Source organism: Hirundo rustica, chromosome 2 (assembly GCF_015227805.2).
Source record: "Hirundo rustica isolate bHirRus1 chromosome 2, bHirRus1.pri.v3, whole genome shotgun sequence".
NCBI classification, from domain to species: Eukaryota; Metazoa; Chordata; class Aves; order Passeriformes; family Hirundinidae; genus Hirundo; species Hirundo rustica.
The window spans coordinates 113,792,190-113,934,827 of NC_053451.1; the positions used below are offsets into that span (position 1 = coordinate 113,792,190).

The 142,638-nt window shown below is 45.9% G+C and overlaps 3 protein-coding genes across 6 annotated transcripts in view; 2 read left to right on the top strand and 1 right to left on the bottom strand.

Annotated features, from left to right (window-relative positions):
• Positions 1-874: 874 nt before the first annotated feature.
• RRP1B (ribosomal RNA processing 1B) lies at positions 875-23,549 on the bottom strand. Its single transcript, XM_040056268.2, has 16 exons — positions 23,396-23,549; positions 19,244-19,326; positions 18,282-18,339; positions 17,553-17,638; positions 16,206-16,267; positions 14,683-14,812; positions 13,237-13,301; positions 12,570-12,733; positions 12,262-12,353; positions 11,315-11,412; positions 10,870-10,889; positions 10,322-10,447; positions 8,901-9,637; positions 6,083-6,229; positions 5,273-5,339; positions 875-4,208 (listed from the first exon to the last, which is right to left on the bottom strand). Exons 1-16 carry the CDS (start codon positions 23,526-23,528, stop codon positions 4,018-4,020), a joined length of 2,259 nt encoding a protein of 752 aa, XP_039912202.1. The 5' UTR covers positions 23,529-23,549; the 3' UTR covers positions 875-4,017.
• Positions 23,550-24,511: 962 nt separating this feature from the next.
• HSF2BP (heat shock transcription factor 2 binding protein) lies at positions 24,512-91,039 on the top strand. 4 transcript variants are annotated; one of them, XR_009207553.1, is made up of 9 exons: positions 24,512-24,588; positions 26,703-26,853; positions 31,269-31,372; positions 35,160-35,309; positions 39,243-39,381; positions 40,737-40,854; positions 45,282-45,385; positions 88,195-88,369; positions 90,323-91,039. XR_009207553.1 is itself a non-coding variant. In XM_058419356.1 (8 exons), the coding sequence occupies exons 1-8, from the start codon at positions 24,553-24,555 to the stop codon at positions 88,311-88,313; spliced, it is 921 nt and encodes a 306-aa protein (XP_058275339.1). In that variant the 5' UTR covers positions 24,512-24,552; the 3' UTR covers positions 88,314-88,501. The 4 variants fall into 4 exon arrangements, 3 of the variants coding, with proteins under 3 accessions (XP_058275339.1, XP_039911867.1, XP_039911869.1); XM_058419356.1 differs by lacking the exon at positions 90,323-91,039 and having other exon boundaries at positions 88,195-88,501; XM_040055933.1 differs by lacking the exons at positions 88,195-88,369; positions 90,323-91,039 and adding an exon at positions 54,548-55,315.
• Positions 91,040-141,517: 50,478 nt separating this feature from the next.
• Positions 141,518-142,638, top strand: part of SIK1 (salt inducible kinase 1) — a 13,175-nt gene continuing 12,054 nt past the window's right edge. Inside the window, exons 1-2 of the mRNA XM_040055169.2 lie at positions 141,518-141,723; positions 142,549-142,638. The exon at positions 142,549-142,638 is cut by the window's right edge and continues 27 nt beyond it. Of these exons, the coding sequence (XP_039911103.1) occupies positions 141,571-141,723; positions 142,549-142,638 (243 nt within the window). The 5' untranslated portion in view covers positions 141,518-141,570. The remainder of the gene's footprint in view (positions 141,724-142,548) is intronic.

Here is a 142,638-nt window from a genome sequence, read left to right on the forward strand (position 1 = left end):
TTCCCCAGTGACACAGACTTGGCCAGACTGCAGCTGTTTCAGAATTTCTGATCTCTGCTGCTTTCCCTGGCCCCGTCTGGCTCCCACGATGGACCAGGCACAGGTGAGCACAGTTGGAAAAGCAGCATCTTCTAATAATGTGTCCCTACTGAAGCCACCCTCTTTGCTCTCTCGGGATGCTGCAGACTCTGGGCCAGCCTCTTTTCCACAACTTTTCTCTGAATGAACTCTGTTACTGTTTTAGCTGAGGATTCATGGCTTAACTTTACTAGTGACGCTGGTAGGGATAGATCAGTTTTGTCTGAATAATTACTTTTGCATTCCTGAAAATTATGTGTCTGTCAAAACACTGTGATTAATTTTAATTGATCCTGAGCAGGTGCAGAGCCTGCCACTAGCCGAGGTGGGGTCAGAAACCTTGTGCAGGGTTTCTTTGTACACCAATTCTTTCGGATGTGCTGCTGGTAACAAGCAGGCCAACAGCTTTCTAAGTGTTCATCTCTATCCTGGCACTCTGCAGTGCACATCCTGCCACATGATCACTCCAGCTATCAATTTTCATCACCAAGCAGTGACCCTGAGCAATCTTTAAGGTGCTTCTATCTCTGACATAGTTCCAAAGATAAGAAGTTCAAGGTGTATGAACAGCTATGTGATGTCCCAAACCTACTCCAAAGGTGTCTGAGTCTTCATCACTTCATCAGTTTGGGCTCTTTATATGATCAAATAAAAGACAGATAGCAGGTGCACACCAGCAAGATCAACTTCCTTTGTGCTTTCAAGTGGCCCCCAAGATGTTACCCTCTCCAAACCTCCCAAATTCACAGATTTACCCAAAGTACAATGTCCACAAAAAATATGGTTTATTGGACTAGATTAAATGATGTAAGGCTTAGACATTGTTGTTTGTATTAACAATGCTCTTGCAGAGGAACATAAAATGATTTCCTGCCTCTAATGAAATCTCAGTGCAGGTAATTCATGACAAAGGGCACTGGATACTTTCCAAGTCACACAGTTTTGACAGACTAGAAGAGATATTTCATATCCAATAATTGAAACAGAATTTCAACTTTTTGCCTTGCTGAATTAATTCTGTGCTTTTGAGTTCTCTTGAAGCTATGAAGAATTATAAACTACTAGAGCTTGACAAAAGTGATCAGATTTGTAACAAAAACACAGAGACAATCATTAGAAAACACTGTACTTTACAAGTTAGGCCACATTATTTTTGACTCAGAGCATGGCTGGCAGCTAGGGAGCTGGAATAACACTGAAAAAAACCCATGAAGTGACATCAAACAGGTCAGATGAATTCTCCTTTCTCTTTTCTTACAATACATAGAAATATATTGTATCTCTCCTCAGAGTACTGTTGTGTCTGTGCAGTGGATATTGTGAGTTACATTTTTTTTCTTCTTTTTCATTGTCTTTAATGTTTATTTGCATTGTCACTATCTAAATAATTTGGGTAATGTATTCAAATGTAACAATGCTGAATAAACTGCACTGACGGTGGTGGTCGGGTTTTGTTTGTAAAGTTGTCCTGAATGAAATTCCAGACACCACTGAAGACAACACCCACCTCACAGGTATATTTACAAAACACTGCACCAGTTTCATGGCACAGATGGATTACGGATGCATTGCAACAAGCAATCACATCACTAAAATTTTAGATAAAAACCTGACTGCCATTTCTGCCCTCTCCTTTAACACTGTGGGCAGCAAAACAGTTGGACAAGCAACAAGTTTCAGTGGAACTACAATCAACAGAAAAAGACCCAGACAACCAATACATTTCCATAATAAGTTACATGTACTAAAACCAAACCCCAGCGTGTCTGGATCCTGGATTTTTCTGTGCACACCAGATCCACCAAGTGATTTTTTTGCATCTCTGTCCTTGGAGGAATGTGACATCTCCAACCTGAGGCATTCACAACCGTGCACATACAAATGGTTTTATGCATATTCCACAGGAGACTTTTCACCCACAGGACAAAGTAACAGTACAACATACTGAACAGGCTGTTGTATCCTACTGACCATCATCTTGTCAACGAAATCCATTATGCTAATATACAATGAGCTTTTTAAAACTTAAAGGAACAATACTTGCATAAACGAGTATCATTAATTTATCAATGCATACTCCAGAGTTCTTTATTGATCACGGAAAGAGATTACAGCCTAAACCAATACCAAAACCAAATGAAATTCACTCCTTCAGTTTAAATGAGAAAGGACAAGAACAAAATTAATTTCTGGCAGTGCCACAAACCATGGACTGTCACACACTTAGTGAGAGAACTGGGACGGATTAGAATTAAGCAGCTGAGACCATCTGGAAGTACCCCCAGTATTCTGAAGCAATTGTAGATGAACTACAAAAAAACAGTTTCTTATCAGAAAAATACAGTTGTTTATGAGGAGTAATCTGGCAGAGGACAGACAATGTCAAGGACTGATAAAAAACAGCACCGAAGTATGCAAATACATCACAAAATGTAATTCTTCCGGCTAAAGTAGCTAAATAAACATTTATCAGTTTATTTAACTGATAATCCAGTTATCCTAAGACAAGGTAATGAAGCAGGTTCACAGTCTCTTGTAAGGATCACAGGAATAGCTGGTGTGAAGCTTCATGAACAGCTTTGCTCTGGCACCAGGCTGTGCTCCCATGCTGAGCTCTAATGTAGAGATCGGCTGCAAGGCCTTTGCCTCATTCACATAAGGAAAATTTCCAAAGAAAGATGTCAAATCTTCCAATTGTATCAAAAAGGGGTTTATTTTAATTTACTCCTCCCCTCCTCACCGTTCCCATTCAGATTACATAAACGATCGCTAGCAGAAATGCACCTCAATCCTTATTTGCTAAAGCAGCAAATTAAAAACAAAACACACGGAGTAGTAATTAAATAGCCAAATAAAAACAGAACTCCGAGAAATGCCAAGTGCACATCTGATTCTACATCAAAACCAAAACCAAGCTGCATGGGGTGTAAAGTTTCACCCTGTACTTAGAGGCACCAAAGCTTTCAGAGAGATGTGTCCTACCCAAAGATGCACGACACCCATCTAGCTCACTTCAGTGCAGGCAGAGGTTCATGCACTGAATGAGGGCTGAGTTCTGGCACAAGGTGGTGGCACCAGCTGCTAAAGCAGAAAACCAGGAGTCTTGTCAGACCTTCAGGAAAGGCAGCAGAGGGGGCTGGGGAAAGACCTGGAAATATCAAAGATTTCTCCTGCAAAAGAGCATGAATTTCAGTTCAGTGAAGAGAAGGAGCCAGCTCATAGTGTGACAGGCTCAAGCCAGCTTTGGCACTTGTGCTACCGAAAATAATGTGGTGACTTGTCCCCAACTCAGCAGGCAACCAGGTGTGAAGGTTTATTTGCACCAGTGACCACTTAAGCAACAGCTAAGAGTTTCTTATCCCAGGGAAAGCTCACTTGCTAGCTGCAAAGCTACCCAAGTCCAGCTGATATTAAACAGAGACACGAGGTAATTATTATTTCCAGAAGAATTAACAGGCTGCCAGGGGTGACACATGAAACATGACTGAGTAGAATTTTAAAATACATAATCAAGGCTTAAAATTTGCATTGCCTTTTTCCAATTTAAACTCTGTCTAATCAAAGACAGTTTAAAAGCATGAAATGAGTAGTTTAATACTGGCTCAAAAAAAAAAAAAAAAAAATCACTGCAACAATCAAACCCTGAACATTCCATAATTAAATGGACAAGTCTCTTGGGCATGACATGGGCAGAGACCATGCTTTTTCTAGATCAAACCTGAGCAGAGATTGGAATTTGTTACTTTTCTGTAAAAAGACAAAACACGTATTTCAAGGTAGAGCTGAAGTGGTTTCAAAATAGCAATGACCCGGGTCATAATCAGAATTTTGTATATACAATTTGTATTAACTTAAAAAAATAAAGAAGTTCAAAATACCTCCAGAGAACATTTTAGGTTAGCAAAATGTCCTGTACAAAAGTAGGCCACATTTATTGGTTTAAAAGAAGTCCACAGCAGTTGGTCTCTTCTTAGCCGACAGAGTAAATGGTCTCTTCATTTGGGACTCTTTTGCTGGGGTCACTGTGGGTGACTTCAGCACCCCATGACGAGGCTTCTGTTCAGGATTGAAAGCCACACGGGTGGGCCCTTCGGGGCTCACTAATATGCTTTTGTCATTCTTTTTAAATTCTGTAGAAAAACAAGCCAACGAGTTAAAAACTGGAGTAACTGGGCCTGTCAATCAGCTGTAGAATTTCCCAGCCCCAGAAGCCTGAGTCAGACCCTCAAGCCCAGCAAGGATCAGAAGCCTAAGACTTGGCAGAGAAAAGAGGTGGTGGTGAAGCACATCTCTCAGCAGAGCCCCTTGGGGAACAGGATCTGCTGCAATCCACTGTGAGCCCTCCCCGTGGTTCCACAGACCACCAGAGACTCTGGGCCTTTTCCTCAGACACAAATGTTCCAGCTATCCTGAAAAACACCACACTGGACCTTAAAGGATGACAATGGGTAAGCAGGGTCTCTACTCTGCTGAACAGCTCTAGAGACTCTTGGCCATCCCTTCAGCCAGCAGGGAGGCATTTATTTTCATTTGGTTCAGCTGTGTTATATTAACATGGAGACATTTACCTAAATACACTGCTCTCAATTTGAACTTGACCTAATGCACACCTCAGAGAGTTAAAAAGTAGCTAAATGAATACATGGAATGTAATTCTGTGCTATGGAGCAAGACATTTATTTAACAGGGAAAACATTGCCTGGTTACAGAAGGGAAGAGACCTTTATCTATTCGTGACCATTAATAAACCACAAGCAGCCAAGATAAAAAGCAAACTTTGCTATTACAAAGCCTGATTTTATCAGCATGTCAGCACTTTTGCCCTGGGAAACAGAAGTGAGCAATGAAGACTGAAGTGCACGTGTTTCCAGAGGAGCCCTGCAAACAGGCAGCTCAGGAAGGTAAGTTCATCACCCTGCTGCAGTTTTCCATCCATGAGGCTCCTCCTGCAGGTCACTAATGCAGCACCCTGGAATTGCTCAAGTCTAGCTGCAGGGCTGAACATCCTAAACCTTACCATCTCCTCTGGAAAGGAACTTGAGGAGGGTTTGTAAACTAAATGCAAATATCGAGACAAAAAAGGAACAGAACCATCCTGTTTTAGAGGTGTTCCAGAGGTATGTGAGTGTGTTCAGCTTCCCCATTCCTCAGCCACCAGAGGGACTGTGGACACACAAACACGTATCAGACTCACCTGCAGTCATGTTTTTATTCAAGCCAAATGTGACTTTTTTGGAGCTGGGTGTCTGCAGTTTGTTCAGCTGTAAAGCAAAATAAAGACATGAAATAAAAGAATATTTCTGAGGGATTGCTTTGAGTCCTTTCACCTGCACCCCACTGATGTAAAGCAGCCTACTTCTTCCTCCATTTGCTTTAGAACTGCCCCAATCCTCTGGCACTGACTGCTGCTAAGAGGCAGAGTTTTCCTAGCCAAAAGCAAACATTCCATTTGTGCAGAAATCACATACTCTCCTTAATGTCATTACATAATTCAACAACAAACAAGAAGATATTCGTGTGTTAAACAGATTGGCCCCACTGCACTCAGGCCTCAAACTGCTAAGAGAACTTGAAAAGCTTTAAATGGTAAAAAGGTGTAGAGAAGAGGGCAGACTTTTAAAGCCCTGCACTGTTGCCACTCCACAAATGAGAAGAAATGGAGGCTCAAAGTCCCTTTGAAAAACTGAAATTAGTTTAAGCTTTTGCTTTCTTGAGAAATGAGTAGATTCAGAATGGTGCAAGTTCAACAATAAGGCTGAAAGCAGAGGGGAAGGAAGAAGAGATTTCAGAGACATCTACAGCTCATTTTCTGAAACTCTGGAACCACGTGTGACTCTGTATACAACAGGGAAACGCATCAGCACTCCCAGTCCTATCTGCTCACGTTAGGGGACCAACAGGGGGTGGAGGAGACAGCACGAGCGAGGTCACACCCTTTGCTGGGGAGCCTGCTTGGGAAGACAGCTGTCCCTAGACTCAGCTGCCCTTTGGGAGATCACCTCACCTGCATGGATGTCCTGGTGGAAGAGATGGCGCTTCTGGCTTTCCTGAAGAACACCGCCTTCGGTACGGTTGACTTTTCAAACTTGACAAAATCGCTTCCTGGTTTTGCTTTCTTTTTCTTTAATGGTGACAGAGCAGCAGTGCCTTCCTGTGAAGGAGGGAAAAGGGAAAAACGCTTCAGTACAAAGTACTGTAGTTAACTAAAAGCTGGTGCTGTGACCAGTGCTGACCACACACTCGCATCAGTCCATCATCACGTTTGGCTCCCAGCAGGTAATTTTGCAATTGGCACGACTGAAAGCAGAAGTTTAAGGCAAGCTCGGTGCAGAAATAGGAAAGTCATTGCAAAGCACAAAAGGAAGAATTTGTAAAAGATTTGCCAAGCCCGGCAGAGGGCAAACAAACACGTTTTCTCCATGTGCACGAGGATACTTTGCAACTGATCCAGCTCTCCTGCACACAAGTGATCATTTTTTTTTTTTCCTTCACCGTAAGCAAAAACTATTCTGTGGTACCTCTGGATGAATAAGATAAATAACTAATGAACAAACACAGCTTGGAGCTAAGATGGAGACATTGAAGAAAAAAATGAAGGATGAAATCTGACTATACTTTCAGAAATTCAGCTATTGTGTAGTGTACTGGTTAGCTGCCTAAAATTCATACTTTTATGGCATTTAAAGCAATTCTTGTCTCCAGTGCAAGGCAGTTCTTCGGGCTTGCACTAGCAGAGCTTTCTACCCTGCTGTCTGTGGACTGTGGTGAGGGAAAGTTCAGTTATGCTTCTCATCAACCTACAGATACGGAATTCCAAAGGCATTTACTGACAAACTGGAAAATGTACAGCAGATATGGCCTCTTTTGATTTGAAAATCACTTCTGCTTCAAATAAAAGGAAAAACCACAAGACTTTTTAGTTTTCTGAATTGTGGAGACAACTCTGAAATAATGCTGATTTTGTCTGGTTTTTTCCCTTCTCCTCCTCCTCTTTCCTCTGACTATTTGAAGCTAATTCTCTGGAGGTGTGTGTTGTCCTTGAAATCAAGAATCAAAACATGCCCCTCATTTCTGGGCATGAGGCCAGGATTGCATAACTAAAATCAGGAAATAAAACATGTTACTTCTCAAGCAAAAAACTAGCAAACAAAACTAGCAAAGCTTAATTTCCTCCTCATTTGTGCATTTTAGCTTTTCCCTGCCCTCTTCTTTCTTCCATTAGTATTCTCCCATCTCCTGATACAATTTTCAAGTATCTTTCCTTGTGTCCTCTCCTCTTCCTTTTAACACACACAACTATGTGGACTGAGCAAGAAAAAGCAAATCATATTTGCTTAGAAATTAAACTTTTGTAGACAAAGACAAACCAGATGTGAAACATGGAATATTGAGGCAACAGGAGACAAAGCCAATGGTCCCTACTTTGGAAGACTCAAAGTGAGAGAAATGCAGTTTAAATAGTGGGGAGAGAGAAACCATTTGGCTCTTCCTTCTCAGCACTTCATCATCAAAAAAATAAAAAATGTCAGTTATTTTATTACTATTTAGATAATAAATATGTAAATATTTATTACTTAAATAGTAAGAAATTTAAGTAATAAATAAATAGTAATAAATTTAAGTAATAAAAATAAATATGATTTTTTTTCTCCTGTGAAGGACTGAGTAGTTATATCTCCATATACAAGGCTGCACTACTGAAGTTGAAAACTGTAGGATTAGTTAAGTCAAACAAAAGTGAGCTCATAGGCTCATAACATGCAGTTTAAACTCTTTTTTGTACTCATAATCTCATCTGTGCTTTATGATTTTTTCCCCACCAAAGCGAGACTGTCAGCAAGACTTCCAAATATGTAACTAAATGCCTGAATGTGTTAGGGTGAATATGCACATGGGAAATGAGCAGTTAAAAAGAATTTCAGTAGCAGGAGAGGGAAGAACACCTGCACTCCCTGCACCCTCTTTCTTAGCCACACTATCAAAACTATAGAGTGCAAAATGCTTTTTGACTCTCAAACCACTGAGGAAAAAAATCAACCCTATTCTACCTATTACAAAGGAGAAAATGAGGGTGCAAGGTAGAGAGGTAAAAACAAAAGGTTGTTTCCAAACTGCAAGGCGAACATTTTTGAAGAAGGCATCAGACCTTCCTAGTGAACAAACACAGTATTGTCTTTATAAAAAACGGGACCATTCATAAATGTGACCACACAGCCACCGATGAGATTAAAGGTCACAGTGTCATATTCTCTACTCCAGTGCTCCAATGTCTATTCTCTTTCCCCAAATACTTCCCCCAGAGAGTTTTTTGGTTTTTTTTAAGATGGAGCAGTGAGTGAGCAAAAGAAGCCACTCCTGGAATTGCTGTGGGCAGTTTCACAAGGAGCTGATCCTATTCTTTCATGCTGCTGCAGAAGGGATGTTCCATCTTCCCATTTCTCGCTGTTTCGCCAAAATATGAAGCCTTTTGTGAGCACGCTGTAAAGCTCAGAGACCCAATGCAAAAGAATAATTAACCCAGCGACCAAAGAAAAAAAAACAGACAGAAAAAGACAGCCCCATTTTGCCCCTAACACCCCATTTTTCAGCTGGATGGGCTCTTCCAGCTGAGTGGCTGGCACAGGATTTAGTGTCACTGTACAGGAGGGTGTGGCAATGTAGCAGTGTGTGGATTTCTGGGCAATCAAGTTCTTTTATGGTGGCAATGCATGACGACATCAGCAAGCAGCCATGCAGGCCCATGCTCAGAAAGCTAAAGCCTTATTTGAAAATGAGCCTGGCAGTTCCTGAAGCAGGCAGAGAAAAGAATGAGATGTACATACCACCTTCCTGCTTTTCTTGCATACGGTCTCCAGAACCCCGTTGCCTTCCACAGACATTAGCACCTCTTTGGCTTTTCTCTTCTTTTTCAGAGTTGCTGCATTCTGACTGGAGACTTTCATCCCTTCCAAACCAACTAACTTTGTCTCTGTCTTTAGCGTGACCTCTCTGGAGGGGGCAGATTCAGCCCCTGCCTTTCTTGGCAGGGTCCCCAGCAAGCCTTCCTTGCTGGGTTTCAGGTCAGTTTGCTGCACAGGGGGATCCCCATTCACCAGGACAGCTCCTGCTTTCTGCTTCTTTTTCACAGCCTTAGGAGGTAATGGTGAGACAGATGGGCTGACATCCTCTGCTGCACTGGCTGGTCCATTCTGACACGCTGGTTTTGCAGGAACATTCTGCACTTTTGGCTTCATTTTCTTCAGCTGGCTCTTTTTACTCTGTTCTGCGTCAGTCAGACTGTTCTGCACACAGATACTGTGATTTTCTCTGGTGTCAGTTGCTACATTTGTGGTCTCCCTGGCCTCATTTACTAGCAATTTCTTTCTCTTCCTCTCCGTGTTATTTTCTGGCACCTTTTCCTGGCTAGAAGTATTGGATCCAGATGTTTCAGCTTTTCCCTCTTCACAGTTTCCATCAGCTTTTCCAGAATCAGCACTTGGGCTGTCCCTCTTCTTCCTTTTTTTCCGCTTCCTCAGGGGAACTGATGGCACCTTCACACTTGACAGCTCTTCTTTATCCTCTAAATCCATCCCAAAAAGAATGCGTAACACACATGTGAAACACAAAGGTACCTACAACAACTGAATTCTATTCTATTTTTGTTTTTTTCTTATAAAATTGGTGCACCAATTTCCCGTTATCAGCCTGCACAACAGTTTCACTGTTACAGCTGCTCAGGACACTGCAGTCTGATGATGTCTGGCCTAATTAATACTTTGCTAATTTTGCCTTGTCACAGGTAAGATCTAAACCATTCCCTGTGGTATCCCTATTTTGCATAGCAACATCCCTAAAAAGAGTTATTACCCACTTGTTAAACCCATCAGAAGGGCAGCTCAGGGGTTCAGTATTCCAACATCCCCAAATTCTTATATTCTAGCACTTATCCTGTTTTAAGACTGACATGTTTCTGCTTTCCTACAGCAAATGCACCTGCTCAAAAGAGCAAAGCAAACAGCTGCTTCCAGTTCTATTTTTGACTGAAATTTTTGAGGTGATGCTTGCCTCAGAATTGGGAAGAGAACTCCCCTCACTTTCAAACAGAACTTAATTTCACATTTAACCTTCCTCACAACAGGATAAAAATCAGCACATCCTGAACAATAGTGCTGCCTTCCTCAGAACAGCTTCTATCTGACACCTTGCCAAACTGCACAAGTCACTGCAGATTGTCTCTCTCTCCCAAATATTGATCTTGCCTTACCTTTTACTTTTTCCAGCTCGCTTTGCTGCCAAGGCTTGACAGCTTTTTTCTTTCTCTTTCGCCTACCGGATTCGTCGTCATCTTCATCTGTAGAAACATCTTCAGGAATATCCTGGGGGAAGATTCCTGTTGAGGAAGGATACGGTATCAGAAAACTGAGAGTCCTACTTCTATGAACAGTTATGCTGTTCATATACAGCACAACTCCTACAGAAAGAAAAAAAACAACTTCTTTTTTCCCACCCAACCTTAAAGAAAATCATACGACTGGTTCCTATTTGTTTAAGCAAGAATAATCATCTTTCATTTAAGGACTAAGTACTGGGTTGCTCAAATTGTGAGGGGAATTTGGCCATGTCACAAAAAATGTGTAATGTGTCTTAATGAGATTTTAAAAACCCACAAAACCCCCAATACAAGATTCTTGAAATACACATTAAAAAGAGGAAAAAAAAGAATTCCAGTACACATTGTAAAGGAACATTATATATCATTTAATGGAAAATAACTACTGTCTCTGTTTGCTGAGAACAGAATTCAGTCCTTACCTTCTGCTAAGTCCTGGAACCTGTAGGTGAGAGGAAGGGAGAAAAGAAAACCCAAAACATTATTATTTATTCAGTACCAGTAATAACACTAGCAGAACAGCATCACTGTACTTCTTATGGTTTTGTCAAAATAGAAACAACGTATTTTTGCATAGGAAGTTACAAACACCAGAAGAGTGTGCCTCAGAAATCCCCAAAGTCAAATCAAATCACTGAAAGTATTGAGAAAACAGCCATTTTACACTTTTCCTGCATCTGTTCCTTGCATCACACCCAACCTGATGCCACATCCTGCACACTGGGCAGGTAAGCCCCAGCTGGCTGCAGTTGTCTGGTACCAGTGAGGAACAGCATGACAATGTCAATTTGTCAATGAAAATGAGAGGTTGGCAGAAAGAAAAAAATCAAAGTAGCGTAGGACAAGGTGTATTTCAGCAGAACTCACTTTTTGACCAGCTTGTACAGCCGCTTTCTGTTCAGGGAAGGTATATTTTTCTTGCTTGCAAATTCAAAGATTTTGTCAGCAACAGCCTTGTAATCAAACTGTTGGAGGAAAGTACAACACAGCTGTCCTTAGTTTATCCACGCAAGACAACCCAGGGCAACTAGTGTCACAAATATATCAAGTATTAAGTTCAATAGGTAAACTGTAAAGATACACATCTTGAAACAGACACTTCCTTTAAACCCCAAATGTTTTCCTCCGTTGAAATTTACGCCCCCTTCACACACGGACTTGTACAGATGGCTGCTTCATTAACAGAACAGCTGAACTCGGTATCACTTCCTCAAATGTTCCTAACCTTAATTCTTACTCATGAGAGAAGCCAACCCACTTCAAAACTCCCATAAATATTTAGCTGAGTATCAGATTTAAAGTGTGCCATGACCTAATTCTTGCTTAGAAGCCACAGATGCATGAAGTGTATCCACCTGCATGTTTGATGGGAGGATCTGTCAGAATCACTACACTGCACTGGCCCTGGGTCTAGAAAACCCAAATTGTAACATATTACTCTCCTATGTATCCCATCATCAACATTCAATGAAAATTAGGCTGGTTGCTTCCCCACCCTCACTGACTTGGCTTTTAGCACACACATTTTTTAACTCTTGAAACAGGAAGGGGGGAGCAGAAGACAGAAGGCATGGGAGAGAGGAAAGAGGAATTTAGATATGGATTTATTTTACCACCAGAATGCACATTACATTTTACTACATATTTTACTACTCCCAGAATATACATTACATAAATACTACCTTACAATAAATCAGAAGATTTAAATTTTGTAACATGTTTATCCATTAACACCCTTTACTTCTGTACCTCTTGAAAGAGATGGGGAAAAAAGAGAGCAGAAATATCAGTAGCAGAGCAAAAGAGCCACAAACCTGAAGAACAGTCCCAATCCCATCATCAGCGTTTTCATTGACATCCTCTGTTTTTTCAGAGTTCTGTGCTGATTTTCTTGACAGACATCTGTCTGATATTATAGAAAAAAGACTGAATATCAATGCTTTGTCTGAGATAGTGACTCCAAAAGAACAAGCTTTATTAAGCACATCTGAAGGGAAAACACAATTATCTTTACAACACCCTCGACATGTGTCTGATTGGTTCAGAGCAGAAATGTATTTTCAGGAAACAGGATATTCCATCCTAGCAACTCTTACCTGGGCAATTTAGAGTTCCTCCTTACCTTTGGTTTTAAGCATCTCTTCATTTTCCTGTTTGCCTTCCTCAGAAGCATTCTCCTCATCACTGTTGGTACCCAGCTCTTTCATCAGGTCCTCGATGGCGAAGGGGGACTGATCCACGATCATCTCAAAGACACCGGTGGCCACAGCGTGGAGCACACGCCGACTGTGCCACAGGAGAGCAGGGTGAGCCCAAGGCAGACCATAAACACCCTCCCCTCTCATGGTAAAAATGTGGCAATTTCAGGGAAAACGGATGAGAAAGAAAGTGGAAGAACACCGAGCTCTTCAGATGATGAAAGTGAACCTGTTACTCCCTAAACAGAAGTCCTTTAATCCAAGCAGTGCCCTGCTAATGTGCCCCTCTTAAATTTCACTCTTTATATGCTGACCTATATTACACTGCAAAGAAGCAGCTCAGCTGCTCTATGCATTAAAAAATTGAAATAACTGGCCAAATTACCCAACAAAGGTTGATAGAGTTCTTATAAATCCATGGAGACTATCTGTAACTTTGATAAGCACAAGTTATCTTCAAATGACTGTTCACATTGCTGGTAAAATACCCTTCTTTCTCTACATTCTGAAATTATGATTATTTCATCCATTTATTACCACATTCAGAATTTCCTAATTTTTAAAAAATATTTATTCTTTCATTAAACTTACTCCTTTGATTTGGCAGCAATTTTGCAGAAAGGTTCGATGAACTTGAGATTCTGGTCTGCTGTGAGCTGATTGATTAGAAAAAAAAAAGTGAGAACAGAAAATGCTGTTATGTGTACACTGAAATTCCTTGAATATTGGTGTTTGTACAGGAGTTGGTGTTGGGGGATGTTCTTTAACAGCCTTTCAGCATATTATCTAATTCCAAGTGGCAGAGTTATCCAGGGCCTTTTTGTTACCACTGCTACCACTAACATCCAGATATTCCCTGGAAGTATTATCAAAACACTGACTGCCTTGCAGAGTTTATTCTGCTGAGTAGAGAAATACAACAAAGCTCCTTACTTTAGATAAGGAATGACAAGGCAGAGAAAGCTTAAATAATTTTGTGTACTTTCCCAAAGGTGTGTAGCAGAAAAGAGTAAGATTTGGGTTTCTCTTAACTGGGCTGCTTGCACCAAAACCCTCTCAGCTACAGTAGAGCTAAGACTCTTCTCTTCAAAATCCAATTTATGAGCATCATCTGTGATTTCAAATAGTCTGGGGGACTTGCTCCCCTCTCCAGGTTTCCAGTGAGTGCCTTAGCTACAGCTGCAGAAATTATCTGGGCTCCAAGTGCCCACACTTCTCTGGTGCAGACTTCTTCTCTCTTGATCCACAATCCAGAACCTCAAAACCTGCAGGCAGGATTGGTTTGAATACTGACTGCAAGGAATAGGAATGGAAAACTGCTGACAGTTCTCCATTGCAAGGAGAAGTATCAGAGGCCAGAGACAGGGGGAAATAACTGAGGAGAAGCTTGTGATGAATGTGGGCAGCAGGAAGGGTGGAGGACAGCAGAGATGCTCCTTGGCTTTGCTGCTGCAAAACCCTGCACCACTGGAACAGCAGCCAAAATTAAGGGCCAAAAATTAACTGTCACAGCAACACACAGCAGGGCAAGACAGATGTTACCAGCAAAACAAACATCTGGATGTGGAGGGTAAACTGCACAATGCACAGACAACAATAAGCAAATTTTAGACAACTGTGAAAGCTCAGTTTCCTCCTCTATTTAGGTGTTACACAACGGGCCAAGAGGAGGCTTTATGTCAGCCTTTGCAAAAGTAAACACTGGAAAACATGTTCACACAAGGGAAATTACAGGGAGTCCCCTCTGAAACAAACAAATGAGAATAGTCTAACTTTTCTATCACTACTTTTCCAACCTCAATTTGGAGCAGCATAGCAGTGCTCAGGAACTTGAGACAAGCTACCATATTCCCATTGTCAAAGGCATGAATAAAAGTAAAAGCACAACTTGTACTAAGTCACTTTCTTCATGCTTACTCAGTGATGTTATATTTAAAATCATTAAAAATTACATAATCTAAAAATTACGTTTCTTCTAAGATGCTTCATGCCACAGTTAATATCAATCAGGAATAAAATGACAAAGTGTTTTCCAACCTCCTTTGCACCAACTTTAGCCAACTCATCCAGAAAGATATCAATGAAATGGAACTTTATCCCAGTGGGAGAATTGCTGTCTGGGTCCATAATTTCTTTCATTAACAGCTGCAGCAATGGTTCAACTAGACTGGAAAAAAAAAATAAATAGGAAAAAAAAGAACAAGATATTCAGATTCAATTGCTCATGTCTTATATGCTTTGAAAACAAACTCTTGTCTTGAAAACAAACTCCACTTATTTACATTTATGGACAGCTATCCAATTTGACTTTTTTTTCCTTCTTTTTTTACTCTGAGGCCTATCATTGCTATCCTTCAGGAAAGTGAAGTTTTCTATATTCCAAACTTTCTTCCTTGGCATTCTTTGGGACTACTGCAATTTTGCCCAGAACAAGCACTTTTCAGTCCCAAAGAGAATTCAGAACATTGAAAACCTATAAACATTCTTTCAGTTTTACTTTAATACACCTTTCTTCAAAAGCATTTTAAAAGACAAGAGGGAAGAAAGTCATGCTAGGCAGCTTCTCAGCTCCACTCAGGAGGGAAAGGCAGTTCTTGAACTCCCTCACTCTGCAAAGAAAGGAATCATGATCCTCTCTTCCCACACTGCCTCCTTCCAGTGAAAGGTGGAGGCCAAAGCCATAAGAAACCTTGTCAGGGATTGGTTTGGGTGACCATGTGTGTGGGAAGAAGAACTTCAGCTTTAACAAACCTCCTCCCACACTGTCTGCTCCTGTCAAAGAACATTTTCCTCTCTTCATCCTGAGGCCAGTTACCCAGTGCAAAATTAAGGTGGAAGAGGAAGGATGGGGTGTTCTTTAACTCTGCGGTCCTTTCTGTTTCCACAAAAACATGCCTGCGTGCATCCCACATTTCAGAGCGTGACAGAGAGAGAAAGGATTACCTTAACACTGGGTTATCAAGCACTTTCAATTCAAAGATTAAATCTCTTCATCAGTTTAAAGACAACAAGCTTAGAAGTGGCACAAAGGCCCTAGACAGAGCAAATGACTGCAATTGTTTGCCTTTTAATAGAATATGGAAGAAATACAACCAAAACCACTGATGTTTACAAGAAATAGGAGGCTAGCTTACAATTAAGGAGTTCTGTCTTAACAGAAGTCACCATGGTTAACAGCAGTAAAATAAACACTTAATAAAAAACCTCAGAGCCAATCAGAAAACCATAAACAAACAAAAATATTCCTTTTCCGTGTTTTCTGGGATGCAGGTTCCCTGTCTAGTCTCCCTGTAAATGATATTTCATTGATATTTCATCTCTTCTGGCTACAACAGAAAATTAAATACATTAAACTGTATTTCATTTAATGACGTGTAACACCTTACTGTGCTATTAAACAAAGTTATATGAAGAACAAATAAGCCTTAATGTTAAGACTTCATGACAGTGGGGTCTATGGAAAAAAAAAAAAAAAAGAATCTATTAAATGAAAACGTATTTGAATATAGGTATATTGGGTGACTTGTTTATGATGCAACAACATTCAGAAATCTGCTTACCCCTCATCCCATCCACTTCTTTTCAGCACTTCAAAGGATTGCCTCAAAATCAGACGCATCAGCTGCAAAGCACAAAATCTGTTAAACATGCTGTTTATGAAAACAGGTAAAGGAGTCACTGTGACTGTAATATGAACAGATTTCTTGGTTAACCTTTATAGCACAAAGTGGAAGCTGCCCCACATGAATGTTTTGACAGATTGTCTGTCACGTAACGCAACAGAAGGGCGCTGCGAAGCAAAAAAGACAACAAACTATTTTCATATGTTAAGCACAAAAAGAATCCATGATCATTTCTACTATACAGCTTTCTCTTGATTCACAGCCCTGATTTCTTCATTAAGTGCTGCCTTAATCTAGGAAAAGACACAGCTTAAACTGGACACAATATGAGACAGATGGTGGCAATAATAATTTAATCTACTTTAAAATTGCACTGAGACAGTCACATGTAAAACAGCCACATTCAACTGGCTCAAAACACTTCACTTACTGAAATAACTTGTATCTGCTAATACTGGGAAAGAAAAACCACCAGTGAGTGTGCCTGCAATTAACTTCTTTCAAAGAAGAAGATAATGGGATTTTGTTCTTTACAAAGGTATGCTTTCTAAGATTTTCTTCCTGTTTTAATATTCTGCTTCCTACAGAAAGAATTCTGACTACTGAATGTAGTACAGTGGATACTTTACTGGGGGAAAGTTGGGGTTCTAGTGCAGAGTCATAAAAGAGTCTTGAAAGAGTCTGATCTAAACAACTCACCAGGCAGCAACTGACAGAAGGAGAGGACACAGGCTCAAGCTGTGCCAAGGGAAACATAGGTTGGATATTAGGAAAAAGTTTTTCACTGAAAAAATAATAAAGTACTGGAATGATCTGCCCATGGAGGTGGTAGAGTCACCATTCCTAGATGTGTTTAAAGAAAGCCTGGATGTGGCACTCAGTGCCATGGTTTAGTTGAGGTGTTAGGGCTGGGTTGGACTCAATGATCGTGGAGGTCTCTTCCAAACCAGTGATTCTGTGTGAAATCTGTGTTCTGTGTGAACTGATGTTGATACTGATGTGTTCTTTGAGACAATATTTATATTCCAGTATAGAAATCAACGAGAAAAATCACTGTGTTAGAAGGGAGAGCCCTTGAGCATGATATAAAATGTACTGGCTTTTAGATTCATACAATGGTGAGTGAAAGCCTTTAAAACAAACATCTCTTGCAATGTGTCAAGAAGATGACACATTGTCTTCTCTTACAATACACACCAATGCATGTGCAGACAGAGCTGCCTTCCAGCACACCAGCACCACGCATTTTCCAGGAGAAAACACCACCCAGAGAGGGATAATTACCATGTAGTACTTGTCCAGACGCAGATTGTCAATCCCGTTCCATTCCCGGTTCATCGTCTGCCAAAATGTCTGGATGAACAGGTGCCCTGCAAGGGAGCAAGGAAAAACACCTGCACGTCTGGCACAGTGCTAATTTAGATTCTGCTAATCTGAAAGAATCTCAAGAGAGGGATGCAGCTCCCTAGGACCCTCCTAGTGACAGGGACAGAGCTGTGGGAAGACAGGCTTGACACTGGTATGAGAATCAATTAAACTTGAGAACAATACAAGAAAAGGCACACAGCTACTTTTAAAAACAAGTTTAATTACAGGGACAGATTTGTATCTATTTTGTGCTATATACACACAAGTTTGAGCGAAATATTCCATTTCATAAGCATTTTGAATACCACGGGCTTAACAGCTCATGAGACAAGGTTGGTTTTGAGCAGGAATTACACAGAACAGTCTATGCAGAATGGAAAAGTAAAGGGACAAGTTTGTTTTGCTACCTGTCCTGAAAAACCTCATCTGTATCACACTGAAGATGCAACTCTCCTCCTGCACTAACCAGAAAAAACCTGCAGCTTATGCCTCCCTTAATGCAATCACACAGACCAGATGAACAGAAAGGAAAGAAAAAAACACCAAAACCACCCTGTCTGTCTGTCTTTATTCTGGCACTGTGACAGTGGAATCACCAAAGAGGGAAGTACCCTACAAACCATCAGGTAATTAAACAGTACTCACGAGCCTCTGTGTTCTGAAACACGTGGACAAGCTGTGAGATATTGGCTGCAAGTTCCTCCTAGAAGTAAATAAATATAATTAGCGTAGCATGTTTTAGAGTTTGGTCTTCTCACTAAACACATGACCAGCAAACAGCAAGAAGTATGAATTTCATGAAACATCTCTCAAAATAAAAAAATATTCTCTCAACAGCTGCTTGAGTATTGCAGTTATCCTTGCACTGGGACTAGGTCAGCTGGAAGAGAAGTTTCAAGGGTATCAAAACCTGTTCATTTTACCAGATCTCTGCACTAATCATCTTTTTGACAGTGGACAAAATTAAATTAGGAGAAGAACCCCATGTATTTGAATTATTAAATGATGAGAAACCTACAGGACACTGCTCTCATATAGGTTTCTGCAGAGGGGTGTGAGCTGTGTGTGAGATAAACCCTGTTCATGCAGAGAAGTGATCTGAAAATTGAGGTCACTGAGAGCTGGTACTCCAAAACCAGTATCTCTGGAAACTGAGGAGACAAACTAGAAGTCAACGAAAATATGCAGTAGGGACAAAGTTGGTAGTAGAGGAAGTGCTACTGAACTACCAGAGGAAAAGGAAGTGTGGAACTCTCACACTGAAATCTGCACAAATGTTGTAGCTGGAGTTAAGGGCAATCTACTCTTACTGCTTTAGGTACACAAAATCAGCATTTCATGAGGCATCTGTTTTAGCTCTCCTTCTGAAAGGCAAACAGCTACACCTGCCCCTCAGAAGGAGACTCCAAAGGTGATCTGTTCATGTACAGATCACCGAGTTACAGCCACCTCTTCTCCTGCATGTGCCACAGAAAGGCTGCAGGGGAAGGGAAAGAAAAGAAAAAAAAAAGAAAAAAAAAGATCATTTTCCCCGTTCTAAATTAGTATGTCCCTAGAGTGTATTTTGGAGGGGCTTCCTCAAGCAAATACAAACCCAGTTGCAATACCTGAAGCAGAGGTTTATCCTGCATCCACATACAATAGAAAAGGCCCTTCCATATTTTCAGCAGTTCTTCTTGACTGAAGCCACCTACGGTACAGAATAAGTCTGAATGAAAGGGAAAAAACACACACTTCCACCAAAACATTTTAATGTAGTTCCCTCTGTTCCCTGTTTTCTGTTTTGTTTTTGTTATTTTCTCTCGCTCCTATTGTAAGCACATTTAGTGGAAGGCAATTTGGCACAGAACAGTGATTCAGTGACTGTAAGCTTGTACCTTGTACTGAAACAACAAAGATTTCAAAGCAATCACAGGTAAAATGAATGCCAGGATAATTCTGATAAATGTCTCTGGCATATTTATAACACCAAGTCCGAAAGAAATTTTTAATGAGAGTATCAGAAATAGTTTTACAAAAGACTTTTTTGTTTGTTTGTTTTGTTGTTTTTAACGAAAGTCTCACTTTACCAACAATTTTACTCCTTACTAGGGGTTTGTTTTGATAGAATAAACTTCTAGCAATTAACACATTTATCTCTACATTAAACTTTATAGTCAAAGAGCTTGAGCAACTATAACAAAAGTATTTCTGATATAGTTAATCTTGGGATGTAGTAACACCTGAATTTTAACAGCAAAAAATATTTTCACATTCCAGAAGTGAAGTACTACATGTAAAGTCACTAACACCTGCTCAAGAATGGGATTTTTCATTACATGAGCCAAATTTCTGTGAGGTAAAATTGTAACAGTACATTGTTACAAGGCAGCTACAATGACCTGCTACAGCTATTTTCAAACTATGGCCTATTAAATACTCCCAAGCAATCTCATGAAACATCACTTTGAAAAGGTTAGCATCTTCAGTAAGCTCAAATTTTCTCCAAAAAGATCACAGTCTCAGGGGTCTGCCAGTCAAAAAGCCTGAGACCCAGTGCATGATCTAAATTGGGCACCTTCTCCTTGGACCAAATAATTTGAAAGCAATTATCACTCAGACAAAAACACCTGCAAACATGTTAGTCCTGCTTGCTTAAAAAGAAAAGAAGTGAGGAAATATGCAAAACGATATGTAGGAAGCAATGTGTCCAGTAATATTAGGCATTAATTACAAATTTAACTTAGATTTGACAGTACTGTTACAGTAAAATATGAAACAATTTGATTCACTGATTTAATATTAATTGAAATATTAAAATTCATAACATTTCTTAAGGGAATTATATGTGATATACTAACTGGTAAGAAGCAGTTTTAACCTCACAGGCAGCATTAACCCTACAGAGGCATCACCTATAAATGTGGCTCAGGAGCTCACAATTGAAACAGAATTATTCAGGTTGGAAAAGACCTCTCAGATAATCACTGCCAAGGCCACCACTAAACCATGTCCCCAGGTGCCACATCTACACATCTTTTAAATGCCTGCAGGGACACTGACTCCACCACTGCCCTGGACAGCCTGTTCCTGTGCTCTGAGGGAAGAAAACACAGACTTTCACAGGGTTGCTTTTCATACACATAGGGCTTTTTAAAGTGTCCATTTGACATAAGACTCTGACCAAAAATTAGAGCAATTTTCTTATCCTAGTGGCTCAAGAGAGTAGTTTTAAGATTGTTTTCTGTTTTTCAACTTTATGTGCTGTCCCCAGCCACAGCTGGCAAACAATAACCATTAAAGCAAGGTTATTTTAAAACCTGAATGCATTGGATTAGCAACTACAGTGCCCAGAACGGAAGGCTTTCTAAACCTTAAACCCATCCCGAGTGTGAGTTTGGCTTTAGGGCTTGAATTGTAACTGTCCCTATGCACAGTAACTCTGTTCTACGGATTGTGGGAGCTGGGATTAACACTTTACAACCACTCACAGATACTTTAATGCAAGCCTTGTCAGCATTTCTGTTTGGGAGTTAGGCTGCTTTGACACTGCTATCATTGAATTTGTTACAATTTTTCCTATTCTAGATAATTGCAAAAGACCAGGACCACACAGGCACGTTTCAGTGGAAATTACATTAATGCTTTACAGATCCAGGCCCAAGTAAGGGCAGCTCTGTCAGACAGAAAACCCTCCAGCAATCTTCCCTCTTTTACTAGAAGATATTTCTGTTTACTATTCTTTCATCGATTCATTTGGTAGTTCAATGCCTTCCACAGAGTTTAACTTCTTGCTGAAAATTAAAAGCTCTGGCTCTCTGAAGAAGCTCAGCCCTAGCACAGACCACACAGAGCAGTCCTGTCTACCTTTATAAAACACGTGAGAGCCCTGAACATCAGGTGAACCCCAGCACTTCTTCCCAAAGCCAGCACATTCTCAACTCCTCAGGTTAGGGCATCTTACCTGGGTTGCCTGATGTGTGAGCCTCATCCCCCTCAGAACCCTGGCTGGGTATAAGGCTGCTAATTAATAAAAAACTTAAAGAAACCTCCTCTCTCCTGAACATGCTTTTTCTCCAAGCCCAAAGAAGTTAATCTTTGTTTCAATGCTACCAGTTTGGATAGTACCTAACAGCAAGTAAATCTAAGAGCTCTGGAAATTAGTCACCCTTGTTTCCTACTCATTTGCATTCCACGGTGTGCTGATTTTAACATGCAAAATGTTCCCAGTCCAACTGAGCAATTTCCCTGTGATGGTTTCATGATGTCTTAAAGCAGTGCCTGAACCTGCAGCCTTTTCCCTCAGTTATGGGCACTCCTGGCCTGCTTGTGGCTGCTTCCACAAACCTCAAGGAATCTGCACTTTGCAGTGAGATGCACAGAGCACTACTGAACACAGAGTCACCCTTAGAAAGTCTTCAGAGCTAAAAAAAAAAAAAATAGAAAGTACTTGGGAGGTACATGATATACACCATCCTAGTCCCCAGGCAATGCCAAGATCTATGTTAACTGTCAGGAATGGGATAATGACTGTTTGGTTCCCTGCTCTGAGCCTGTAAGGCTGTTCTAGGTGTCCTTCCCTCTGTCAGACGTGGCGAATGGGTCAAATACTTCTTGGAAAGGTGAGAAACAATATTCATTCTACAGTCTTAACAAGGACTTCACTGAGGTCCAACCAGCACTTCAGCTGCAGTTTAGCTCTTGGGGTCAGCTCTAGGCTGGTTCCCCAAAGCCATATATATAATATACACTAATATATAAAATATAAATGCAATATGCAATATATAATTTATATATATGGGAATAGCATATAAAACAGTTTATAAAATGTATGTTTTATATAAATGAAACATAAAATACAGATTATAATATATATAATTTAAGGTATAGGAGTAACACACATCCATGTGGAAATTGTGCACATGAGGCACTTTCAGGTGCAGGAAGCTTCAGACTGGCCTTGCCAGCTTCAAACTGATTCCAGGGACACCACTGAGCTCCTAGTTCTAAGGTGCTGATATAAAACCCCAAGTAGAATTTTTGGAAAAAAACATAGAAAAAAAGTTTTTGATAACACGAAGTGGAGGTAACAGGTAACCCCAATGGGTTACACAGAATCAGCTGCAATTACACAAGTGCTGAAACATAACTTAGCTTTCCTCAATTCCCTCCGAATATCAGTCATGGAAACAGATGTCACCTCACAGAAACAACAGAAGATAAAACTTTATGCTGCATATAAAGAGATGTTTCCAGCCTGAATCAGTTCAGTGCATTTATGCCCTGTTCTTTGGGAACACGAGCCATCCTGCTCCCATCCCGGATTTATTAATGCTGCCAGCAAGACCCTCCCTGGATGCAAGCTGATCCTTCCCGAGCCCCTCCAGTGCCCGGAGCTACTTCCCGAGCGAGGATCCTCAGGTGCTGGGGCTGCGCCTGCGGCAGCACCGGGGCGACACGTGCGTATATACAAGGAAATATATTAATCACAGTAAGAAAAAAAAAAAAAAAGGCAAAAAGCAAAGTAAAAGAAAAAAAAAAAAAAAAAGGAAGAAAAAATAATTAAAAAAAAAAAAAAAAAGCCCGAGAAGAACCCCCGAGGAGGCGTGCCGGGCTGAGGGCGCACACGTGGTGCTTCCTTCCCTTCCCATGCCGTCCGTCCGCCGGGGCCGCCGCTCCCCACGCCACGGCGCCGGGACCTGTTCCTGTTCCCATCCCCATCCCCGTCCCTACCCCGGTCCCGGTCCACTCCCCGGCCCCCGGGCCGCCCCGGTCCGTACCGGCGGGGCGCTGGGTCCGCACGCCGATGTAGCCCCGCAGCTTTTTGAGGGCGCGGTCTCGGATGCGCTTCTCGTTGGCGGCCAAGCGCTGCGCGAACTGCACCTCGGGCGGCTGCACGGCCGCGGGAGCCATGGCCCGACCCGGCCCCGGCCCCGGTCCGCTCCTGCCCCGCTCCCGGCCCGTCCTGCCCACGCCGGGCTCCGCCTGATGCCGTCACGGACGCCGGGCTCTGCCGTCACCGCGGGGAAGGCGGGGCGGCCGCAGGGATGGCTGCGGGAGCATCGCGGGGCCCGGGGCCCAGCGGCACCGGCCGGGGTCCCCCGGGGACCTCCACCGGCTCGGGCACCCCGCAGATCACAGAGTCATTGAGGATGGAAAAGCAGCTCTGAGATCATCGGGTCTGTGAGCTTTGAGTGCCACGTCCTTCCTGAATCGAGGGGCCGAGAACTGGACACAGCACCTGAGGTGTGGCCTCACCTGAGCCCAGTACAGAGGCATAATCACTGTCCTGGCCCTGCTGGCCACGCTATTGCTGACACAAGTCAGGTGCCATTGGCATTCTTGCACACCTGGCTCGTGTTCGGCCTCTGTTGATCTCCACCACAGGTCCTTTTCCTCCGGGCAGCTTTCCAGACGCTCTCCCCAGCCTGGAGCTGCAGGGATTGTTGTGACCCAAGTGCACGACCCAGCCCTTGGCCTTACTGAACCTCACACCACTGGCCTCGGTCCTTCCATCCAGCCTGTCCAGACCCCCTTCCAGAGCCTCCCTGCTCAGCAGGTCAATACTGCCTCCGAACCTGGTGTCCCAGCTGGAGCCTCCAGCCCCAGCAGCACCACAGCATGACCGGGCTGCAGCTCCCCACAACCCTGCCTTGCTCTGGCCGTCCCTAGCAGCCCGATATTGTCCCGGCATTGTCACGGTGCTATCCCGGCGTTATCCCAGTTTTATCCCAGTGTTATCGCAGCGTTGTCCCGGGGCCGCTCCGGGCGGGGCGGGGGCGGGGCCTCATCGCCCAGACCACGCCCAGACCCCGCCCCGAGCGCGTCCGCCCAATGGGGGTGGGCGTGGCGCAGCAGGGGCGTGGTCACAGCGGGCTCTTTCCCGCCCTCACGCCCTTGCCCGGTCCCGCACGACGCCGCTGTCGCCGCTGTCGCGATGTGGCGCAGCGCCGGCCCCGCTGGCGACGCGCAGGTATCGCGAGCGGCTCGGGGCCGGCTCTGAGGTCGGGCCCGGCCCGCGGGTCCATGCGGGTTTGGGTGCCCCGAGGAGCAGAAGGAGCGGGGTCCCTGTGGTGGTCCTGGGCCTGAGGGGGCCCTCAGGGGGCGATGGCGGGGCCGCAGGGAGAGGGGAGCGTGGTGGGGGCTGTAGAGCGGTGCCAGAGGCACTCAGGGCTGGTGGGGAGTGAGTGGGGAAAGGGCTGGCAGTGATTCCCTGCTGAGGGTCCGTCGGCAGCTGGGAGCTCTGCCCTGTTCGGCCCCCTCGAGTGGCAGGGAAGGAGGATTCCCTTCTCTGGGCTCACGCCAGGCAGGACATGAGCTCAGGTGCATAACTGGGGGACTTGACCCCTGTGAAAGAACTCGGTGAAGTCAAATTTCCTACTTCCTGTAGCACCTGCTGTTACTGTAAGGACTGGACAGAGCACTCCTGTTCCCCCCTGTCTGTATTTGCCTTTAATATACTCTTGTAGGGCAGAGAGATGTGGAGAAGCTGCTTAAACAGAGAAAATAAAACTTGTCTACTGTACTGCAGCACTGCAAAGACCTGTGCTTACAGTGGGGACTATAAATGAGAATTTTCTCCATAGTGCATGTTTCATATCTCATCGCCAGTGATTCACAATGTGTTTTATTTGAATTCAGCTTCTGCTAGTGAACAGAGCTATTTTTATGAACCAAATTCTGCTCCATAACTCTAAGCAATACTGAATTCTCTCTGTGATTCATGGTTGCTGACACGCAGATGGCATGCCTCTACAGACTCCTCTTCCCATGTGCTTATTCCATGCTTTCCTGAGAACTAGATGAGTGGAATTTTTCTAGGGTCAGGTTGTGTGGTGCTACTTGGCCTTATGAACCTTGCCATAAGCACTTCCTAGGTGTAACTTAGACCTTACAGTTCAAGTTGAAGCAGAATCTTTCCTCCATACCTTCATTAGAGCACTGAACCTGCAGAGCTGGGACTGACCTGTCCCAAAACTCTCTGGATTTGAAAGACAGCTGGGAAGGAAATAGAGAAGGAAGCAAAACTGAAAGGAAATGTTCAATCTGAGGAAGTAGGGAAGCAGAAAGAATTGTAGGGAATGCTTAGAGTGGATGGCTTCCATTTGTCTTGTGTGTCTGCTCTTGAGAGTCTATGGGGATGGCACATTTTAAACCTGTAGGAGAAGAGATTTTATTAGCCTCTTCCCTCTGGAATAAGATGTGATACATAAAAAAATCTCATTTTGTCAGCACTGTTCTCACTGCAGTGCAAAGCAGTACTAAGATAGAATTTTGCTTTCTGAAAGCGAATTAAGTGATTGATGTTTTTGTCAAAACATGTTGAAACTTTCTTTTTGTTGGTGTGTATGTATCAGCCTTTTTAACATCCAGCAGAGTGCACATCAGAAATTGGACTTTATGGGTTTTTTTTGTACAGAAATTGCTCTGTAGTTTTAAAATTAACACACATTCTGCTGGAATATTGCATGAAAATTGTTCTATACCTATAGTTTGGTAGGAGAGGAAGCTAGCAAACATTTCTCTCTTACTCCAGGATTAAATTATTTATATGAGATTAGGTTGCAGATGGCTGCAAATTATTTTTGCTCTTCCCAAAAGATAAATTGGTTTGGGAACTGTGCAGTTTCCTCCAAAGGAGTTGTTGTAATTTAGGACCGAGGATCTTGCAAATGTTTGAGTTAATTAAAAAGCTGAATAATCGTATCCTTTACGACAGTCATGAAACAACAGCTTGGTGTATGCCGCTCTCATTTTAAAATGTGAGTGTTAATTTTTGCAGTGTTTTCAGATGTGTTGCACACATTTTAGGTGAAGAAACACATGCAGAGAGGTGATACTATTTACTTTGAGCCAGAGTGGCAAAAATTAAGATTACAGTCAAAAGGTCAACCACAAACCAACCTTTTGGGTTTGTTTGCTGGATAGTTCTCTTAAAAAAGTTACAAAATTCTGAAAGTATGTCATAGAAAGAAATATTTTTATCCAGGAAAAGAAGTTGAGGCAGAAAAGCACTACAGGACTGTAACAGTGTCTTTGGTTGGTTGTTGGTTTGTTTGTTTGTTCTGCTTTGCTGTTTTATTTCAGAAGGCTGAGACCAAAGAGGAATTCGTAAAAGTTAGAAGGAGGGATTTGGAAAGGCTGACAACTGAAGTTATGCAACTGCGGGATTTCTTACCCAAAATAGTAAATGGAGATATCCTGGGGACATTCCAGAAGCTGGATGCTATTGAATCAAGTGAGTAGCACTATCTTACAAGCTCTTGCAGTTTCTGCCAGAGCTGCTTAGAACAAACTGTTGTGCCCCAAAAATAGTTGTAGAGTTTGTGGAGTTATTCCAGATTCAACTGTGTTGTTCAGTGACTGCTTCAATAAATTAATGTGTTTGTAGTGAAGAAAATTACAGGCTGCCTTAGGAATAATCAGACATGTCAAATTCATCTTTAAAAAATATTTTACTGTGGATAAAAACATACATAGTTCAGGTAGTAAGGGAAGCTGTATGAGGGAAAAAATGTATTTTCCTTTTGAGAAAAGGCAAAAGCATTGTGTTTTTCAGAAGGTCACTTTGCACAGAAGAAAAAAACCGCAACAAAATAATGGTAAATAGCAGTGGGCAAAAATTTGAAGGAAGAGTGAGTTAATCTTGTATCTGGCCTGTCTTGTTTCTTAGCTTGTATGCTTTACTAATTTACTGATTAAAAAAAAAGATACTGTAATAAAAGTCTTTTTACTGTTGTCCTCAAAGTCCACTTTTTCAATGTTGGGTTTCTCTGTGCATTATTTTTTTTCAAAAATTACCCCACTCCCAATGTGCCCTCAGGGCCAGCTAGGAGTCAGCTCCATCCCTAGCCTGTAGCTTCCCTGCAGCCGTACAATTTACCTGGATTTGGGTTTGCCTGAAAAGACATGCAACAAGCACTGAGACAGGTTCCAGAGAGTGTGTCTATTCTAAGATATCAAGTGATAAATGGGGAATTAATTTGCAACAGCCAGCTGAGGAAGAGCAAGACAGGGCCTCAAGGCCTGTGTGTGACAATGTAATCTATTGGGGCAGAGCTTCCAGCTGCCTCAGTGATCCAGTCCTTGGGAAGATTCTTCCGTGTCACAAGCAGTGGATAGGATCTGGAAGTGTTCTCTTTGTGCTCTTGCAAGGCATCAGGGACTGTTTCCAGTTGCATTAAGTGTTCAAGTTCCTTAATTAGTTTTTACCTACTTGTCTTGAGATTCCTTTCACTGGTCCTTCTTATATTCCTTATGCCAGGCATTGAGGAGATACTGTCGGGGCCATCCCGAGCAGGCTCATGGCATCAACCTGGGGATTTTAAGACTCCTTGAAATATTCTGCTGGCTTCCCAGCATTCTCTGGGTCCTCCAGGGCATGACCTGAAGCTGAGCCAGCCTTTGAATTCTCTTGAGTGTTTCTCCACTGTGGAGATTTCTCTTGCAGGTGATGAAGTCATTTGAATATTTATTCAGGCTCTGGCCATGTGTGCCCCTACAGCTGGACAAGTGGAGATTTTTGCTGCTGCACTCTTCTCCTACTTCTGCAGCATGAAATAAGGTAGACAGAAAGGAGGCTTTGGAGCGTACAAATCACTGAAGGTTGGGCATCACAGGGACACAAGCAGCCCTCACTCTCAGAATGGTGCTGTTTGCTACATTGGTGTTGCATGTGAAGCTCACAGGAGTCCTGGCAGCTCCTAGAGATGGTTTTTCATGTCGTTCTTACGGAAGCCTAATGTGTGATTTGTTCATCTCCACATTTCCATCAGCTGTTGCAGTTTTCTGGGTGCTGTTGAAGTGTGCTTGAGCAGCAGAGTCTCCTGCTCCTCAAGAAGTGCAGATTACAGTCAGAGACTTCCAACACCCCTGGCCCATTCAGCTGTGAGACTGATGGAGTCTTGAACAGCTTTGAGAAACCTTGAGATCTCTGTACATTTCACTGGTGTGTGTGGGTCAGTAGAACACCCATTTCCTGTGGCTTTCCTGGGGTGATGTCTGAGATCAGAGCTGGCAATGCTCAGTGCAGCTAACATCTACTTTTCAGGCTGTCGGCATCTTCATGAAGGTTTTTGCCAGGGTAATTGTTCATTTCGAAAAGAGGGTTCTGTTTTGTTCTCATTACCCTTCTCAGGAAGAGTGCTTGGCTCCAGGAGGCTTAGAAATACAGCTCCAGCAATTTTTCTGTATTATTATGGATATGTTTAGTGGAACTCACTCCACTTGGGAAGTGTTAAAAATAGCATTTAACATTGATCTAGCATTTGGATCAGTAGAATTGGAATTCCATCATTTGTTGGCATTCATCCCTATTGTACTCAGTTCTCCACCTCCCAGAGCTTTGAGATTACATCTCTGGCACAGAAAATCTCCTGGTATGACCTGTAACTTTCTGTGGGTGAGAACGAGTCTACCTCACATCTGAAATGAGGGCTTTCTCTTCCCTGTGCCCAGCGTCTCATTCTGCTTTTGAGTCTTTCTTTTCGGAGCAAGTGTCACTCCTTCCCAGGGCCTGAGTTACCCCTGCACTGGTGAAGTTACATATTTCTTCTTTGTGTGAAGGTGCCATTTCAGTTTTCTTTTTTTTTTTGTTTTTACTCACTATCACAAATTGGTAGTGAAAGCTGCTTCTTTGTGTGCAGAGCAAAGGCACAGCTGGGGAGCTTCCACAAACGAGGAACAACTAGAAGTAAGTCTCTTTCAGCAGCTTTCACTATTGTCCTTTTTTTTCCCCCTTCTACATAAAACATTGTGATACCTTTGAGGATGTTGACACATCCTTCTTTTATCTGAAGCCCTTTAAAAACCCCAGGTAGCATTGTGTTAATACTCAGTAGTCAATATTATTCTCCTGGCTCAGGTGTAGTTCCAGGACCTTTGAAGTTTGCAGGTGAAGGATGTGGCATCTTTGTGCGTCTGCTGGCTGTATTCAGGTTGCATCTATCCTCTCAAAGGCTGGAAGTGATTCTTCTCTTTCTGGAGCGCTTGTTTCCTTGCAGGGACAGAGATTTTCACTGGATGAATTTACCTGGCAAGGCTGAACAGATTTCTTGGCCTCCTATAGCTAAGCAGAGCATGTTCTACTCCTGCTCCAGACATCTAGGACTCACACCCACATAGTCAGAAGTGCATGAGACTGAACTCTCTTCACTTGACAGAAGGGAGGTTTCTTGCCACTGACCAGAGTTATCCTCAAAAACTCAATTAATCCATTCCTCCATTCTTTTCCTTTGCACTGCAGGTTGAAAAACTGAGTTGCTCAGAGAGTGTGTCCTGGCACAGAGATGTTTCTCAGCAGTGAACCCTTGCCTTGCCTCTTTGCTTTCTGCTATAAAATGTTGCTGGCTTGGAATCACATAAGGGCTGGGTGGAAATACATTCTATCTCTCCAGATAAATCAGCCACAAAAAGCTTTTCTCCTTTTATACAGGCTACTCAAAGCAATGTGTGTATATTTAAGATGATAAGCTTGTCAATTAAGACCAAAACAGGAAGATAATTCTTTTCAAATCATGTAGAACTACTAAATAGAATGCCAGAAGCCAAGTCCTTTGTTTAATAAGAACATATTTGGATAATTTTTTATGATGTCTTTTCATGATAGAATTTGATACGATTTTTTTGGTAATTACATTGAAAAATGCTGTCACATGTTGGGGGAAATATTTCAAGTGTGTGAAGCTGTAGACCAAACTGTCATGTTCAAGGGTATGGTGTTTGAAGTGGGGTGTAATTTATTTTTTTTTTTTTAACTAACCAGGGTTACAGTAGATGCTGTTTGGATTTTACTTTTTGGAACTACAAAAACATGTTTCCTTTTTTTCAGTATAAATACTAAGCATTCAAGACTGTGTTTTTATAAGTAACATACAATACACAGGTATTGTTCAAACTGTCCTTCAAAGAGAATTTTTTTAAACAGGCATCATGCTGGTGAAATGGAATACTTTTACCTTGATTTCTGTTCACTAAAATAAAGTGCCTAAATTAGAATGAATTTCTGATAACATCAGAAGTTTGATAACATCAGAAATTAATTTTATAAAGGAATCATAAAATTTGCTTGTAACTGACATAATGTTTAAACAGTTTATAATCATAGAATCACAGAGTGTGTTGGAAGGGATCTTAAAGATCATCCAGTTCTAACCCCATAAGGGCAACATTCACTGGCCCAGGTTGCTTATATTACTTTATAAAGATTATTTAAAAACATTTGGAATAATTGCTTTTCATTCCTGCTGTCCATGTAAGTTGTAAATTGTAGATTGAAACATTCACTTTTGATTACTGTTGGTATTTTTCTTAGTTTTTAATATAGTCACTGACTTGGGTGAAATGTCACTCACAGAGTTTTCATGGAAACCAACATGAAAACAAAGTAGAAAGCGGAGTAAATTTTAAAAAATCGTCTCAGCCCTCAGTATTTATCAGCTAGATGTGAATCTTTTAAATCAGAGTGTTGGTTTGCTTTCTCAGAGCTGTTGCCACACAGCAAATTGTGAGATTCCTGTTTAGCCACGGGGGGGTGATCTCGCACAAGCAAACGGCTGAGGCACCTCAGTAACGTGCACTTGGTGGATTCTCTTTGCTTTAATGCAGGCCCTTAACGTGTTCCTTCTTTCTTTTGTCTGATTTATCCTGTCACAGACCTGGAGAAAAAGGAGGAGGAAATAGAGCAGCTGAGAATGGATTGTGAACACTTCAGAGCGCGTCTGGAAACGGCCCAGGCAGATTGCATGAGAGAGAAGAAGGTAGATTTGCTGCCAGGACATTGATATCTGTGTGTTTGAGTTTTGATAACAAAAGCAGTAATGATAAAATTTTCATATTCATGCCACAAAATGAACCCTCAGTCTCAAAAACAGTTTGGGATTTCTATCCAAATAGTCATCCATATCCGTATTAACATGTTGAAGTAAAACACCGGGTATTTGGGAAGATAGCCGGAATCAAAAGGTCCTTCAGAGAATCAGTTCTTGTGAATTTAACATTGCTATAACATATTTGAAAAAAGGACAATAGAAGACAGTTTAAGCAGTGCAAGGTACAGAATGAAAGCAGCCTCTCTTGGTTTGCTGTGAGCTGTGTACCTTTGTTTAGTGTTAATAGTCTTTCTCAAAGCATCTATTGATCCAATTGCCATGTACAGCTGAGAATCAAAGAGCAATTTCAGGGCTCCTCTTGCTCTGTCAATATTGTATTTAGTGATTATGAGAGGGGAGATTGTTAACAATTAAGGAATAGCAAAGACACTGACTTCCCAGACTGTGAAGCCATTTGGGTTCAAATGAGATTCTCCGTGAGAATCAGTGGTGATTATTTGCTGCAAAAGTTCATTTCCTCGGAGCCACCGTCAGTAGTCAGCAGGTGGGGTTGTACAGCTGGCATTTGCCAGCCTTGGGATTGCACAAAGGCAGATGAACCACAAAACTTACTTCATTTTTGAAAAGGAATAACAGAGGGCTCAGAAATGCACTTTCAGTGCACATCTGTGTAGATGAGACACTCTGGAATGAAGTTTGATATGATGGAACTGTTGTCAATCTGGATATTCCTTATTTCAAATAAATATCTTCTGGGATAGACGTTGCAGTTCAGCAGTAGATACAGAGTTCATTTTGCTTTGCAGTGAGGTCTTCAGTTGCAGGATAAAATCCCTATAAAATTGAATGCTGTTGCTTTAGATATTAATGAAACAAGTCCCACCCATGATTCTTGTTGGTACTACAAAATAAAGGGCAGGTGCTTTGGGGTTATGATTTCTTGTGGATGAGTTTTACTTAAAGCATGGATAGATTCCTAGGAACAGTTGTTTTGGTGTTTCTGCTCCAGGCTCTTGTCCTCATGTCTCTGCTGTTGTGCAGTGTGTGGCAGTTGTCTGACCGGGTTCTGTTAAATGCCAGGAAGGTGTATTTCAGTGGATTGTGCTCATGATGTTGTGAAGGCCTTTAACTCCTCAGGATGCAACAAGATTGTGTGCATATATGAGTGACTTTTGTTCCTTTTAATCACTTTTCTGGTGTTTTTCATTTGGTTGTTGTTCTGCTCTAGGCATCCATGTGTAAGAGTTTCTGAATTATTTTCTACATATATCTCTTCTAAAGGAGAACAAAATTATTCACTGAAACAAACATGGAATAAATGCATTTCTGGTTGAGCAGTGTCCTTTTGTTAGGCCGTCATAAATCAACATTTTGCATTCCAAATTCTCTCTGCTGAGCTGTATCACTGATTATGGAATTCCTGTGCTTTCTGAACCCGAGCAAAACTTGAAGTGCACATGTTATTCTTGGCTAATGTCTCCTTTGTCTGTCTCTTTGCAGTTCCATACTTGGGCACTGCTGTGTTTTTGTGCCTTGACCTTTTCCTGAAGATGGTGGTGTTGCATAGCACAGGGATTGCTGGGTGATGTGAGCTCTTTGGAGCCTTGCTTCCAGCCAGGTTATTTGCTTTTGCAGGCTCTGTTTATTTTCCTGGCTCTTGCATGTACTATTTTGTTTTCCTTGCCTCATATCTTTGTTCTGATGTTGCTTTTGATCTATTAAAAATTCTGGCGTTTTTTTCTGCTGGCTTTGCATGCTTGTTGGGGGATCTAGATTTGGTATTACTGTGTTTTATGTCTTACTCAGTGTTAGCATCCAAATGCAAATAAAATGTTTTAAAGATACATTTCCCTAAGTTTAGGACAGTGTGGAAAAGGCAGGGAGAATATAGGGATTAGGCAGGGAGAATATAGGGATTAGGCAGGAAGATGCCTGAGGACATTTTGTGGATGCACATGGTGGCAGAAAAGCTGATAGACCTGACAGTGAGTCATGTAAAAGATGGAATTTGGCTAATTTGCTTAAAAACGATCAAAGTATTAAGAAATAAGAGACTTTTCCTGGGAGTTCTGCCTATGGAATCAGCAGCGAGCGTCAGTCTTTTGCGTATGTAGGCAAGAGAGACTCCAGAGAGTAAAAAACACACAGAAGTCTACTTGAGAAATGAAACTTGAACTTTACAAATCCTCACCTGCATATTCCATCAGCAGCAGTGCAAATCAGGCTGGAGGATGTGATCAGGAGGCTCAGTAAGTTGTTGGTGACAGAGCACACACAGCTCTCTACTGGTTGACACCATATTATGTAAATTGTCAGATGAGTTTATATGTCTATTCTTTACAAACTCTCAACATGAAGCATTGAGGTGAACCCCAAAACCAACAAGATTCTTAAAGTCTTGGTGACAATACATGGTTGAGAGTCTTGTTCTGCTTAGTTGCTTTCAAAATTGACATAGAAGACATTCCTTCTCATTTCCCCATGCTTCATCCTGACAGCCAAACACACTGGGAAGGCTGAGCTGAGGAGTTTTCTGCAGTGAATTTGAAAATATCATGTCTGTAAAATGGGCAGAGTAAGATCCTTCTGGTTTTTAACATTGTGCAATCTGTGATTCTCTCTGTTTTAATACTTGAATTAGCATAGTTTTTCTGGACTGGCTTTGGTCTTTCCCTGCAGCACTGTCTAATGCCACCCTACCTGGAGTTAGCTGGGAGCCCCCACCCACCTTGAGACACAGACTGCAGAATCCCTGCCTTGATCTCACTGTCTGTGCTGGCTCTAAACTGAGAAGTGCAGCAGCTTTGCTACTCCTGTGGCAGCTGATAGGAAGCCAGTGAAACCTAGAATCCTGCACAATTCCATGATACTCTTCCAGCCAGCTTCCCAAGTGATTGGAAAAAAGTACTGCCAAATGGAAGTTGTGCTCTGGTTCTCTAGGATTGATCTGTTCTCTCTTTATGCTTTGTGGCAAGAACCGTTTAGCAGCTCACTTAAGTGATCCTAGAATCATTGTGTCACAGAATAGTTTGGGCTGGAAGGGATTTTGGAGTTGTGTTACCTCATTCCAACCCCTGCTGCTGTGGGCAGGGACAACTTTCACTAGATCAGGTTGATCAGAACCTCATGGATCTACAGCGGTGCTTCAGCTTTCTTGCAATGGAAGGTGCTCCAAAGTTCAAACCTTAGGTGTGTTTTTCCGGGGACTCTGTCTTGCTTTGCCACTGCTGCTCAGGACTATGCCATCAGAAAAGAGTTGGAAGAGACAGCAGTATTTATCCTAGATATCCAGCAACTGTTCCATGTTGGCTGGAGCAGAAGCCTGTTTTGAAAAACAAAACAACCCTCCCCTCCTGTAAGATGTTTCCTGTATCTTTTGGAAGGTGTCAGGGAAGGCTGGCCTCTGATGCTGAAATCCCCTCTCTCCTGAAGAGACATGGAGCTGTTTGCTCAGGGGGAGATGTCTCCTATCAGTCTTTTCCAGGTGCCACTCAGTCTCGGTGGGTCACTTGGTTTGACCTTGTGGACAGTTTCTGGTTCCTGTCAGCCTGCACCACTTAGAGACAGCTCAGGAGAGAAGGAACGTGTCTGCAATGCTCTGGGTTAGCCTCCATTTCAGAGGTGGCCACGATTGTGTTTCTTGTTCTGTCCCTTAGCCTAGAAATTTGGTGTGGGAGACGTGAAGTGCAACCAAAATTTCCTTACACTGTTCCAGGAGAAACTGGACCTGCGGCAGCAGCTGAACGAGGCCAAGCAGCAGCTCCTGCAGCAGGCAGAGTATTGCACAGAGATGGGAGCAGCAGTGTGCACCTTGCTCTGGGGGGTGTCCAGCAATGAGGAGGCTGTGAAATCCATCCTGGGAGGAGTAAGTATGGCAGGTGAATACTGACCCCTGGCAATGCTCTCAGGCCTCTAAAACAAAGGCCTGGCTGTGGAACACGCTTTAAGGATGTATTTCAGAAACTGTCTGGACAGCAAAAATGTTTTCAGGTTTGCGTGTTCTTTGGGAACCATCCATTCTCATTTAAGAAGGGTTGGAGCTGTGAAGTGTTCTGAATAAATGCAGTCATTATTTCTTTTGTTACCAAATGAGGGTTATCTGTTTTCCACCACACACAGCTAAACTGGAAGCAAGGCTACAGTTAGCACAATGTAAATATCTTCACAAGCTAACAGAAGGAGAGAATAGTTCCTGGGTGCATGCAGGAGTTTCCATGCCTGTGGAGGGCTTGGAGGAGCTATTTCCATGGAGAAAAGACAGATCCATTGATTTTCAACTTCTTTAAATCTTCCTGCTGCCTTAATAAATGAATGACTCTTGAAAATTTAGAGACCCTTACTGCTCGTGGATCATATTAAATCATCAATGTTAAACATGGAAAAGTAGACTGTTTGGAAAAAAAAACCAGTAACAAACCACAAAAACCAAAACAACACCAGTTAATGACAATGGTAAGACTGCAACTACCACAATTTCACTGCCAAGTGCAGCTGATGGAATTAGGAGGGACTAGAGCAACAGGCCTGATAAAAATATGATTTTCATTCTTGACACAGCCAACATGAGAAGGAATTACTGTTTTTAATCTGAGTGAACTGATGCCACAGTTTCTTTTGGCTTGATTTTTCAGCAGCATGATGAACAGCTGAGTGAATAGGATTAGCTCGTTATTATAAGTGATAAACCAGTGTGTTTGTAAGAGTTCTAGTTGTGTGTTCCAAAATACAATTACAACTTTATATTGGATATTAGAAAGCTGTACAGTGTTGCCTTATTAGTGATAACTTGTGATGATTCCAAATGCAAGCAGCAGCAGTTACTGGGAAAAACAACTGTAAAACACTGTATAAATCAGTTAAAATTTAAAGAACGAGGCTGGTTTTTGAAAGCAGTCTTAAGTATTAATATTCAGTTGAATTAGGTAAAAAACAAAACTGTTGCCTGAAGATTTGTTTGAAGGTAAAAAACCCAGCTGTGAAAATGGAATACTTTGGGGGTTAGGTGGGTTTGAAATGCAAAATACTTCTAGTAGTCATTTCCAGCAATCGTTAAAGCCTGTTGAGCTGCTGCACTTCTGGTGAAGATCAGAGCAACATTTGGGGACATCATTTCCTTGGGATGGTGCACATAACACAGTAAGAAACGTGCCTGGGCTTGCAACAAGACTCCTAGGAAAAGCATAAATGGATCGTGTGGCATTGTGTCAACCACAGATTGCAACTGGCAGTGAGTCAGGTCATTAAAAGATGATGGAGATTTGTCATACAACATAATTGGTTTGGGTTATTTTGGGACAAGTTGTACAGCTTGAAGCTTCTTCCCTCCTCCCCTGAGAAGGTGCTGTGAAGTTTGGAAACGTATGAGAACATCAAGGGTGCTTTGAAACTGCTGCTGATATTTAAGCACATGGGGAAGGTGGCATCAATTCAGAATCATGTCATGCCTTAGGGAACAATGCCCAAGCTTTTTGCAGCTTTTGAAGCAGTACAGAAGTAGGTCTTTCTTCCAGTCCTGTAATGCAAATGGGCTGAAGTGATGTTAGTGACCGATCTGTGTTTTGTGTCCATAAGGGCTGGGAAAGTCAGAGCTTGAGCAGCGGATTTGTAATGTGGCACAGGTAGTTCTCAAGGCAGTGGGGGAGAGATGCCTGCTGGTTTTGCCCATGTTACTGGAGAGAATCTGAAGATACATCCAGAGAAGCACCATGAGAGAGTTTTCAAGGTTTGCTACCTGCATGTACCAAAAAAAGAAGTAAATTAATTCCAATGAGATTGTTTTGGATGTCTTTCAAAAAGCTTCAGCCAGATATGACAGGCTTCTCACATGGAAATACAACCTGGAGGTTTGATTTCAGAACAGCATCAAGGCTTCCTTCAACTTGAGAAATTTTGGATCCTGCAAGGTGTTTTGCTACTTCAGTTGTCTGATATGGTGACAAACGACTTTATATTTTGTGGCAGCATTTTTTCTTGTTACCTGGAGCTTTCACACAGGAGTTCCACAGACAGCAGAGGGTTCATTGCACCATCTGAGCTCAAGCACCTTCATGGCTGCTTTCAGAACTGTCCTTATCTCAACGTGTGTGGGTGAGACATTCTTCAGTCCCGTGAAAATGCCGTCAAGTTAATAAGGGACTGTGCAGAGTGTGCAATGTTTGCTATTTATAAACCCGATGAGTCTCTGCTGGAGAGTTAAGTAATGGCTCTCTGGAAAGGAGGATCAGCAGAGAGGACACCAGTGAAGCCTCAAGAGGTTGACAGATGGAAGATTTCTCTTGTTTCCTGTGTTTTCTGTGCAACATACCAACTACTCGAGGTGTTTAGTACCCTCATGTTCCCGTGTCAATATATATTTTCATAATCACTTGTTGGGCTCTTCATTTTCTCTCACCCCCTCTTGCTTCCTCTAGTCAGTGCTTGTGTTAAAGTTGACATCTTTGAGGAGTGGTGTCCATATAAAAACTACATCCAGCACATGCAGAATTGCACTTATCTTCCTCCTCTTTTTTCATGATCCCTTCATTCCTGTTGTTCTGGGGCCACAGCATCATTGGTGAAGATACTGTGTTGACTGAGCCTCCTTTTTGTCCCCTCTTGCTGAAGTCACCCCACAGGAACGGTACATCTTTAATTGTGGCAAATGTGCAGCAATGGAGGAATAAATAAATGTTATCACTAGCTTTGCACATACTGTGAAAGCAGTAATTTTGCAAAAGTATTAAGACTTTCAGTCACTTTACAAAATGAATAATAAAAATTCAGGCATTTCTTGAACTCTTCTGCTGGGTCGCTGCAGGGAATGACTAAAAGTTTCATCTGCTTCATGAAACAATTGGAAAAAATTATTAAAGACACTGGGAAACCCAGCATTATGGGCTCTCTGCCACACTATTTTGGTTATGAAAGCCTTCATCCTCTGTGTGAAACAGAGTTCCAGCAATGTTTTACTAGTCAGAATTACCAATAAACAGAAAGAGGTCTCTCTGTCCTTTGTGGACTCTGCACCTCAAGCCAGGCTCTTTGACCTGCCCTGAGCTTTGTACCAGGTGGTGCTCCCTCAGCTGAGATACCTCCAAATGGAGCAGCATTGCAGCTGAGGAGAAAAGACTGTCCCATAATTACAGCCTGTGCTCCTGTTCCTGTGCTCTGCTGTGGTGATGATTTTTTCTCACATGACATTGTTGACTTTTCAACCTGTGACCCAGGAGAGACCTCCATTTCCTTTTCCAAAAAATTTCTGCATAGCCTGTTACTCTCCATGCTGTCATGAGCAATTAATGAGTCCTATTAAGATCCATTTGAATTCTGCCCTTTTTTTTTTTTTTTTTTTTTTTTTTTTTTTTTTTTTTTTTTTCTTTTTCTGAGGACTTCATTGCTTTCTTAGGAATTTCATGTTAAGTCTCCAGTCTTCAGCTGATTTTGACAAAAGCTACTGTAGTAAGCCAGGTAAATGTGAAACACCTGCTTCAGCTACTGTAAAACTAGTAATATTCTCACTTCTGATAATAAGCTTTAATTCTGCTGGTTGATTATATTTTATTGCTTAGGAGGTAGATATGCAGTAGTTCACTTTTATGAATAAATGTGGCATTGAGTAATTTCCTGTTTTCTTCTAAGGTGATGGTTTCAAATATTAGGGAATCAAGCATGTCACTCAGTGAATACCTGGTATTTTCTGTTGTTTACTTGAAGTAACTGGATGTTTTAATAATTTGGAAGATGGACCAGTTTTACTGTAGCATCTGATGATTTTAGTTGCTGTAGTGTGTGTAATCTTTCTTCTTCTCCATACTTGCAGAGTAAAGCAGTAAAGTTTTTCACAATCACTGCCCAGACCATGGAGAGCTTTGTGAAGTCATTAAGTGAAGACATGAAACAGCAGGATTTGGATTCTGAGGAAAATCAGTTTGTATTGGCTTTGGCAGGGATTGTAACAAGTAAGTTAATGTTGTGTCTCAGAGTAGCGTTCCACACCTACTGGGAATGTGTATTGCTCACAGAAGCTGCAGAAAATACAGCTTTTCAAAGTTAAGTTGTCAGTGTTGATATCTTGGGTGACTTTCTGGTTTTCTAAAGTTGTAGCAAATTTTGTTACTGACACCTCTGTTACAGGCGCTTCTGCGACATCATTAAGGATTAGACAGGTAAGAGCCATTGAGTTCTGAAATTCCCTATTGCATCTCTCAGTCTGGAATGAAACAAAGACCTTGTACCAGTCTTGTATGCTCACATCGGTTGGTGCACGTTGAGCAATTTACTTTGTGAATCACCCGTGATGCCAACATCTACAAGATGACAAATTGCCGATGCTGTGAGTAGATCAGCCCCAGCTTAAGGCGTAGACTAAAGACGAAAGTGCTTAAAAATTTTTGTTGCTGTCAGATACACTGCACTTTCACTGTATAAGAGAAGTAGAAGGTTATAAACCTGACTTCCGTACTAAGTAATTTTTTTTATTTTAGGGCCAGAAAATAAGTAAAAAGCCACATATCTGTTGTAGAATGACTGTGCTTGGTTTGGGAGGCTGTGAGGCATAAGGTTGATACATCATCTGAATTTCTGTGAAATTGTCACTGTCAAAATTACACTAAAAACGTGATACAAGATAGACAAAACAGTGCATATTGCTATAAATAAGTAAATCTTGAATGAACAGCTTTTCTAAATGTCAGATTTTTAGCTGTTGGGATGTCAATAAAGATAAATAAAATAATAAAATTACTATCTGATTCATTATGTCACTGCACTGAATAGGGGGCAGGTATAAGGGAAAATAATAAAGGAAAGTCAGTTTTGGAACAGTAGCCTTTGGAAATAATTTTCTCTTTTGGTCTGGCCTTGAATAATGCCACACTTGCAGAGAGGTAGGAAAAAAACATTTGAGTAGATGTTCATAAGAGTTTTGGTTGTGTGATGTGCCAGGTATATTGAATTGAGTGGTTGTAAAACTCTGCAATCCCGTTGCTTTAAGGTGGAACCTATAATGATCAGCTTTGTTTCAGGTCACACATGACCTGAGGATGAATACAGCCTTTTGTTTCACTACTTACTGTGCTGCTGTTGGGGCACTGGGCATTCTGAATAAATATTTTGGTTACCAATGCAGAATTCTGGAGGAACTTGACCGGTGTTTGTTGTTCAGTGTTTGCTATATAGGTGAATGTACTCTGAAGTTTGTATCACTGCCATAGTTCATTCTTCACAGCTGGCCTGTCTTTTTAGTGGTCCTGATAATTAGCATAAACTTTTGTTTGAAACATGATTTTTGGTGATGCTGTGTGCTTTCCCACAGATGTGGCTGCGCTGGCGTGTGGCCGTGAGTTCCTGGTCAGTTCCAGTCGGGAATTACTGGACACGATGATGCATCTCCTGGGAGACATGAAGCCAGGACTCTGTAACAAATTTAAAGTGTATGTTGAGCTTTTTTTTGCCCCTTTTAGATGAAATGCATTATCTTGCAGTGCAGCTCAAGTGATGACAGTAGTTTTCCCACTCTCCCATTATTCCTTTCCTGGAGAGGAAACAATTTTTCCAGTAGCATTCCTTGCAGATACACTAGAGTTGACTACAAAGCTTTATCCAGGTTTTGTGTCTTTTGGCAAGTCTCTTAAGCACCATAATATTGTAAAGGTGAGCAGGGCTGCCCTCTTCTAGCTTGGGAGGGGGTCATGAATTTGGTGTGAAATAAGAAAGGTGTGAGGTCAAGTTTTAGAACAGAGAAGGTGTGGGAAATGGGAACTCATTTTTGTTCCCTTCTAATATGAAGTGTAAAATGTCACATGTCCTTAGTGAAGAAAGTGAGTTATGGATCTGCTAAGAGCAAAAATTAAATCATTTTAGGCTCTTCAGCAACCAGACTCACTACGCACTTCAGTTAAGAGGCAATGCTTGTAAAGTGACCTTGCAATACAGCTTTAAAGGTAGGGCCCTGTTGCACAGTTCAGCTACTGCAAAAGTGCTTTTCAGCTGATGGAGAGATTAAGTAAACAATTAATTGTCTTTGCCTTTTTCTTCAAGACCTTACAAGCTGAGGGTATTTGGCCTTGACTGAGCAAATTACTGTTGCTTAACGAGTGGCTCCTCTGCTGAACTGTGAGCACTGATCCTGTACACCTGGTTCCTTTGTTCATGAGGGTGGTTTGAGCCACTGCAGTGGTCTTTTCATAAATACACAAACAGTTCATACCCCAGGCAGCTGTCCCAGCTCAGCTGACAAACAGTCAGCTACAGTAACTTGACCATGTCCAGGCACACATTTAGGCAGGTTGGATGTGATAGTCACAGAATCAGGCTCGTTCTTCACTCTAGAGAGGTTTTATCTTGCCTAACCTCAGCTGTCAGAGAGGGGGATGTCAAGCATTTGCTGACTGACTGGGCTCCTTCCCACAGTCACTGGGAGGAGATGGTGCTGTCAGGTGATTGCTCATGTGAGGGGGAGCAAGTTGCCCTCTGAAGGTGTTTGCCTTTCCCTGCTGGGTGGTGAGGGGAAAGCTGAACAGCCTGTGCTGTAGGTAGTGGCTTGATGATTTGAGATCAGTTACTTACTCTGTTTCCCAAGTGTTGGGCTTGAAGGTCAGTGGTAGGGGTTTTTTGATAACATCCCAACTGAAAAAATTGTATGAGAATCTCAATTTACAGAATAAAAGGTAATTTGTGTCTTCATGTGTATAAAAAAAAATCAAACCAGCCAAACAAACAAAACCAAAGAACAACCCTGAAAAGAGGATTCGTATTGTTTCAGAATCTGTAAATGAGATTAAAAAAAGAGGACTTTGAGAGGAGGAGGGAAGATGTTCCTACACACGCACTCTGAATTTCAGGTGGATTTGTGTCTAAGGGTCCAGACAAACTATTTTTGGTCATTCCATATTGTATTCATGTAATTGGATTTGAGCGCCTTTCTTTTGAGTTTATATCTTCGGTTGCTTGTTATTACACTTCAAAATCTGCCTTCTTGGCGGAAGAATTACCCATGGTGTTGTAAAGTTGGCTGCCAATACAGTACTGCTGGTGAAATGTACATAGAACAATCCCATGAGATGGCCAGGAATTCAACAGGGGCCAGCTTTGAAGGCTAACAAATGGAGGGAAGCTTGGAGAAGAGGTTGCTCAAGGTGATAAGTCAGAAATATTAAGCATATGTTACAATCGTTGGAATGCAGTGCAGTGATGATATTTTCTGATATCCCACAGAACCATTTTTTTTCCCTTACTCTGAACTAGACATTGGATTAAAAAAAAAAATGCTGGATTCTGATATTAGAGCAAATGCCAGAAGGGACGTTCCTTCATGGCATTGTCAGAGAATGAGAGAGCCTGATTTGCTCAAGTGTTTTAGTGCAAAATGTTTCCCTGTGTTTGTCTTTCATGTCCATAATCAAAACAAAGTCCTTTTTGTTTTTGTTTTTGTTTAATGAGCTCTGTATGTGTCTTGTCACTGTTCAGTTAAAAAAACCTGTTCCTAGCACTAGATTTATTTTCTTATTCTTTTGGGAAGTGTTACAGTTTTGCAGCCCAGAAAAGAAGGGGTTTGGGGAGGTTGGTTGATTTGTTTTTAAATCGTTCTTTGCATGTAAGGTTTTTTAGCTGCTGGCTAACCTAATCAGCATTTTCATAAGCAGATGTGTCAGAACTCCCTTTTCTCCTCCCATAGGGAAGATAAGGCAGGACAAAATGAAAGACAGCTGTGAGATAAGGTTATGAGGGTTGCCATAAATTCTAGTGCAATTTCAAAGTTAGTTGAAGATGGACTTTGGAGTCATCATAAATAATGTTTACACATGTATTTATATACATAATCATACAGACAGATACATTTTTAAAACTACTCCTCGCAGATGAGAATGTCTGATCATTATTCTGGAAATGCAATGTGTTTTTCTTAAAGCATCACCATGGTGTTACATGGGAGGGCATCAACTTATAATCCAATCAGTTGAAGAAAAAATTAGCTTTTAATTTTACATGCCGTGGTTGTCTTTTGCTTAGTTCTGAGGTTTTACTATTATTTTCTAGCTTTTCTTTTCAAAAACATTTTTCATTGCTGTGTAACAGATCGGAGGAAACAGTTCTACACACAGCAGTATCAAAGTAAGCTGATAAAAAGTGGAGCTCTCTCTCTACTGATTCTAGCAATCCTGTGTTCTATTTGGATGAATATATAAACAAAAAAAATTACAGGGAGAACCTGTCACTTACTCCAAAGCTGCTGTGATATCCACTGTGGTCTGTGAGTATGGGATAAATACATCCCAGGCATCGACCTGAGAGCTGAGACTGAAATCTCAGGGGTGTCCTTGCCTTTCTGAAATAGCAGGTGTGAAAGACTTCAGGTTTTCTTCTCATTGATGTAGGATTTGTTCAATATTTGTAATAGTTACACAGTCAATAAACATCTACATAATTGTTTGTAGCTATAATTAAATGGCTAAGAATATTCAACTTTGCTTTTGTGGCAGCAAAGAGACATATTTAAACATAGTAGTATGTTTTATATTCTAATCCCATGTATTAACAAAACAAGAAGGGGCTTTAGCTGTGCCTTTAGTTCTAGATTTTAAAGAAAGCATTGACAGATACAGTAGTACAAGATGTTAATTAAATTTGGCTTGTCTAAGTAGGAAGATTATGAAATGCGTAATTAAGACTCGCTCCACATTTTAGGAAAAAAAACCTCCAGAAAGTATTGTTTATCCAGTAATCATTTGTGTCAGGTCTGCTTCAATAATCACTTTTGCAATTACTATTGCAAAAAAAAACTTGCTAAAATGTGCTGATACTGGAGGTGAAGGTGGTTATAAAAGGGCCTAGCAATGCTTTTCTGTTGTGCCTAGAGTGTGTTTAATTAAATATGCTGTTGCATATTGATACGCCACTGCATTGGCTTGTGGGGTTTTCCAGCACTCCAAAAAACCTCAGCGCTTCCCTGGATCACCACCACCAGTCCCTTTTGTCTGCACAAAGCAAACAAGTGAAATAAAAACACAAACACAGCAGTGCCTTTTTGCGTCATTTTATTTCTAACTGCAAATGTCAAACAGATTAAGGGTGAAAGACATTCTCAAGAAATGTTAACATTGCCATTATAGGATGATGGTTTATTGATCATTTCCATTCTGGCTGATTATAGGGAGTGCTGTGCTCTTTTGTCAGGGCTTGTTCTGGACGCCCAGAGCTGCAGGGGCTGGATGAAAAGGGGCTGGATGGGCTTCACCAGCTGCAATTTCAGATCCAGAGCACCTCTCCCTGCTTGGCAGTGGCCACTGGTGCAGTAGATTTAATAAATCTGCTCCTCCTTCTTTCTCCTCCTTAATAAGTGAGGTGATCAAACTCAGAGCACATAAATGGCAGTTCTGAAAACTCAGTTTAGCCTGCAATGGGTCACTGCCTTTTCTGCTTTCTGAAGGTGTCCAAAAATCTGCTAGTGGCTTAGGAGCTTAAGCCGTGAGTCCTTGTTTGAGAATTGTATGTGAGGTGTCAAGTCCATTTGGAATTGTCATTTCCCTTTTGTTTGGACATAGTAGCGGTGCAGTGACACACAGTTTTATCTCAGGCATGAGAGGGAGCAGTAGCCAGGCTGGCTCCAGAACAGAGGACATTCCAGCCCCTCCCTGAGACCTTCTTACTCTTTTCCCTGTGTTTGGAATATGTGATATAACAGTACAAACAAAGGTTTGCACGACATTGCTTGTACATCATTTGAGATTTATCTCTCTTACCAAAATACAGATTATGAGCACAGGCTTCTGCATTGGTACATGCTTGGCACAAATGGCAAGAGATGCTGAAGCATGCAAAGAAATCAAAGGCCCTCACATCTTATTTTTTTGAATTCTAGGCTAATGCTAATGTCACTTTACAATGTGAGCATCAACTTGAAAGGCTTGAAGTACATCAGTGAAAGTCCAGGTTTTGTTCCCCTGCTCTGGTGGCTGTTGAATGGTAAGTTGCTCTAAGAACCTTGTCAACTGTGACTTTCGGGATTTTGTAGATTTGCAATGGGTGTTGCAAATAACAAGCCAGAAATTTATATCTGTAACCTGATCAGCTTTTGACTGAATAAAAGTAAACAAAAAGGGCAAGCAGCTAGAGGGAGAAGATGTGTACTTCCTACAAAATTTTTGGCACTGAATGCAATATTTCATTAATGTAAAATTTAAGGGTGGATTTAAGAATAGGGAATGGAGAAATTTGATGAAGTGGTTTAAGAAACAGCCACTTGTGTCTTCACATACCAACTTTAAAATAAACCTCAAGGGGAATATGCATATCTGTTCACTACCATTAACAAAGGAAAATGTACACATTTTGGGGGAAGAAGCCAAGTCTGTAACTTCACTGACCCATTGTAAAGCGTCTCTTGCTGAGGAGAAGCCTTGTGCTCTGATAGGATTTGGGCCTCCAGGGCTGGAGAACTATTCCCAGCTAAGCCTTTGGCCAGTGCAGGACTCCAAGGACGTCAAGGACTTGTGTTGTCACTGTCAGGTACATTAGTGACATCAAGGCTCTGATCTTTGGGAGGCTTCAAATCCCTGTGCAGGAGCCAGCAGGGATTGACGTTGGCAGCTGCGTGCAGAGCTCGTGGGGGACAGCAGGGGGACAGAGCTGTGACACTGCCCTGCCTGGGCTTTCTCAAGATTTATGAGGAGATTTTGGTGTGCAGATAGGACTGGGAAGGTTAATTATCCCTCTGTGCTGCTAAAACCTTGCTGAAGTACGGCTGGTAAATAACTGGAGCAGCTGAAATGAGAGTGATTGCATCTGCTTTTTCCAGATATTATTTTGATGCTGAATTTTTTGAAGAAGCTTTGGTTAGGGTTGGTAAACTGAAAGCTATTTGTATAGCTCATGGTTCCCTTAACTATTTTACAGAAAATGTAGCTGCTCAAGCTTTTCATTAAATAATTTCCTGCTGTGGAATGCCACAGGCTCTCTCTTCCAAGGTCTCAGGAAATTAAGTAATCCTTGTAAGGGAAAACACCATTTCTATAGGAGTTTTTAATATATTTTGATAAAAATGGGATCCTCAGAGAATATCAAATACATGGTCTTTTGTTCAGCTGTACTTGGAAATTTTACATGTCTTACTTCAGGTTTTCCTTTTAATTTATGTTGGCTAATATATACATAAGCTGTTCTAGCAAAAAATACCAACCCGAAACACCCTCGAAGAATCCTGTCTGACTATGAGTTCCCAAATACGCCCTTCCAGTTTTTGTGATAAAACAAAAAAGATAATAATTGGATGCAGTCTGTTGTCTGAAAAAGGCTCCTAGGACAGGTAAGAGGATGAAATGGGAAGCATTTATAATTAGTTTGCAGCTACTAATGGCAATAAGAAATGGAAAGGCTACTCTGCAATTTGGAAGTGCTAATGGTTTATGGCTGGGTTGTAGAAAGAAGGGTGATGATAGCTAATTCCTTGACTTTTTGATAATAAACTTCTCCAGTTACAGCAAGAGAGGAAGATTCTCAGATGAAGCAATTCTGCAGGTTCAGATCCCTGACTTCAGAGGAAGTCTCCTTACTGTCAAGAGGGAGCTGGCTGGTTTGGATTGATCAGATGAGGGGTCAGATCCAAGACCCGATCTTGTTCCCATCATTTTGTGTGAGATCTCCATAGTTTTCCAACATTTAATCCATTCCTAAATGTCTCTACTTGGAAAATTCAGCAGCTTCCTCCCACTCTTGCTCCTCTCCTGTTTCCCTGACCAGCACCTTCAGGTTCTGTTGGCCAAGATTCAGCTCCTAAACACCTGGAGCTGCTGCAGTATAAGGTCCTGGTTTTTCCATGCAGGAGATTAGAGCACTACCCAGTGCTGGCAGAGTATCCTGGACCTGCTGCCTGCCTGCAGGAAGCTTCTTCAAAGCCTGTTTTGATTAAGGCTTATGACATGACTCAGCTTTCCAGTTCTGTATGCTTTTATCACCATTCCCACTAAGACAGGCCCCAGAAATAATCCTCTGATTTTTTTTTTTTTTTAATTTATTTTCAGAGAATCATCCTGTTTGCTTTTCCATTGTCATTCTACAAGTGTCCAAGACCTCAGCCTGTACATCAGGCCCATCTTTCTCCCACTGCCTTGTATGCAGCTGATAAATCCCTCAAATTCCTTCTCTGAGTTCTCAGTCTGTGCCCATCCTTGTTCCCTGAAGAAGAATGTCCTTTCCTTTAAATGAAGAGAGAAAATAATTGACTCGATTGTCTTTATTTCCCTTTGTTGTATCTGAAGCAAAGAGGGATTTAATTCAAGTTGTCTCACAGCATTTTTGAGGAGACAGAAATGTGCCTTGACATTGAATGCGCTGACTGGAAGAGAAAGAAGGGGGAAAATCTAATGAAGGTTCCTAGTGGAGTAGGAATGTTAACAGCAGACTGTCCTACTGTCTTTGGGAAACTTTGGGATGAGCTGGTGTGACTTCATGTTCATTAACAAGAATTCTTAATGGCTCTTTCTGCTGGAGGCTGTACTAACGATAGGAGAAAATCAAATGTGTAACACAATTTTTGAAGATAATGCAGGTCTCTGTAGTTTTAACACTTCGTGAGGTGGGCTGTCTTTTTCTTCCCTTTTTTCCCTGACTTTTAAAAACTTTCTAAAAGATGGACGCCCTTTAATGACCAACACTGATCACTGAATCCTCTGTGTAGGTATCAGCTGTGCCTGCCTACACCTTCCCAGCCTGGTGCCAGCATAAAGCACATGAATGATGACTCAGATTTCTGTCTGTGGAGCAGCTTGTGGGATCAATAGAGTTCTTCTCTTGTGGAGCACCATTTGTTAGCAGAGCAGCTGTTCCCATCTTGGACAAAATAGACAGCTTTAGTTACCTCCATCAGCTGCTGTCCCTGTGTTGGTGTCCTGGCTGAGGGTTTCACATAACTTTCAGATTAAAGAAGCCATGTCCCCAGCCACAGAAAAAGAGGCCTATATCATACTGGGTGGAAATCCACCTGAGATTTGTAAATTTTTTTTTTCTGGTGTTTTCCATCTAAAGATGCAATAAGACCTCCATTCTGTAACTCACAAAGAAGTGGATTGGAACATTACTCTGCCAAGGATCTCCTGAAGAATAAGAAGTAACAACCAGCTTAGGTATTATTAAGAATAAAGACTAAATTTAATGTTTTTCATTTTTGATCATGCAGAATCTGCCAACAAATGAGTGCTGGAGAAAAGGAGTCTAGGCTCTTCTCTACTTCCTCGGTTTGGTTGGGTTTTTTGATTGGGTGGGGTTTTTTCAACATTGTGTGTCTCTATTTTGGTTTTTTTTCCCCACTTTCCTTTTCTTTGAATGCAGTTTAAAAAAATCTCTCTGGATACTTGAGAAATCTTGGAATTCAGAGACACTTTGTCAGTGACATTTCTTGTCCATAGCTGGGAAATTGCTCCAGGGGCTTCATTAAACAAATCACAAAAAGAGACATAGGACTAATTTAAGATCTTGCCCTTCAGTTTCTTTCACCACAGTTCCATGTGGAAATTCAACCTTGGTTATCCAAATTCTTTGCTAATGATGGTCTCTATTAGAAATGCTTGTATGAAGCACATTCTCACTTTGCTGCCTGCACCCTCAATATTTGCTTTTCATGACTATCTCTGAAGGTTTCTAATGCCTTGCTCTTCTGTCTGAATTCATTATGGCTGTGAGAGCATTTGAAATTTCAGGTTATTTGCGAGCGTTTGAAATTTCAGGTTATTTGCATGGCAGCGTGTTATTTCAAAAACATCTGGACAAACAGAACCGTCATATTTATAAACTGATGTCTGTATTAAAACAAATTTTTGTTCCTAAATCAAAACCGTTCTTTCAAGTGCTCAGCAATTTCATCCTCTTCCCATAGAACCATAGAATATGCTGACTTGGAAGGGATCCATCAGGATCTCAGAGTCCAACTCCTGACCCCACAAAACATCTCAAGAATCCCACCATGTGCCTGAGAATGTTGTCCAAATGCTCCTTGAACTCTGGCAGGCTTGGGGCTGTGACAACTTCCCCGTGGAGCTTATTCTAGTGCCCAGCCACCTTCTGGCTGCAAAACCTTCTGATATCCAACCTAAACCTCCCCTGACTCATCTACATGCTGTTCTTCAGATGATTAAATTAATCTTGAGGAGAGGATTGCCCTTTAAGACCAGATTCATTTGGGTAATTGCAGGGATGTCAGCTCTGACGCAGAGTTCCCTGAGCCTCAGTTATCTGGGAAGCTGGAGGAGAGGCCAAGGCAAGGCTCGTGGAATGTTTGCCCTTTTCCATACTCATGCTTTTCCATACTGAGCTGCTTGCCCAGATGGAGGTCCGGGCTGTCCTTGCCATCTGAGCAGGTCCTTGCCCTGCCTAACAACTCATGCAAACTGATGTTCTGTGAGGAGCAGTTCTGTTCCTCTCTGAGCTACAGAGCTCTGTGCAAACTCCTGTTCACTCTCATCCCCTGCGTAGAGGCCAGGCGAATTGGGACTGAACTGCTGCTTCAGTTTGGATCCTGGGAGTCTCTCTCAAGCATTTCCCTGATAAAAGCATGACAAACATGTGTCTGTAGGAGAGTGGGGAATTCTCCTTAGCTGAACTCCATGTGGGAGCAGCACAGCCAGAGAGGAGACTGACAGAAACGCAGCTGTAACACAGGAGCTCGGGAAAAAATTTTGCAGAGAGAAAGTGCATTTATGTCTGTAAGAATTGCAGCAAGCAAAGCTCAGTCTTTTCTTTTCTACTTCAGTATTCTCCCTGCTCCTTCCCCTCAGAGCATCTTTACCACAACATTTCCTGTCTCCTCAGACCTATCAACAGTATGGAAATGTCTGGAAAACTCTGCTGCTGCAGATGCTGCCTCAGCCCTGCCAGCATGGGCAGTGCAAAGGGATCTTACACGGGGGAAGCCGTGGCTGTGGTTGTCTCTGTTGGGTGTGCTGGAACACAGATTGTCTGACAGGCTCATTACAAGGAAAGGCTGAGGAGGCAGATTGCTCCTTCCTGCTGGAATCAGACAGGAATTGAACTGAATAATATCTACAGCAGTGGTGGGAAGATTTTTGAAATTGTGAAGTCATAGAATGGTTTAAATTGGAAGGGATCTTAAAGAGCATCTTGTTCCAACCCCCTTGCTGTGAGCAGGGATATCCTTCCATTAGACCAAGTTGCTCAGAAGATAGTTGGACTCCATCCAACCTGAATTTAAACACTTTCAGGGATGAGGTGTTTTCAGCTTCTCTGGCCAACCTGTGCCAGTGCCTTATCACACGCGTGGTGAGGAATTTCTTCCTAATATTTAATCTAACCCTCCCCTCTTCCAGTTTAAAGCCATTGCCCCTTGTCCTGTCACTACATTCCCTTGTACAAAGTCCCTCTCCAGATCTCTTGGAGCTCCTTTAGGCCCTGGAAGAGGCTCTAAGGTCTCTCTGAAGCCTTCTCTTCTCCAGGCTGAGCAGCCCCCAGTCTCTCAGCCTGTCTCCACAGCAGAGGTGCCCCAGCCCTCTGACCCTCCTTATGTCTCTCCTCTGGACTCCAGCAGATCCATGTCTTCCTTATAGTGTGAGCTCTGGGGCTGGAGGCAGCTCTGCAGGTGGGGTCACACCTGGGCAGGGCAGAGGGGCAGAATCCCCCCCTCCCCTGCTGCCCAGGACATTTTTGGCTTTCTGGGCTGTCAGTGCACATGGCCAGCTCATATCTAGCCTCTCATCCACCAACAGCCCCGAGTCCTTCTCCTCAGGGCTGCTCTCAATCCCCCAGCCTGTACTTCTGCTTGGAATTGCCCCGAGCTATGTGCAGGACCTTGCACTTGTCTTTGTGAACTTCTGTGCTGTTGTACACAGGCACAGCTGTAAACAGTGTGCTGGCAATAAATCTTGCATTCAGGTGGCATGGGGATGGTGTGGCCACGTGTAAATTGAGTTCACACAACTCCCAGCCAACTGTGGATAAGCTGTTCAGCGTTGATGCAATGCAATTACTTAAACACTGCTGTAGGGGACAGTTCATCTGAGAGCCTGATGCTAATGACAGATGTGACTAAAATCCGTCCACGTTATCAGCTGCCTTTTGTCAGCGACAGAAAGCCAGTGACATCAAAGTGAGCTGGCAGCTTGCAGGACGTCAGCAAACTCCAGCAGTTTCAACACCTTGCTGAAATTACATCAGCACCTTATGATGGTGGCAGGTTTGTGCTACGCCTGTGATCCTGGCTGAGGCAAGCAGCTTGATTTCTCCCCCTCTTCTCCAGAAATAATGGTGATAGTTTTGAAATTGTAGTTGGAGATGTGTGTGCCGGTGGTTGGGAGGATGTGATGCACTGATTTGATTACAGCTAAAGGATTTTTTTTTGATCTTGTACAAACAAAATGTTACTCAGCTAGTGTAGAAATGACTAAATCTGGACGCTGTTGACATAAATATAATGCTGAATAATGAAGATTCCATACATTTCTCTGAGTGCTTGTAGACGGGGCTTCTAGAAAACGTCCCTAATGATATTGGAGACAAGAGAAAGATTTCTCTGGTGTTTTTTTTTAAATCCTCTTAGGAAACATGATTATCCTCAATAAGTAGTATTCTCAAAACCACATGTTTTGAGTGGTTTCAGGGAGTGTATTTTAAGGCATATGTATTTATTTAACTCAGAACATCCCAGAATACATTCAAAACAATGGCAATCTGAGGTTAAATGTGTATTAAGTCATCTTCTGGTGCAGGATCATTTCCTTCCTTTGCTGGATGCCCACGTGCCTAATCTGTTCTTCATTTGAGTGACTCAAGCTGTTGAGCTTCCCTGGCTGCTGCTGGAGATTCTTCCTAGAACCTCTCTGCTCTTACTGGAAAACATTCTTGTTCATCAAGCTGGAAATAATTTCCTGATCTCCTACAGATCCTCATTTTCTTGGCTCCCCTGCTAAGGCTTCTCCCCTGATCGATTCTTTAATTTCTACAGCCTTTAAACACTTGCAGATAATACTAATATTGATTCCTATAAGGGTATTAGTAACAAAGCTCTTTTCATCTTACATATATGAAGCTTCCCAGCAGTACTGCAAGACATTAAATGTATTAGTGGCTTTATTTCGTGGAGGAATAATGTCACACAGAGGAAGATTGTAAATGAACTACATAGATTTCACTCTACAAAGCTTCTTTCTTCTTATCTGTCTGTAGTTTGTGGCTGCTATTTCCTATGAATAAATGTAGGTAATACTAAGAACAGAAAAAGGGGGAGGTGATCTGTGCAGAGTTGGAACAATACATCAGGCAAAAAAATAGGCATTAAAAGATACACAGTGTGGAAGGCATGGAGACAAAAAGGGAACGCAAGAGAGGACAAAATCAAGGCTTTTAGTCATATTTTGATTAGGTCAGAATAAGTCTGAAAACCAAAACTTGTACCCAGGTGTTTTTTTCAAAAGGATTCACTGAAGTGTTTCTGGCCAGGAAATTGGACATAAGATCTTTGTGTCTGTGAGGCTGAGCTGCAGCATTTCCCCCAGAGTTACGACTGCTCCTCACTCAGGAAGTTGCACCTGCAGGTACTGCTGGAGATGGTGATGGAAAGAGACTCCTCAGAGCCTTCAGCCTGGCTGTCAGCAGTAAGAGTGGCTGTGCCATGGGTGTGCAGCACTAATCACAGGGCTTTTATTGATTCGACATGTTTAAAATTGTCCAGCAGGCCCAACAGCTAGGATTCTCATTGCACAGAAAAGGAGAAAATGCACTTTATTTTATGAGTTTGGACAACACCTGTGTCCTCAGATTATACCCCACCCTGCTGCTTTTCCAGGACAAAGTAGAATTCCTTTCTTAAGAGGTTAACACTTGATTATTTCCATTTATGATGGAAAATAGGGGAAGAGCGAGGGAGTGCCTTCCTTTTGGGTGTAGATCAGATGTCACAATCTTTAATATTGTTCTCCAGCCTTGTGCTGTTGGGAATTACTAAAAAATCTCTATCTCAGCAGTGAGTTTCATGCCTAAATCCGGAGACTTCTTCAGTGTCCATCACATCCTGTTCTTTGCCCCCCCAGGTGCTTTCAACACTTATGCTTTAATGAATAATTCTTCTCAGTCCCTTTTCATGTCACCAGTGTTATGTGTGAAATAAGCCAGGAAAGGAGAGAACTTGCCTCAGCCCCACCAAATATCTGCTCCAAACTCAGTGCACTCTGGTTCATCACTGTCCTGGTTTTATGCTCCTTCAGTGAGATTTTGGTCTCTCTGGTGATTTTGTGCTCAAAGTGATCTGAATTAATTTTCTCAACATTTCCGCACAACCCTTTATCAAAAGCTTGCTGAAGACCACGTATGCTAATGAAAAACACATTAAAAATTCATGGCACGTGGGACAAATAACTGCTTCAGCTGTAAAAATATAATAGATGTTTTCATTTGGAATATGCAGAATAGGGAAGTCTTTCTACCACATGCTTTTGATAAAGCTGTAAACCACTAAATGCAAATGGGCCGTTGCAAATGATTAAAATGTAATGCTCCTAATGTTTCAGTAATTAAAAATGCATCCTGTGTTCTTAGCGGTGGAGTTATTACATGTCTTCCTGGCTTAAGTCAGTCAAAGTTCTTTGCAGCATTTCCCTGGCACATTCCTGAGCAGCAGTGCTTCAATACCCATTTCAATTTTGTGCAGACTGAATTAAACACTTGGAAGGTTGATACGTGGTTGCTAGAAAGTTTTATAAAAATTAATATTTTACTGAGCTTTGAGGAAATCCAAAGCCTCATATAAAAAGAAATTAAAGAAAGGCCTGATGATTTACTGCCAATTTACTGGTTTTTTAAGTCTGAGTAATCATGTGATACAGTTAGTTCTGCCCTTAAATTGGATTGCAGCCAACAGTACATGGGTACGGACTGGATAAATTCAGGTCGATCAAATTCCCTGCTTTACAGCAGTTTCAACATCTGGAAAACAAGGGAAAGGTTCCTGATTCTCTCTCCCTCGGAAACACTGCTGGGGGAGGACAAAAAATGTGATTCCCAGGTACCTCCTAGAGCCAACCAGCCAGCCGGGCATTACAACGCTTCCCTTCCTCCCCGTCCGCCCGGTGGATCCTTTCAGACGCGTTTCTAACAATCCCCTGGGTGCTTCTCTCCCCCTGCTTTCAGACCCGGACGCGGAGGTTTGCCTGCACGCCCTGCGGCTGCTGCAGTCGGTGCTGCTGGAGCCCGAGGTGTTGGCCAGGTCGGGCGCCGAGGTGCGCGAGACGCTGCCCTTCCAGCGCATCGTCGCGCTGTCCCAGAGCCGCAACGCCGAGCTGCAGGCGCTCGCCAAGGAGCTCCTGGAGGACCTCAAAGTGTTCGAGTACGAGGCGTAGAGGGGCTTACGTCTCTCCTGCGTTTTTATGCTGCGAGGGTCGTTGGGTGGTGGGCTTGACTGAAAAAAAGAAAACCACCCCTCTGCCAAAGTTCCTCTGACGAAATCGTTTTTTGGGGATTCGAATTAACCCGGCTGAAATGGTGCTTGGGGAGACCTGTTGGGTTTTAGGTGCCCAAGTAACACCGTGGGTGATCTGGTAGAGATGGGACAGGCTTAATTTCTTTGAGGACTTTATTGATAACGGGTTTCCAAAATGCTCTGTGGTTGTGTTGTGTATTTGCTGTCTAGATGGGGTAAAAAATGCTCTCATTCCCTGATAACATTGCAGAGGTAAATAATCCTTTTGGTCCATCCTTAAGAATTACTGTACTGTGAGGAAAACTCTTACGCCATTCTTAACTCTACTGTGTCAGAATGCACCCCAAGTTCCAGTTTTATTGTTATTCCTCATCTCTCTCTTCCTGTTGTAATAAAAGAAAACTGAAATTCTTTAGCATGTAACAGATTCTGCTTTCAAAATTTGTATTCAGATTCACTCTTAACTGCAAGTCAAGCTGGTCTGTGGCTGCCAGGCATGCTAGAAACTGGGCTGTTGTTTTTAGAGAAGCCCTGAGAAGGGAAATAAATTGCTGTTTTCTATGGTACCCAGTTGTGTGCTGAAGAGGCTAAAATGAGCTGCTGCTCTGATGTGAGCAGCATCACATCCCCTCACAACCCTGGGGTTTGTTGGAGCTTTGGAGTACAGCTTGCTTACCTCAGGGGTAAATACAAACACTTGGTGCTGGATATTGGTAGAGTTTATAATGTTTTTAGAAAATAATAGCATTCATTTCTGTGATGTCAGAAACAGAGCCAGTTAAGTGAGGCTGCTCAAGGGAGCAGCAAATGAGAATTGCAGTGCTGTGGTAGCACCTTTTTCCATACTCAAGTTATTGCACCTCATCTGGGAACCCAGTGTGTTAACTAAATACAGTGTGGACTTCAAATTACAGAAAACACAAAGTAAACTTCATAGGATTTAAATATTACGATTGGCAGACAGCTTTAGAGGGAGACCACTGTAAAATGTGTAAGTTAAGGTATAGGGCGTCTCCCTTTAGGCTGCTTGCAGAATGATGGATGTTCAGAATTAGAACCGAATAAGTCAGCTTGAAATTATTTGGCTCAGATGCTGCAGATGGTAACAGTCTGGTTTGAGGCTGTTAAATGAAGATTAAGATGGAGATCTCACACAGGTGGGTTGCACAGGGTTCTGCCATGTCTGATTCAGCACTACACTGAGCTTGCCAAGTGCAGATTTGTGGAAGGCTTTAAATCTTCTGTAAAGTGTGCTTTCTTTGGATTTGTTTTCTTGTCTTACTATCCTAGTTAATCCTCCTGGAGTTTAATCCTAAAGGGATCAAAATGATAATTGGTCGTTTCCTGGAATATCAACTCATGAAAGTGTTTAAGAAACACTGAAGGCCATCATCCACTTTGCATTGAATTATCTGCTCACAAATGTTTTTCATAAAACTTTGGAAGCCAGTATATAACAAAAGAAAAAAGTAGTTCTGTGAGCAGGAAAGCTGATGGAGCTCCATGTCCTGTGGATTTGAGATATTTCTTGAAAATTTCCCTACCCTTCCCAACCTGAAACCAAGACTTTCCAAGGGTCAGTGTGGTGTGCACAAGCTGGGGGTGACACAGGTGCTCACAGCCAGGTTGATAAACTGTGGTGATGGGCTAAATTCAACCTTATGAGAGGGACTGGCAGTGCATCTGCACCTCATTTCCATGTGAAATCAGGAAACAAAGCAGTCAGGACTGTTCATCTTAATTGTGTGTCCGCTGGCATGGTCAGCCATGCTCAAAGTGGTGATTTGAGATACAGTTTTCCCCAGCAAGCTGCTCAGATCTGATAATAACTTCTTTCAGTGTCTCCCAGATGACTTTATTTTCAGGTGTAGCATGCCAGGACTGTTTCTTCAGAGCCAAATCATCAATGACCCACCAACCTCGGGAAAGTCTTTTTTCTGTACAAAGTGTTTTATTATGCAAGACTGAAAAACAAGAAAAAGTCACCACATCTGTGAAATACAGTGTATATTTAAAAATACTAGAGAGGAAAAGTATCAGAAACATGAGAGAAGAACCCGTGCCAGACAGTCCTCTAGGAAAGTCTGTGTGTTTTCCCTAAGCTTACTTTTTCTAGGTGTTCACAATTAATTGAGTTTTTAGAAAAGAATACAGCATTTGAGGGAAACTTACCACAGGGAAGCAAGTTCATGATACTTTCTTGGTTGGAAAAGAAAGTGTCTCTGGAGTCAAATGATGCTGAAATGAGGTGAGTAGATAAAAGCCAGGGATAAGCCTGACCCTTTAAACATTCCAGAGTGTTTGAAATGCTCAAGGTGTCTCATACTTAAATGTTTTAGTGGAATGAAGTGGACATTAGTAGTTGCAGATGGCATGATGAGCTGTTAGATCATTCTGCTGTTTTTCACATTCCTTCCTTCCCTAAACCCACATTTGTTGGAGCCAGGGAACAGCTCCTCCTGCTCCTCCACAGGTCTGGGGCTGTGTACAATTGAACCTTTTCACCGTGGAGTGAAGCCTGCAGCTTTCCCCACAGGAGTCTGTTAACATCCCGTGCATACTCTACGACATGTCATGGTGGGATTCTTCCAGACCTTGGCATCTGTCATAAACTATTGATTGATCTGTTCTCCCCCACCAGCAGCATCAATGCCTTCTTTGCTGCTCCTTTTTCCATCCTAAAATAGGAGGGAATCTCATGACATTGGCTGTAGAAGAAGCTGCAGGGACTTACTGAGATGCCAACTGTTTAGATGGCTAAAATTAGGTGAGGTGAATCCTCCCTTTGGTATCTATTTTGCAGTAAGAAATAAGAGCAAGTTTTCAGATTGCCCTACTGTTTGCAGACAGCATTTTATAATCGTGTGTGTTGATAAGCTTGAGAGATCCCTGTTGGAAGAGTGTCTGAAGGCCTGATTTGTCTTCATGTGGTTAGTGCTAGAAATTAGGCTATTAAGTGACTGTGGATCTCCCTTGAGTCTCCCTTTCTCCTGAAAGACATTTTTTTTTTGACAGGTTATGAATAAAACAAAGTCTCTGAATAGCAGAGATTTTGAAAAAGCAGAGTGTGCCAAAGCTTTATGTCTGAAGTTGAACAATGGGTGGCACACAGGACATGGTATGACATAAGGGATTGATGCAATTAAAGACTGGTCAACAGATGCGTTGTAAATCTCAGCTTTAATTTTGCTTCAGATTTGCTTAATTCTGAAACTCCAGACCATTAGGAAGCTTTATTGGTGTAAAATCAAGAGTTCAGCCTGTACTGAAAAACACACCGACTGTGGAATGTTTCTTTTTTTTGGATCCTTTTGAAAAATTGGGATTCTTCTGTGTAGTAATTGATTAACTGAAGAACTTAATTGATTAACTGCATTACTTGATTAACTGGATTGCTAGCTTACAGGAGTAAAGGGGGCTCACACAATCAGAGCACAAGTTTCAGTAGCTGTGTTCAAAGTCCAGAGTTACTCCAGCTTTGCCATTTCCTCTGTTGCACAATCTCAGAGTTTCAGTGGAGGAGAAAACATAACTTTGGTGTTGCTTTGAGGTTATCAGTTACTCCAGACTTAAACCTGTGTAACTGAAAGTAAAATCTGACTCTTAGGCGAAGCTGTCTCAAAAGATTAAAAATCTGTTTTAACAACTTGTAGAAGAAAGTTCGTAATATCAGCTGCACAATTAAAAGTGAACTTGGCTCTTTTGAGTCTGTATACACCGTACAAAGCCCTGGAATGATGTCTGCTTGCTGGTGCTCCAGGGAGATACTGGCTCTTCATAGCTGATGGTGGTGGTAAATTAGATGCAAAGGAAAAATAAATGAGGATCCCCTAAACTTACTTCCTGCAGCTGAAGAAGTTTAGCTGTGGAATGTAGTGCCCCACCAGTTCTTTGTGTGGTAACTCAGGCTGGTGTTCATGGACCCTGATCTGGCTGGAAAGAAGCTGGCAAACCTCAGCAGAAGAAAGCAAACTGGTGGCTCTGTACCCTGTGCTGAGGGGCCTGGCATCTCTGAAGGGCGCTGTGAGAGCTTGGGTGGGAACAGCAACCAGCTGTCCTGAGGGGATGAGGGGTTTGGTTACATGAGGACACTGGCCCATTCCCAGCACTCGTGAGAAAGGCAGTGAACTGGAGTTCAAGGAACATCATCCTGTTTTGGTTGCTTAAGAGAGGGAAATAAGTGCCATTTAAGGAAGAATTGGTGGAAGAATGGAAGACGTGACAATCTGGTCTCGTGGCCACAAGTGAACTTAGAGATGATTCAACTTCAGCTGGTTGCACCACTCATTTAGCTGCTCCTTTGAGTTATCATTTGCACTTGCGATATGTGCTGATTAGCACAAATTGGCTTTCAGAATTGATAAGATTTTACAAGTCTTGCAAATATTGTATGATTCATCTCCTCTAACGCCTCCAGTCCTGCAAGGATGCTGGAGGTGAGGAGAAAAGAGTTTTCCTGGGAAATAAGGAACCTCTTATTTGCTCTCTTATCCCTGCCCAGTGCTTGTACTACGAGTTATGAGCTATGCAAAGCATGGCTGCCCCTTCATTTCTCTTCACAGCATTTCATTTGCAGCTGCATCTGGCCACATCTGTGTTGTTTGGAATTTTCCTGGTTTCTATGCAGGAACTTTTGCAACTGCTGGTTGCTGCCTGAATATGTGAGTTCCAAGTCACAGCTGATAAAAAGTCATTAGAGAGCTCTCGAGGTCATAGAGATTTAAACTCCTCTATCCAATGCTTTACAATGACCTTTACAACCCATAACTTGCTCGGTCGGAAGCCTTGAAAAGACTTTGACCAAATTATAGTTGCACATGTCATTTATGGGAACTGTAATTTTTACTGTGGGCGTGACTGCAGCGAGAGCACTTCAAATGCCAGCTCCTTCCAAATGCACGTGTCTGTGCTGTTGGGCTGCAGGTGAGAGAGGCAGCAACACCGAGGGCAAGGCTGGCATGGGCAGGGGTTGTGTGACCTGGGGTGCATGGAGAAGGTCAGCTCTGCCTAAGTGGCTTTCGTGCCACCTCAGCCTTGCTTTGAAGTTGTATGAAAGGTTTGAGTCTTGCTCTGAGGCAGGGGATTGGGTTGGGTGTTAGGAGAGCAGGTGAGCTGCTTGAAGCTCTCTGCAGGGATAAATCCCTCCTTGCTCCTGTAGCTGTATCGCCACCAGGGTCCAATAAAGTGCAGCAGTCACCCTGTACTAGCACAAAACAGAAGATGGAGAATGTAGGGGGAAAAAGCCCGGTTCTTGGATCTGCACACCTTCCTCCTGAGCAGGATCTGTGGTATCCAGAATCAATTTCATAGAATCCCAAATGGTTTGGGTTGGGAGGGACCATAAAGACCATCTCATTCCAACCATTCTAGTGTGACACCTCCCCCTAGACCAGGCTGCTCAAGGTCTTATTCAACCTGGCCTTGTACACTGCCAAGGGATGGGGCTTCCCCAGCCTCACAGTAAGGAATTTCTTCCTAATATCTAACCTAAATTTCCTCTCTTTCATTTCATACCCACTCCCTCTTGTCCTATCACTACAGTTTCTGACAGAGTCCCTTTCCATCTTCTCCCTTGCCAGACTGGGCCCTGCTGCCCGAGAGTGGGCTGGGAGTCATCACGAAGGGGGAGTGAAGTCTCTGAGGGCTGAGGCTGGGGTAGGTGTGCCCAGGGTTTCAGCAGTGCTCCAGACTCTTCTCCCAGCAGTGGGGCAGCATGTTTGTGCTCAGGCTAGGGGCCACTGGGATACACAGTCCTGGGTGAGTGTCCTGAGCTGAGTGTCCCAGTCACTCTGGAGAGGTGACCGAAAGCACCAGGGCCTTGCTTGTGCCACGAAATGGTGCTAGCATTTTGTGGGATGCCTTTTCCAAGGAACAAGCCCAGACAAAGGACAGGGTGACCAACCTGAAGGGCAGCCAGCCACTGAAAACCCAAGCACAGGCTCTCCTGCAAGCTCCCCATGGATCCCATGGCAGCCCTTGCTGACCCTGGAGGTGTGTGGGCAGAGCTGCTCACGGGGAACCCGGGACTTCTGTGGGATCCGTAACACACGATGGACCCACAGCGTGGCTGGGCAGGGGGTTTCCTCTGCTTCACGTGTGCAGACTCCCCATAGGGCTCGCAAGCTCCCCAGCAGGCGCCCACAGAAACACACATGCTGTCGTCGCTGTATTCTGCACACCACAGCCTGGCTGCGTGCAGCTGCATTTTGGAAAACGCAGTGGATGCATCATCCCCTGGCTGACACAGAGCCAAGGGACGCAGAGCTCTCTCCACGCACTCGGAAACCGCCGAGCAGCAAGAAGCGCCTGGATAGCGCCCGCTCTTCCCAAACATCCTCTCTCCTCTTAATATTGCAGCAACCGGTTTTTCCTAGGGATTTTCACGAACATCATCGCTGCCCTTGGTGCAGCAGGAGCGTGATCTCCTTGAGACAAGAGCGGCTGAGTGCCGTGAGTCACCCACATTCCAGTAAGGAAGCCCCTTCAGGAAGGCTCTCTAGCAATGATCCTGTGCAGCCCTAACAATGCTGACAGGGTGTAACACTGCCCCGGAAACCTTCCGAGATTGCTCGTCAGGCACAGCCGGTGCCTGCAGTGCCCAGGCAGCTCAGGCAGCAGCAGACAGACCCCGGGTAAGGAAGCCAAGGGAAAGGAGGTGCCCTCTTGGCTGGAAATGGCAAGGGACCAAACGGTGCTGGAGTCATTTCGTGAGCGCTGATGGCAATCTGGAGCACAGTCAGAAAAAAAAGGGATGGCCTCTGGGGATCCTGAAGTCAGCTGAAAAGCTGAGCTGCTAAAAACAATAGTGCTGCTGTCAGTGGCAGAGGGAGAGGCGAGGTTTCAAGGGCAGATTTCAAGCGTGAGAGCACAGTGACACTGATGAGGGAGCTGCCACAGAGCCGTGCACAGAGCCGCAGCGGAAAGCGTTTGGTATCCCACAAGCTTTTGTCCCCGGAATGATACACATTTCTCAGGACTGAGAGAGGGAGAGAGTGCAGTTGCCATTAATTTTTAATTATAATGGAGTGTTCTGTAGTGATAGGGAGCTTCTGCTGCACAGGCTGTCTGCGTCAGGGGTTGACCCACGGGCAACCTTCTCACTGAGAAAGCTGTCACAAGAGGAGAACAGAGGGAAGGACAGGAAAGTGCTACTAAGGCACTGCTATAATGCCACAAAAAAAAAAAAAAAAAAAAAAAAAAAAAAAAAAAAAAAAAAAAAGGGAAACATTACTACACAAACTAAGCATTTCCTCTGAAGTGCCTCACTGCTATTAAATTGCAGTTTCTTAGACCTGCAGTCCAGTTTCTGTGGGCACAAGAAGATTGTGCAGCTTGTGCTCCATGGGTAGCCAGGAGATGTTGTCTCCATGGCCCCTGTTGGGGCAGGAGATGAGGAGATGCAGCCCTGGGGCCTGAGATAAGCTGCTGGGCTTATCTTGGATTTGGGGGATGTGGATTCAGTTCCCTGTGCAGTCACAGACCTCCTGTGTACACAGGTAAACCACGTACAGCAAATTTGCTGAGGGGCTGAGCTTCTATTTGAGCATTCCTGATTTCAGAGGCAGTATGCTGGAGTGTTCAGTTCTCCAAATCAGTTTTCTGCTTTGTTTCTCTTTTCATGTAATTCCCCTCCTTTCTGCCTTGGCCTGATCACTTTTACTTGGATTGCAGGTCTTTTGGGTGAGTAAGTAAAGTGTCTGGCAGGCTCAAGGAGGATGATAACTGCAGTCTGAGTAATGAGTGGCTGAGAGAAGGAGAAGAGGGAGCCTGAGGTGTTGAGGATACCCAGTCCTGCTCCCAGCCAGTTGTGCAGCTGTGACAAGGCCTCTGCTGTCCTGTGGCAATGAATGAGACCCCTGCAAGCTGCTGAAAGGACCCATCTTAAACCCTACAAGTCTTTTCCAGCCTAGGAGATGTTGCTCCTGGCAGGTTGCCGAGAACCCTGTGGAAAAAGAGGCCCTGGGCTTTCAGCTCCTGCCTATCTGCAGCCCAGCTTGCTCACAGCAGTCTTGATTTGTGTGAACTCTCTTCCTGTGAAAGTTTAACATGGAAGAAGCCAAAAGGAACAGCTCCCCTATTGCCCAGAGTGTTCCTGCTCTCACCACCATAAATTATGGGAGGGAGAATTTCTCCAGGCCTGTGCTCCTCTGCCTCTCCAGATGGGAGACTGCTAAGATCCTAAATGAGGATCCAAAGATCCTAAATTAAATGCCAAAATCCAGAATGAGAACGAAACGACCCTCCTGGAGATCTGCAGGGAAGACAAAAGGACAAAGGGCATTCTGGAACCGAGAGGAAGAGAAAAAAGAAGCTTGCTTCCAAGGACTCGGCCCTTAAGCACAGTGACGTAGAAAGAAGGAGATTCTGTTTACTGAGGAAGTGAGAAAGGAAATGAGGGTGGGGGAGGGATGAGCAGTTAGCCAAGGAAAGCTCATCCTTGGGGACAGGGCAGAGAGGTGGCCTGTTCCCTGGGGAGCTCTCCCAGGAGCAGGAGCCTCTGTCGGGGGCTGCACTGCCCATGGGCCAGGCTTTGAGGAGACCTCTGTGTGCTGTGCTCTCCTTCCTGCTGCAGCACAGGCAGAGCCGGCTCCCTTCTCTCCCCCGGCGGGATCCTGCCTGGATGCTTCTGGAATACTGAATCTGTTCATTCTTGAAGAGCTCAACTTCCCTGGAAAATACAAAGTATGGTCAAGGAGCCGGCGACATAAGATTGGGAGCGTGTCTTAGAAACTGGAAAATGTCCCACGTGTTTTGTTTCTCATGCTAGTGGGAGCCAGGAGAAGCTGCTTGAGTCTACAGCATGGCTCTGCCTGTGGATCAGCACCTCCCAGGCCTTCAGGCAGGCACAGCCTGTGTCAGTGCTGCTCCTACACCTCATCCCCCTGCCAGGTCTCAAAACACTCCTTCCTTCCTTTCACAAGGAGTAACCTCCCCATCCCGCTGCGCCGCTGGTTCCTTTGGGCTGTGTGCTGATCAGCTGCAGCAGGGAAGCTGCAGTGATGTTACCCCTGCATTTGAGGGGCTGCAAAGCCTCTCTTACCCAACCAGGCCAATACTTCAGCTCCTCTGCATCAGCCATGAGCACGGATTGCTGCAGGCGAGCAAGATGAAACAGCAGCAACAGCGCCCAGAGTGCTGCATAAAATGACCTGGCCGGTGTTGAGCAGTAGGGCCAGGGCACCAGGAGCTGCCCAGCTGTGGCAGGGTGCCTTCTGCCTGCCCCATGGCCACAGCCTGCAGAGAGGAAGGCAGGCAGGCAGACAGGTGAGTGCTGTGAGCTTCTGTTTATCCAGGCCCTCTCCCAAGGGCTCACTGTGGTTCCCTTCCTTCCTCTGCCCTGCAGGGGATGCTTTGTTTGCTTTACCTTGAAAATCTCGCTGTCCTTGAATTCAGAATAGTAGCCAAGGCCAAGGATACAACAACAGGGACGGGGAAGGTCTTATAGTTGTCTGGTGATGGGAATATTCTCGCATCTCTTGCCCTTTTTACTCTTTTCCATAAAGACAAGCGTCTTCCTCTGTTCTGCTCTCTTTTTTCCCATGGCCATTAGGCACTAGAAGATGTGGATGAGCCTCTGTATTGGAAATGGCTGAGAAGTGCTGTGCTGGCTCTTGTCAGCAGCGCCTGATGCTGGTCTGATTTGGAGTTTTGTGATGGGCTTAGAGAAAGCACCTTCATCAACTATCAACTGCAGGGCTTCAGGAGCCTGTGCCACAGGGGGCCAGGACAACATCAGCCATGCAATGCTACAGAAGCAGCTCCTATTATGTCCTGTTTAACAGAATTTCTGCCCAAAGCCAGAACTAATCTGCCGCTGAGCAGCAGGGGAGCTGTGTGCAGGCAGCTGGCTGGGTTCAGGGGTGACTCAGCTTGCTGAGCATGTGTGCCCTCAGATCTGGTCATTTCCCACCTCCTGCTTGACTTCTCTATCTTACAAAAATATTTGAAGAACTAACTGAAATTATGTGCTCAGCAGCATGACACGGGGTATGGGTTTCTGTGAACAACCTGGGTTTTCTCCTTAAAAAAACAGTGTGGAACGTCAGGGGAAAAAATTTTGGATTAGTTTTTTTTCTTTTTTGTCATTTGTGGTGTAAGACTTAAGTACAGAGCAAAGCCAAGAGCACAGAAGGACACCAGTGGGACTTTGCCAGCAGAGAAATGGAGCAAAATGTAACTTCAGCATTGATGATGTCATTTTCCAGATGAGAAGCACTGAAAGGCATTCCCAAGCCATTACAAACACTCTGCTCCTCACCTATCGCTTAGGCAGAGCCAGCCCCGTGTGTGAGCGCTGCAGAGCAAATCTCTGCCAGTGTTCCTGCTGTACCAAGGGTTCTGCACTTGCCTGTGCACCCTGGAGTGTATCTCTTGGCTCTTGGGGCTGGGATGTTCTGGAGTTCACTCACAGGCAGTTAAAAGGAAACTTGCCTGTCCTTTCCTATCAGGGAAAGCAGCGGGAGGTTTTGAAAACTGATTTCTTTCCACACCTTCTCTGTGCAGAGCAGCAGCTCCAAGGCATCACTGTTCCCTTGACCAAACCAGCTAGTGGAATTTCCCTCAGCCAGAGTAATTCTAGGTAGAAAGGTGGTGGGGTAAGATTGAAACTTGTGTGTCTGCAGAGAAGACAGTTACTGGTGAGAAATCCACATTTTGATGGGCAATTTTTTCCCAAAACCTGGCTCCTTAGAGTTTTTCATAGTAGGTAAAAATATATCCCTGTGCAATAATTGCAAATGGGCTTCTTGCACCTCTAACGTGCCTCTCCCTGTGAGTGAGGAAGAATTTGCAGGCTTCTGTTGTGTATCTCAGTGAGGATGTGCCACTGATCCTTGCTCCAGCAGAATTAACATTTGCTTCATCTATTTAGAGATGAATTGGAAATTCCAGCAGCTGCCATCTCAGAGGAGCACTGCAGAAGGGTACGGTTAAAATCCAGCATTATGTGCAGCTCCTGGGAAGGCATCTCTCTCCTAATGATGACATTTTTAAAAACACTCTGAAGGTTTGATCTTGGTCCCATTGGGCGTTTTGCCATAGATCTTAATGGCTCTGTGGCTGATCTCTTAATCTCCAGTGCACCTGTGCAAACTTGACAGTTTATTGCAATTTCATGCTTTTTGGAAATCGTCTCACACTAACGCCATCAGAGAGAGCAATTTTTAAGGTCATTAGCTCAGGACATAACAAATAAGTATGGAGAGAAAACAATCTGTAAATGTCATATTTGTTTAACACACAGAGTAGCTCCTGAAGAGCAGTTATCCTTATGTCTAGAGACAGCATGAAAATTGCATTCTGTGGCTTGAAAATGTGGATCTGTTGAAAGAGAGAGGAGTATATATTACATGGCTGTTTGTCTTCACTACTTTCTTCCCTATCTCCTCATTGTTCCCCACGCATCTGTTGTTTGACTTGTTCAACAGTATTCTTAGATTTTTGACTTAGATTTTTTATTCTTAGATTTCTTGATTATAGATCAGATAGACCAGGGCTCAAGGAATCAACAAAACCTTCAGGTTCTGCTGCTGAGATTTTATAACAGGGTTTGGTTTTTTGTTTTTTGGTTTTTTTTTTCCTGCTCAGAGGATAAATAGTACTTTCTAACAGCTATTCCCAATAAAAAGAATTGTGTTGAGTGGGAAGTGTTTTCCCTTCTCCACATCAGTATAAAAGACAGGTCCACTGACGTAACCTGATGTAAATGCTCACTGGACTTAAAAAAAAAAAAAAAAAAAAAAAAAAAAAAAAAAAAAAAAAAAAAAAAAAAAAAGCAGAAACAGGTGAGACTTCTATCAACAGAATCAAGCCTGTGCCATCAATAACTCTGCTTTCTGTATTGTGCTATGATTCCCTGAATAAGAGGCTTTGCTCTCTCTGTCACCATCTACCCCTCCTCTCTCCAATTCTCAGCACAGGATCCACTTCCCAGCAGTACTGGAGCATCTGCCTGTGAGACATCACAGATGTACTCATTTAAAAGAAACCCTGATTTTTTTTCTGGGTAATTTTAGGAGTATCCGTGGGAAGTCACTTATAGTGACTTTCCTGTTGGTGAGACTGGAAGAAGGTGACCAAACCCTCAGCTCTAGAGATGAATATTCAGGAAATACTCAGCCTACCTCTGACTTGATGTATTTTTCAGCTCTACAAAGACTGACTGTAGCCCCAAGTGAGTTATTTGAAACACCCAAGTGTTTCTTGGTTTATACACTTGGGCCTCCTAAATAAATTATTGTTTCTTAAATACAGCAGTGTCCAAGGTAAATGGGGTGAAATATGCACTGCTTTTTGTGTGACAGGAACACCAGGCTATCAGCAAGCCCAGATAAGCTTCAGTAATGGATAATTATTACAAGGCATTGTGTCACACTTGGGTTAAGCATGACAAGAATTTCCCCAATGTAAGAAGATGTCAATGTTTGCTGAAAGTATGTGCATTTTTCTTGCCCGCTTAAAATATTTGTTTGCTCATTCTGGAGTAAGTTAACACTGCAAATTTACATTTTACAATGCAAACATTAGTCCAGTAGCTAGTTACTCTTTTTTTGGCCAAGTTTCTTTAAATACTAGCAACATGTTTAATGGTTGCTTTATTCATTTCAGTTTCATACATTCCTTTAATTAATCTTGTAACTCAGCAGGGCAGTTGAGGGCTTGAAGCAGGGCTTCACTCCCGTTATGATGACAGCTGTTAGCTTTTATCAAGCCCAGTGGCTCAGTTTCAATTGATTTGTACATCCAGAGTTTCAGCCGCTCTGGGGTGTAGATGCAATTCCATATAAAGAGACTCAAACTGAGGTGAATATAGAAATGCTGTCGGTCTCCTTGAAAATTCAGCTTCTGCAAAAGGCTCAAGGTTTTGTCCAGTGGAAGTGTGAAATGCCAGGTGCACGAAGCCAAACCCTTCTGGATGCTGAGCGACCTGACGCTCTGCCATAACTTGCCTCAGCAGGCACATTCCCACCCAAAACGTGCAGTCCATCAGCACTGGGACACCAGCAAGAGCAGCTCTCCCATGCAGGCAGGTTGTTCCCGTGTGGTGGGACTGTGCAGACACGCACAGCTTTACCTGGTGGAATCACAGCCCATGAGCCAGATTCCCGTCTCCAGCAGGGAACACCACCAGCTGCTCTCAGGGAGAATGCTGGAAGTCTGGGAGATAGATAGGAACTTTTCTTGGGAAGAGGAGGGGGTAGGACACTTGTTTGCTCCGGAGCATGAGCCGTCCCTTTGGCTTTCAACAAACATTCCTGGGCCAGGAGAAGGCCCCTGCCCCAAAACAAACCCCACCATCACGCCCAGTGTGAGGGATGCCTTTTTGGGCTACCTAAAAACAGAGGCCAGGCAAAATTAAGGGAATAAAAAGCGTTTATATTTATTGAAGGGCCTTCAGGTACATTCAGGGCAGACAAAGCCCCTCCAAAGCTACACCCAAAATGGACAATGCATCACAGATTTTCACACTTTTATGTTTGGTCCATTTGCACATTGGGGGTTAATCTTCCAATTACAGCTTCAGGTAATGAAGTCATTCACCCCAAGTTTGCTCCTCCCCAACTCACTTTTGTTTACATTTCTCAGGGCGTGAGACAGTGAGGTGTCCTTGATTCCCAGGCCTGGAGAGGAATTGTGTTTTCTGACCAAAATGGCAAAGCAGTAGCTCACACTGTGTGTGGAGTTTAGAGTTATACATTGCAGAATTGCAGGATTACAAATGTATGAAAAATAAAAAAGCTAAAGTCCTAAGGCATCACGAGGGGCCAGCCTGCCCCTGGTCTGTGCCCTCAGCAGGGCTTTGTGGAGTCTCTGTTCCCTGCCTGGACCCACCTCTGGCTGTTCCCATCATGCCGTAAGTTTTAGCTCTCATGTTTTTCAGATTCTGTGCTGCCCAGGGGTGCAGTTCTGAGCCTCACATTCAGTGTCAGTCAGCTCTCTTCACAGAGTAGGGAGACAAACCAAATCCTTTTCCTGCTGGAGAGCAAGGACAACGAGTACAACTTTCAGGCCCAAAAGCACAAACAGCTGTGGACTGAAGAAGGAAAACAAGAAGGATGAGACACAAGCCAAAGCTGTAACTGGACAATTAAACCCCAATATGCAAATGAACCCAAACTTGTAAAAGTGTGAGACCTCGTGACCACTTGTCCATTTTGTGACCATTTTGGGTCCACCTTGGGTGTAGCCCTGCCCAGGCTCTTGTGCTGCCCAAGGTGTACCCTTAAAGGCCTTTCAATAAATATCTGCTTTATTCTCCAGCTCTGCCCAGTCTCTGTTCCAGGTCAGCCTTCCCAAGGCATCACCCATCCCATGACTCCACAATGGAGCAGCTCTCTTCCCTTAGGGAGGTGTTGTAGACACTGAGGAAGTTTGTGTGAATCCAGGAGGAACTTAAACAACTTTGCACAAGGAAATCCACTGAGCATCACCAGAAGGGTTGTGGACAGTGCAGCTGGCTCAGGAGAGCTGGGACACAGGTGTGTTTTTAGGCCAAAAGGGCGTTCAGGAGAGGCACCAAGTGCAGCTGCCCTGTTCATGGTGGGCCAGGGGAGCTCAGCCAGGCTGTGCTTTTGCACTCTGGGATCTTTGGCAGCGCAGCCAGTGCTGGATGCCCTCAGCTCCTCAGCTCTGCTTCACACTGAGGCTCACCTGCCTCCTCCTGTGCTGCCCCCCTGCTTTTGTCCAGCACTGCCTGAGCTGGGTCAGACCCCAAGGATTCTTTGCTGTGGGTGTTCTGCACAATTTCCCTGCTGGCTTTTCTGCTGGGACCATTCCCTAAGCCAGTCCCAAACCGACAGCAGTGCTTGGCAGTGTGAGGGACTGGCACAGGGGGCAAGAGTGGAGGGCAGTGTTGATCGTCTGAGCCAGAATTGCTGCTGATGGCCTCGTGTTGTGGAACCACAGCCTGTAAATCCTGCTGCCCTTCTGTCCACAGGAACCTTTGCAGATGAAACCTCTGCTGATGGTAACACCTGTCTGATAAAGTTAGAAGAGTTCTAATTTGCAGCAGCAAGCAGTGATTTTAGAGAATATCCCGTAGCTCCAAAAACTCCACATCAATCGTATCCAGCCTGAGAACAGGTTGCTGTCCTGTGGCAATGAGCTCTGCAAACTGCCAGAGCTGTGCTGCATCATTTGTAGCCCTACATGTAAAGAATTGAAAAAATATTTTCTCTTTCTCATTCCCTCTCTCTCTTTCATTATTCACATGAATAAAGCTAAAAAACTGCCGTTTTTTCCAGATTTGAATCCAAGGCTTTTAAAATGCCTGTGGCTTTTTTAACATTTAACTTCTCTGTTAAGAAAAAAAGAAAGTAGAAAATAAATTCCTACATATGTATAGGCATGTGAAAATATGTTCATATACAACTGCTGAGAAGAGTAAGTCCTGCTATCGTAACAATTTTAAGCAAGAAATGGTTCTGTGAAAAGCAAAGAGCAACACATCAGTGAAAGAAATGCTGGTATAAAACAATTGCACAGACTCCTCTGTGAGCTCTGACTGCTGTGCAGCTTTCTGGGAATTCAATAAAGCTCAGCTTATGGATGGCAGTTTATGGCTCAGAACAGTCGCTCAGGATTGGTAAATCTGCTCCCATAAAATGCAGAGATTTTTCAAGTGCTGAGTGCAGCCCCTTCTGCTCACAGATCTTCCTGTGTGTCCTGTGGAGACCACAGCAGTGCACACGTGGGAGCAATCCTGCATGGATTGTGTTTCTTGTCTGTTGTACGCTGCGGACATCTCCCCTTCTGCAGCCTGACATCCCGTATGCATTGACCCTTTGGACCCTTCCTCTGCAAGAGGAGCAGCTTTCTGTGCTTCCAAAATCACCACTGGCTCTGGAAACCTGAGAAATAGCTCGCTGAGGACAACACAAATGTAGGTCTGAGGCGTTTGTTGCACCTGAAAAGCCCAAACCAAGCAGCCACTGGCTGCAACAGTGGTGGGCCCAGCGTAGGGGGACAGGGTGGGACTGACATCCTGGCAGCACATTCCTCACTGAATTATGGGCCTGAGGCAGAGACCTCATTTTCTCCAGATGACTCTCAGGAAATACCCTCCCCATCAGCTATTATTGCTTAAATAATAGGGAGGGAAGTGCAACCGGCTTGAGCTATATCTGAGGTACTCCACAGGGCACATCCCAAATCTGCTACAGGGCAAGGCAGCCGAGAGGAGTGATTGTAAAGTCACTCAGTGGGCGTACACAGTTCTCTTTTTTTTTGCCCCAGAGTTACGAGGTCATGTGGAAAAGTACAGATAACTTGTTTAGAAATAGGTAATGCGCCGAAAAGAAACGTTACAGAATCTGTTCCTGGTCAACATTTGTGCATTGATCTGCCTCCAGTGATGGGGCCTCTAGGTAGGAAAACACACGTACAAATGTTTGCAGGATTAGAATCTTAAATGTTAAGTTTCCAGAAAGTCCAGTCCAGGAAGGGAAAAGCCTGTCGAGGGAGAGGTCTGCTGGGATTTGATTTATGAACAGGACATCCTGCTTAGCTCTGAGATCTCGCAGATACCATTCTAGTGAGGCCGCTGGGTTATTGTGATGGCAAAGAAAAGGAGCTCACCCTCTCCCTTGTCTGCCAAAGGCACTCAGACCTGTCTGGGCATCGTATCAGTGCTAAACATTTGGCATTTTTTATCATGTTTCATCACCGCTGTTTACTGAGCGATGTTAAAAATGCACGGCATGTGTGCAGCTCCCTGCTGGGAGGCTGACATGGCTGTCATTAATTAGTGACATGCTGGCATCTGTGCAATTAAGATCAGGGTTGATTCCATGACCTGGCCACAGAAGGTGACTGGCCAGAAAGCTGGGGCAAAAGGCAGGGTGAGCTAGAGCTCTTGTGTGTGGAGACCTAGGGTTCCTAGGAGGATATTTCCCGGTTCTTCTGGATCACTGCAGCTGCATCTGCATTTTCCACAGGCTGTGGCATGGGTCTAGCTCAGCCTGCGCTCTCAGATTTCCTCTCTGTGGGCACCAGGGTGCAGTGGGGATGTGAGAAAGGACGTTTCACTCCCACATCATTCTCTAGCAGGAGATAAGAGACCTCCAAGCCACGCTGTGGGGCAGTGATGTTGATGCATCTTTAGAAAGCTGCTTTGTTCTCTGGGATGCCCCAGCCACTGAAGGGCTGGCTGCCAGGGGCTGCCTGAAACTGTCCCCTGGCTTTGGCTGGAGCTGCAGCACTTCAGCCTCTCAGCACCTCAAGCTGCTTCTCTGCTACTTAATTAAATGATGCCAGGGCACATTCCCAGACATTAAGGCTGAGTCATCTACACTGTCCAAAGCACATCTGTGGTCCTTCAGATGTTTCCCAGACGTGGCTTGGAAGCCAGCAGAGCCTGGAGACCATTCTTAGTAGACATTTGAGATGAAACTGCCTTATTTTGGATGATAAGGAAGTTCAGTAGACTGGAAGCATGTCACAGTGGCTGGCCTTGGTGCCAGAGGACAAACCTGGGCACGTCTGAGACACAGCTCTGGACATGGTCTGGGCGTCTCCAGCTGCCTGTCCTTAGGATAGAAGGCTTTTTTGTTTACAGAGTGGTTGGATGGAAAGGATTTTATGGTGCATTAAAGGCCAGTGCTGGAGCTGGCTGTTCAGCTCAGGATAATACAGTGTAGCTTGGTGGGAGCTGGGTAAACTCACTTGTCTGGCTGCTCCCTCATACACCAGGGAAGGAAATATCTGCATTGGAAATGGCTAAACTGTGCTTACCTGTGTTTCCTTCTGGCCTTCTGACCACTGACAAAGCTAACTTTTTACCTTGTTTTATTCCTGATGTGTCATTTATTCACCGCATTCCTTTCTACCTGGCCCCACGACCCCCCAGATGAGTGCTGAATATTGTGCTTCTCTGGACACTGCAGGAAACCTCGAGCCCACCCTGTTGCCAGTGGGTTATTGGGAGGCATAATTCATGCAGGTGCAGATGAACAGAAGAGCCCTCCAGGGAGAGTGTCCTCCCTGCCTCATTCATTACCTTGGCACTGTCTGAATCCCTGCAGTTCATCTTCGTGCTTTGTCATTTTCATGGGAGTCCTGGCGCTTCACTTTTACCTCCAGATGAAGGGAGACCAAATCAGAACCCCCCCAGCTGCCTTCTGGAGCTCCCTCTGTCTTCCCATTGCCAGGGTCTCGTTATAGCCGTGTCACCTCTGGAATGAAGAAACTCAGGGTGGGCCTGGCTGCCCACAGTTTTCACTTGGAAATCCCCTGTTTCTAACCTTGTAAGTAGCCCTGAAGGTATGTGGGGCTGCTAAAATTAAGAGTCTGAGCCAGGACTGGGACGGGTGATGTGACAGCTGCAGAGTGGCCTTTGCAGAGGTTGTTAATCTGAGGGAGGGTGATTGAGCTGTGCCAGGCACACACACATATCACAGCTGCAGCAGTGCCTGCTGGGGATGTGATCAGAGATGATCAGAGACCCTCCCTCAGTGCAGGGCCCCCTGCTCAGGGCTGTGGGCACAGCCTCAGCCGTGGGGAGGTGGCAAATCTGGGTTCAGAGCACTCTGTCCTGGGTGCAAGAGCACTGCAGCCGTGTGACACAGAGCGCTTCGCAGAAATAACATTTCTTGGCTCAGTCAGAGAGGTGTGAAAAATTCAAGCTGGTGTTTGCACTGCTCTGTCCCTTCAGGGCTCTTGACTCTTCCCCAGGATTTTGCCCAGTCATCCCGTCTCCTTTCCCTTCTCAGCTCCCCAGAGCCATGGCTGAAGGAGTGGCCCGCATTCTTTAAGCAGGTTTGTGCTCATACACATCTCCTTCCACTCAGCTGCTCCTCTGACTCAGGTAATTCCTTGCTTCCAACTGGTTTGTGCCAGCCTCCTCTGCGGCCCAAAACTTGGCTCTCCTGCCACTTGGTCTCATTATACCCAAACTCTGGGACACATTCCGGTGTCTCTACCCAAACCTAGGCACAGGGGTGCAAACCACCTTTGCTTTCAAAGCTCCAAGTGGAGCTTCACACAGTGAATTGGGATGGAGTAGGTCCCGCCAGGGAAGCCATGCAAAACCCCCTGTGTTCCCAAAAGGGGATGTGCTGGGGAGAGGGTGGAGGAGAGGAGAAGCTGTGGTGTCAGCACTGGGAACAGGCCATTGAGAGCCAGAGGGCTCAACTGTCTTCCCTAATCTCATGCAGGGAGCCCGTGGCAAATTGAAACAGCAACTCAGCCTTCTCATGTCTGTCTCAACCACAAAGGAACAGCTTTTGGTGTGATGAGTGGGGAGAAAGCACATGTGCTTTATCAGCTGTCTCTGTCTGGGACAGAGTGGATCCGGCCCCACACAGGATGTCCTGGGGCGGCGTGGGTCGGAGCTGGCGTGGGCTGGGTGGGCACTGGCAGGGACACATGTGACTGGCCACAGGCAGAGGAGCTGCCCCTTTTTGTTCACAGGCGATTTCAAGGTGACTTTGAAGTGGTCTGTGGGATTTTGAGCAGCTTTGTCTGATTTCTGAGAAGAAGCTTAAAGTGTCTGCCAGCCGAGACTCCAGAAGTGAAATGACGTGCCCGACAGCCAAGCTCCCAGGACAGATCCCCTGTGGATGTATATCAGCACCTTCCCCTTGGTCCCATCAGCACTACTCTGGCTCCCAGCCCGTGCTCCCAGCCACCCTCCTCCAGTCAGCAGCACTGGAACAAATTCAGGTGTAATTGCTTCTCACAGGAAAAAAACCCCAAAACTGTAAAGAAAGGCAGCTCGCTTAGTGAGGATAAATCTAGGTCTCGCTGATTCCTTTTCCTTGAAGGAAAGCAGAGTTGTGATGCAGAGGCAGCGAGACAGGAATGCCATAAAACAAGCAAGGGTGGAAAAAGGTTTGCCACCTCACAGTCTTTTTTTTTCTGGTTTTTTTTTTTTTTCCCCTACATCCTTCTGCCACACAGCAGCTATCCAAAGGGAATTGAAGAAAACCAGAGGGCATGGCTACATGAACAGCCTTTGAAAGAGGCTGGGCTAGTTCTCATCATCATTATGTTGGGTTTTTTTCACCAGTACTACTCCACTGATTTTCACTGACACGGCTGTGAGACAGGCTTAATGTAGTGGAGAATTAAACCTTATGTATCTAGATTTGTTTTTCAGAGCTGTGCTTTTCTTACAGGGGAAAGAAAAAAATAAAAAGGTGCCTTGAGTTTAAAGGTAAGCTCCAAATCTTCACCACACCATGAAGATTTGCAGATATAAATCCCATTTAGATGACTTTCATAAACCACTGAAGTGCTCCACAGCAGCAGGATTTAACCTTGGGATGTTCACTTGCTGTAATGTGATTAATGAGCCTTTCCCCATGCATAGCAGATATCTAAGCAATTTTTTGTGTATGGAAGTGGAACAATTGTCCGGCTTTATGCAATGAGGAGCTACTTCAGTGTCTGCCCTGTGAAGAGACTTCAGTTTCAATGGGCTTCAAGATTGCACTTTTGTGTTAAGTGGAGCTGTGATCTTTTTCCAATGAGTGTTGCTATGCAGGGCCAATTTGTGACGTCCATTATTCTAAAATAAGTAACTTCTGCACAGCAGAAATATGCTCCACTTGCACTGCTAATCTCTCACACAAAGGCGTGTTTGGAAGAAAAGTTATTTATTGCAAGTAATAAATGCAGGTTCTCGAAAGCATTTATAACTTAGTTTCCAGAGCACTCCAGTTTGAAATAATTTCCTTTCAATTTTCTATATTTTTAATCTCTTTCCTGGCTGTTTTAGACCATATATCGCATACCTAATTATTCTCCGAAGGAGAATCTCAGCCATTGAGAATGGGATGTACTTAACAAAATTCTTCACGCAAGATTCTGTTCTTCAGGATTCAACTATGACCTGTTATACGAAGGGAAACATGCCTGTGTGAAATATGAATGTTATGTCAAGATCTCCTGCCTCACCTACAAATGGTTACAGATCTCACCTGTGTAGTTTATCAGCTCTTCTCAGTAATTGATAAAATTGTCCTTTAAATGTCCTCTAGTGGAAAATGCAAGCTGTAGTTAACACTCACACAGTTTTTCTGAAATAACACAGAGCTGGGGTGCAGTGGGATTTGCAGTTAGCTCATCTGGTTTTTTTATACTTTATCTTTCCCTCTGGACAAGCTGCATCTCTAAGAGCAGAATGGTTTAAATTTGTCCCAGAAGGACGCAGAAACCCTAATTTCATTGGAAACCATGTGAGTTACCAGCTACTGAGGACTCCACTTACTTGAGGAATCTGCTTGGGTTTTTTCAGGCTGTCCTTAAGCAGGTAAAATGCAAATATATCAATATTTGGGAGAGTTTCTATGATTAGTTTGACAGTTCTTTGTAGCTTTGACCATCAGGTGCCACGGGATTGGGAAGTGCAACCGAATAACTTCATGGCAGCAAAAAAGTGAATGTTTGCAGTCCTGTTTGACTCCTGTGTGAGGCTGGATAAGAGATCCTGACCCTTTTCCCTGCCCTAGCAGCAGCTGGCTCTGCTGTGCAGCTGCACAGCTCTTGCAGTGGGACAAGGGCTGACTCCATCCTGGTTGTGCAAAGGGTTTTGCATAGAGGATGAACTACAGCTGCATCCCTCTCTCATTTCATAATCACGAACGAATTTATAGTCATCCAAGTGGGTCTGAGGATAATTAGCCAAGTGGAAATGAATGCTTCTAGCAAATAATTCATGTGCTTAAAACCCCTGCTTGTCCTGTGTGTTTGACTTGCTGATGCCCCTTAGGAATGGGAGGAACTGCAGGTGTTCCTGTCATCTCTCCGCCTTTGGAGGGAGGGAGAAATGAGAGTTCAAAGGGGGAGTTAAACCACTTTGGTTATACTAAAGTCACAAAAAAAAAATCTCTGTGTCTGTAGTGGAAATATCCACATTTCCCTTTCATTTTCAAAATCCTTCCAAGATTTCATTCTTTCTGGCAGACTGTGTTAGTCAAAAGGGGTTTTTCTCTGTTCTCTAAAAGACCTTTTGTTTGACTGCTCTGTCATCTGGGGAAACGCTTCTCCATAACAAGTTTGCCTTGAATTGGTTTGGTTTGATTTTTATTTCATCTTGTAACCCACAACAAAACTTTTACCCCAGCGTAACCAGTGTTTTCATGAAGTTCCCTACGAAACACAGGGCAAGCTGTGTTGGCTGCATGCTGTGGGAGTGGGAAATGAAAGGACAGCCAGTCCCTTAGCAAGGTGTAAAACCTGTGTGGGACCCAGGTTCAGCAACTGAGTTTGTGGAGTGCAGGCACTGGGCTGTGAGATGGGAATTGTCCAGAGCAGATGGACAGAATTTCCATCCAGCAGAGCACGAATTTCTATCTGCAGCCAATTCCAAGGCATCCATACATTGCTGTTTCAGCCCATTCTAACATGTGTGATGCTGCATGGCTGGGATGTCCTATTTCATTGCTTTTGGAGGCTGCTGGGTGCCTCTGGAAGCCAGCGTTTTCTGGGGATTCTTCCCTCCCCAAAAATCACGCTGCTCTGATCACAGTTTAAAGGGAGACTGCAAAAAGCTGTGAACTAATCTGTAAAGTTGTGGCTCGCTTCTCTTTCACCTCCCTCCTCGGGACACGTCTCCAGTGTGAAGCTGGTATTTGTGCTGGTATTAAGCTGTGCCCTGGGGGAGGCACCCCTTAAATGAGTCAGGAATTCGCTGTGTGCCTGCTTAGCACACTGCAGCCGTGCCTGCTCGGTCCTGCCGTCCTCAATTTCCATTTGTGCCTCTGGGAAGAGAGAAGAAAGCTCTTCCCCTGGTGCTGTCACAAGTAATATGCTGTCCAGGCTGGCTGCACGCAGGAAGAGGGGGAATGCCTCCCCTGCCCAGGGCTTGTGCCATTCCCTGGGGAGCTGATCAGCATCCATGCTGACCTGGATACCTGGGAATGACACAGAGAACAAACCTCACTGAGGTAACTGAAAAGAAAAAATTCCTTTAGGCATCATACTGTGGTCACTCTTTGAACACCGTGAGCAGGGGGTTCCACACGCCCCCATGAATATCTGCAGAATTGCTGAATTCCCTCATGCAGCCAGGGTTTGAAGGTAACTCACCAGAACATTCTTGGGCTCGTTCTGGAGGCTGGAAATTCAGCTCCACTCCCAGAAAGCCTGAAAGCTCTTACCTAGGGGTCGAGTTAGCAAGTATAAAGAAGGGTTCAAGTTAGTTGGCTGATCCGTTGGAGAGGTGCTCTGGTTTTTTACAGCTATTTATGCAAGAGTGTGGATATGTATATACACACACCAAGAAATATGGGCTGTTCCCTTGGCCTTATCCCACTTTCCATGAGCAGAAGTGTTGCCCTGGAAGCTGTAGCCGTTCACCTCTCGAAATCTGCCACCTGTCAGAGCGATCTGAGATTTGCTGGTGACAACTGAGTGCTAATGTCTGCCATCCTTGCCCTGCAAATAGCCGAGGCATTCCAAGTCCCAGGCCCCTGGCCCTTGCGTCAGCTCTCCTCCCCAGGATTAGTTCAATCTCAGCCAATCACCCAGTGGCCATTTGGAGTGATTCACTCTTAGCAGTATCTTCAACACTCACCAAAACTTCAGGGGGAAAATGAGTCATTTCACATTATAGAAAGTCATATCTTGCCCTTGGTATTTCTATGTATACATGAGTGATAATCATTTATTTTTAGATCGATTTCTCCAGCATTAAATGCTGCTCCCTTTGAGAAAGGCCATCTCGAGAGCCACTGCTAATATTCTGCTTATTGCAGGAAAGCTATAGGTGCTCATTTATTCATTCATGCGGTTGAATGACAGGGAGGCTCAGCAGCAGCTGATTGTTGGGAGTCAGCCTGCAGCCAGGGGCCCTGTTGCTCGGCTTATCTGCCCAATATGTGTTCAATAATGCAGTGAAATCATCCCCTTTCTGGCGTTTGCTCGCTGCTTGAATCACTTGGGTCTGCCTCCGAGACCGTCTGGCGATGACGCAGAAAATCCTGGCTTTTCAAGGGGGAGCCATTAGAAAAGGTATTTGTCACGGTGTCCTGGAGAAGATCTTGGCATTGGATAACCAAAACCAGGCAAAGGAATAAAGCAGAGCCTCAGGCCTCATTAGCATCCCAAGGAGCCAAAGCGTTCACCACGGCAGCTGTGAGTGGATGTGGTCTTGGTCCAAGAGCACCCACAGCACGTCTGTTTTGGGACCTGTGGCTGGTTTGGGATGTGCCAGGCCTGGTAGTGCACCCAAAATCTTCATTTGCAGCGCCCTGTGAATAACAGCCTGGCTTTTTGTGTACCTAATACAGCAGTGCTCCTGCCTCGGGGTCACCTGGCCTCGCCTCACCCAGTTCTGCCCATGGCAGGTCCATTCCCTGCCCAGTGTGAGGAGGGCAGCACAAATTCCTTGGTAATTCCTGAGGGGTCCAGCTCTTTGACAAGCACAAACTTCCATCACCTTCTCATACATCAGCAGAGAAAGGCAGGGAATGCCATCTGGCCAAGAGAGGCATTTCAGAGCTCTGCCTGAGGGGACGTGGGACAACTTTCTGCTGCACTTCGTCTTCACAGAAAGTCTCTTGAGTTTTATACACATATGTTTGTAAATGTACATTTCCATTCCCGATAGCATGCAAAATGACATTTAAAAATCCAAACGTACAGCTATGTGTCACAGTGAGGAATTTTGCAATTTGTTGAGATTTTGCTCGCTGCCCCCGCACCCCCAAACTGAAGAGGGTTCGGATATAATTCCACAGTGAAGCGGCTTTCAGCCCAATGTGAGATAATTTTATTAATGAACCTTAAATAACAGCAACCTCTGTGTGAGGGGATCTGTGTGGCTCAGTAGGCAGTCGCTGAACACCTTGGGGAGTTCCCCCTATGCCCGTCTGGCCCCTCAGCATCTGCAGCGGCAGGATCCCATTTCACAGCCCCCAGCAGGGAATGTGTTCCCACATTCCCGGAGTTTGAAGCCTGGCCCCTGGGGTTTGGGCTGTGTCCCTGCGGAGGAGATGTGCAGGTCCTCAGGCACAGAGGGGGAGCAGGGGAGAAGCTGGGCAGTGCAGGCACTGCGTGCTGCCTGTGGATGAATTCCTGTCTCCTCCCAGGGCGGCACAGTGGGTCGAGCTGTGCCAAGCTTGGCCGGTGCCTTTCTCATTTGAGCCTCCTGCCCTGTAGCCTATATTTTTTGGGAAATTCCAACTGCCTTTGCCCTTCTGTATGGAGATGTTTTTTCCCTCCCTGCTCCTCTCCTGCCTCTCCCCTGGCCTGCAAGGCCAGAGTTCATCCCTCTCTGGAGCCTCTCTCTGAGTCTTGTTCCCCAAGAAGTTCCCCTTGAGGCACTTCCCTCTGCAACCAATAAAACCTGGTCCAAACTGTGACTTGCCCTCCTTCCCATCTTCCAACTGTTAAATGCAATTTTAGATATAAACTCTCCAGATTAAAGAGACAACAGAGACATTTTACTATCATGCTGGCTCCTAAGCTGTATAAATATTATAAATTGTGGAGCCAGACTCAGCTCTGACTGAACTTTCACATCAAGCTTTAGTTTGATGTTGAACTAAGGTGACACCCCGATTTCAAGAGTACTGACTTATCCCCTATTGGTGTTTATTAAATAGAGTTCATCTCACGGCCTCCTTCCTGCATCATGGAAACACTGCCAGTGTGACTCCAAGTGGTGTTTTCCTTCTCTGTCTTCCACTGTTCACCAAAGGTTTCCAGGGAAAACAGGGCTCAGGCAGCATCTGTGTAGGACCTGCTCGAGCACAGATGTTACATCACTTTGGCTCGGGATGACAGAACATAATTATCAGAAAACATTTCTAAGTAACAGGCTCATTGTCTGCTCTGTTTAAGATGATTTCTGGCAAATGCTCACATGGCAGGCAAAAGACCAGCCATCTTCTTATGGCAGGAGAGATGTGTGTGATGAATATGCATGGGAAGGGCCCGAGTGAGAATCGAGTCTGTGAGATGTCTGTCTCCTTACAGTGAAGCTTTCTTGCTACCTCACAGAGAAAACAAGGAAAAACCAAGGGAATAGACAGGCTGTGCATGATGGAGGATGTGTGCCTGAAATGTGACATTCAGCGGTTTGGCCGTTTTTACTGCAGCAGCAAAACACGTTCTCAGCTGGCTTAGGAGAGGAAGTCAGGCAAGTACTTTGCATGCCTCCATTAGGACATATTTATGTTTTATGTGACTGGATGACATAAACCACTGGTTCTCATCTCTTTCTGGAGCTGTGAAATCTGGCTGCGTTCATGCTGCACCAGGCCTGCTGGAAGTCAGCACATCAGTGAGGATCTCTGTTGTTTGGGAGCCATGGCCATAGAAATTACCAAAACAGATAGCACAGTGTAGTGCTGCTCGTTATTTTCCCTGCCTGCAGTCCAGCTGCAGAGCACGCTTTCCTATTCTCCCTCTCCAACACTTCTGGCAGAGAGAAAAGAAGCTTTTCAAATCTCTTAAATGATTGCTTTTGTAGTCTTCAATGTTTTTAAATCCTTCACAACTGGAACGTGTTGCCCAGAGAAGCAGTGGATGCTTCATCCTTGGAAGTGTTCAAGGCCAGGCTGGACAGGGCTCTGAGCAGCCTGGTCAAGTGGAAGGGGGTTGGAACAAGATGATCTTTGTGGTCCCTTCCAACCCAAACCGTTCTGTGATTCTGTGACGATTCTATGATTCTAAGATCACCTTGTTTGACCTTTGTACGATGGTATGTGTGACTTTGAATTTATCCTCCGGTTCCAAAAGCCAAGTGAGCTTTTGTTTGAACAGCATTTTTTGTGGAAGTTTTGCCAGATGTGAAGGAATCGAGTAATGGCCTTGTTAATGAGTCTCTTGACCGACTGTGCTCGGTTTTGGATGTGTGCCAGAACACTGTTTTCCTCAATTCAGTTTCTCTGCTCCCTTTAGCAGTCCTTTGCCTGGTTTGATAAGGAGCTATCTCCACTTTGTACGGCTCCCTTGGCAAGGCAACCTGGATGTTGGAACCCTGGGCACTGAGAATTTTAAACTCTCTGTGCTGACAGGCACTGATCCCCAAGCAAACACTGTATTTGACCTGAGGCTGGGGAGAAGGCTCCCAAAATTGAGTGACAGCACTGGGATTGTGGGTGTGGAGTTTGAATAGAAATGTGTAATATCACATGCTGGAAAACTTGGAGCTTAAGGGTTTAGAATATAGTAGTATATATACATGGCAAGATGGAGGTTTTAGGGCAGAGGCTGAACCCTTCTTTTTCACCTTCTTCTCAATGGGTCTGGGTGCTATTTTGTAATTGGACAGAAAAATCCGCATTGTGGGCCACAGGTGGTTGGTTATTGGGTTAAAAGTAAAAATAATTTAGGTGTCATTTCTTAATTGGACAGTTTATCCTTAAAAAGCCTTGTCGAGAGAAAGATGGGGGGCCGATTTTAGTTTGTTAGCTGGAAGTGCTGTAGCACTCACAGTTTGTGAGACTGTAATGTAGATAAGGATTAATAAACATCTGAGTCCAAACACAAACTACTGGCTCAAGCATTTAATCCTGACTCTGACAGAAAAGAAAACACAACACCTGGACACTTCTGTCTGGGGAGCTGGTAGAGACCCTGACTGAGCTCTAATGGGTGACAGCCTTTGACAGGGACCTGCTCCCACCACGACTTGTCAGATCAGGGGGTGCCTCAGAATTCCGATTCCACAGAAGGCTGCATGGCCATGTGCAGCCTTGTGCTCCTAGGGCTGACCCTGGGAGGCGCTTACCTCGTCTGTGTGGTGTCAACACGCTCACCTCCCATGGAAATACCTGCTGGTGGAGGACATTCCGTGTCCCTCAGGCAACCTTGGATGGTCAGCTCATGCAAAAGGAGTTTCCTGATGCCCAGAGTGACCTGTCCCTGCCAGGCAAAGGGCTGCTGCCTTGAACAGGCCACCCACCCCAGGGGCTGGCATCACCTCCTGGCCAGCCAGCAGCCAGCTTGAAGGTAATTAGGGAATCCTGGGCAGACTGCAGACGATTTTGTTGGGTACTTGTGATGGAGTAATATGAGGGAAGGTGGGAAAGAGGACAGTGTGCACTTAGAAACCATTCATGATATTTATTTAATTGCAGCTTGTTTGTTGATTTTTGTCGTTTGGGTTTTTTTGGTTTGGTTGTTGGTTTCGTTTTTTTTTTTCCTTAAAACAACTCTGAAAGTCTTAATTGCAAAGAAGCACGATGTGTTTATCAACAGCAGAACACAGAACTGTTTGTTGAGATGTGGCATTTTTAGCTTCTGCTCCCTTGAGCTGCTGCTGAGACATTGAGAAATACTTGTTTAGTGGCCTTAGAGTTGTGTAAATCATTTTAGTCAACAAATTTGGCTGCTCTGTCAAGTTAAGGTGACCTTAAAATGCAATAACATTAGGCTATTTGCTTTTGCAACATTAATGTAAGTACTTTTGCTTATAAACAAGAAGCAGCTATAAAAAGGACTTATTCAGTCTTGAGTGTGCAATAGTGTTCCTTCCACAGGGAACAACCTTTTCCAGAAAAAAACCCCTAAACTACCATCTGGCTGAAGCCTGTGGAAATAGTTCCATTCGCTTCAACCAAATCAAGATTTGTCACAACAACAGAATAAGTTCTGGGTGTCCAAATTCCCTATCTCTCCCAGATGCACAGACATGAATTTTGGCCCTCTATATTTATTATTAATGTAAATCCCCAAGTATTCCTAAACTCTGTAATCAGAAAATGAAGGTGAAAACCCTAAAGCTCTCCCTTTAGTTCAGATCTCCATTTTCCCATGAAAGACAATTGCCTGTGCCATGGAAGCATGTCAGCAGCTTCCCTGTTGTATGGATTATATCCTCTAATTTGCATAAATATCTTTAGATTTAGGTCTCTTTTCCCATTAAAGCCCTGAGAAGAACAAGAAGGAGAAAGAGGAGGAGGTCTCAGGACTCTAGTGGCCAGAGCAGAAAAGCAAAAGCAGAAACAAAACAGGGAAATCTATTTCCCATTGAAAATTATCAAAAAGTAAGTTTTCCAAGCCCGTTCCTGATGCATCCATAGTGACTGTAGAGATAAGAGGTGTGTGTGTGAAGGCCTTTGGAAGACTGAGGTAAAAAAACCAAAACAACCCCAACCCCCCATAAAAAGCTGTATGCAAATGACTTCAGAGCTATTTGTGACACTGACAACATTTCTTTACTCCTGAAACAATAATGGGAATAAAGGGGAAAAGTGGGAGGAAGAAGAGGAAATGAAACAAATGGAATTTTGGCAGTAGAATATATCAGGAGCACTTAGGTACTTTTGAAAATGTTATTCAGATTTCCCAAGTAGCTGTGGCCATGGCTCAATGAGATCATAAATCAACTTTCGGGGCACTTAGCACTGACCCAAATCCATTACAACCACACAGCACAAGGCATTGAGCTGCCACCCGAATTTTGCTGCATCTCATTCACCAGACAGCACAGCTTTGGATGGGTTAATGTTATTAAAGCAGCTTTCAAGCAAACCAGGTGCTCTGTGTGCTCCTGGAGGAGGCACGAGGCCAGGGTGACAGGGTAGAGACACTGGGCCATGGGTTGTGGCTTATGCAATGGAGAGGCAGCAGTGTGAGTGTGATGGCTCAGCTCAGCTTTGTCCTGCCAGGGGAGAGCAGCAAGGCTTTGGGAAGCTCCTTGGTCCCCAGCCTCCACTGAAATAAATGCATTGGGAAAGTGGGATCTTCTGAAAACCCCTCTGGGTGCCCTCACAAATGCACCTCCTGGTGCTGAATTCTCACCAGAAACCACAGGAATTACGGAATTTCTCCATCATTTCCACAGACTTGGACATCACCTTCCCCTGTGGTCCATGCTCCCTTGGGCTGCACCAACCTGCTCATCCCCAGGGGATGCCCTTTGGCGGGCACTTTGGAAGATGAAAGTGAAGAAAACTTAGGAAAGAAAAATGAAGAAAATTTCACAATTCACGTGTTCCAAGGATTTTCCTGGTGGAAGGGATGAGGAACTTGGGAAGCTGCACCTGACTGAACCCCACTTTTCCCTGGTCAGGGTCAGGGTCAGGGCTGTGGAGCACGGGGAAGGCACCACTGGCAGAACCTGGATCCAGGCATGACCCTTCAGCCTGGAACAGACACTGTGGAGCCTCAGGGAAGCTCAAAGAGGAAAAGGATGAGCCTCTTTAATACGTAGCAGGGAGTGGGCAGCCTCGAGGTTTCCTTCAGCAAGCTCTAGATCTTGGCAGGATGAATTTTGGGGTGCTCCGCAGAGCAATTACGTGATGAAAGGGACCTTGGGGTAGGAACTTCAAACTGAAAGAGAGTAGGTTCTCCAAACTGAAAGAGAGTAGGCTTAGATTAGATGTTAGGAAGAAATTGTTCCCTGTGGGGGTGCTGAGGCCCTGGCACAGGTTGCCCAGACAAGATTTGGCTGCCCCATCCCTGGAAGTGTCCAAGGCCAGGCTGGACAGGGCTCTGAGCATCTTGGTCAAGTAGGAGGTGTCCCTGCCTATGGCAGGGGGCTGGAACTGAATCATCTTTGTGGTCCTTTCCAACCCAAACCATTCCATGATTTTATGATTCTAGCTTGGTTGCTGTGAGAAGCTCCGAGGACAGTGAGGCATAGAGAGAAAATACCTCCTTCTGAGGAGTTTTCTAACGTGAAGCTGAATGACTTTGCGCTGCAACAAGCTGAGGACCTTGAAAGAAGAGTTTCAAGGCAGGAGGCAAAGGCCCCTGAGGTCAGCTGAGGTCCATGGGAGGCTTTACTTGTGCTGTGTCACTGTGGCAGTGATGCAAGGTCAGGTGAGGCTGGCTCTAATGGCACACAGCTCACAGGATGCCTGGGGAGCCGAGGCGAAAGGGGCACTCCGAGTTGCTAATGCCTTCATCTGGGTCAACAACTAATAGTCAGACACTGATTCACAGAACTTCCCTTCCCTGAGAGGTCCTGTCAATAGATGTATTTTTTATTTTTTTAAAAACAGTGAGGAAGTGAGCAGCCCTGCTGAGGATTAAGTGCTCCCCATGTCTGACCTCAGTCATGCTGGCTTTGCCCCAGCCCAAGCTTGCCTCAGGCACTCCTCTCTGATTTTCTCCACATTTCCCCCTCATCCTTTGCCCCACTTCCTTCTCCTCCCTCCTCTCCTCATGTTGGGGCTATCCAAGATTGAATTCCTGCCAGAGTAGGGAACAAGTGTTGAAATCCCATTTCCCCCCCCCCCCCCCCCCCCCCCCCCCCTTTTTTTTTTCTGTGAAATGCAATTCTTGTTCCCTGGTCATCTTATTCTCAGAATATCCCGTGCTGGATGGACCCCTTGCCCCTTTCCTGATCCCAGCCCTGCACAGCTGCACAAAGAGGTCAATCAAGTTGCAAAAACAGCTTTTCCCCCATGGCTTGGTCTGGCCCTGAAGGCCCCTGGCTGGTGCCAGTTCCTGTGCTCAGGAGAGTCCTGCTCACCACAGCTCCAGCTGGCTGCCTCAGAGGTTGGCTGGAGCCCACTCACACTTTCTGGGGGCTATTTCAGTTTGGACTTTAAATACAGCAAAAGATGCTCAACAAATTTCAGCCAGGATCCTTTAATCACAACCATGAAGTAGTGGAGTTTTCAGTTCTTGGAGAAGTAGGGAATGGGATCAGCAGAACTGCCGCCTTGGATTTCCAGAGGACAAGCTCTGGTCTGTTTAGGAGTCTGGTGGACAGAGTTCCTCAGGAGGCAGCCCTAAAGGTCAAAGAGGTCCAGGAAGACACAGGGATTTTCAAGAAGGAAATCCTACAGGCACAGCAGGAGCAGGCCATCCATCCCCATGTGCCAAAGGGCTGGCCTGGCAGAGCAGAGAGCTGTGGCTGGAACTCAGGGAATAAAGGAGCATTTATGACTTTTGGAAAAAGGTGCAGGCAACTCAGGAGGGCTACAAGGATGTTGTGAGGTCATGCAGGGAGAAAATCAGAAAAGCCAAAGCCCAAATAGAACTTAATCTGTCTGCTGCTGGAAAAGACAATAACAGTTGTTTCCATAAATGCATTATCATCCAGAGGAGGGCTAAAGGAGACTGTCCACCCTTTCTTGGATTTGGGGGGAAATGCAGTGACAAAGGCTGAAATATTTGATGCCTTCTTTGCCTCAGTCCTTAGTAGTAAGACCAGCTGTTCTCTGGGTGCCCTGATTTGGAACACAGGGAGCAGCATGAGGACCCATAATCCAAGGGGGAATCACCAGCAACCTCCCACAAGATGTACAGACACACACAAGTCTGTACAGGATTCATCCAAGGGTGCTGACAGAGTTTCCAAGCCATTTCCCATAATTTACCAGCAGTCCTGGTTAACTGAGGAAGTTAGCGTTGACTGGAAGTCAGTAAATGTGCTGTCCGCCTAAAAGAAGGACCAGAAGGAGGATCCTGGGAGCTACAGGTCTGTCAGCCTGACCTCGGTGCTGTGAAGGTCATGAGGCAAATCATCCCAAGTGCCATCACGTGGCACATGCAGGACAACCAGGGGATCAGGTCCAGCTGGCATGGGTTTGGGAAGGGCAGGTCCTGCTTGACAAACCTGATCTTCTGTGACCAGGTGACCTGCTTAGCGGGTGAGGGAAAGGCTGTGGATGTTGTAGTAAGGCTGTCTTTACTAAAGACTCTGATGTCAACTCCCACAGCGTTCTCCAGGAGAAACTGGCTGCTCATGGCTTGGGAAGGTGCACTCTTTGCTGGGCTAAAAACTGGCTGGATGGCCAGGTCCAGGGGTGGTGGAGAACAGAATTACATCCAGCTGGTGACCAGGCATGAGCAGGGCTCCCCAGGACTCAGTACTGGGGCCAGTTCTGTTCCATATCTTTATTAATTGTCTGCATGAGGCGATTGAGGCACTCTCAGTCAATCTAAATCGGGCAGGAGTGCTGTGCACTGCAGGAAGGACATTGAGGGGCTGGAGCATGGCCAGAGGAGGGCAGTGGAGCTGGGGAAGGGTCTGGAGCACAAGTCTGATCAGGAGGTGCTGAAGGAGCTGGGCGTGTTTAGTCTGGAGAAAAGGAGGCTCAGGTGGGAGCTTCTCACTCTCCACAACTCCTTTACAGGAGGTTGTGGCCAGGTGGGGTCACTCTCTTCTCCCAGGTAAAACAAGAGACAGGAGAGGAGGAAATGATCTCAGATTGTGCCAGGGGAAGTTCAGGTTGGATATTAGGAAAAATTTCCTGATGGTCAAGCATTGGAACAGGCTGGCCAGGGAGGTGGTGGAGTCACCAGCCCTGGAGGTATTTAGAGGGTGTGTAGATGTGGTGCTTGGGGACACAGGTTAGTGGCAGCCTTGGAAATGCTGGGTTAATGGTTGGACTTGATGATCTTGGAGGTCTTAATGCCTTAAGTTTTAACTTTCATATTTGCAGATTCTGTGCTGCCTGGGGATGTAGTTTTGAGCCTTACATTCAGTGTCACTCAACACTCTTCACAGGGAAGGGAGACAAAGCAAATCCTTTTCCTGCTGAGGACCAAGGACAACTTTCAGCCCAAAAGCACAAACAACGGTGGACTTCAGAGAGAAAACAAGAAGGATGGGACCTCACAATCTGAAGCTATAACTGGACAATTAAACCTCAATATGCAAATGGACCAAATCTTATAAAAATGTAAGATCTTGTAACCAGACAGCCATTTTGTGACCATTCTGGGTCCACTCTGGGTGCAGCCTTGGTCTGGCCCCTGTTCTGCCCAAGGTGTATCCTTAAAGGTCTTTCAATAAATACCAACTTTATTCTCTAGCTCTGTCCAGTCTCTGTTTCAGGTCAGCCTTCTTAGGCATCAGTCTTTTCTAGGCTACACTGTTCTATGATTCCATGATTTTAGGTCTCACTATTTCCTTCTCATCCCCAATCCCTGCCCTCCAGAGCTTGGCCATTTCTGTAAAGGACATGTCCTTCAGGGAAATATTTTATGCCTTTCTTGATGTCTTTTATTTATCCATTAATGTAAACTCTGTCTGTGACAGGCTTTTAGCATGACTGTTTCTGTGATCAGCTGTTTACTTCTTTTTCCTTTGGGTTTTGCCTGTAACAAAAATGATTTACCATTGGGAAGCCTTTCCTTGCCTGTTTTTTAACTCAAATTTGCTGCCTCTTGTCATATATATTTTTTTTCTTCATTTCTCCTAGACTTACCTCTTTGTGTGTTTGCCACTGCATCAGTCTCCTCAGCCAAGGTGACATTTTTCTGGGCAAAAGCGATTATTTCCCAAACCAGGTTAGGTACGTCAGGAAAAGTAAGCAGAATTTAGACCAGCAGAAGAACACAACTTTATTTTATTCAGGGAGAATATTAAGATAAATCTTCCAAATCACCCTCCTCCAAATATAAGCTGAGTCTTCTGACATAAATCAGCCAATTTAGCTGCTGGTAAAGGCTTTGTAGTGTAGGCAAGTGCTCCTAAGTGGAGCAGGCTGAAGTGCTGCTGGTTTGACTCAGTTGCTGCACATCAGGTCAATAAGGTCACTGCTCCCCTTGTGCAACTTTTCTGCAGGTTCATGCAGATCCCCAAGGGAGAGAGGCTCTGCACTGAACCTTTCTGCATTTGTTGTTCTCACATCCTGGGTGTCTTCTGGCAGCACTCGTCATATGCATCATTGCTCAATTCCAGGCTCTCGTGTTCTCAGGTCTCTTTACAGGCAGGATGGGATGTGGCTGGTGGAGCTCGGGGTTGTCTGGGCTTGAGTGCAGTGAATCACCCTCACAGAGTAATCTCCCTCTGCCACTGATGCTGAACTGCTGCAAGCTGTTCCTACTCAGCAAAGCACATAAGCCAATTTCTGGCTCCATTTCCATTCAGCAGAACACTTAACTGTGAGTTTAATATTAAACTCATGCTCAAATCCCCTAGCTTATTAATGGGTTTAGGTGAATGTCCACTCTGCATCACTGAACGAGGCAGGGATTAATTACAAAGAGAGACGAGCTCTGCAGAGCTGGGTTCAGACAGAAAACTGGTGCACTCCCACCCCAAGGCTTCTCTCCCCACCAGCTGTGCATCCAACAGTTTATTCCCAGGGCACAGGGTTGATACTTTAATCTTGCTCATCAAGGGATATTTTTATGGTGTTGGATCTGCCTGGAGAAAGAGCCTGTGAGGTGGCTCAGGACCTTGGTGAACCTCTCAGCTCTGCTGCTGTGGGAAGGGTGGTGGCAGTGGTGTGATCTCACGTGGCATTGAGGCCACCCCTCTACACACCTGGCTCTTCTCACCTCCAGCTCCAGACAGCAGAGGAGGAGGATGCACAGAGAGCACAGTGGGGCTGACATGACAGCTTTCCCATAGCAGGTGTCACACAAGCTCAGAAAGGGTAGAAGCTGAAATACTCACATGCTGCAGTGTGTTTTCAGAGGGGAGGAGGTGACAGCTCGCTTTGTGCACTGCACAAGAGCAGATTGGGAAGGGCACCATGTGCCTGCTGGTCTTTGTGAAGGGAAATCTTCATTTCTGTAAAGGAGATTCCTCCCTCACCATTTGCTCATTGAAATAAAGATGGTTTTAGAAGCATGTTGTCTTCCCAAAGTCCTATAATTTAGACACATCCCTTCCTCTGTTGCAGGAGATGACATAATATTTATGAAAGCCCTGGCACATGTTATCCAGATGTTGTGGATGCCCCATCCCTGGAAGTGTTCAAGGCAAGTTTGGACGGGGCTCTGAGCATCCTGGTCGAGTGGAAAATGCCCCTGCCCATGGCAGGGGGCCTGGAACTGGATGTTCTTTAAGGTTCTTTCCATCCCAAACCATTCTATGATTCTTTAATTCTACAGTCGATGCTGTCAGTCCCTGAATGCTGACAAAGACCACAACTCTGTGGGCACAGGTCAAGCTCCCAGTCTTTGTACCTCACTTTTCCCACCTTTATAATGGGAATCATAATAGTTGTTAACCTCACAGTAGTGTGGTGTTGGCTGTGTTTAAACAGAAAGTCTGTGCACACTTGGTGGAACTCTACTTAATTGCTCCTGGATTTAAATTTGGGTTTTCCAGTGTTCCCATTCTATCCTTTAGCCTGACATGCAATGGCAGTAGGGAACTGACCTGTGACTTCCAGGTAGCAAGGGACAGGGTGAAAGGGAATGGCCTCAAGTTGCACCAGAGGAAGTTTAGATTGGATATGGGGAAAAATTCCTTTACTGTGGAAGGGTGACCAGACATTGGAACAGACTGTCCAGGGAAGTGGTGGAATCACTATCCCTGGAAGTGTTAAAACATGTGGTGCTCAGGGATTTCGTAGTGGACTTGGCAGCACTGGGTTGATGGTTGGACTTGATGATTTTAAAGGTGTTTTTCGACCTTAATGATCCTCTGATTCCAAGGGTGCAAATCAGGAGCCTCTCCTTGAACTGAGCGGAGCTGTGCCATTGCCAGGCTGTGGTAAGGAGAGGATGTTTATCGCAGACTGTTTTGATTCGTAGAGTAAAAACACAGAGCTTAGTCATCAAAAACAGGGGTTAGTCATCAAAAACAGTTTACCTTCCTCTCAAAATATGAAAAGGCTTAAAAGTTTGGTGAGGCTTACAGGGCACTAAACAAACACTGCTATTACAATTCCCGGTGTTAATTCCCATCAGGTAGCCTTCCTTCCCCATTCGAGGGGAGACTCAGAGCTCCTTGTCTGCTGCCAAATGCTGTGACCCTGGTGCCCATAAAAGGTTTCTGCTGTAACTGTCTTGTTATCAGCCCATCAATGTCCTGACACTTCCTAGTGATTAATCCTGTGTTGAAATGAAATTAACTTTCCATATATTTGGCCAGTGACCCCAGGACTTCCTATTTGGGGAATACAAAGAATAAAGCATCTGTAGCCTACAGGAAGCCAGAGTCTCTGATTTCCTGCAGAGGCAGAACAAGAACAAACAGGGAACACATTTTTCACCACAGCAGTCGAAAGCGCACGTAAGAGCCCTGCCGGCCCCCATGATGAAAACAATTGGAAGGGGGAACATCCCTGGTCCCAAAATTATTTGTGGGTGGGTTGTTACGTACACAATATGCCGTTAGAAAATAGATGTAACTCAAGTTAATGGTTTTTCCAGGTGACTACTCAGGTTTCCTTTGGCACAGGTCTTTTTGTTTCCATCAGCGAGATTGTGCTTGTCAGGCAAGGGAGTTTTACTTTGCCTTTTGCTGCACTAGGCTCTCTAAATCCGTTTGAGATTAGGAAAATGTAGGGATTTTTATTTTTTTTTTTTTTTACTGCTTTGTTTGAATGAGCCAGGCCAGATTCAGGCTGATGTAAATGCCAGTGAAAGGGGCAGGAGGAGGTGATAAGGCAGCAAATCCTCCTTGCAGCCTAACTGTGACTTGTGATGAAAGGTATGTGGGGAAGTAGGGGCACCAGCCTGCCTTCTGAGGATCCCTGAAGGGGAGCCACTGCTGCCTCTACAATCCAATTCAGCTGCTCTACACCCACAGAAGGAAACACTTCAGAATGCTTCCAAATTGCTAGTTATGCCTTGCACTAATGGGCATCATCGGCTTGGAATTAACCTCTCTCTGAATAATGCTTCTACCTGAATACACGTGATGGCACACGTGCATCTGCACATACAGATGTCTGTGTATGTACAGACAGAGAAAAAGCTGTCCTGTTTACCCATCACCTTGTTGAGGTTGTCTTGGTTGATGGAGTGTTCACCCAGCTCTGTCAGACAGGTCTTATTCCTCTTTCTCAGGGCTGGTGGTGCTGTTGCTGGTGGTTCTTGTAAAAAGAAATTGCCTTGTTTCTGTCCTACCATATTGCATAACTACTATTTTTGAGAATACCTTGTTTCCTACAGTTTTCTGTCAGCAAAGCCTCTTCTCATGCTTTCTAACTGGCGTGAAAGAGGAGACCCAGGCAGAAGCTGCAGGATGCTGGGCTCGGTCTGACTGGTGGCTGGTTAACACAGCTGTCCTCCAGCAGGCAGAAATGGGATTCCCTGGAAAGTTGCTTGTCTTGGCATTTTTAATAAATTGTTGCCTAGAGGGAAAATGCAAAATGTTGCTCTCCTTGAAACCATGGCTTTGAAGTTTTGGACCTGAGAGAAGACTCAAAGTCTGACCACGCTGTCTGAAAGGGCATCTTTAACATTTTGTTGGAGTTGTCAGCCTTGGAGTGGATGTTCCTGTAGCCTTGAAAGTACCATGTGCCTGAGGACCACAGGATGTGGCTCACAGGTCCTTACTGTGGTGACACTGGGATGATCATGTTATATTAAACAAATCCCAGGAGAGCTGCAGAGAACTGTGAGTGAAGTAAGGACAAGTTTACACCGCAAAATGCTTCTCACCACTGGAATGCCAGAAGCAGTGGGAATCAAAGCTGGTCTGCAGCATTGACTGGATGCAGTCTAGACACATTGACTTGGCAAATGCCTGGAGTTCATCAGCTCTTTTCCTTAATTCAGGCTTTTGTCATATGGCCTCTGCTCACCCTACAGTCTGGTAGAAGGCTCAAGGAGTACCTGTTTGTGCTGAAACCTGCAGGGATGTGGGAACACAGCAGGGATCATGGGCATTCACAGAGAGAGACTGGATCCACAGGACTCTCACACTGAAGTTCTGTGTCTGCAGCGAGCTGGGCTGCACTACTTTTTCATTTTGTTCTCTGCCCTGAGTTTTACAAGGCACCGCGTGTCCCCGTCTATGGCAGCGGGCTGCTTAAGTATCTTCTAATTATTCCAGAATGAGTACTGAACAGACAAATCCAGGCAGTGCTGCCAGCTCTTGTGATTTTGTCAGCCTTGCAATATTTGCTTTTTGTTCTCGTGGCTTTTGCTCCTAGATTCACGCAATGAAATTCCACCTTCCACTGGCAAACAAAAGGAGGGGAAAGAAAAGCACTCAGAAAAGCACTCCAGGTGTCCATTCCACCTGGCAGGGAAGGAGAGTCAGGACTCGTAGCACAGGAACTCCCAGGCTGTCAGAACTGGGCTCAGACACCTCAGCCCCACAAGAGCTCCATCACTGCACCAGGGATACTGCAAATAGTCCCTGCTCAATAAATCAGACTGACAATCAACTGCTCCTCTCTCTCGCTGCTGCACATCACCATCCACATTATCTCATCACTCTCTTTTCTTACAATTTTCTTTCCTGCTGAGAGCTGCTTGTGGTTTTCTGCTCTTCCAAGGGAAAGCTTACAGGGAGAGTGCTGCCTTCCCTACACAGAGCTGCTGGAGCCAGATGCAGCAGGGCCCTGACTGAGCCTGGGCACAGCAGCCAAAGCACAGCTCTGACCCCCTTGGCAGCTCTGGCCTGAAGAGAGCCCAGTGGAGAGAACAGGGGTACCAGACCCATGCAGGATCTCTCCTCAGCAAACGTGGGGTGGACAGATCCCCCCAGGGATGCCCCAGTGCCATGGGTGGGACCCACTGCTGGTGCCTCATCCTGCATGGGAACCATGCTCCTCTGCTGTTTCTAGCAGTGGACACCCCTTCTCCATCAGTCAGGGCTAAGATTTCCTGTACTACGCTCTCAAATCCCGTGTCCTGTATGAGAGGCACATGGGACACAGCTTTTCTTGTGTTCTTTTGCCATCTGGCCATTGCCTGCAGCACAGGCTCTCTCTGCACATGTGACTCAGCAGCCCAGATGTCCCAGATGTTTGCAAACCCTTCCAGAACCCTCCCCTACCCTGAGCCTGGTGCACTTTCTTCCACATCCCCCAGGCTGATAAGGCTAATCCTTATCACAGCAACACTTCAGTTTTGGTCAAAAGAAACACTAGCTCTCATGGGGGGCACCTTGATTTAAAGTTTTAAAAAAGGATCTTTCTTTAAGGAAAACTGTAGTTGGATTGCAAAGGTTGATGTATACAAACTCAGATTGTCTTGTTCAGAGTGTTTATTCTTGCTTTTATTCTACTCCTTCCTGTTAAAACCCACCATTGTCAGTGAGTTATAGACATGATGCATGTCTGGAGATGGAGAAGTCATTTTCCTGCTCCTTCTGTGAGCACATCAGGACCCCTTTCCCTTTCTCTCTCACCAACACCAAGCTCTCCTGGCTGTGGCTCCCAGCTTCACTTGATGAAACACAGAAATCTGAGCTCTCCTGCTTCTATTCTGCTCTGGGATAACCCCATGGAACTCATCAGCCCTGGAATCTAATGTGCAGCACACATGGAAAACGCTGTATTTTTTTTTTTTTTTTTCAGTGGTGTAACTCTCCTGATGTAATCATTACCCAAGGATTTCACCAAAATCACCTTTGTGTTGCAAAGGCGTCAGTAAACAATCTATCTCCCTGATATTTCAGAGGTGATAACGTTTTCCTGATGCAGCACATGAATTGCCAAATTAGTGTTCTCCTCATTTGCATCACTTTTACCCCGACACAGCTCCTCCAATTTGACAGCTGCAGGAGGGATGTGGCTCTCCCGGGAGGAAGCTCACCTTTGCAGCTCTTGAAATTGATGATCTCTGAGTTTCCAGCCGCCGAGCTGTGATTGCTCAGCAAGAATGAGCTCTACACAGAGCTGATGGAGCTGCACAGCAGCAGGGTCATTCACAGGCAGACAGCAACCAGATCTTATTCGCATCCTTTCAGAGACCGTTTAGAGTTGGAACCACACAAATGAATGACGAGATCCTTAGAGGAAAGAGTGGGTTAAACTTTCTACCCTTAGGCAGTCACTAGGCTGAGTAGTAGTAGAAGTTTTGGGTTCTCTCTGAGCCATCCTCTGCCCAGTGGCAGAGAGATCAGCTCAGAGGAAGGTCTGACCTTGTCCTCTCATCCTACCCCTCTTGTAGCACCATGCAAGGGACATTGGTGCTTTGCCTTTTCACTGGGTGACCCCATCACTTGTACTCATTTTCACACCCCTTGGGCCTGGGAAGAAGTTGTGATTTTCTGCTTGCAGTTAGAAATCTGTAGATCGCTTTAAAGCTTTTATCCTAGAGAAATGCGCTCTAGGAGCCAAAAAGGTTGCTGGCTCTTGTGTGAGGTTGCTTGTAGTTTATATGGTGCCTGATGCAAATTGAAAAACTTTGACGTTTGAATAGGGAAGGTTTTGGTCTGCACTGTAGGTTTGGCTGATAGGAAGCCCTTCTGTGCTTTCAAAGCTTTCCTAAGATGTCAAACATTTTGAGTTAATTAGGGTTAGGAGCCATTTCACTGTTTGAATTTGTGACAGCAGAGAGTTAAATAAAGCTTTGCTTACAAAGTCTCTCACTTGGAAACACACACAAAGCTGTTCAGCCTTGATTCCCGAGTTTGCTTTACGGTTTTTGGGTAAACATTGTCTCTTCTCTCAGGCCCTGTGAAGGAGCTCTTGCAGGTCTTTATTTGCCTTCCTTTCACAGCAGAGTTTGTCTAGGCTTGGTGGGGATTGCGCTAACTTTGCCACCAAGTCTGCAGGAAGACAAAACACTTTCTACTTGTGCACCAGCCCTTTGAGATGATTGCTAACAGAGGAGGATTGGGGCTTCAAATACAATAGCAGCACTGAGATGACGAGTTAAGGGTTTACAGATGACTTCTGACAAAGCATTCAGAGCATTAAAGGAGGCTCACCACTTAGAAGTTGAAAACAAGCATTCAGGATTGTCACCTGAGCAAGGTGGTGGTGCCTCGGTAAGGTTTATTCTTGCCATTTTCACTTGCCCTGTAAGAATTTTGCAGAAAAGATCTGCAGTCTTTAGGATTCTTTAGGACATAGAACATTCCTCCTTGGTTTGCCTTTTTTTTTTTTTTTTTTTAAATAATCACTGAATGAGATGTTAAGGTTTTATCTGCACTGGAAAAAACAAACAAACAAAAAAAACCCCATAATAAACTGTTCTAATATCAGAGCACCAAAGCAACCAGCTTCATGCAGACTCTACGACATGACATTAGAGTCTTTTATCAATTTCACTTATGCCTCTTGGCAACAGCTCACATTTAAAATTAAATACAAAAGGTCATTTTTATACTGGGCTAGGGCTATTTCCATGGGGAAGAGATGATGGTGTAAATGCACCATATATGTTATAAGTAACTTCTAACACTTTGATAAGTAGACATGGTCTTTGAGATTGCATGAGGGAGTGATTCCAGACCTAAATCTTGGCCCAAAGACTTGCGGCTTATCCCTACACATCAGGGTTCAGGCCCTCAACTGAAGCCTGAGGATAAGCTGATGCCTCTCTATTGATTTCTAAAAAGCTAAACCAATTTCCAGCAGAGGAGAATCTGCTCCAGATTTCCCAGCTGCCCTATCAAAAATCTTCTCAGAGCATTGACTGGGGAAAGAATAAAGGCCTCAGCCTGATTTGAAAGAACATAATAGACCTTTAATTTAATTGACATAATTTTATTGGCAGCCATTGAATGGTGAAATGAAAACAGATGATCTGGATGAACAAGAAAAGGTTAGATGGGAGTAACCCATTAGTAAATATCAAGGCATCATCCTATTGTCCTCATTTAATAAAGGAACAGGTCAGTAAGTATAATCATAAACATTTTTACATTTTAGTGAAGATTTATTTGACATCATTACTAGCAGAGAGATGGATTCTTGGAACAGCAAGAGATGAAACAGCCTAACAGATGAGAAGTTAGTTCCTTTAGCTGGCAGAGAGTGGCACAGCTCTACAGCCTGACCTATTTAATTCCACCTTTTTAGCAGCTGAGCTATTACTTTGGACTGCTGTGGGGTATATGATATATTTTTTAAAGTTTTTTTTGACAAATCTCCCACGCTTACATGTCCTCTTGCCGATTTGGCACTGCTCTTGCGAGCTCCTCAGAGTCAACAGCTCTGAAGCAGCTGGACCACCAAGCTGGACACAGGGCTCTGTGGAATGGGCCAGCAAAGCAGATTTCCCACAGCCCCCCAGTCCCAGCAGGGCAGGGAGGGGGTGGGCTGCTCTGGAAACCTGCACAACACAGCTGAGACCTCGTCTGGAGAAGCAGCTTCTCCCCAGGCCAGCTCCACATCCCAACAGTCCTGTCTGCATTCTGTGCAGCCGAGCTTTCAGCTGCCCAGCCTGTCTGGAAGTCCATCCAACCAGGATTTAACAGCCACACTAAAACCTCAACCAAGGACAGGAGTACCCTAGGGGGGTAGAACAAGTGTGATAGGATGTGGAAGAGAGAAAATTCCAATTAGATGCAGGGAAGCCTCACTCAGTTCCTTATAATTCACTAGTGCAGGATGCCCCTTGTGTGGGAGTTCTTACTGAGCATTGTCCAGAACAACTTTGAAGAAACTTTTCCAGATTACTACCTGAAAATAAATAATTAAACAAACCCTAAAATTATTTTTTTAAAAAAACATGAAAAGCTTAGATTTTTCCCTTCATTTTAGATGGAGCAGGTTAGAAATGTAATACTCCAGGAGCGCAGACTCCTTGCAAAGATGGGACTGGGTTATCCAACCTGGAGCTCCCGTTGAGGATCACCAGCCTCACTTTCCATCTCTGGCAGCTGCCCGAGGGCTGCCCCATTCCCCTTGCTTGTAGAGACAGCCAGATTCTCTCTGAGCACCCTGGGCACTCAGGAAATCTCCAAAACCTTACACCAGCCCCCCTTGCAACTGGTTGCCTCAGTCCCACCCCATGATGGATGCTGCTCTTGTCCTTGTCCCACAGGGAGTGCTTGGGCTGTGCTGATTTCTTGATTTTATTCCGCCTTCTGAGCTCACAAAAATCGGTGTTCATCCTTTGGTGCCGTGACCAGTGGTGAGGAGAGGATATGCCTGTAACTCACCACTGCTCTGGGACAAGAGCAGCTGCCAGTGCCCCTCCCCAAAACCAGAGCCCTCCATATCCTATTCTCTCTCCCCTGGGGAAAAAGACTGCTGAGGGCAGAGGGGCAGAGTCTCTAATATGCATTCCCATAGCCCAAACCATTGCAGGGTACACCTGCTCCTGGGAGACCAGGTGTCAGAACAAGAGAGTTTCACCTGAAAATCCAAACACTTCCTCTAGACATGACCTCAAATCCAGCCCCTTCCCCTAAAGAAAACCCCAAATACAACCAGCCCCATATTAAATATTTTAGGTTTTAGCATTTTTCAACAGAAATAAACAAACAAGCTAACAAACAAAATTAAAAAAGAGGTGAAAAACTTTAAGGTCTTCCTGGGAAACCAATTCTTGGTGAAATTTTTCGGTCTGGTCCAGAACAGAACATCTAGCAGGGGATCTCCTGTTTGAATCCCAGCACCAGCCTGTGACTCAGAATCAGGATTGCTTTGCTTGGCTCCCAAGGCTCCTGAAATCTGTCTCAGCACCACAGACTGTGCCTGGGGTGGGGTGGGCTCCACAGAGGGCGGGCTGTTCCTGCACTGTGCCCTGCTACAGAGGAAAAGCAGCTTGTATCTGAACACGTTTTTCCTGACAGGCATTTCAAAGGCTTCTCCTCCGAATCAGGGCTGCAGGCACTGCCTGCATTTCCTACTTCACAGAAACTGGCAGGTTGAACTATGCAAAATTCCTTAATCCTGTTTATCTGCTGTCTCCTTCCCAAGAGGCACAATGCTCCTGTGGCCTCTCTGAGCTTTCCTCTGCTCCATTTCCAGAGTTACATTTGCCCATTTGGAGGCCAAACACAGGCAGGATGAGAGCAAAGCAACCAACAGCCCCTCAGCACACCAGAGTTTGGGATTTCAGTGTGCAGTAAGGCAGGCAAGTGCAAAGGTACTGTGCCCATTTAGCCTTTTCTGGATTAATGAAGTCCACAGGGTCCAGAGCAGATGCTGAGCACATAAAAATTATCCATTCTGAGCTACAAGCTCAAAACAATGACCTTAAGGGAGGAGCAGTGGAGGCCACACTCCTCCTCGCCTGTTCCCCCTGCCCTGCAGCCCTGATGGGGCAGGAGGAGAGTGGATTGAAGATGCAGGCACTTCAAGCCAGGGTTACCTGTTCTTCTGGGCCAAAGTATTGATCTCAGCGCTCTGAGCTGCTCCGTGCTGGGATGCTGTTCTGTGCAGCTGAACTTTGTATCCCCGAGGGCAAGGAGAAAATAAATCAGCTCTTGTCCTTAACCTTTGCACAGGGAAAATCACTCCTCTGCTTGCCAGGAGCAGAGGTCTGTCTGGTCCTCAGGAGTTCTGCTGGGCTGGGTGTCCATGGGGGAGAGAGAGTGACCTGGGGAGCTGAGCAGTGCCCGAGGTGGGGATGGTGACGCTGGGTCAGGCTGCAAATGTGGGAAGTGAGGCACTGCTGGAGTGGAGGAAGAGGAAATGCTCAGGCGAGGTGTAAGGCCGCAATCAACCACCTTGCTGAGCCTTTTAAAAGGGCTTAGAAGCGGTTCATGTACTCTGAGCTGGATGCACAGGAGAAATGCCAATGAGATATTCTCAAGAGATCAAAACAACACAAAAGACTTTACTGACAAAATTTAGAAAATCAGCAAAAGGTTGGCAAAAGGTTTGGTACAACCTTCAATCAACATAAGACACTTCTCACAGCATTAACTTGGCCCATTCAACCTAGCAAACTTTAAGCTTGTTTGATGTTAAGTTACTCAAAATATTCCCAGAAGAAGGAATTAGAAGAAGGAGGAGAAAGAAGAGAGAGACAGAAAAGATATGGGAAAGACACATACAGCTACGAACTCCTGGGTTCCGGTGATGATAGAGGAGAGGTAGGGTCTAGACAAACGTGATGGCCTCGTGTTCAGCCTTAAACACCCCTTGGCCTTCATGAGCCCTTCTCCCAGGTGGGATTTTGCTCACTTTGCCACTCAGGAGCTGGGCCAGGGGCTCCAGGGGCGGATGTGGAGCATTGTCTCTGCTGTGCCTGTGACTGGCACCGCTGCAGGGCTGGGACACAGGCTCCAGCAGGGTGGGGTGTGAGGAGCAGGGCACTGCCCCGCCAGGGCACCACCTGCCCCCGCCCCACACACCTGCACCCCAAAACGTCTCGAGGCATCAATCTTTCCAGCCTCTGACACAAGGGCAGCATGAAGGAGGAGGAGGAGGAGAGAGGAGGGTCTCCCTTTTGGGGGTGGCCCAAGCCCTGTGGCACGGGGAGCAGTGCTCACCTCCTTGGCTGGGACCAGTGTGACGAACGTGCACCGGCTGCTGTGGGTGAAGGCTCTGGCGAGCTCGTGTCTCACCCCTCTCCCCTCCTGGGGTGTGCAGGTATCCCTCACTCCACCAGCTCCACGATGGGCATCCAGTGATCGACCTGGAGGTCTGGATCCTGCTGCTCAGTGGCTCAGGGAGGCTGAGGAGTATCCTGGAGCAGGGCTGGTGGCACACGCGTGTCCAGCCGGAGCTGGTGCCGAAATCTTGGCTTTGCAAAGTTTGTGGGTTTTGACTGAGCCGGGATCGTGCCTGGATATGATTCACCTTCCTTCCCCTTCAAGGGAGGTACGTCTGGGGACCTATGACCAGGTTGGCAGCAGCTCTGTGAAACAGTGACTGTCTCTTGTGGGGCTGAGGAGGGAGGTCACCTCCAGCTCATTCCTACAGTCAGCCTCTCTCTGTTATTTACGACATGATTTTGCGTAACGAGGGTTGCTGGTGAGCCTGTTCTCTAGGATGGCAAACTGAAGGACCATATGTCATGGTTTGGACTGCCAACACATCAACATTGCAATCATTTGCAGACTGTTTTATATTTCTTTGATTCGGGAATCTGTGCAATTAGCTCCTCAGAACAGCCGGGTAGAGGAAACGCGGTCTGTTATTTAGGCAGAATTAACGTCCTTGTTCTCTGCATTGTGATCCTTTGTTTCCTAGTGCTGCTGCCAGAGCAGTGGAGAGATCAGTGCTGAGACATTGGTTCTTTGAGCCTGCCTTCATTGCAAAACTATTTCTGTTTCTTTCCTAGGCTATCCCAATGGCCTACAACTGGCACGAGGCATGCTGCTGCTGTAATTAGTAAATACCTTCTGCAAGTGGCAGCAAAAGATTTATAGCTACCATTGGAGGAATTGCTTTCAGCAAAAGGAGAAGCACCGAAGAGTTTGCTGCTGTTTACGGCATTTATCTGCAGACTCCCAGCAGGGCCCAGCCAGCATTTTGTGCTGCAGGCCTGGTAAATAAATCTTTACTGACCTGTTGTGGCAGAAGCCACAAATGAATGTGCTGCTGGGGCAGGAGTTGCGTTATTTTAGTAGGTTAAAAAACCCATACAGGCTTCTGCACTGTAAGCATTTGGCCTCCTACCAAGGAGTATGATCATTGTGTTACGCTTTCCATTCCTGTCCCAGTGGTTTATGCAGGTTGGTTTTTAGCAGTGCCTGTGTACAGCCAAAAAGCAGGAGAGCAGCCATGCCAAATGGCCTCCCAGTCACTTGTGCTCTGGAGGCAGGAGAGGGCTCTGCCCACAGGGAGAAAGGGAAGGACTGAGAAGGAAGGATATCAAAGACAATCTCGTTCCCATATTTGCCCTGGCATCAAAAGCCATGGTTAACATGCAAGGAAAAGGGAGCTTGTCTCTTGCCACTTCAAGTAGCATGCCTTCCACAGAATTTACCAGCTCCATGCTGCATCTAGTGCTTGATTGGCCTCAATCAAGAGAGCTTGGACAGAGCTGTTTCTGGTGTTTGGACACCTCTCTTGCCCTTTTTCTTCCTCACCCCTTCAGAGGTTTGTGTACCCATGGATTCTCTGTTACTTAGAAAATGGGAAGGTTTTACTGGTCTCTCAAAAAGGAGGAATTCTCTTCTTTGCCTGGCCTGAGAAACTCTTAAAGGGATGATATCTTTGATATCATTGCCTCTGAATAAATTCAGTCAAAATTGGCCAATAAATTCAAAAGTTATTAAAATCGGGGGGAGGGTTGAAAAGTTCTTTGTTTCCGTAGGAAAACATGCAGAAGGGGGTCACGTGTGTGTCACAGAGGAAAATGGAAATGACTGTTTGCAATCTTAGCATGCTGTAACTTTTCTCCTATCTGTTATTTGTATCAACATGCAATACAAATGTTCTAACTGATCATTTTCTCTTCCCATCCACCATTTCTGCTCCCTCGGCCTGCTCCACAGGCAGCATGGACAGACTCCTTGGGTCGTTTGGAACGCCTTCCTTGTCCCAGACACTTTTTCTCCTTGGGATACCCATCCTCACTGCCCAGAGGGACACACTCAGCTCCTCATCTACAAAAGCAGCCCGGTTAGAAGAGGGGCAGCTTGTCAGGTACCACCCCATGGCTCCTGGCTCAGCTGCTCCAGTTCTCTCTCCCAGTGCTCTCCGGTCCCGCTGAAAGGCGCTGTGGCCCCGCTGGACGGCTGGACGTGGTGCTGGGTGCGATAGCCGGGGACAGGGCCAGGGTTAGGTCAGCTGGATGAGCTGGAACACGTCCCCTGGGGAGCGCCTGACCCGGCTGCAGTAGCTGGCCTGGAGCTGACCCTCAGACTCGCGGCGTTTCAGTCGTGGGATGCTATTTTGATGATGCTCCTGCAGATTCAATGTCTCTTTGGCCTCGCTCCCACTGATGTTGTGGCCGTAGGTCTGGACATCAGCTGGCCACAGCCTCTCCTCTTGCTCACCTCCTTTCTGCTGCCTTTTGCCTCACTGTCCTCAGCCCTGGACTTTGTTTTCTTTTGGGAAAGGGCTCAACAAACTGCTTCTGCCGGCAGTTACTCCACCTCCCTTCTTCTCCCTCGTGTTGCTACTTTGGTTCATAAACTTGAGGTGTTTTCAGACTTCAGGGTACCATTTTGTTATTTAGTCCTGTTTCTAGAGGTGTTTTGAGGAGCTTGAGGTGGTCACCCCTCCTGCTGAGAATTATTCTCACCCTCAGCCACCATCCCTGTTTCAGTCCATTTCCTTTCCATTTGGCTGCCACCTAACCATCCAAAGGTTCTGGCAGCTGTAGTGGTATAACCAGGTGCGAATTTGATTCCTAAAAAGGATTTATTTGGGAAGAATTGGGTTCTGGATTTATTGGGAATTCGGTTGATCAGTAGAACAGAAAGGGGAATTATTTGCTGTCACCCAGAGGATGGCATTGTGATTGTAAATAATGTGAAAGGCAAGAATGCATCTAATTGTGATGCATTAACTTGTTTGACCAGAATCTGCTTGGAAGATGTAGAAGTTTTGGTAAGTTTTTTTTGTAAGAATGGGGTTGTTGCTGATACCTATTTATAGATGACTGTGACCCTGAAGGTTTCCGGTAAGATGTTTGCAAAGCCACTGCTATCCTGTGAACATCCATGTAAGTGAGTTGGCATTTTCCCAATGATAAAAGGCCAGCTCCAATATAGAATTATAGAATCATTAAGGTTGGAAAAGACCTTTAAGATCATTGAGTCTATGCATCTGATCTTTTTCTGACTACATGTTGCAGGGTATTTGCAAATGAATGTAGAAAACTGATATCTGGGGTCATAAAAAAATGCATGCAGAAAATAGATATCTGGGGTCATAAAAGGGCATGTCTGAGAGATTGCTTCTGGGGCTTTTCCCAGGGTGATACCGGTCTGCCAAGCAATGGAGACTGCGAGCATGGGGCTGATAGCAGCTCACTAATGTGGTTTGTTCTGTAAAAAAAGGCCCCTTTGAGTCAGTGGTTGAAATGCTCCCTCTTCCCTTGGCTTCTGCTGGAGTCAGCCTGCGACTTTCAGTAATAATTTTTATCTGTGTGTTAAGAATTTAACCTCGAAAGCATAACTGCACTGCATTAATTAAGCTTTATCTAATCTCCAGCTAAACTGACAGTCAACAAACAAACAGAGCTTTCTCAGGATGGTATTGCCTTGCATTTACGTGATCCACAGCACGGTTTCACCTCTTGGGCAGAGCGGTGCTCCCCAGGCATTGTGTGGTGCACTTTCTGGGAGGAATGAATCCCCTCATTACAACTTAGCTGTGTCAACCAGAAAATACCTCTAAGCCTCTTGGGGGGTAAATATGGGGGACAAAAGAGTTCCTTTTGGACTGCACCTCATCCTCTGAGCATCCACAGGGTGAGACACCTCATAAAGTGCTCATAAAGTGCTCAGTATTGTAAGATCTGGTCCTATTCTGCAGTTTTATATTTCCCTCATTGCTGCATCTATTTGCTCAACATACTGACTCTTTAAGGAAGGTCTGGATGTCCACTTCCATCATATCCAAGCTGGAAAATATCATTAAATCCATGCCTTACACAGAGGTTGTGTGTGCATCCCCAGGACTGATCAAGACTGAAGCTGGTTTGCTGTCTGTTGGCAGCGTGGACCAGATGGGCATTTTGAATTGAAATGGAATGAAAGACAAGAAATGAGGCAGTGACTATTAATATATACATTAGTGAGGCCTGTACAGGTTTTCAAGGAATACCAAGCTGCCATCACAACTGTTTTCATTAAAACTAAGCCCGTCTGGATGTTATGTTTTCACAACAGGATTGTTAGGTTCTTTTTCTCTCTGAGACAATCTCACTGTTGTCCACGTTTGAACATAAATATCCCATTCTAGCTTGATTTTAGTTCAGAAGAAAAGTCATGAAAGATCTGGGTAACTCAGGTGTTCTCCCTGTCTGTGAGCTCTGGTGAGGCAAAGGCGTCTGGTCTTCCCCTGGCCCTGGAGTCAGAACTGAGCAGCTCTGCTGCAGGAAGAGAGGCAGAGAGAAAGGAAAATGAGCAATAGTGAGGCCCATGGGTGTTAAGAGAGCTATGAGAGAACTTGAAATCATAAATGAAAAATCCCTCCTGATTCAGGAGGAGATGCATCACCTTCCTCCAGTGAGTTTTCACCCTTGAAATCTTCCATGGGAAGAAACACAGAAGGAAAAACCTTTTCACTTGTACATAGCGGGATGCCAGCAAGTGGCAGCAGCTCCCTGCCTGACAAAGAGGCTGTCCACATCTCACATCATCGGCCTGCTCCCTTGTTTATCTGAAAACAAAGCAGGAAAAAAATGTACACATCAGAAGCTCTTCTGACACTGCTGGAGTAGCTGAGCCCAGGTCTGGCTTGAGGGGCTGCAAGAGGTGAACAGAAAGCTGGGGAAGAAGTCCTGCTCTGATCCCTTTGTGAAGAGCTCCAAGGAGACCAAGTAGTGTGGAGGAAAGGAGGGATGTGGGGTTTAGGAAATGCGGAATTCCTTTTTTGCAGGAGGAGCTCCTGTTGCTATTCTGGTTTCTGTGTCTTCAATCATCAAATGCAGCTTTTGTCTTTTGATAGGACAAGGAGGAAAGTAGTGTACAATGGTGTTCTGACAGCCTGGCACACCCCAAATCTGTGGTTTAAAGCTTTCTTTGTGCCAAATTTGTTCTTGTAGTGCTAATGACCAGGTTGCCATAAATAGCCACTAAATGGGTCTGACACAGCAAAGGAAAGTGAAGGTCAGTGTTGCTCTTGTGTTGTATTTTAGATCTCTGTATCAAAGAAATTCATAAGGAAGGGGAATGTGCATTTTCAACTTGGGTTTCCTTTTAGGTACAGAGGGGGAAAGTGAGGCATGAGAACGACTGCTTGTCAGAGCAGGATGGGGATGAGAATGGAGCTGGGCTCCGCCTGATGTTCTGCAAGGTCACAGCCAAGCAACAAATGATCACCATACAGGGCAAAATTAACTCCCCATTGAAATCAAAGGTAAAGCTGCCATGGGATTCAATAGAGGTGGGACTTTGCCTGCAGCCCAGCTGGAGCAGCCTCAGCTTTGAGCCAAGTATCCCAAATGGAATGCCTGTGTGGGGAAGGAGGGCAGGCATATTTGGGATGCTGGGATGAAGGTGCTGTGCTGGCCACAGTGCCTGCACGAGCAGGGACGGAAGGGGACATGGAAGGTGCTTGTGTGTGAAAGCAAGTGCTAGACTGCATGGCCCATATAGAGCTGATACCTCATTTTAGGGTCCCAGCACTTGACAATGTGTTTTTTGATGTCTTGGTGGCTGAGCCTGGCACCCTGAGAGGACATCACCCTTCTCATGGGTGCCAGATGGGTGAGAAATGCAGCCTTGTGAGAAGCCCAAGTGCCCTCCCTCTCTGCCTCACTAACAGGTGCAGATGCCTGCCCTGCACCTTGTGTGGGGAGCAATTCACGGGGCATTGTTAATGATGGGCAGTGCCAGAGGTTTGGTGGCAGCATTTCCTTAACCTGCCCTAAGCCAGGCTTTAAATATTACAGCTTGAGAGCTGAACCACAGCACTCCTTGGATGTACCAGACCTCACTGCTGGCCACACAAGCTCAGCTGTGCCCCAAAACTAGGGGAGTTTAGCATGTGCTTCCCTTTTGAACCTGCCACAACAGCGAGACCATCAGGTCTACAAGCTTCCAAACTGCTCGGCATTTCCCTGAGTGGAGATAAGCCAGGGCCTAGCTTGGATGCAATCCCTTAGTAAGGCTCTGGTTGCACAAAAATAACAAATTAGGCAGGGCAGAATTCCTCTGAGCCTGGAAACACACTCTTCTGGGTAGCAGTGGGTGGATGGAAGGGAGAGCAAGGCACAGTGCAGCACTGCCAGGGAACACCAGCTCTGCTCCCAGTGACTGCAGGAGCCAGAGGGCTCCTGGATATCTCCTGCAAAATCAAGTGCAGGTCCTGCTGAGGAGGCTGGCTTTCACTTCAAGGCTGGGCCAGACTGTTCTGGGTTGGCAGTGCTGGCACATGCCCCACTGCCACACTTTGGGAACCACACTGGCACCATTCCCCAGGGCTTTGTGGGGCTGGGCAGATTCTTGGAGAAAAGACTCCAAAAAGAAGAAGGAGTGGGAGAAGTTGTCCTGCAAGAGAGGCTGTGGCTGTGCTAAGAGAGCTGAGCTCATTTCTGGGCTACTTCAGCTCATGTGTTTGTGAAACACCCTGTACTAGCCAGCCAGCCCCAGAGTGACCTGTTCCTGTTCTCTTTCTAAGAAATGACCCCTTCCTTTAGACATCTGTTTTTCCCTACCACCTGCGTGTGCCCAGAGCTTCCCTGCCTGGCATGAGCCAGTGTCAGGGGCTCAGGTGACAGAAGCTGAGCCTGAGAAGGCATTTTCCAGAACAAACCACTGCCCAGTACAGAACCCTCTTTCCAAGTAGGACAGGCTGGGTTGGAGCCCAGGGAATGACCTTTTCTGAGTGGCATTCTCCCACGTAGTGTGACCTGGTGTCACTCAGCTGCCAGGCACTGTTGTGACGTTGCAGTCCTCCCCCAAATCCAAATCCAGGCGCTGCTGGTAAACCGCACAGGATGCCAACCAAATTTTGCCATTCTTCACTTAGTGTTGCTTAGGGTGAAGGTATTTGACCTTACTCTTCTTTTTTTTTTTTTTTTTTATTTTGAGAAGGGAGCTTGTTTCTCAGGAAAGATGGGTTTGATTCTTTGGTTTTGGAATAAATCTGGAATGAATCCCCGCATGGTTTCATGTTGCCCGTCCTTCCCACCCAAACAGGGGCACTTCTGTAGTGGCTGGCATTAGATGTTCAGGCAGGGAGTCTGAACCCTGCTCTGTGCTCTCAGATCAGGTTCAGGCAGCCACCCAGGAGCAGGGACACTCCTGGCTGCAGAGCAACGCAGGCTGTGTACCCAGGGTAAATGGAATTTACCACAGGCTGGTAAACAGCTCTGTTTGACACGTCAGCTCAAGTGGGAGACAATCCAGTGTGAAATGCTTGCACTGAGATGAAGTCACTTCTTTTCCACTATCTGGCTTCATCCTGATACTACTCAGCCAGGCTTGAGCCTGTGCTAATCTGTAGAGAGGGTGAAACGTAAAGAGGTAGAAAATAAAGCTCTGAATCTGCCACTGCAATCCCTGACCTCATCTTTTGCAGGCTTCTTGCTACCGGTGCAAAGAAGCAGAGAAGTATCACAGAATGGTTTGGGTTGGAAGAGATCTTAAAGATCATCCCGTTCCAGCTCCCCTGCCATGGGCAGGGACACCTTCCACTGTCCCAGGCTGCTCCAAGCCCTGTCCAACCTGGCATTGGACACTTCCAGGGATGGGGCAGCCACAGCTTCCAGGGCAACTTTTCCCGGTGCCTTACTACCCTCACAGCAAAGAATTTCCCCCTAATATTCAATCTAAACGTAGTCTCAGTTTGAAGCCATTCCCCCATGCCCTTGTCAAAATTATCCCTTTATCTGCAGGTTCCCTTTGGGTGCTGGAAGGCTGCAAAATGTAAATTATATTCCTCCTTATTTCCCTACCTGACTCGTGCATTGTCACACAACAGGTTTCTTTTGCTTTAGGCATTAGAGAAATAAGATGGAAATGACAGAGGTCTTTGATAGAAATGTAAAGATGTGAAAACCCACAAAATCAACAGAGTAAGTCAAAATTCAAAATTACCTTCCAGAGAACTGCACTCAAGAGTTTAGGACCTGTTGTTGCTCTAGTCAAAGGTAAGATTTTGGACTTAATAAAAAATAAAACAGAAAGGAACCTGCTAAATAAAATAACATGACTTTTGGAATCTGTGTGGCCAAATGATAGTATTAAGTGTTAGTATTTTGACCTAAAAGAAATCAATGCAATGCAATACTTATTTTATATATATATACATATGGCCAATTTCTAATATTTATAAGTCTTGCTTTCCACAGTCAGCTCAACTATCGGCCAGAAAGTTTGCTTGGTTTTTGAATTTATTGCTTCTCTACTTTGTGCAAATTCTATCTGCAGCTTTTTACTTTTAATGATGGCTCAGTAAGCAACCTGGCTGGGCTCTGAGAATGCAGGTGGGGTTTGCACCAGGAGCACTTTAGCAGACCTTCCTCCTGACCTCCTCGTGCAATTAGCCGCGGTCTTGCTGTGCTCAGAGAATCCCCTCTGAGTGCAGCTGCAGTGAACAAGCAGGGGTTTCTGAGGCAGCACAAACTTTCAGACCCTTCCACAAGATTATCAAGTGACAGCAGGTTGGAAATATGTAATGAGAAGCACGGGTTCACTGACTAAGCATCCCTAAAGGGACTGCTGCCTAATCCTTTCCTACACAGTGCCCTGTCACCCCGCTCTGGAGGAGCAAGAGGAGGCAAATGTGCTCTCTAATTGAGAGGAAGGTTGATGTACTGCTAAATGAGAGTAACATGGAGTTTGCCTTCTTACTGATCTGCCTGTGGAAGATCAAGCGGGCCGCTCTGTACAATCGTTGATTTGTCCCCACTCCTCTCTTTTGGGAGGCCAGAGAGAGCTCCCACTCAGCACACAGCTGTGGGAATTAGGCAGCTCCTGCACCTAAGCGAGCCCATTCCCCTGAGGATTAGCAGCTCTGGCTGTCACAGCTCCACAGCAGGACACGCATGTGAGCATATTAAGGTAACCCTGAGGGTTTTCCACATGGACAGCACGGGGGCAGGGGATGGTCTGAGTACCAAAGGTTTGTACAATCCATGCCAACAGGCTCGTGTTAGTATTTCACTGATGTCTCTATCCAGGATAGGTCTTTTGAGACCAACGTGTGAGTAGGTATGGAGCTGCATTCCATCACACCTCCTGCCCGCAAACATCGCCCCGGCATCGTGCCAGTGCCTCCCTGGAATCTCCCTGGCATCACCCCTGCATCACCCCGGCATTCCAGTGACTGCACAGGACAGCATTATTTCCCTGGCTGCTGGGAATGTCCTGAGAGCTGGACGAGTGGCAGCTGCTTTGGGATACTGTGAATTCCTCCTGTTAATGTCCTCTTTTGTCTCCTCCCTGCCCTGCCTCACCCCTGCCCCTGCCCTCTTGTTCTGTGGCAAGGGGCACACAGAGCACAGGAGGCATCACAGGGATTTGTCTGGCAGGTTTGTAATGAGAGGAGTGTGATGACCCTGCACATTCATCGGATGGTTGTTTTCAGCCTGGACCCATCTGTGATGTTTTTATTATTTTTTTCCTCCCTCTGCACAGCTCAGGCTGCTCCGGGAGAAGTGGCACGTAGGCACATACGTCCTTGCGCACACTATACTTGTATAAACTCCATCAGGAAGTCATCTGGCCAAACTTTCCAGAGCTCTGCTTTTAACTCTTCCCTAGGAAGGCAGTCCTGTCAGCCAGGGGATTTTCAGGGAGCCTGGACATGTGCATTCATCCCTCTGTTCTCTTTACTGATTCCCACCGCTGTCCTTCCTTACAAGCCCCCAGCTCCACGTGGATGAGCAGCTTTTGCACCCATCCTACTTGGAGTTCCCACCAGAAAAAAGCCCCTTTAGCTCTGCTCATGCACTCGTGCACCCATAGGGCTTTGCATTAAGACACTGCCTTGGCTTTTCTGGAGGGTGGAAGTAGCAAAATCAGTAACCAAGAAGTGCCCCAGCGGGGCAGGAGGATGGAGTGTTGGTGGAATGAGGCTGTTGGCAGGGGCAATTCTGCCCTGCAGCTGTTATTTCAGAAGTGTGTCCTTACTGCACACGAGTAGCAGAGGAAGTTCTCACAGCCCTTAAATGTCTTCTGTGGTCAGGGAGCGATTAAAAAAAGGCAGCCCCTTCACAAGTGACCCTGTGTTCAGCGAAGACGTGTCTCACAGTGCATCTCACTCCGCACAATTAAACACCCACCAATGTGCACAGAGACGTTTCACAGGGCTGAGAACATCCCTGTGAGGTGGCTCACGTAGCAGAAAGGCTCCCCAAGATGTGTGTGGATTAATAGGTAATTGTTAAATGCAAAATAAGTCACCCCATTTTGTTAGTGCCTGTTAACTACCCACTGACAGGTTTCAATGGCTCTTACAAGATTTATCCCTGGAAGTGTTCCAGAAACGACTGGATGTGGCACTCAGTGCTATGGTTGAGTTGACAAGGTGGTGATTGATCAAAGGTTGGACTCAATAATCCCGGAGATCTTTCCAACCTTAATGATTCTGTGATTCTGTTCTATTTTGGAGCCTACTGCACAGGGGTAAATAACTGGGATTGTTTGAAATGTTATCCTCTTCAACTGGGCATGGAGCAGGGATATCTGAGCTCATTTGCTGTTTGGCCAATGCTCCAGCCACTTTTTGGTCATTTTTGCCTTGGAGTGAATAAAAAAATGTGTGTCAGATCAGCACTGGAGATGTGCCACCGGTGGTAATGCTGCCTCTCCTGACTCACACCACTATAACCAGCCCAGCATCTAACCGTTTATCCATGAAGTTGTTCACAGGCTTTCTCCCTGCATATTAACCTTCTCCAGTGTTACAAAACCATGACATGATAAAATAGATAGTGCAGGTCTTCATTTTTTCTCCTGGGTACACAGGTGAAAATAAGAAATGGCTTAATAGAAGTTAATTCCGTTATCTTGGCATTAATTTTGCCTTCTCCATCAGATTTACGGGCATCTCTATGGAACAGAGGGGTGTGAGTTTGCACTCAGCCTGGCTCAGACAGCTGTGGAACAGAAGGGACTCTACCACCAGAAATTCCCAAAAATTTAGGTAGGAATTTCGTGACAGACTCCTGCAGATGTGTTTCTTTTCTCAAACAGCTGTTGGTGTGCCACAAACGGCAAAGGAGCCTCTGTTTGTCAGACTCCTGAACCTGATGAGGTACAAACCATGACTGCCCACCAGCTGGAGTCAGGGGTATTTACAATTATTCTTGGTCACCTCCTCACCTGCAGTTGGAGAAGTCAATCAAGTTCTCATGGTCCCTCAAGGAGGTGGAGAAGATGAGAGCTGAGGAACAAAAGCAGGATTTCAACCATGCACAGTTGTTTTCTCTTCATTTCTTTTTTCAGGTAATTTTCAACACAGGTTATTCCTCTGTCTCATCTACTGGAGGATCATAACTCTAATTTCTTCACTTTTACTCTCAGGAGTCCCCACCTGCATGCAGCTCTGGAATCCTGAGCACAAGAAGGACAGTGACCTGTTGGAGAGAGCCCAGAAGAGGAACGTGAAGATGATCAGAGAGATGGAGGAGCTCTCCTATGAGGAAAGACTCAGGGAGTTGGGGTTGTTAAGCCAGGAAAAGGGAAGACTTTGGGGTGCCCAAATTGCAGCCTTGCAGTTCCCAAAGGGGCTACAAGAGATTTGAAGAGGGTCTCCATAACTAAAAATCATACTGTGCCAACCCATGACAACTGTTTAAAAGGGCTGGTAGTGATAGGACCAAGGAACAATGGCTTCAAGCTAAAAGCGAGCAGTGTTAGATATTGGGAAGAAATTTTTACTGTGAGGGTGGTGAGGCACAGGAATAGGTTGCCCAGAGGATTTGAGGATGCCCCATCCCTGGAAGTGTTTGAGGCCAGGCTGGATGGGACTTGGAGCAACCTGGAGGAAATATCTGTAATGAAATGGTTGATGGTGCTCACCAAGGCCCTAATTTATGTCTGACAGGCAGGAGCAAAGAAATTACTGAACACGTAAATCACAACACCTCCCTCTGCCACCTAAGCTAAGCCAACACTCACCAAGTGATGAGCCTAAGGCAGCAGAGATTTGCCTTCTGGTTTTAATGCACTGCATATTAAACATGTGTAAGGACTGTGCAATTGTTCTCAAAATGTCCAGTAAAAAAAAGACAAACCTGTACAGCTCAGGGAATTTGAGCTGCATTGGCTGTGAGTTGACAATGGCACCTTGAGTGGCCCCTGGTCACAGCTGGGACCACCACTCTGGTCACCCCAGGGTCTGGTTGTTTAGTGTGTCTCAGAACTCCCTGGGATAAGTCAGCACAAGGATAAATCCCTTCTCACCAAGCTTTGAACCTAAGCCTGAACCAGGAAGGAACTGCCTCACATCCCATGTGGCTGCTGGGTTTTGTGCTCTGGGGTAACCTGACAGGCAGACTGGACAGAAGATATCCTTGTAGGTGCACTTCCACCTCTGGGACAGAACCTTTGGGATTAAGTGTCCAATATTTAGGAAACAAAAGGATGTACAGTGCTCAGTCCTGACCTTGCTGTAACCTGTGGAGAAGCACCAAAGATCCTCTTTAACCATGTATGGCATAAAGAGTGAGGAACGCGCTTGTAGCAAAATCAGAAAGGAATCTGATAGAGAGCCCCAAAGATAAATGCCACTTCAGGCAATGTTGCTTTAAGCTGTTGACAGGAGCACCATCCAGAGAGGAACTGTGAGCTTTAAGTGCTTCTCTGCTTCTGGGTGGGATAAGGTGTCATGCAAAATGCATTTTGTGTTCTTGTTCCATCTCCCTCTCTCCGCTCTTCTCCTGTGAGAGCGCACACACCGAAAGCATTAAAACCAGACTGCGGTGAGTTTGCTTCACTAATACATCTCCACATCAAAGGCGTTGCTGGAATCTATTGATTCTGGCACGGCTGCAGAAACCAGTGACGTTTTCCGTGAGAAATCATGCACTTCTCAGTTGATTTCGGGAAAGGTTAAAAAAAAAAGGGAAGAAAAAAGCTGTACCATGTGCAAATATTCACCCCACAGAGAGGCTGATAAACCGTGAAATGTTTGGTCTGGCTCCCTCAGCGCCAGCAATTACTCAGGGATGACTTTATTGACGGACAGATGAGCTTTAGCTGACATGTTACAAAAACCTGTCCTATTTAAGTTTTGTTTTTTTATGAATAGCATGCGGCAGCTCTTGTCTGACGTATTCTCCCCTTCCTATTTCTGAAGCAATGCACCCTACACCAGTGAATGGCGCTGGGACACGGCCCCATGACTTATCTCAAAAAGCCCAGAGATAATCAATGGCTCCAAGTCAGAAGCACAGGGCAAGTTGTTGTTATGCTTCTTGTGCCCAGGCAGATTCACCTCCGACACAGGTGTACCTTGACAGCAGTCTCATTGGAAAATCTACTTATGCTCACAAGATCCATCAGCTAGTTCTACTGAAAATACTTTTGCTTTTTACTTTGCCTCACACGCATTAAACTATTGTATTTGTATGTTACTTAAACTGAAACTACTAATTTTCTACTGAAAATGTCTCTCTGCTGTAATACCTGTATTACTCTTGTGTTTCGGTGCAAAATCTGAAAATGACACAGATCAAACCACAGAGTGGGAAGAACGGTTTTGCTCCCTGGTTTTGGAATTTTAGTATTTGTAGGACTCTTTGGCTCTACTTTGTTTTCATCCTGCCCACGAACAGCTTCCAAAATGTAAAAGCATTAAGGTGTTTTCAAAAGGTGCCTGCAGACCACATCTTCTCCTTGGAAACATCCTCCTTGAGGCCTTCCCAGTCCCAGCCACTCACTGCTTTCTTCAAGCAGAGCCCCTAAACACAAGTCAGCAGCTGCATCCCTCGGGTGTGGGCTCTGCTGGTGGCACTGGTGTCGCTGCCAGCCACAGCTTGTCCTGGCAGTGCTGTCCCTCTGCTCACCGAGGCAGTGGGGCCTTCTCCACCTGCCTTGCCCACCAGCTCTGCGCTAGACCCACAGGACACAGTGAAAACCCACCCTCAGTGGGTGAAAAACCACTCCTCAGTGGGAAGAGTATCCTCCCGGGCACCCAGTTATGGTGAGATGGAAAAACGCCCACGAAGGGATGAGGTTAAGTTTTCCAATACGTAGCACAACAGTAATCAATACTTGCATCAATACTTAATTTATCTGTGTCAGGCAGAACAGCTCCAGCAGGAGGGAGTGAGATCACCTCTTCTGACCTGCCGTGTGCCATGGCCCAGTCACACAGGGTGGCGAATGAAGGTTTCAATCCCCTCACTCTCGGGACTTAATTCTCAAAAGCTACGAGGGTGCTGCTGCCAGCAAGAGTTTGACAGGATGGCCCCACCCTTAGCTCCTGCGCAGAAGGAACACCTTAACCCCTCTGCAAACCTAACCCCAGACCCCCAACCCCTGAATAAAGACCCACTGGGATCAGCGTGAGTCTTCTTGGACCTTGGGAGGATTTTCAGCTGCCCTCTGATGAAAGGCATCTGCCTCACGGCCACCGAGCCAAGCCTTGGGAGGGCTTTTCCTCCAGCTGCAGTTTCAGTGAGAGGCTGCAGCACTGCCCAGCTGTCATCCCCCGTGAACGTGTTCTCCCTTGCACCGCAGGGGCTGCTCAGCCAAGGTATTTGCAACATTCCCCGTGGGACACTCATTTTTGGGCACCTCCCCGCGGGGACATCAGCGGTGTGACTCAGTGACACCGAGAGCTTGCTGGGAAGTGGGGGAGAGCTGCCTGCCACGCACAAGCGGTGACATAAGCGGTGGGCAAGCTAGAAACAACAACTCCTCTGTTGCAACAGGAGGTGAAGGTTTCAGCTCCCCATGAATGGTTCCCCTCACAAGTGACTAAGCTGTTCCCCTCATCCAGCTAATGGAGAGACTGTGCCACGCGCTGTGTGTTCCTGTAAACCAGCCAGCTTCGGGTCATCCCATCCCCAGCCTTCTCAGAAGGGATCTCTCAGTGTGCTGGTTTCATGAGAGGTGCTGAACGCGGGCTGAATTGGGTTTCAGTCGCTCTTCCCTTCCTTGCTAAACACTTCCCGTAGGAGTTGCAGCCCCTCTGTTTAGCTGACAGGGAGGAAAGGACATCTCCCTCTTAATCCCATGTGTTCACAGCTTGGGTCCTGCTCCTGAGCTCTGCTGTGTGTTTTTACCCCTCTGCCTGCAACACGAGATGACCGTCAACATTTTCACCACACTCTTATTTTTCACAGGAAATATGTCTGGTGTTAGTGACAGCTGTGAACTTCGAGCACAGTGTCTACTCCTGGGCACCCCGACCAAAACTGAAGAATTGAGTCACATGTGCACTCTGGGACAGGGGTGCTGGCACACAGCCCTGTCCAGGAAAAGCTATCCCAGGCCAGTTCCAGGAATCACTGGGGAAAACTGAAGAGGAGAAACTGGTCCCAGCGGATTCAACAAATCTCAGGCTGCAGAGAGATTCCAGATTAATTGACAATCCTTTTTTCTTTAAGAGTTTGTGTATCTAACCTTCCAGTGGACAATGGGTGTCTGCTGTTCATGACCACTTTGGGTTTAGACCTTACTCTGAAGGCCTGTTTTATGACCATCTCATTATCTGAGACGAGTGTCCAGCACCCAAGCCAATGTCTCCTGCTGCCCAAGCAATTGTGCTTCCCTGTCCCCTCCTCTTTTTGGGGACAGGGCAAGGGAACATGCCAAACATCCATCAAACGGGCAGGGGCATTGCCAGAAGGGGCTCAGACAGTGTCGTGATTAGCGAATACAACAGCCTGCTCAGAACACAATAGAGCCTCCAGTCTATTCCTAAATTATTAATGTTCCCTGAGGAGTGCCTTCATGCTGCTGCCTTGGGCTCTGTGGGAACAATCTGCTCCCAGGGAGGCAGTGGGCTCCTCCCCTCAGTCTCTCCAGGTGGGATCACAGTGGAGCTTGGCCCATCCCAGGAGGGTTATCCAAGGGGACAGGACACGGATTCCAGTGCCAGCTGGGAGAGGACACCTGCAGCATGGGGTGGTGTCATGACATGTTTTTGTGTTAAATGGGTTGTTTTGTTGTTCCCATGCTAATAATTTACTCCTAAATTGTACCCCCCCACACTTCCCTGTACTGTTAGTACTGCCTAGATCGCATCCACTTGTTTAGCTGTCAATCCTTCCCTAACCCTGCCTTTTCTTCCAGACTATTCCCTAACAATCTCCCAGTCTCTGATGTCTTACTAGTTGTTTAGATGGCTCCCCTCCTGCTGTGTTCCCTTATTGGTTTCAGTGTTGGAATCCCCTCCTGGCAACCCTCTCCTTTCGGATCCCTATCCTGAACTCCCTCCCTAAGTGATCCCTTAAAACCCACTGTCCGGCCCGGGGGGGGGCGGGATTTTTTAGGGGTTTTTCTTTTAGAGAGTTTTAGGTCCTAGCCTCTGCTCTGTCTTTGAGTTAAGTTATGATAAGCTAATCTTGGAGCTGCAAGCTGGGCCCATCTCGCATCCCTTACGCTGATCCGCCGGTGACTGCCTGGGACACACGGGACCCCAGGGAACGTGTAGCACCCCCAGGAAGAGCAGTGATGTTGAGCAGTGCCACAGCAGGGTGGCAGCCCCGTGGGTGTACTGTGGGTGGCAAATGTCCTCTCCCCTGGATAGCAGGCTGGCAACACCTTTCCTGATGGAAAAGTAACATCGTTCACTGCCTCGGGCTTTGTCATCGCCACTTTTTCGGATCTCTGCTGTCTGCTCCATACACAGGAGATGACAGGCCAGGGCTTGGGCTCCCCCACCCCACAGACTGTGATTCTGCTGTAGGGTGACACCCCTCAAAGGCTTTTGAAGGCGTTTCAGTCTCACTGTAGCCTGGTGAACGTCCCAGAGCGCACGAGCGCGGACACAAAGCTGTGGGACACTGCGCAGGGGAGACCTCTGAGGGGACAGGGGTGGGACAGCTCCTGTGGATTCCTTCTAACCCCCAGCTGTTTTTCAGGCAATCCAGATACCTCCCCTCTCACACAGGAGCTGTGCTCTCCCCTGGAGAGTGCGGCAAAGGCACCCCCCAGGCACCCCAAGACCAGGATACTGGGCTCTGGCAAGTCAAGGGTCTCTCGAAGGAGAGGGAATGGCACAAAATGGTCACAGCAGGGATTCCCTCTGGCACTGATCCTGGCTGTGAAGGGGTCCTGGTTTGGCTGCTGGAGTGAAGAGTGATGCTGGAGAAAGCACCTCTGAATCTTGGGGAATCATTGCTAAAGCTGGCAAGGAGTGAAATCCATCCTAAAACATCCACCATGACAAACAGCCTGGCAAGAGGGAGAAATAAGTGAATCCCAACAGACAGAACCTAGGATGAGCTAAAGCAAGTGGGGGAAGAGGAAAGGTGGGGAGAGGATCTTGAGACAGCCTCTACATGGTTCCACTTCCCCTTTCTTCAGTCGTGCGGCAATGCCATTCATTAGGAAACATCAATCAGTGGCGTTTCCCTGCTCTGTGCTTCCCAGAGAGCTGCTGCAGCTCTCCACGAGACCTGGAGCATCTTCTCCCTGCTCCTGCACCTGCAGAGGCCGAGGGCCGAGGCGATGGAGCCACCAAGGGCTCTCCCTGCCATGGCTGAGCCCCAAGGTTGTCTCACAAGGCTTTTGGCAAACGTCAGCAGGAGCCAGGGTGGGCACAAACACAGCACTGCAGTAGAGGAAGTTGTTGTGCTCGTGCATCTTGCCCAGTAAAGGTGGAGAATGGCATTTACGGCGTTTCAAAGGCACACACAGAGTTTTGGCACATCCTGCCAGCCTAGGAGTTGTCACCGCCATAAAACCTCCAGCAGTGTCAGGGTGTTAGCTTCACCAGAGCTCTAGCACATCTCCTCTGCAAGGAGCCAGGCTTTACCCCTGCTCTCAGGAGACACAAACCTCTCCTGGCTCAACAGCTTCCTGGGGAAGGGGGATTCACACCAACCCCAGCAGTGTGTGGTGACGTGTGGATGCCATCAGGCCTGGAGACTTCTGTCGCCTTCTGTCACCTTCTGCCACCTTTGGTCACCTTCTGTCACCTTCTGTCACCTTCTGCCACCTTCTGCCACCTTCTGTCACCGGCTCCTCGCTTCAATACAGATCACAGCGAGAGCTTCAGCCATAGTGAATGTGTCTGATTCACCAGCACGGGCTCTGAACCTGGCTGTGTCCTCTGGACACCGTGGGCCATGGCAAAATGTCAGGCAGGAAATCCTGTAGTAGACAGAGAGGTCCTCCTCCTTGGGCACTTTCCAAAATGACCCTGCCCCAGGCAGATCAGGCACTTGGGTGCCAGCTTTGGAGGTGGGTGAAGTCACACAGAAGAGGGGAACCATAGCCAAGGTCACTGATTTTGACAGCAAACAGCACGAAACTAGAGGGGAAACAGGATCTGGAGGCTCTGCAGCCATCAGCTCTCTTCCAACACCTCCAGAGTGAGCAGCCCCCAATGGAAGAGGAGGGTGGCCCCATTGCACCCCCAGCTCCCCTGGCTCTGGGGGTGGGTAGAAAAGCCACCCCACCTGGTGTCACCTCCAAGGGCCCCTCAGCAGAGCCCAGTGGCGGCTGCAGCCCTGTGGTGCCACAGGACTGTCCCCATGGTCACACCCTCCCCTGCACTAGGGCCCTGCAGGGTTTGGTGTGGCCACCAAGGCTGCTGGAAAATGACATTTCAGTCCTGCTGGCAGCCCTCCAATTTCAACTTTTTTTTTTTTTTTTTTTTTTTTTTTTTTTTTTTTTTTCTTCTTCCTTGAAAAAAGTCAGAGAGAGAAGTGAGGCTGGGAGGGGTCAAAAGAGAGGCAGGAGGGGCTCTAACCAATGGCTTTTGACACTTTGTTTTGCTCAGGCCTCCTAGAAAGGCTTGTTTGGGAACGAGACATTTCGAAATGTCCTATTTAGATGGAAAATGCCTTATCTAGTAAAGAAAGTTAACCTCCTTCTCATCTGAGACGCCTAAAAAAAATTCCCCTTGGCTTCCTTCCACACAGCTGATGGACGACCCCATTCCAGCCCCGTGGCTGTGTGCTGGCTGCACCGTGTGCTGTCACGGGCGCCGAGCAGGGGGCATGGTGTCACTCCTCTGGGGCCGGGGACAGCAGCCAGGGTCCCTGAGGGTGGTCCCAGTGGGGAGCTGAGGGGATGGGTGCTGCCAGGGGCACAGGGCAGCTCCCTCTCTGCCTGTGGCTCTTCATCTGGATGAGTTTTTGCAGCGACTGCGGAGTGGAGACAGGCTTCAGTTAAAGGTCACTGACATTTTCATTGGTCATAGTCAGCCTGCTCCATCTCCATCTCCATCTCCATCTCCATCTCCATCTCCATCTCCATCATCTCCATCATCTCCATCTCTCTCCATTTCCAAGTCAAGCCCCCTTCCTTGCTCCCAGGAGCACAGCCATGTCCCCAGCCTCCTCCTGGTGCCGCCCCTCGGGGATGGGGTCACAAATTGTCTGTCCTCTCCCATCAGGGTAATGACTGCCACAGTTCCCTGGCTGCCTGTGCTCAGTTTGCCCGTGATCCACCTCTCTCAGCTCCATCTGGGGGGGCTCAAAGCCAGCTCCAGACCGCGATGGGCAGCCCAGCCATCTGTCCTAGCCGTGATCCACCACCTCAGCAGGTTAACCCAGATGGGCAGAGGGGACCAGCCAGGCTTGGGGAGGGTCTGATCCATGTGGGCAAACACGGCGTGGTCCCCGCTGCTGGGAGTAATTAAGGACTTTCTGCAATTACCCCACGTGTTTTGGAAGGCAGGGTTTCAAAGCAGCAATCAAGCCCTAATTGATTAAACGCTCACCGCATTCCCGGGAGTGAGCTGCTGCCCCCCGGATAAATGGGAATAAGTCACAGGCAATTAGCGATTTTGCCTGGGGTGCTTCTGCTCGTTGGTTATGTCTGGGCTCAGACTCCTCTGGCCCTGTTAGTCATTAGACCACACATCCTTCATCCTCTCCTGGTGGCATCCGAACAGCCCTGGCAGGATGGAAAGAGCAAAATTATCTCACATCACGTTTATCTAGGAAAAAAAGTTTCCCACAGTCCCTTCTGGCTCCTTTTGTTTTGATTCTGAGGTTTTGTTTTTCTGCAAAGTTAAAATAAATCTTGAACTGCAACTGCTGGGCTTTTTTGAACACAGTTGGTTGCTAGAGCGTCGTTTGAGGGAAGCACATTAAAAAGCAGAACAGCGTGTTTATTGCCAGAGCCGGGCTGGCTGGACCAGGCTGATCAAGTATTTTAAGCACCGTGTGACATTTATGCATTGCAGAAAGCTCTTGTGGTCTCCCTGAGCTTGCAGCCGCTGCTTCTCTTCCTTCTGGACGCAATCCTACGGCCTTTGTCTCCAAGATTTTGATTTGCTATGCGATACCATCATTTTCTGTCGGCTTACCCTGTGCTGGAGTGCAGGGGCACCAGGGGACGTCTCCCACCCCCCTCACCCCCCACCCTTTTGTCCACATCAGCAGGGCTGAGGGCACTCAGTTGGTATCAGTGTCCAACAAGCACTGAATCACATCCCACTCGTCCCCAGGCCCAGCCTGTGATTTGGGAATCAGTGACTAAATCTTTGTTCTTTCACGCTTTCTTTCCCGTTAAAGCCACTCTGAAGCAAACTTCTTTAGGAATGTGGTGTTTTTGAAAAGCTTTCAAGGTTGTTTTCACCCTTCTCTTTTTCCCTTTGCTATTGAGGACTATCAAAAGGGACTGGAGTGACATTAATGGAAGTTTAACAGGGTTTTGACCTTCTCCAGGATGTCTAAACCAGCACTTAGTGTCTCCATCTTTCTGCACATTAGTGTGTTTTGAAAATCCTTCCCATGTGATGGTTGGGATGAGCCAGCTGGAGGGCTCTTTCCAAGGAAGCCCCGAAAAAGCACTCTCTTTGCAGGAAAATGGGTATTTGTAGGTGAGTTCAGCCTTTTCTCCCAGACTGGCCATTTTAAAGCTGTGCAATAACCACCCAGAGAATTTCTTCAGCTGCACGCACACTGCTGGTCTGTAAAACCCTGAACTTTGCTTTCACTTGGTGTCTATTTGTTTGAGAATATCATGACCTGCCATTCTGGCAGTGTGGGATGGAAGTGCTCCACTGCTGACATCTGGGAAGCTGGGAGGAAGGGACTCTGTCCTCTCAAACCCTGCTGCCCACAGCGCTGTGGCTGGTGTTATCCCACTGTGAGCTCTGGGAAAGGGCAAAGCTCCTCCATGTCCGGAACCCAGGGTGGGATCGTGGCCATCCAGCACTGAAACCCAGCTTCAAATGCTTCTTCTGGACAAAAGGATCTAACTAAGCCCCAGAGGGCTGAACATATGCCAAATTAGCACTTGGGTTTGGGATATTATGGATTTTTCAGAGAGAGAAAGCGGTTGTGTTTCACTTGAAGATGTGGCCTTTAAATTGCAATTAGCATCTTCACTCCAATCAAAGTTGTCTCACAACCAAACGACGTCCTAAAAGCTGATAAAGCAGCATTCCTGACCGCTGCATGCATTTTCTGAATATCTCAGTGATACGGATTTCATCCCTTGCAGTCAGCGGAAAAACCTCCAGTGACTCACAAGGGATAGGAATCCTTACAAAAATAATCCGCGCTGGAAAACCAACACTTCCCCTCCGCTCTCTGCCTGCTGCCGGCGGGGGTGAGAGCGGCACAGCCAGACAAGGACTCCTCCTGCCCGCCCCAGCTGGGGTTACACTGCGGAGCAGGGGAGGCACCCTCAGCCCTCCCTCCCCTGCCAGTGCAGCCAGGAGAGAGGTGCTGACAGCCCTCACTGTCAGCATCAGCGAGCAAACCTGGATGGGAGCTCAAAGAAAGGCCCTGTGTGACGGCTCTTCAGAAGCATTTCAAGTGTGGTTCCCAGGCGGCGTCATTCACCGCCCCTCACCTGGCCCCACATGCTGGGACACGGGGTGGAGAGGTGACCCAACAGGGATGTGCTCCTGGGGCAGGCAGCTGCACCCCAGTCTGCTCACACTTTCATGGTGCTCCCTCAGTTTGTGTCCTCTGTCATCTCCTGCGCATTGCTGCTGCTCGTGTGTGTACAGCCAACGCTTTCCGTGGCTGCTGTCCCCATCCTGGGATGGGATGGGATGGGGTGGGATGGGATGGGATGGGATGGGATGGGAGCAGAGGAAACCATCCCAAGGCGTGGGTGGCACTGCCACCCCAATAGGATGGTAGCTCCATGGAAAAGCCCATCACAGGGAATTCTTCTCCTTTGGTGGCTGGGGTGCGTGAAGCTGATCTCGAAATGCTGAAGGAGGCTGTCCTCCTGGGGGTTGAGATGAGGGAGACTTGTGGCAGTAGGACCTGCACCGACTCCCCCACATCACTCTAGGTGGTGCTTCCCTGGCACAGGATCCCAGCAGGATCTCCCCTCCATCCAAGGGCTGTGCTTCCCTCAGGACTGGCTGCTTAGCTGCAAGCACGCCCTGGTGTCTCAAAGACAGAGGAAATCTCCCTTGAAACCAAGTGGCCTCTCTGGCTGCAGCTTTATCTTCTCCTTCCTGTTTACTGCGAGGTCCCTGAGAGGGCTGTTTGTTCCCACCATCACAGGGCCCAGCGCCTCTCAGGGATGTCAGGATGTCTCCCATCGCCCTGGAAGCCCTGCACTGGCACCTCCCTTCCCCTCTCCATCTGCCCTCACCCTGCTCTGGGCACAGCAGGTCCCCTGGAGCAGCCAGCAGTGCCAGTGTCCTCCCTGCCTGCGGGGCTGCCCCTCCCTCCGCTGCCATCCCACTCTCTTCCCTTCCACGTTTGGTCAAGCCCTGCATCCTGACATTTAAAACGCTGGGCTGAGCAGCCTCTACTCACATGTCAGCTCAGCTTTCCTCCTGCTCTTCCTCTCCTCGTGGCAGCCCCACAGCCTCATCTCTTCTGCCATTCTCACCATCTCTGGCTCCTGCTCCTGCCACCCACTCCCCATCTCTCCAGGCTGCTCCCTCTGGTCCTGCTTCCACCTGTTGGGCAGCTGCCCCATCTTCCCCACACTGCCCCAGAGCTGCCTTCCTTCAGCTTGCCTTTCACCTATGCTCCCTGCTCAGTATTGTTTGTTCCTCTTTCGGCCCTTAGGACAAAAATATCTCCCCAGCCAGGCAGCCTGCCCTGCTGCTCAGATTTCCTCGTGAGTTGTGTGAGCAATGCTGTTTCTGTGCAGGGTAAATACACTGACCCAAGAGCAGGCAATTCCCGTGAAAACGTGTGTTCCTACATTACTGCTTTTCACCTACCCCCTTTTTTTTCTGATTCATTCTTTAACCCATCACTCTCACTAGTTTAATGCTCGATTTTCATTTCGAAGCACACAGGCATGCCCCTCCCTCTGCTACTGAGTGCAGGAGGTTATTGCAGTGTTGCAACTCTGTCAAAGAAAACTGCCCCCTGTATGGAGCAAGACGTGCTGACAGCCTCAAGGTCACAGCCATAAATCCTGCTCCCCTCCCTCCCCTCCTCTTTGATCCCTGCTTAAGGTGTGTCGGGCACTGCTGTGCCCCTGTTTCCTTCCTTCTGGAGGTGCCCATTGGTTCATTCTTCCGGCAGCAAAACAGAGCTTGGCACGGGATGGAGCCCCCTGTGCGCTCCCCAGCAAACCCCCAGGTGTCTGTCCCCCTCCTGCTGCAGATGGGGCAGCACACGGGCCAGGAGGAGAGGGCTGTGCCACAGGATGTGGGCGAGGCAGATCCCACGGCTTCACCCCTCCAGGGAAACTCACATATCGAGTTCAGCTCCCGAGATTCAGGTGGTTTTAGAGTCTTTTGCCTTCTGCAAAGCCCTGAGCTGGATGCAAGAAAGAGACGGAGTCTTCAGGTTCTGATTTTTCAAGGTTGTGCTCTTTGTTTATTGTTTCTTATCTTACAATTCTTTCTGTGCCCAGCTAAGATCTGTGCAGCTGCTCGGGCATCTGATGACTCCCCCCGCACTGGGCTGTCGCTGCCTCTTGTACTAATTGTTACATACTCTTTATTTATAGTTATTTGCCAATACCTACTACCTATATATTGTCACCCTGATTTTTCTGAGTTTTTAAAAGCCTTTTAATTGTTCATAAAATAGAGTCAGATTTTTAGCTACTGTACAATATTAGGAGCAGTTTCTACCTTTTCTCACAGATGTAACATAAACAAATCCTTCGTTTATCATTCTCTATCCTTTGTTTGCATATTTCTAACCTGAAAACAATTGTAACTGACAGTTGGTCTGGCCATTCGGCTAGGAGGTGAAAATTCCAGAAGCCAATCCACAGCCAGATCCACAAATGTATAAATAGTAAGAAATAAACAGGCAGGGGGGCTCTAGGCTTGGCTCAGCCTTGAGCTCACTCGGAGGAACTCTCTGCCCTGCGAAAATCTCTCATCTCCGTGTGGTTGCTTTGCGTATCCCAATCAAAATATACTAAACAGGTCATCTCTACTCTGACCCAATCTCCTTAAATTACTTTGTGCCACCGTCACTGCAGAAAATGGAGTGAATAAAGAAGAAAGAAGAATCAAGAGACAATGCCCAAAATCCTTCATCTTGCTCCCATCCACTTCAACACCAAAGAACCCAAAACTGTGAATTTTCACCCTGTGATAAGCTAATCTACTATCTTTCACACTCTTGTGGCCTGTAATTCATCTTGCAATGTAGGAAGCCTCTCCCATGGACTGGGATCAAAGCCAGTGTCTCCCTGGACTCTGTGCCAGGGTTCCAGACCCCCCTGTCCAGGTCTCTGACCTTCCAGGGCAACCAAAGGAATGCTCTGGACTCGACACTCACATCTCCATCCTCCTCTGCAGCATTCTGGCTGTGTCTCGGTGTCTTGAGGGGTGGGTTACTCCCAGTCCCTCGTGCTGGAGTTGCTCCACTTTCCACAGGCCCTTTAAATAGCCAGGAGCAAAAGAGAGGATGACCTGGGAGCTGAGAGGCTTCCTTGTGTGGTGGGACACGTCGCTTCCACCGCTTGGTCTGAGAGAGGCAGACGGGTTTCCCACAGCTGTACCCTGACCACAGAGTGCTGCTGCTGGGTCCCAGAGGCTTGGTGACTTCCCCTGAAATGCTGAACGGGAGCTGCCTGTTCCATGGCTGACTGGAACTGTGTCTCTTGGGGATAAGCTCTCAGCCAGAAGGGAAACCTGTGACGCTTTTTGGTTTCTTTTCAGCCACTGCCGAAGCTAAGACTGAAACATGGGAGATGCAGTTTTAGAGTTTGGACTTGGATGTTTATAATTTCTTATCTATTTACAGACTCACCAGCTCTAACTAGCAAGTTAGAGAAATTAGGTAAAATGAAGGACCTCTAACTCTTTCCAAGGTTGTTTAAGCAACAATTACCCAATAACAAGGTGACACCTATATTATTTATATTTCTGACCCAATAACGACCACCCAAGGCCCGCAATGCGGACCTTTTTCACTTAATTACAGAAAACCACCCAAACCCAGGAAGAAGAACAAAGAAGAAGGTGAAGAAGAAGGACTTAGACAACACCCAAAATCCTCCATCTTAACTCACATGTATTACTACATACTAAAACCCCAAATTCTCATTTTCCAGAATTCCAACAAAAACCCTGCGTTAATGAAGTTGTAGCTTGGAGACAAACAAGAGCAGATCAAGCCCCGAAGATCCCTGATGCAGAGAAGCTCCCTGCAGTCCCCAAGGTGAGTGAGAGGATTTCTGCCCTGTCTCATTTAAGAGTTATCAAGCAGAAGAGAATTTAGCCCAATCTCCATCCTCAGGGTGCCTTCCTGAGTCACTGTGACTTGGCTGGCATTGGCCACAGCATAAATAAGCCATGGAGCTGAGTGTGTCTGGCAGGCCTTTGGATGACATCTGGTCCCAGCCCCTGCTCAAAGCATGGCCAGCATAGTTCAAACATCTCGGGGACTTGTCCAGCTGAGCCCTGAATACCTCTAAGGCTGCAGATTACACAGCATCTCTGGTCAGCCTGGTGCAGTGTGTAACCACCCTCACAGGAAGAGAACTTTTCCTACAGCCTAATCAGAATTTCCCTAATGCAGCCCATTTCTGTAGCCTCTCTTTCTGTCCCTGTGCACCTCCACCATGAACCCCCAGTCCCCCTGCCAAAGGACTCCAACTTCTTGGCTTGTACATTTGAAGTTCTGGCCACTGAAAATGCCAGCTGTCAATGTGGTATTTGCAAAGAACCAGGACAGGCTTCACTTTTTGCCTATGAGACACAACCCCTGGCACAGGAAGTTTCTGATTTGGAAGAATGATTAAATTCATGAGGCTTTGTGCCCATGAATTTAACCTACCTGAGGTGTCCAACCCATCAATGGTGCAGAGGTCTGCCCATTTCCCGTGCCAGCCCTCCAGGAGTATTGCACCAGCAGCACTGTATTTCATTGCCCAGCAAAGTTTGGATGTTATTAACACACCCATACAGGAATATTTTGGGCATGCCAATCTGCACTGGGTTCACTGGGCTCCTGAGGAGCTCTTGGAAACATTGCAATGCTCTCCAGTGTGGTGGTGAAAGGACTGAGCCCTGCAGAGTGGTGGCAGAAAGAAAGAGGTTGGGCTCTTGCCACGGAGGAAATGGGAGCAGAAGGATCAAAGTCTGTGACTAATGATGCAAGCTGTGTATCCAAAAGGGTTCTTCTACCCCTGAGAACACAGGCAAAGCAATAAGCCTGGCCTGGGGTTCAGACCAGGCACAACTTTGTACAAAAAAGGGAAAATAAAGGATGATGGACTCAAAATTACAGCCCTACTGGGTTCTGTCTGCGCAGAGCTGAGCAAGATCTTCACAGCTTGGACCCCAGCTAACAGCGAGATTGTCTTGGAATTACCTCTCCTTTGACTCATGGTGTTCCTGCAGGATGCCTTGACTATAATGTTACTCCTCCCTGAGAGCAATTACCAGGGAAGCGTTAATTTTCACTGTTTGACACAAAGCAGACATTAAACACGCCTCGTGAGCCGGGGAGGGGAAATCAGCAGTCAGTGCTGGGGTGTGCTGAGTCAGTAAGGATGTTCTCTGGGATGTGCATCACACCCCAGGGGCCAGACCCTGAAAACTGGGTATTTGCTCACTGCTTTCAGCTAGTGAGAGCACCTGAGCCCCTCTGGCACTTGTCCTGACAGAAAAAAAACCCCCAAACAAACGACACAAAACAAACAAACGAACCCCAAAACCCCAAACCAAAACAAAAAAACCCCAACAACAACAACAACAAGAAACAAACACCATAAAAACCACCACAAAACAAAACAAATTAAAAATAATAATAATAAAAAAAAGCCCCAAACTGATTTTATGGAGCACTTGCTCACTCGTTTTTCCACTGTGCAGAATTAGGCCCCTTTCAGGCAGACCTGGGCTGGAGACACCCAGCTGAAGCAGTCCAAAACAGACCCACAGTGAGAGCCAGCAGCGTGGATTGGCAGGTCTGCGTGCCCTTCTTCACCTAGGAATGCAGATAACCCCTGAGTGCCCATCTGGGACTCATTTACTGCACTGGGCTCCTCCACACAACCCAGGACTGAAACTCCTTCCTTCTGCATCGACTGTGTGTCAGGGAAGCCTGATTCATGAATCCGTCTCCTTCATGATTTACTCTTTCGTGGAGTAGAGGCAAAAAGGGATGTTCCTCCCCAAAACATCTGTGTCAGTCCCTTGAGCCAGCAGAGCCTTTGATGTTGGGGTTGTGGAAGCAGAGGGCTCATACTGTTCTTCACCTGTATTTGTTCAAACTCTCTAGTCATTAAAGCAGAAATTCAGCCTGTGTGCAGATCCCTATATCACCGCTGTTCACTGACCTGGCAAACACATCTTTGTGGTGACAGGACTGCTTGATATAAAGGCTCTTTCCCCAGGAGCTGGGAGAGAAGGGAGGAGGATGCTGGATCACAGCAGTCAGGGAGGTAAAAAGTACTCATGGGGCAAGGTCTTTGTTTGTTGGTTTTCTTTTTGTGCACAGATTAATTGAAGTCACAGCCTAACGCTGGTCACCGAGCAGATCTAACGCAGTGGGTGGGCAGGCAACCCTCTCCAAGCTCACCACATCCACTCTGTGAGGGCCCCCTGAGCCCCACCAGAACTTGTCCAAATCCTGTGCACGCACTCTTGGCAGATTTTGCAGGCACTTCATCCTTTTAGCAGGGTGAATAATGAGGACACACCGCTCAGCTGCCTGCGTGGGGCTGCTCATGCAGAAAGGCGACGCAGTTTTGGAAACTGAAGATCACACCACCACAATCTGTCCTCTGGTGGCGATGTCCACCTTCTTCCATTGCCTCTGAACACAGGACGATGCTGTAGCCAGAAGCCCAGAGGGCTCAGCTCAGGCAGAATACACTGTGTGCCAGGCAGTTAGCATTCCAGAGCAGGTAGGGGATTTCCTTGGATTCGAGGAATGGAGACGTCAGAAGCAGCTGCACTGCTATTATCACCTATAAAAACCAGCTCTCAGTGATTCCAGAAGAAGAAGGATGATGAGGTAATTATGGTTTTGGCACGGTTAGCACTGGCTGAGGGCATTTTGAGTCAAGCCAGGACACAGAGTGTGTTGTTCCTTTCCGAGGCACTTGAGACAACCGGAGCCCCTTCTCCCCTTCGGAAATCCAGCTGTTGCACAGCACATGGAAACACGGAGCAGCTGCTGGGGGCCATCCACAAGAACCTGCTGGGCACTTCTAGGTGGACAGGATGCAGTTGTCCTAAACTATTTTGGACCTGGAGCACACCAACTCTCCTGGCTCCAGAGTAAATGAAAGGCTCGACAGCTGTGAGGGCTTTCAAGGATAATCGACTGCATGGGTCAGGGAGCCACTGGGAGACAAAGATGAGACATTTGGGAGCTGTGGGAGGAGCCATTTGGGAACCCTGGGAGAAGCCCTTCCCCCCAGACTGCCCCCAGGGTCAGGAAGGATGGAGGAAGGGACGAATGGCCAGTTGGTTTGCTTCTGCCTGGACATCCAGAGCTGGCTTTAAAAAATGTGAAGGAAAGCTTAGGATCCCTTCCAGCAACCTGCATACCTCAGCAAAGGGTCCTGCTGTGAGGAGATGCTGGAGACAAGGGCAAGGAATTTTTCTGGGAGAAGCAGCTGGCAAGGTGCACAGAGCTTCCCAAGCTTGGCAGGAGTTAGTGGAGCCCACAGAGACAGCAGGCAGTGAGGGAAGGATCAAGGCTGCCGGGACAGGGTTCCTCTGGTGTCCCTGCACACTGGACTTGCTGGCAAATGGCACCAACAATCGAGGTGGAGGGGAAAATGTGAGATTCCATAGGGCTCTGAAACACGCAGGGTCAACGCTACAATTTGAACTTTTAACTTTCTTCCATTTTGTTATTATTTTTGGTTGTTTGGGGGTTTTTTTTGTGGCATTTGGTTGGTTGGTTGGTTGGTTTTTTTGTTGTTGGTGGTTTTTTTGTTTGGTTTTGGGGTTTTTTTTGGTTTTGTTTGTTTGTTTGTTTGTTTTGTTTGTTTGTTTTTTGGTTTTTTGTTTTTTGTTTTTTGTTTTTTCCTAGTCTGACAGTTGCTGTTCCTCTCCCAAGAGCTTCAACCAGGCACACATTCCACTGGCCCTTGAGCCCAAGAGGATTACCTGTGTCTGTGTCCAGCAGGGGTCACTGATCATTTTCTTGCTTTTAAAGCTTTTTTCCACCCCCTTCTTTCTTTTTTGGGGTAGGTCTGCCATTCCAAGAAAGCAGCCATGTCACGGGTAGGAATGCCCTGCTGGAGCCAGATAGGAGCGTGGTGAAATGTCCTCTCAAGGACACCTTGAGCGGAATTGCAGCAGTGGGACAGATGCAGGAGCTGACCAGCGCAGCATCCCCCTCAGGCTAGGACTGCACTGGGACAGTGTCTAGAGTCAAACTCCTGGCCAGTGCACCAGCTCTGGCTGCTCAGGTCCTGTCAAACAAGACACACTCTGCATCCAGCGTGAGTCTCCAGCTCTCTCGTGCTCCTCCAGGGAGGAAAAGTTGCTGCTATTCCTCCAGGAAAAGGACGCAGCCTTTTCATCTTAGTTTATTAGGACGACTTGTTTATGGCTCGCTGTGTTTTTATTGTGTTCGCTAATGGATTTTATGCAAAGCAATTCACTGATGAGGCTGTAAAGGCTGGCAGCCCGTGCTGGTGATGCTTCTGCAAAGTTTCCCTGCTGATATTTGCTGGGGCAGTGCAGGAATGCTGCTCCCTCTGTGTCAGGACGTGATGATACAGCAATGTACATAAACTCCACTCTGCTCTCTTCCAGTGCCAGGAAAAGAGTTTACCATTAACAGTGTGACCAAGAGAGGCTGTCTTTCTGTCTACTGATGAAGCTGGATGCAGAGAGACTTTGTTATCACTGGAAATTCCTCAGTGAATGGCTTCAGTGGCTGGCACTGGATCACCCAGCGAACTGCACTCTGATAATGCCTTTGTTGTTCATTTCCCATCACGTTTGGACTCGGCATTTTTTTCTGATTCCCAAACCAGTGTTTCCTTTCCATAAATGTTGCTGCATGAGTACATTCTCTCTGAATGCTCGTGTGGCTGTGGTGTTGTTTAACAAGATTCCTGTTCATGAAAAACAGGGGGGAAAAAAAAAAAAAAAGGAAAAAAGAAAAAGGAGGAGTTTCTGAATACCTTTCTGTCTTGTGAAGATGCAATAATGGATGTTTTCACCGCAGCCCCATCCTACTTGTGGTGATGAGTGTTGCTCCTTCCTGTACTTTGTCCCACCTATACTGCAAGTTTGTATTTGCCCAATTCAATGCATGTTCTGTAAGGCAGATTATTCCCCTTCCTCAAAAGCATTCTGCTTTTCCCAAAAGTACTTCTACTGCTAACAGAGAAAGTACATATCCCTTTATGGCTTATCCCTTTGATTTCAAAGGTGAGAAACTTCTTTGTCTGAAGAAAATATTTATCAATATCACTGGCAGGCTAAAGCCTTAAATCCCAGGTTAGACTGCCTTTGATATTATAAACCAGCAGAATAATTTCATGTTGTCAAAGGAAGGAACATGAAAATATATTGACTTTCTTATCAAGTATCTCTTATTAACAAATGAGTCTATGGAAAGGTTTGGCCATCATGTGAGTTTTTATTGGCACACAGTGAAGCAAAATGATGTGTCTGGATGCCTCGCAGACTGTACACCTTTTACCACCAGTTCCCTCAATCCCAGATCATTCTCCCTGATGGGATGTGCCACCTGCAGCCACAGGATGGGCTGTCCTCACACAGACCCACCAGAAGAGGTTTTGCACTGGAGCCCTCTGTAAATCTATGCCCATCTTGTTCTCCTTCTTCACACTCTTCCTCCTTCCATTACAAATGACAGAATTTAGAGGTTTTCAGCCCAAAACGCCCTGCTGCTGACATGAATGACGTGATTTACCAAAGTAGGAACATGCTGACTGGAGGAATTCACGTCACAGATCTCAGCTCCTATGGAAGCATCTAACCAAAAATTTCAGATGGGTTCAGTTCCTGACTTTCTCACCCTTGCTTGCAGTGAGACTTTCTGCATAACTAGGTCTCTTCCTAATCTGAGTCTCTACCTCTTATGCATCTAGAAGTGTTATTCTTTAAAAGAAATACCTACAGAACAAGATCTTGCCACCCTCACATAATTAGAACCCCTTCTAAAAAGGCATCTCTTTAGACCAAGACACCTGTCTTCACCACCAAGATGAGCAATGGCAGATTTAATGGTAAGGGTTTGTGCCTGGTACATCCAACAGGACTGGGGAGCCATCTGCCCAACTGAAGAGCATAAATTAAGCGGGGAAAGGAGGATCTGTGTCACTGATCTTGTGAGAGGTGATGGGTATCGACAGAGAGGAAACAGATTGAGCCAACTCGAAAAATTATCAAGAGTGTGCAACAGGAAGACTTCTTGAAGACAGCATGTCCTGCTGAGTGTGAGGACAAAGCCGTGTGCTCTCTGGTTGTATCAGCTGCCTAACAAGGGACATAGCTCCAGCTGAAGCAGGAACATCTGCTTTCCTATTTGAGGAGTCACAATCAATCTGCTCCAGTAGCACAAACTGCTTACTTCACCCCAAACTTAAAGCTCTTGTGAAACCATCACTGGAGAACCATCTGGTTTTGAGTTGTCTTGTCAGTATCTGTCATGTGAAAGATATTTTCAGGATGTCAACAAACAACCCCATCCAAAATGTTCTTCCATGTTTCTTGTCATCCATGATGGCATATATTTAGATGCCATATGCCCTGTACTTTTCTTCCCTGGAAACCCAGGGCTGGCTTATGCCAAGAATTGCACATAAGACATTTCCCATGTGTTATTGTTCATGGGCTCTTGCTCAGCCCCGGGACTGGAGCATAACACACGTGTGCACGTTTGAAAATAGATTGTCTTGGTGTCCCACTCACAAACTGTGAGCCCACCCACCTCCCCCACTCGTGCTTCACTGGAGTCATTTCATCAGCTGGGACGCACAAAGCAGGGATTTTGCTGACCCTTTGTCCTCTGAAACGCTATTTATTGTCTTCCCCTCCATCACAGCCCACGTGCAGAACCAGCGTGCAAGCATGCATCACGCATGATTCAACGCCACGCAAAAACTGCTGAGCTTCTCACACCCGGCTCCAACGGGAACCTTTGTCTGCTGTGTGACTGCAGAATGCCAAACTCCCAGTGTGCAAAATGCACTTGGCTCCAAACAACCCACGTGCGCACCCAAAACCCCAGAGCGCTCGTTACATTCGCGGTCCATAAAGCCGTGGTTTTGTTCTGCGTCCCGGCTCTGCCTGACTCCGGGTGAATGCAACTGGAAATGCCAGAGACGCAGCTCCCAAGTAACGTAGGAGCAGGATTTCAGTTTTCCTGACACTGGAGGGGGGTGACAACAATGCAGCTGACGTAGGAGGGGACGGATTACAGCGCATCTGACAGAGCAGCAATTATAGGAAATGTACTTTGCGGGCATGGATGGGTGGAAAACGAATGGAATACGCTGTTCCAGAGGAGGACAATAAAGGTGTGTTGTAACAGTCCTTCCCCCCCTCCGCTGGAAAGCTGCATTTCTCACTTGTGCACCGGCACAAACAATCTGTGCTGCATGGCAGGAAGTATCCGACGCAAGTATCGCATCAATCTCTGAGGAAGGATACCTGTTTTCGTAACTTGCTCGTTGACGAAGGGCTCTTGGTGGTGCCTCAGACAATAGGTGGATATATCAGGTTTTCCCTGTGGAATCACTGTGCCACCGGCACCGTGCTGTAAACGCAACTTTTATTTTGTTTCTGTCTTCTTTCAGAGTGAGCAGAGTAGAGAAGGGGAAGGGGGAAGGGAGAAGCTCCTCGTTTTTTGGTATGCAGTAGACAAATGCCATTAAAGCCCTCTTCGAAGGAGCCTGTGCACATCCCCTTGCCTGGCAGTGGTACAGGCAGGCACAAGCAGATGAAGCAATTACCTGGGACTCCAGGGATGAAATTGCCTTTCCATTTCAAACTTCAGCGAGAGCACGGTGGATCTCAGACTCTAATGCATGAATATAGAGGAAAAGTGATGGGGCCCTTATTAATTTTGTCCCTGGGGAACGATTTGGAGCTTTCCGCATGAATCACTCACGGAGCGAGGGGAGGGGAGTGGAGGCTGCAGCGAGGGGACATCAAAACTGCCTCGCTCAGGTCACCACTTCCAGCACAGCCACCAACAGGGAACATACGTGTGCAGTGAATTCCATTGTCTCGGGATGCTTCCTGTTGGGCACGTGTCCACGGCGCCCACAGCTGCGCGGCCGGGGCCACCCTGCATCCTACGGCACTCCTGTAAAACGCAATAGGACACTTGGGACAGCCAGTCCAAAAGGAACGAGGCTGAATTCCCTTCCTGCCCGCACAGATTGTCCCTCCAGCCCAGCATGGGAGCAGACATCCAGTCCCTGCACTGGCTGAAGGATAACTGGCAGGTCTTTCCCATGTGGGAACACCTCACAGCAACTCCAGCAGCTGTAAGGACGAGGGCAACAGCCTTCAGTCTCCTGGTCTGCCCACGGGAAGGTTCCCAAACTCAGGAACAGGGACTGGGGCTGGCTTCCCACCACTCCCATCAGGCTGGCAGAATTTCCCCAGCTCTTTTGTACAGATCCCAAAGAGTAAAGATCCCACACAAGGAGAAGGGGAAGGATAATTTCACAGGAAAGGAGCCACCTGTCAAATGGATGATGGACATGCCTCCCTCCCACCTCTGCTCTCGTATCTGAAGTCTACTTAGCATTTATTTTTTGCTTTGGAAGCTGACAGCTTCCGACTGATCTTACACTGCTAAACTTCCCTGATAAAGTCCCTAAAAAACCCCAAACAACAAAGGAACACACGAGCTACTACAGCATGTGGGATGTTTCAGGGAGCAGTGAGAAGCAATACACTCTTTCAACAGAAACTGCTGGCAAAGAGTGGCAAAGCTTGGGAGCACCAGGAAGCAGCTGTCTCTGTTTGACCTGCTCCCTGTCCACATTTTATCTGAGAGTGGGAGGATAACATTGAAATACAAGTACTAATCTTACAGAAAGTCCAGCCTGATAGAGAAATCACATGTAAGAGCTGCCTCTCGTATAAACAATATTAAACCCGGTATGTACATAACTGTATTTATACCAGCCGTAAGATTAACATTAATCACCTAATTTCAGTGTGAAGGACAGAGTTAAAAGCAATTTGCCTGAGCTCAGGACACACCAAGTTATTTCCCAGCTGTGTCACAGTCTTGCCTCATCACCACCATGGGCAAGACACTTCATTCCTTATAGTCTTTTTGCCCTCCCAGCTGTAAAGCAGGTAAAGTGAGGGAAGTTACCTATTTTTCTTATCTTTTGTGCCTTTTGTCTGTGAAGGTTGTATGGTCTTGGTGCGAAAGTGCCATTTCCAAGTGCTGGTTTGTAGGCATGTGAAGTCCACGTGGTTCTGCCCCAGGAAGGTCCCTGCCTGGCTGATCCTGATGCCAGCAGTAACAGTCACTTAACACAGATGTGCTCAGACCCAGAGGATTTTGGTCCTCTTCAGTCAAATTTTGGTAGAACAAGTGCTTTACCTTGCAGGATACCTTGAAGATGGATGTTTTAAGAGACGTAAACAAAGTGACTTTCATCTAAATTTAAACAGGCACAGTTAGATTACAGACTAGTATTCACTTTTACTACCACAACCACCTTTGGTCATTAAGCTAAATTGGAAAAAGCCCCTAATTCAAAAGCCATTGAATTGTTGGCTGTTTAGCTGCTGCATTTTTTTTTTTTAATCCTGGGCAATGGAAATAACCTGTCCCACTACTCATTTTCTGCATATTTTTTCATGTATTTGTTGCCCATTGTCAGTGGGGCACTGTAAGAGTGACAAACACGGAAAAGAAATTATTACAATGAAACAGAGACGCTCTCAAGGGCACAGACTACCTCGTTTGTTCTGTGTTTGTACTTCCCTTTGTACTAACAAAGACATTCAGAGCCTCAGCAGGAAGGTGGGTTTTGTACCCCATTATTTTTAGGAGACTGAAGAACTCAAACAGACCTGGTGGTGTCCCCCTCAGAAGCTATTTCCAAGCCCTAGATAAGGAGGAATGACAAGAAGAAGGTCTGTGTCCCTTTATCCTGCAAGACAAGCTCAATGCATTATGTCAGTGAGATGTCATCGCCTCATTAATTATGAAATGTCATAAACCTTAATGACAAAAGATCATTGTTGTGATCGCAATTATGTAAGCGTGATGCAATGCTATGACCAAAGACATTCCAGTGGTCTGAAATACATTTGTGGATACCATTGTGGTGCCTCAGTAAGGGCATCCTAGCTTTTAAATGTTTTTGCCAAAATTGCAGTGGCAGCCTGGATTTTTTTCAAATTCAAAGACACTTTGAAGTCATATTAGAAACAGTCATGCACCTTATTTTTCAGGATAATGCTTCTGTCTTTGAAATAAGCTTACAAGTGTTTTAGTTCATTATCTCATCTTCTTTTCTTCAAATGTCACTCTACTTTTTATAATGTGATAACTTCCATTTCACTTCTTTTTAGGCCAGAGTCTAACTTGGCGTGACCAGAAACAACTTTATTGACTCCAGCAAGGTTTTACTCAATTAAGTTGTGTAAAGTAGGCAAACAAACCTCATTTTTAGAGTAATCACACTGGTACTTTCTGGAAAAAGAAAAGCCAACCAACCAACCCCAACAAACAAACAAAAAACACCAAACCGCCCCACACGCCTGCCAAAAAAAAAAAAAAAAGAAGAAGAAGAAGAAAGAAAAAGCCCCAAATTACTACAGCTGTACTGCAAGTAGTGCCCCAGCAAATGTGCCACAGAAAGCCAGGCTAACTTTAGCTGTGGAGGGTGAAATGGGTAGAAAGGAATGTCTCCACTTCTTGGTTTGTTTTCTTTTTGCCAAGTGAAGAAAGTTGCTATTGTTGTTAGTTTGTTTTGAAACCGATAGAAAACGCTGAGTGAAATGACTAAGGACTGAATTGCTGGAAATATCTGCGAGATGAGTTCTGGAAGGCATCAACCTCCGTGTGTATTCCCATACACAGACCAGGCTGCCCTCAGGGAGGGAGCACAGAGCTGCTGCAATGGAAAAACTTAGCGGTTGTGTCCTCCCAGTTTCTCCCTCTTCCTAGAGGAGTCAAAGGAAGACCCTCGTGGATATGCTCCGAAAAGTGCCTCTCCACTTTCCTCGCTTTTCTTCCCTGATTATGAAGAAGCCAGCTCTGTAATTGCCTCTCCCGAGCCAGGGATATCACGGACTCGTCCAAGGTGACTCCTCGTCCCGGATGTCTAAAACACCAGAGGGCAGCAGAAGTGTTAAAGCAGAAACTGCAAAAGCCTCAACATTCCCAAGAGCAGCACCTCTCTGAGCTGATAAAGCTCGGTTGCATAAGAGGGTTGTGATGCCTTCACAGCGTTCGGAGTGAAAGTGGCAGAAAAAAACGATGTCATTATGACACTGCCAGAATTGTGCAATGGTTACTTCTGAGCAGTGCTGCTGGATGCGTGAAAATGGAAGAGGAACACCAAAAGGGTGCTGAGAATAATAGAGGTAGGGGGTCTTTAATTCCCAACAAATGATACAACAGTGTTTTAGCTTTAGAAGTGAGGTGCTCCCTCCTTCACTGCAGACGCCCTGGAACAGAGATCACCATGAGTACCTTCCACAGGGAGCAGCACTTGCCAGTCCTTTCTGCCTCTTCCATCCAAAGCAGGTAACTAAAATCAGGACAGTGGATTCTCCTCTGGTGAGGTCTTGCACCCTCCAGGAAGTCCCATGGCACAGGTGTCCACCTCTTCTTAGTATGGGGAAAATCATGAGATGCTCTGGAGAACACCAAATCCTGTCATTGTCTTCTTCCCATTTTGGAAGAAAGAAATTCTGAGTCCTTTGAAAAGGAATAAAAATGTTCCACTCCTTGCTGGGGCTGGATGTCTTTGAGTGTTCTTTCTTAAAAGCCCAGCTCTGTTTGCCATCCTAAAACACTTAATCAATTTCAAATGAAAACAGCAACTATAATTAAAGGGAGGAAAATCCCACCACAGCAGAGGAACCATTATTAAGGTAATTTTTTTCTTTATAACTCCTGGGGCACTGTTCACATGCAGCTGCTACTGTATGTGCTGTTTGTGCGTCACCTCCTCTCCATGAGCTCCACAGAGAATATACTGTTAGCTTAATAATAACAATAATAACAATAATAATAATAAGTCAGCTTTTCATGTGAGTTATTCAAGGCACTGTGTAAGCACTAATTGAATGCTACAATAGCCCGGGCTGGCTCTGTGCTATTCTCTACAGCACATGCCACAGCAGTCCCGTGACTTGGGTCACACCATGGGAGCAGCTCCTGTCCTTCAGCTCCTGGCCACCAGCTCTGCCCTCTCGAGCTCCATTCAAGCCCCGAAGAATGCTCACACACAGCAAGCATTGGGACAGCGTGGGGTTTGTGTATTAACAAAGTCTGGGTGTTCATTTAAGTTGCTATTTCTCAATTTTTCTAAGAGAAGGAGCCTGCAGTGTAAACACTAAAACTTCACTAAAAATCCTGTCAGATCTCTCTCAAGCACGTTGATGATACACAGCTCATGGATCGTGTAATTTGATTTATGCAGAGCATCGTATCTTCCTCATCCCACCTTTAAATTTACAAAACCTGACAAAAAGCTTGCTTGCCTCCCTTAGAGGGTCCTTCTTGAACGCTCTAGGAGCATTCAGGACCTTAAGAAGAACATCCGCAACAAGTGAAAACAATCTCAGAATCACAGAATTGTCAGGGTTGGAGGGACCTCTGGAGATCACCCAGTCCAACCCCCTGCCAAGGCAGGGCCACCCAGAGCAGTGACACAGAGCACATCCAGGTGGGTCTGGAATGTCTCCAGAGAGGGAACTCTGTGTCCTCCCTGGGCAGATGTTCCAGAGCTCTGCCACATCCACGTAAAGAAATTCTTCCCCCTGTTGAGGTAGAACTCCTCCATTTTATTTTATGGCCATTCCTCTTCATCCTGATGCTGGGCACCACTGAAGAGTCTGGGATCATCCTCTTGGCTCCCACCTTGGAGATATTGGTATGCATTGACTAGATCCCCTCTCCATCTTCTCTCTGAAGAGATTTTTACTGAGTGCTTTGAAATTTTCAGCGTGAAGCAGAGCTGTAACTTTCCCACCTCATTTCCAGCAGTCTGGCAAATCCAATTTTCATGGTGCCCCTGGATGGAAGAGAGGGTCACGTCCCAGTGTGCCACGGGCTGTGACGGTCAGGGGAGAGGCTCACACTGAGAGGGAGAGTTTTCCAGTCAGAAACCCATCTCCTGACTGAAGAACTACCTGTCTGAAAAGAGTCTAGACTGACTGTAATAGAGAAGATAAAGCTGAAAAACAGATGTGGCAGGCATCATTTTTGAGACTTGTTTTCAAGACTAGATTGGAATTTGACTCCAAGTGTACAAACATTCTGGTCACCTGCTGTGTGGAGGCTGAAGATTCCCCTGTCTGAACCTTGTGCATCTGCTGTTTCACATCTGACCTTGAGAGGAGTCTCTTGGCCGAGGTTCAATCCTAAACAACCTCCTTGAGCCTTGGTGTGCCAAAGGGAAGCTTCCCAAGCCTCACTTCCAGACCGACTTGAGATAATGGCACTGCAGGTGTATTCTGAGTTAGAGTTGGAATAGTAACCCAGGGCTGCATACTTATATGGGACATGGACCTATTGGAGAGTCCAGAGGAGGCCACCAAGGTGATCAGAGGGATGGAGCACCTCTCCTGTGAGTAAAGGCTGAGAGAGCTGGGATTGCTGAGCCTGGAAAAGAGAAGCTTCTGGGTGACCTAATTGCAGCCTTTCGGTACCTGAAGAAGATGGGAAAACAAGAAAGATGGAGAAACACTATTTGCAAGGACCTGGAGTGACAGGACAAAGGGGAATGGCTTCAAATTGACAGAGAGCATGTTTAGCTTAGATATTAGGAAGAAATTCTTTACTGTGAGCGTGGTGAAGCTGGATGAGGCTCTGAGCAACCTGATCTAGTGGAATGTGTCCCTGCCCACGGCAAGGGGCTGGAACTGAAGGATCTTTATGGTCCCTTCCAACCCAAACTATGATTTTATATTTATATATATTTTTATATATATGTGTATATATATATACACACACACACTCTTTATTATTACTTTTGTTGCTGTCGGTGCCCAGCTGGTGGACCCAGAGGGCTGCCTAGTCCTCAGATCGGGGTGTCCCCAGCCCTTGAGGGAATACTCCGCAGCATCGCCTCCATCACACCCTGGAGAGCAGGGACACGGGATCCCGGCCTCGCTCAGGGGAAGGCGGCTCCGTTTCCTGCCGCAGGCACCGGCGCAAAGGGCGCAGCGCACCCGCGGCCCCGCCGCGCCTGGGCACCAGGGACAAACGCTCCCCTGCAGGGCTGCAGCCGCACTTTTCCTACCGCCAGCGGGACTTCCCCACCTCACCGCGCCGGAGGTACCTCGGCGGCCGGGGACACCGGGGCTCGGTCACCGGGGGGGGGGATTGGGTCACCGGCGCCAGGTGCTGTCGCCGGGGCGGCGCCTGCGGTCGCGACATCCCCGCTCCTCGGGGACGCCCCGTCGGGGAGCGACCCCGCCGGGAGGGCGGGCCGGGCCGGGCCGGGCCGGGCCGGGCCGGGGGGTGGGCGGGAGACCCCCCCCGACCCCCTCCCCGCTCCGTGCCTGCCTCCCTCCGCCCTGACGTCACCGCCCCCCCGGGTCTCCCGGGCGACGGCTCCATCAGCGCCCGCGTCAGCGCCGCCCGTTCCCTGGCAACGTCCCGGTGTCTCCGCTCCCCTTCAGCCCCGCGCCCGGGCGCGCGTCTCGCTGGCGTCAAAGTGACGTCAATGGGCCCGTCTCGGCTTTCGGCGGTGGGCGGGGAGGGAGGGCGGGCGGTGCGCGGATGGAGGCGAGGGGCGGGCGGGGCGGGGGGCCGGGACATCCCGCGTGGTGCCGCCTGCCCCCCGGTGCGCGCCGGCCCCGCCGCACACTCGCCCGCCCGCCCGCCCGCCCGCACGGCCCTTGCGCGCACACCGCGCTCCGCCCGCCAGGTACGAGGCGGCTCCGACGGCCGCTCCGCCGGGCTCTGCGCGGCCGCGGGGGGAGCGGGGCCGGGGCGGGCGGGGGCCGGCGGAGCGGAGCGGAGCGGAGCGAGGCTGACGGGGCGCCGCGGCGCCGTGTCCGTGCAGGTGCGGCGCGGATGCTCCCGTCCTGAGGCGCTGCCCGCGCCCCCCGCCTGAGCCATGGTGATCATGTCGGAGTTCGCCTCGGCGCCCGCGGCCGCGCACGGCCAGCAGCGGCCCCTGCGAGTCGGCTTCTACGACATCGAGAGGACCCTGGGGAAAGGCAACTTCGCCGTGGTCAAGCTGGCCCGGCACAGGGTGACCAAAACGCAGGTGGGTGCGAGGGGCCGGCGCTGTCGGGGCGCGGGGAAGGGAGCGCGGCGGCTCCGCGGAGCGCCCGCGGGTGCTGCTGCCTCGGCACGCCCGCGGCGATGCCGCGCTTCGCGGGGGCCGCGAGGTTTCCCGCTGTGGAAAATTAAAACTCGGCGAAGGATGCGTGCGAAAAATTCCCACCCCGGCTCCCGCGGTTCGGAGTGCTACTGTAGCTTCGTTGAGTTGACTCTCAGTTTGCTAAAAACGCCCTGCAAATCAAGGATCTCTTGAAGGCTTCAGTACTTGTGGGGTTTTTTGTTTGTTTGTTTGTCTTTTTTTTTTTTTTTTTTTTTTCATTCAGTGTTTTTCAAGAACAAAGAACCTGGGGTCTTATTTGCAGATTTTTTTTTTTTTTTTTTTTCCCCCCGGGCGTGCAGCCGTATTTATATTTCTGGTGCATGTCAAAATCGTCTCAGTCAGTATAGCAGGAGATAGCCTGTTACAAGAATCTGTTTTTCACCGGCATGGGACGGATTAAAAGATTTACGGAATCCTGTCCAGTGCTAATTTCTGCAGTTCTGTTCGCTACCTTACGTGTAATCCTTTGACGTAGAAAAGAAAAACGAAAACGTTCTGTGCCGCGAATTCTGTGCGGTTCAGAACAACAGAATCAGCTTTGTCAAGTCTGTGCTTTAAAAGCTACTTTAAAAGCTACTTTACTTGGATTTTGTGAGTGGTGTGTTTGTACGGGGGTGTGTCTTTTTTATTTTTCTTTAAGACATCTTAACAGTGAGAGTACGTGTTTTGTAATACCTGGGGTTGTTTTGTTATTATTTAAATTTTCAGGTTGCAATAAAAATAATAGACAAAACAAGGTTAGATCCGAGCAATCTGGAGAAGATTTATAGAGAAGTTCAGATAATGAAGCTTTTGAAT

Coding starts and splice junctions, on each gene's coding strand:
- RRP1B (XM_040056268.2), bottom strand. CDS start 23,528: ATGGCTCCCGCGGCCGTGCAGCCGCCCGAGGTGCAGTTCGCGCAGCGC. Junction 19,327..23,395: donor GCGGACCCAGCGCCCCGCCG/GTACGGACCGGG, acceptor TCTGTACCGTAG/GTGGCTTCAGTCAAGAAGAA. Junction 5,340..6,082: donor CCACCAGGACATCCATGCAG/GTGAGGTGATCT, acceptor TTTGCTTTACAG/CTGAACAAACTGCAGACACC.
- HSF2BP (XM_040055933.1), top strand. CDS start 24,553: ATGTGGCGCAGCGCCGGCCCCGCTGGCGACGCGCAG. Junction 39,382..40,736: donor TTTGGCAGGGATTGTAACAA/GTAAGTTAATGT, acceptor GCTTTCCCACAG/ATGTGGCTGCGCTGGCGTGT. Junction 40,855..45,281: donor CTCTGTAACAAATTTAAAGT/GTATGTTGAGCT, acceptor TTTGAATTCTAG/GCTAATGCTAATGTCACTTT.